Source organism: Callithrix jacchus, chromosome 5, assembly GCF_049354715.1.
Source record: "Callithrix jacchus isolate 240 chromosome 5, calJac240_pri, whole genome shotgun sequence".
Classification (NCBI taxonomy): Eukaryota; Metazoa; Chordata; class Mammalia; order Primates; family Cebidae; genus Callithrix; species Callithrix jacchus.
The window spans coordinates 40,084,889-40,202,179 of record NC_133506.1 but is presented as its reverse complement, the minus strand read 5'-3'; the positions used below and the strand labels follow the sequence as shown (position 1 = coordinate 40,202,179).

At 47.3% G+C, this 117,291-nt stretch overlaps 2 protein-coding genes across 3 annotated transcripts; one reads left to right on the top strand and one right to left on the bottom strand.

Moving 5' to 3' along the window:
- Positions 1 to 31,995: 31,995 nt before the first annotated feature.
- On the top strand, positions 31,996 to 88,112 carry RIMS4 (regulating synaptic membrane exocytosis 4). Of its 2 annotated transcripts, none has more exons than XM_035298689.3 (6): positions 31,996 to 32,358; positions 68,727 to 68,865; positions 81,754 to 81,866; positions 82,171 to 82,272; positions 82,889 to 83,028; positions 83,560 to 88,112. In XM_035298689.3, the coding sequence occupies exons 1-6, from the start codon at positions 32,262 to 32,264 to the stop codon at positions 83,776 to 83,778; spliced, it is 810 nt and encodes a 269-aa protein (XP_035154580.1). In that variant the 5' UTR covers positions 31,996 to 32,261; the 3' UTR covers positions 83,779 to 88,112. The 2 variants fall into 2 exon arrangements, with proteins under 2 accessions (XP_035154580.1, XP_035154579.1); XM_035298688.3 differs by having other exon boundaries at positions 68,724 to 68,865.
- Positions 88,113 to 88,961: 849 nt separating this feature from the next.
- Positions 88,962 to 93,917, bottom strand: KCNK15 (potassium two pore domain channel subfamily K member 15). Its single transcript, XM_003732834.6, is given in 5 exon segments — positions 88,962 to 89,115; positions 89,118 to 89,237; positions 89,240 to 89,609; positions 89,611 to 89,786; positions 93,638 to 93,917. Coding segments are annotated over 5 exon segments (984 nt in total). The 3' UTR covers positions 88,962 to 89,077.
- Between the last annotated feature and the right edge of the window lie 23,374 nt (positions 93,918 to 117,291).

The following is a 117,291-nucleotide window of genomic DNA, read 5'->3' as shown; positions in this document are numbered from 1 at the left end:
TCATTCTTCAGTTGAAGGAGGACAGGCTGCCTTTATTGGCAGTTTTTCTAGATGATACTGGAGATTGGAAAGAGTGGTTTACCAGAAGCAATGGAGGTTTCTAGTACCTGAAGAATGGTGAGAAGTTGTTGGGCAGTATAGATTTTCAAAAAATGTTCACTGAAGATAATACAGAATTCGTCAGGGGCATGGGTTTTGGGATCAGGCTGACCTTAAAAATCTTAGCTCTGCCCTTTACTGTTCGTCCTCGGTTAAATCCATTAACCTCGTTTTCTCACCTATGTGTGATGAGAATGAGACATGTTTAAACCCAATAGAATGTCAGCTGTATAAGAGCAGGGATTTGGGGGTTTCTTCCTTCCACTCTTATACCCCCAGCACCTAGATGAGTGCATGGCTCATCATTGATATTAATTGAATGGATGAATAAACTTTACATTTGTCCCAGAATACTTCTTACATAGAAAGCTATTTTGTTGAAAATATAATGATGTAGGTGCTTGGAGTGAAAAGTGAGCATCGCTCCTGCCTCACTGCTTCACTCCAGGAAGAGAGAAGGAGATTCAGGCAGACATTGAGAGAGAGGAACAGACGTACACACTACAGTCTCTCCACCTAATGCACCCCAGCAGCACACTGGCTGGCTTACTCACAAGCACAGTCCCTGTACCTTCATACTCACAAGCTTTAGCTGAAAAGCAACAAGCCCTCGTTGATGCAGGGTGAATCCATCCCAGAAGTCTTTAGGACTTCTGGGCACAATGTTACACTCTGCTCATAGGTTTGATGTGTTGAGCAGTGTTAAGTCACCATGTTCCTACGTTTCACAGTGAACCATGACATCCTGGCAAGTAGAATAAATGACAGCCCCAGGGAATGCGTGCGTTGTTAAAAAACACACACAACAGGACTTCACTGGTGGGATGAATGCATTTCAACTCTTCAGTCATGTTTTCATTTACCAGTCTTGACAAGATGAAATTTTAAGTCATTTCACTCCCCAGGGCCATTGTAGAAAAACAAAGCATAAAAGAAAGAGACAACCCTTGAAGAAATAGGGATGTTGGTACCCATAATCTTAAGCGCCTCCAATAACCAGCATCTCTGCCAAGGAATTTTGGTACCCATAATCGCTAGCGCCTCCAATAATCGTCACACTCAGAGCACCATCACCTGTCACCACCACCACCAAACCCCATGTTGCTAGCAGTGGCAACAACAACAGCAGTAGCACCACCTGAAGGTAAAATTGCTTCTAGCACCTCCACCTCATCAGTTTCACCATAAAAATCAGCAGCAGCATGGTTATCACTAAACAGTAAATGATACTGGGGCCCCGCCCAGATGCCTATATTGGTTTCAAGTTACAGGAACCAAATTTGAACTAGCTTTAGGTTCCTCTCTGGCTTAAATCCATCCTTATGAGGGACAGGGAGCTGGCCTTAGGGCTAACTGAGAAAAGGAATCCAAAGCTAAGCAGTTTATCTCTCGCCCTCTCTCCCTTTCCCCCCTCCCCTCTCCATCTCTTTCTTTGTTTCTCCCTGCATCCTATGGTCTTGTCAAGAGCAGGGATAGGGGAAGGCCATCCCAGCTATCCCAAGCCCTAGGCTCTATCTGATTGCAGATAGTAGCTGTTCAAATCGTTTAGAGGGTAGTGGGATCCTGACCTGGGGATTGATGGATCTCTCTGATGCATGAGACAGAGATTGTGAAGAATTAGAAAAGTCTTATGGATGGGAATAGTCGCAGAAGCTCATCATCTTTCCCCATGATTGGGATTCCTGTACGTTTCTGCAGCCCTTCCTGGGAAGCAGATGGTGTAAAGTGTGTGTATATTGGGACGGGGTGGGACAGTGTGGCTTTAATGTCACAGAGATCTAGATTGAAATGGTAGCTTTCCTGTGCTTGCCTCATACACTGCCTGATAGATATTTGATGGTTAACTGGCCAAGTGGCTTTAGGCAAGTTACTTCACCTCTCTGAGTCTCTATTTCCTGGTAAAATGGAGATGATCAGTATACTTGGTAGGCAGTTGTGATGATTTAGTCCAGCACTTGGAACATATCTGGTGCTTAGTCAACATTAGTTACCATACCTGCTCGCTTTTGCAACAGAATCAGCTCTCTGCTTTCATGCCATTTCCAATTTGGCCAGTGGGGTAACCCCCACTCTTACCCAGGGATATAGGCTAAAGGGAAATGTATCAATATTAAGAAATATTTGTATGAGGCCCTAACTCTTTGTTCTGCTAGCGGTTACATAAATCTCAAAGTCATCTCCATCTTCCCCTGCCACCCTGGCTGGCCTGTAGGCAATTAAACATTGATGTCGTAGCTATACTTATCCTCGCTTCCCTCTTTCAGCCAAGCCTTGGACATCAATCCTGTCTTTCAAATAAAAAATTTAACCCTCATATTTGTGGAGTTCTTCAGTATATGTAGCACTTCGAAATTCACTTTTTTGACATACTCATTAGAAGGAATTAAAGCAATATTAAAAAGTACAAAGAATAAAGTAAAAAAGTCAAATGATCAAGGTCAGTGTGACCAGTGAGAATTCAGTCATGTGGAGATCACGTGCCCTTTCATAGAAGGGAATGACAAAAGCATTTCACTTCTTTGGTTTTCTTCCCCAAAGTCTAAAACCTCAGTCAAATCATGAGAAAACACCAGACAAGCCAAAACTGAGGGACATTCTTAAAAGTATCTGACCACTACTTTTCAAAAGTGTCAAGGCTATGAAAGGAAAGGAAAGACCAAGACACTGTCATAGGCCAGAGGAGACGAAGGAGGTGTGATATTCAAATGCAATGTGGTGTTCTGGTTTGGAAACTGAAATATAAAAAAAGACATCAGTGGAAAAATTAGAAAATCAGAATGAAATATGTATTGTGGTTAAGAGCATCATTCTATAATAATTCCCAAGTTAATGTCTTAATTTTTATACATGTAGCATGATTATATACGATGTTGACATTAGAGGAAGTTGAGCGAAGGGTAAATCAGAACTTTCGGTTCCATCTTTAAAACTTTTCTGTAAATCTACAATCATTTCAAAATTAAAAGTTTAGTAACAAAATAATCCAGAAATGAGCATAATTCCAATGAAATGAGCATCACTCCAAGCATCTTTCAATGCATGTTTATAAACAGGTAATCAGAAATAATTTCTAAAAATTATTTCATACTGTAATACTCTCCTTAAGTTTTGAAGGTTATTTCATTTATTTTACTTAAATTTAATGGAACTTTAGAAACATACATAAAGAAAGAATTTATAAAATTTAGATAGCAATTTCTCCACCAAAAGAAATACATGAACTTCTTAAAGATCCCTCCAGAAAACATTAAGAGGTTGCAGACATTGTTGTGTTTTGCCATATATATCAATTTTAGATGGTGACTACATGCGATAAAACATTGGCACTATTAAACTCTTTCTATCTCTTATCCCAAAACTTCCCAGTTTTTGTTGCTGGTTTTACTGTGTTGCTGTTTTCACTTTAATGGATTTAATCCGTTAAAGATTGCTTTTAGGCTGGGTACAGTGGCTCATGTCTTAGATCCCAGCACTTTGGGAGGCTGAGGAGGGCGGATCACCTGAGGTCAGAAGTTGGAGACCAGCCTGGCTAACATGATGAAACCCCATTTCTACTAAAAATACAAAACATTAGCCAGGCATGGTGGTACACACCTGTAATCTCAGCTACTCAGGAGGATGAGGCAGGAGGATTGCTTGAACCCAGGAGGCAGAGGTTGCAGTGAGCTGAGATTGCATCATTGCACTCCAGTTTGGACAACAAGAGAGAAGCTCCATCTCAAAAAAAAAAAAAGATTGCTTTTAGCCATGAATTACGGAAAACCTGAGTAGCCAGTGTCTTAAATAAACAAGTAGTGAAGAGTTAGGCAGTTGCTGTCACCATTTCAGTGCTTCAAGGATGTCAGGGTTGGGGGAAGCTGGGGGGGGTCTGTGTAATTCTCCTGGGATTTTCCTTATGGTAGCAAAACAGCTGCTGCAGCTCCAACTGTCATGTTCTTATTCCATGCAGGAAAGAGGAGAGAATGGCTAAATCAGAAAAGGAAAGTTTTCTGTGAATTCCTAGTCTGTGTTTCATTGACCATAACTGTGTTATATGCTACCCCTACCTGCAACAGAAACTCTGAAATGTAGAATTTTTTTTAACTAGGCACATTTCATGGCCTCAAACAAATTAGTATTTCTTAGTAAGGAATATGGTAAGAACTGATAATTCTCAGTTATTTTTCCTCATTTTATATTTAAGCCTGTTTAGTATTTACCAGGAATTTTATATACCAAAGTTTTTTAATATATAATTTTATAATATATATAATTTTTATATATTTATACATTCATATATAATTTGTATATGTTTATAATTATGTATTTATATAAAATTATATATTTAAATCATATATAAAAATTAGTTGTATATATAAATTAAATATATAATTATATATAAAATTAAAATTATATATTATATATTAATATATATTAAATTAAAATATCTATATAAATATATATAATTTTTTATATTTATATTTTAGATCCACTAAAAACATTTAGTGAAATTTTTTTAGATTCACTAGATTTTAATTTTTTAAATCCATCTTTATTTTAATCCACTTCTCAGTTGGCAAGATTTTATCGTCAGGAGTGAGCTGAAGCTGGGATGTTGAGAAACACCCTCAGTAACTTATCTTGCACTTCTCTAATTTCTCCATCGCCCTGGAATTAGACTTGAAATGTAAAAAAAGAATCAAAATGGCCCAAACCTAGCTCCCTTGCCCAGGCAGAAGCTGCCCCTTTAAAAGAGAGAGGAGTCAGAGATGGCTCACTGCTGCCAGAAAGGGCTTCTGATTGACAGTCAGTGTGCTCCCTGGAAACCTGATGTCATCACCAGTGAGTAACAAGGCATCCAACTAGCAGCTGAACAATGAGTTGTTACTGTGACCAGGACAGCTCCGTGCAGCCTTTGCCCATTTGGATTTTGAAGTCGGAGTAATTTATCTTAAGGGTGTTGTTTCTAGTTCATCTAAGGCTACTCAGGGACTCTCATTCACATTTACCTCCAAACAGGGCTGGCCACTGGGCTTTTCTCCACCATTCTCAGTATCCTTGGAACCACGGTGTTCTGCCTGCGAGACTAGACTCAGGTCGGTGCCCAGCACTGGAGTCCCTGAACAACTCTGCCACCTCTAGGGTTCCAGGTCTGGACTCCAGCCTGGCTGTCATGTGCATATTCTCCCCCAGCTCCCAAGAATAAGATAATACAGGCTCATTGGGGGGTAGGGAATGCAGGGGAAAGAAAGCAGAGAAAGCCAGGCGTGGAGGCACATGCCTATTATCCCAGCTACTCAGGAGGGCTGAGGCAGGAGGATTGCTTGAGCCCAGGAGTTCAAGTCCAGCCTTGGCAACATAGCAAGCACCCATCTCTGAAGAAAATCCCCAAAACAAAAAAATAAATAATAAAAAAATGGAAAAGCCCACAAATACACAGAATAGTATAAAGAATAAAATGAAAATTATGCTTAGCAACAATCACTGCTAACATTGTTCTTTTTTTTTGGCCAGGGCTTTCTCTATGCATTTATGTATTTTTAAAGTGAGATATAACTTAGATAAACTTGTATGAAGCACATAATTTTAACTGTACAACTGGCTTAATTCTGTACGTAGGTATACATCCATGCAACCCAGCATGCTTCCCAATCAACCTTCATCATTACCCACAGGTCTTTCCTATTTTTAAACTTTATAAAAATGGCACATATGCATTTTAAATTTAAAATGGGGCATAACTGTTATACATCATTTTCCCCATTTGATATATCATGAACATTTCCTGGTGTCATTGTTCTTTCAGAACTTATTTTTAATGACTATGTATTTGATCCTATGATTCTACATGATTTATTTAATGTTCCCCAATTCTTGCACATTTGGGCTATTTCAGAATTTTTGCCATTTTAAACAGTACTATGTAGAGCATCTTTTTTACACCCACTGTTCCAGAGGATAGGAGAACAAGGTGATTCAGAGAATGGGTTTTGCAGTTAAAGAGATCAGGATTTGAGCATCCTGACACTTACCAGCTACTTGAGCTTAATCAACTTATACCACCTTCTTGGGACTCAGTTTCCCCACCTAAAAATGGACTTGACAATCCTCCTCACATTGCATGTTGCTATAAGGGCTAAATGAGTTAAGTGTAAGTAAGTGCTTAGCATACTGTTTGCACAGAGTGAACACTCCGTAAATGTTAAGCTGCTATTATTCATCTTTGTGTTCACTTCTAATTATTTCCTTAGGAGAAATTCCTAGAAGTAGAATTGCTGGATCAAAAAGAGTGCTTGTCTTTAGAATTTTTAAATACAGTCTGCCAAATTGCCCTCCAGAAAAGCCCTGCCAATTCACGGAACTACCAGCTGTGCTTGAGAATACCCTTTTACCAATCCCTCAACAATGAATATCGGAAGGAATGAGGGAAGAGAGGAAGGGGGGAAGGAAGGAGGAAGGAAGGAAGAGAGGGAGGGAAGGAAAGAAAAGAGATATTTTGGCAATCAGATAAGGAAAACAAATATCCCTTGTTGTTTTGCTTTCCAATGAGGCTGAACATTTCCTTTTTTCATATTGGCCATTTGTTTTTCTTCATGTGGAAATTTGTCTAGTCAGATCGTTCACTGTTTTTTCTCTTGGGATGTGGGCTGGTGTTTTAATAACTGGACCACTACCCAATTCAAGAAGTCTATTCCTCAGTTCCTGTGACAGGGCTTTGATCTTGGACCTTGTCCCAAGTTGTCACCTTGGCAGTCTGCCTGATTTTATGGCTCATCTAAGTTTTGGCTTCGGCTTCATTCTTGCCAAGACCCCCACTATCTGTCTCTTTTTTCCCCACATCTTGCCAACCTGAGATATGCAGAGGCCCAGACCAACTAAAAAATCAGTGTCACCTTTTCCTTTAAATAAACAGTCACTCAACATTTGTTTAGAAGAGAAGCTGGGTCATGCATGAAGGAACAAATAGGAAGGAAGACCTCTTGTGACAATACTTTGCTTCATCTGTGCAAGTAATTCAGCTCTGGCCCCAAACTTGCATTACTGGCTTGAAGAAACTAGAGTCCTATAGTTCAGCATAGCTGTCCTCCTATAAGGCAGTTTAACATCATCTTCCCTTCTCCCAGTACTCTAAGTATTTATTTTAAAAGTATACTTAACCTCTGAACAACACAGGTTTGAACTGCATAGGTCTATTTATGTCCAGATTTTTTTCAAAAAAAATATTGAAATTTCTTTGAAGCTTTGTGACAATTTGGAAAAAAACCCACAGATGAAATGTACCTGAAAATATCAAAAAAAGAAAAGAAAAAGTGAGATATGTCATCAATGTATGAAACATTTGCAAATACTTATCTATTTTTATCATTTATTATCATAAAATATATACAAATATATTATAAAAAGTTAAAATTCCTCAAAACTTACACACACACAGATGGTGCATGGTGCCATTCATAGTTAAGAGAAATGTGAACAAATGTGAAGATGCAATATTAATTCATAATTGCATAAAATTAACTATAGTTAGAAAAATAGCCAGGTGTAGTGACATATGACTATAGTCCTAGCTACTCATGTGGCTGATGTGGAAGGATCATTAGGGCCCAGGAGTTCAAGGCTGCAATGAGCTGTGACCACATCACTGCACTCCAGCCTGTACAACGGAGCAAGACTCTGTTTCAGAAAAGCACAAACAAAAAACTGTAGTACATACTGTACTACTGTAATAATTTCATAGCCAGCTCCTGTTGCTATTGCTGTGAGTGCAAGTGTTGCAAGTTTCCACTTAAGACACTGTGTGCTGCTAATCATCTCTGCAGGAGCAGTTCATCTCTCCAGAAAATTGCCTCTGGCATTAAAAAGTGATCTCACAAGGCTCTTAGGTATCTTTCATTGTGTTTAGCACAATGCCATAAACCTTGAATGACATCATGGGACCCATAAGAAGTGTGCCACCAGTGATGCTGAAAGTGCTCCCAAGAAGTGGAGAAAAAATGTGACATTATAAGGAAGTGGAATTGCTTGATATGTATCAAAGGTTGAGGTCTTAAGCTGAGGTTGCCTGCCTTTTCAGACAGACAATTTATCTTGTAAATCCACTTATGGTTTCAATAAGTTCAGTATGGCATATATATTTTCTCTCCCTTATGCTTTTCTTTTTCTTTTCTCTCTCTCTCTCTCTTTTTTTTTTTTTTTTTTTTTTGAGCCAGGATTTCATCCTGTTGTCTAGACAGGAGCACAAACACAGTGGCGTGATCTGTGCTTACTGCATCCTTAACCTCCCTGGGCTCAAGTGATCCTCCCACCTCAGCCTCCTGTGTAGCTGGGACTACAGGTGCCCACCACCATGCTCAGCTAATTTTTATGTATTTTTTTTATAGAGACAGAGTTTTGCCATGTTGCCCAGGCTAGTCTCAAGCTCCTGGACTCAAGGGATCTGCCTGCCTCAGCCTCCCAAAGTGTTGGGATTGTAGGCATGAGCCTTGGTGCCCAGACCATTTGCTTTTCTCTAGCTTACTATATTATAAGAATACAGTATATGATACATATACAAAATATGTGTCAATTGACTGTTTATGTTCTCGGTAAGGCTTGTGGTCAGCAGTAGGCTATTAGTAGTTAAGTTGAGGGGGAGTTAAGTTATCCTCAGGTTTGCAACTGACATTGGAGTTGGTGCCCCAACCCCCATAAAATACAAGAGTCAACTATATTGCCTTCAAATACATATAGTGATAGCCTTGAGAATAATTCAGGTTAATATAATTTTCTCTGTGTCATTTTATTTCTAAAGTTCTTTTAGAGTCCCAGATATCCTTTAACACCTTTTGTAGGTGCCCATCTGATTATTGCCTTACTGGTTCTGTTTGGTTTGTGTAAGGTCTGGATTTCTGGGGGCAGTGTCATGAGGAGAAGGGTATTGAAAACCTGGCTGAGAGTCAGGCACTGTGGCTCATGTCTGTAATTCCAATACTTTAGGAGGCTTAGGCAGGAGGATCACTTGAGCCTAGGAGTTCAAGGCCAGCCATGGTAGTATAATGAGACCCTATTTCAAAAAAAAAAAATAAGTCAATTATCTAGGAGTGGTGGCTCATGCCTATAGTCCTAGCTACTTGGGAGACTGAGGTGGGAGGATCCTTTGAGTTGTCCAGGAATTCAAGGCTATAGTGAGCTATGATCACAACACTGCTCTCCATCTTGGGCAATAGAGCAAGATTCTGACTTCTAAAAAAATGCTAATAATTTACTTGGCACGGTGGTTAATGCCTGTTACACCAGCACTTTGGGAGGCTGAGGCAGGTGAATCACTTGAGGTCAGGAGTTCGAGACCAGCCTGGTCAACATGGTGAAATCTCATCTCTACTAAACAAACAAACAAATTAAAAAATAATAAAACCTGACTGTGTTGGAAGAAGATACTATTTCCTCCTATTAAATGGGAGACTATTTTTTTAAAGGAGAAAAAAAAGAAGATTAAGAAAATGACTTATCTATGATGCCAACAATCATATGAAAAAATGCTCATCGTCACTGGTCATCAGAGAGATGCAAATCAAAACCACATTGAGATGCCATCTCACGCCAGTTAGAATGGCGATCATTAAAAAATCTGGAGACAACAGATGCTGGAGAGGATGTGGAGAAAAAGGAACACTTTTACACTGTTGGTGGGAGTGTAAATTAGTTCAACCATTGTGGAAGACAGTGTGGCGATTCCTCAAGGCCTTAGAAATAGAAATTCCATTTGACCCAGCAATCCCATTACTGGGCATATACCCAAAAGACTATAAATCGTTCTACTATAACGACACATGTACACGAATGTTCATTGCAGCACTGATTACAATAGCAAAGACCTGGAATCAACCCAAATGCCCATTGATAATAGACTGGATTGGAAAAATGTGGCACATATACACCATGGAATATTATGCAGCAATCAGAAATGATGAGTTTGTGTCGTTTGTAGGGACATGGATGAATCTGGAGAACGTCATCCTCAGCAAACTGACACAAGAACAGAAAATGAAACACCGCATATTCTCACTCACAGGCGGGTGATGAAAAATGAGAACACATGGACACAGAAAGGGGAGTACTAAACACTGGGGTCTATTGGGGGGAAAAGGGGAGGGCCAGTGGGAGGGGGAGATGGGGAGGGATAGCCTGGGGAGAAATGCCAAATGTGGGTGAAGGGGAAAAGGAAAGCAAAGCACACTGCCATGTGTGTACCTACACAACTGTCTTGCATGCTCTGCTCATGTACCCCAAAACCTAAAATCCAATAAAAAATTAAAAAAAAAAAAAAAAAAGAAAATGACTTATCTAGGATTAACCAAGCATGTCAGAGAAAACCTATCAAAGAAGGTAAAAGAAGACCTGGCTAAATGAAGAAATGTTCTGTTTGTAGATGGTAAGAAATAGCAGTGTAATGGTGTCAATTCATGTAATTATAACCAAATATTTTGGGGAGAGGAATTAGATAAGCAAATTATAAGGTTTGCATGGAAGAATAAAGTCCCATGAATAGCTAAGAGAAGTATTCTCAAAAATAAGGGAAAGTTAGGGGATCACCCTACAAGTAACAGACGAAAAAAATCCAGAAACAGAACCATGTTTGTAGATATTTGGTATGTGGTAGAATTGACAACAGAAATCAGTAAGGAAAAGATGGATTATTTTAATGGTGTTGGGGAATATATCTGGTTGTACAGAAAAAATAAAAATAGATACTATCTCACACTATGTAAAACAAACTTCAGCTAGTTTAAGAAGCTAAAACATTTATAGGGAAATCATTACGATACTGGATGAGGGAAACATTTCTCAAGTAAGAGACAAAAAGTCCAAACCATGAAGAAATTGGTGGTTTTCTGCTCTATAAATGACAACACGGGCAAAAGTTAACAAATGATTAACAGACTGAGAAAGGTATTTGAAGTATATTTTAACAACAAAGGATTTAAAATCTAAATTATATAAGAAACTCAGCAGTAAATCAGCAAGAAAAAAATCTGGCAACTCAATACAAAAAAAATAGGCAAACTCACTCTCTGAAGAACTCAATTAGTGAATAAACAGATAAAGAAAACTCAATTTATTAGTAATTAGAGGAAGAAAAATTAAAACAATAATGACCTACTGCTTTATACTCATTGGACTGGCAAAAAGAAAAAAAATATAAAATCAGGTGTTTGTTAGGGTGTCAGGCAATGATAACCTGTCTTGTAAATTAGTGTGTATACCCTAAAGAGTAATTTCAAAGCATTTAGTGAAACCAACTATGTTTTAATCCATCATTTTTCAAATTGTGAGCTATGACCCATTAATACGTTATAAAATCAGTTTATGAGTTGTAATTAACATTTTAAAAAGGAAATTGAATGAAATAGAGTAAAACACATCAGAATACATTTCTAGTAGTAAAGATAAGGGCTATTTCATGAAACTTTTGTTTTACTTGTGTATGTGGAGATTATGATGTAAAATGTGTTTATTATCATAGTTCGCAATCAAAAAAGTTTGAAAAACAGTGTTAACCCTACCAACCAGCAAGCCACTTCTGCATAGAAACCCTAGTAAAAATATAGGTATGAAGATGTTCATCACAGCATTGTTTATAATAGCAAAAGGATAGCAACAAGTTTAGTCTGAAAACGAATTTTAAAAATGAAGATGAAATTTTACGATAGTTAAAATGAATAGTTATATAATTTAACATAAATCTCAAAAAACAGTACTGATTGAACTACAAGAGGCAACAGAATAAAATATACAGTATGATAGCATGTACATGGGGTTTTAAAATGCCCTTCCGAAGCAATATTACATATTGTTTGTGAACACACATAAATGTAAAGAAAGCTTTTAAGGATGGTCTAAGTTCACACATTTAGTACATCAGAGTGGGTGGCTATTAATGGCAGGTAATATGTTTTTGATATCTGTGCCCTACAAATCTCATGTTAAGTTGTAGTCCCTGGCTGGGCCTGGTGGCTCATGTCTGTAATCCCAGTACTTTGGGAGGCTGAGGAGGGTGGATCACGAGGTCAAGAGATTGAGACCGTCCTTGCCAACATGGTGAAACCCCGTTTGTACTAAAAATACAAAAATTAGCTGGGCATGGTGGTGTGCATCTGTAGTCTCAGCTACTTGGGAGACTGAGGTAGGAGAATCACTTGAACCCAGGAAGCGGAGGTTGCAGTGAGATGAGATTGGGCCACTGCACTCCAACCTGGTGACAGAGTGAGACTCCATCTCAAAAAAACAAAACAAAAAACTGTAGTCCCCAGTGTTGGAGGTGAGGCCTGGTGGATCATGGGAGCAGATCTCTCGTGAATGGTTTAGCACCATCTCCTTGCTGATGAGTGAGTTCATGCCAGATCTGGTTGTGTAAAAGTGTGTGGCACTTCACCCCTCTCTCTCCTGCTTCCACTCTTGTCATGTGATGTGCCTGCTCCCACTTCACCTTCTGCTGTAGACTGTAAACTTCTTGAGGCCCTCCCGAGAAGCTGAGCAGATACTGGCACCATGCTTGTGCAGACTACAGAACTGTAAGCCAATTAAACTTCTTTTCTTTATAAATTATCCAGCCTCAGATATTTCTCTGTTTTTTGGTTTGTTTGTTTTTGAGATGAAGTTTTGCTCTTGTTGCCCAGGCTTGACTGCAATGGTGCAATCTCAGCTCACTACTGAGTCAGAGCAATTCTCCTGCCTCAGCCTTCCAAGTAGCTGGGATTACAGGCACACTCCACCACACCTGGCTAATTTTTGTATTTTTTGTAGAGACCAGATTTCACCATGTTGGTCAGGCTGGTCTCAAACTCCTGACTTCAGTGATCCACCCTCCTTGGCCTTCCAAAGTTCTAGGAATTTAGGCATGAGCCACTGCTCCTGGCAGGTATTTCTCTATAGCAACCCAAGAATAGCCTAACAGAAAATTGGTACTGTAGAGCATTGCTATAAAGATACCTGAAATGTGGACACACCTTTGGAACTGGGTAATGTGCAGAGGTTGGAAGAGTTTGGAGGGCTCAAAAGAAGAGAGGAAGATGAGGGAATGCTTGGAACACCTTAGAGACTAGTTAAATGGTTGTGACCAAAATACTGACGGTGATATGGACAGTAAAGTCCAAGCTGAGTAGGTCTTAGATGGAAATAAGGAATATATTGGGAACTGGAGGAAATGTCACGCTGTTACACCCTAGCAAAGAACTTGGCTGTATTGTGTTCATATCCTAGGGATCTGTGGAAATTTGAACTTAAGAGTGATGACTTAGGATATCTGGTGGAAGAAATTTCTAAGCAGCAAACCATTCAAGATAATGCCTGACTGCTTCTAACAACTTATGCTTAGATGTGAGAGAAAATAAATGACTTAAAGTTGGAACTTATATTTCAAAGGGAAGCAGAGCATAAAAGTTTGGAATGTTTGTAGACTAGCTGATTGATAGAAAAGAAAAGCCCATTTTCAGAGAAAGAATCCAAGCAGGCTGTGGAGCAACCATATGCTAGAGAGATTTGCATGAATAAAAGGGAGCCAGGTCCTGCTAGTCAAAGCAAAGGAGGAAAGGCCTTGAATGCATTTCAGAGATCTGTGAGGCAGCCCCTCTTATCACAGGCCGAGAGGCCTAGGAGGAAAGAATGGTTGTGCCCTGCTGCCCTGTGCCACACTGCACCATCCCAGGAGGTTGCTCCTTGCATCCCCACTGCTCCAGTTCTAACCTAAGTTCAAAGGGACCCAGGTATAGAACCAGCTGCTGCTTTGGAAAGCGCAAGCCACCATAAGCTGTGGTGGCTTCCACATGACATTAAGCCTGTGGGTGCATAAAATGCGGGAGTGAAGGAGGCTTGGTAGCTTCCCCCTAGATTTCAGAGGCTATGTGGAGAAGCCAGAGTGCCCAGGCAGAAGAAGCCTGCTGTAGAGTTTTTACCACAGAGAGTGTTTACCAGGGAACTGCCTAGAGGAGCTACAGGAAAGAGGCCAACACCCTCCAGACCCCAGAATGGTAGATTTACCAGCAGCTTACACTCTATGCCTGGAAAAGCCACAAGCACTAAACTCCAACCTGTGAGAGCAGCCACATAGGCTGCAATCTACAAAGCCACAGGGGTGGCTTGCACCAGGATACATACCTTGAACAAATGTGGGACATGTGGTCAAGGGTTATGTTGGAGCTTTAAAATTTAATGCCTGCCCTGTTGAGTTTCAGACTTGCATGGGGTCTATTACCACTTTCTTTTGGCTGATTTCTCCCTTTGGGAAAGGGAAAGGGAAATGTATCTTGGGAGTAAATAACTTGTTTTACTCATATATGGAATGATATGAGTCTCAGATGAGACTTAGGACTTTGGATTTGATGTTAGAATGAATTAAGACTTTGTGGGATGGTTGTGACAAGATGATTGTATTTTGCAATGTGAGAAGGACATGAGATTTGGGGACCAGGAGCAGAATGATATGGCCTGGATATTGGTCTCCTCCAAATGCCAGTGTTAGAGGTGGGGCCTTATTGGAGGTGTTTGGATCATGGAGGCAAATTCCTCATGAATGGTTTAATGCTATCCCCTTGATGATGAGTGACCTCACATGATATCTGGTTGTTTAAAAGTTTGTGGCAGCCAGGTACAGTGGCTCATGCTTGTAATTTCAGCACTTTGGGAGGCTGAGACAGGAGAATTGCTTAAGCCCTGACCAGACTGGGCAACATAGTGAGACGTGAGACCCCCATCTCTACAAAAAATAAAAGCAAAATTAGCTGAGCATGGTGGTGTGTACCTGTAGTCTCAGCTACTCAGGAGGCTGAGGTGGGAAGACTGCTTGAGCCTAGGAGGATGAAACTGCAGTGAGCTGATATTGTACCTCTGCTCTCTAGCCTGGGCAACAGAGTGAAACCCTGTCTCAACAAAACAAAACAAAAAGTGCATGGCACTGTCTCCCCTCTCTCTTGCACATGCTATTACCATGTGATCATGCCCACTCCTGCTTCACCTTCTGCCATGATTGTAAGCTTCCTAAGGCCTCACCAGAAGCCAGGCAGACATTGGTGCCATGTTTGTGCAGCCTGCAGAACTGTAAGCCAATTAAACCTCTTTATAAATTACCTAGCCTTTATATTCCTTTATAGCAACCCAAGAATGGCTTAATATAGTGAGAAATGGAAGGTGTGAAATTATGGTATTGCTGATGGCAGACCATAAAAGACAGAATCACAAAGAAAATTGCTAGCTTTACAGAATGAGGATGGGAAATAATGTCATATGCTCCTGGAGAGTGAATGTCATATGCTCCTGGAGAGTGAAGCTTGGTACAATGTCATTAGAGGAAGTTTGCCAAAATGTATTAAAAGCCTTCAAACCATGCAACATTTTGACCCAGCAGTTGTCCTGCTAGTGAAGTCATGGATGTGTTCAGCAATCTAATTGCAAAAGTGTTTCTTTAAACTTTAACATGAAAGCAAAAAACCGGTAACAATTTAAATGCCCAACATTAGAGATTAGTTAAATTATGTCAGCTGTTGTTCAGAAACTTAAAACAATGAGATGGAGGTGTATTTATTGCTGTGAGAAGATGTTTATGATAGAAAGCTAAGTGGAAAAATAAACAAAACACAGGCCATAAAAGCACTTACAGTATAATGCCATTAGAAATATTTGTATATCATATATAGTCAAAAAACACATCAGGTTTAAAAGTAGCTATTTGTGGGTGGTGTAAGATGATTTTCAATTTTTTTCTTTATGATTATTTTATTTTTTCCCTTTCCTAAAATGTGCAAAAATTATTCTTGTAATAAAATGAATTTATTTTGATTTGCCAATTGGACATCTGGGCAGCTGTCCAGATGATGTGTCAAATGGATGGAACTAGGCTGAGAAAAGAGAACCAGGCACAAAACCATCAGGGTGGGCAAGAAGGTTGGAAACAGGGAGGGTGAGAAACAAGGCCTAGCGAACAGATGGCCTTGTAATGGCAACTTACAGGGACTCTGCAATTTGGGGCATGGCCAGGAGGGAGTGGTTAAAAGTGCAGAGTCCTGTCCCTGTCCGCAGACCAGAGGCTAGAGCCCTATCTCCTTTAGGCAGCTTGCCCAGTGGCCTAGACTCCAACATCTCCAGGCCTTAATTTCTGATCATTCTCCTGCTTGTTGGGCTGGGAGTGAAGATGCTCTCATGTAGGGATACTGAGCTCTGTCTACCAAGGGAAACCTCAGCTACTGTCTGCCTCAGCTGGGTGCAGCCAGAATGAAATGGCGGGGGGGGGGGGGGGGGCTTTCCCTGAAGGTCAGGTGTGGGAAGTTGAGCAATCGTCTCAAGACATCAGGGTCCATAAATGAGCTATGAAAATAATCGGGACCCAGTGATAAGGTTTGGCTGTGTCCCCACCCAAATCTCATTTTGAATTGTAGCTCCCATAATTCCCACATGTTGTGGGAGGGACCCAGTGGGAGAAAATTGAATCACAGGGGCGGTTTCCCCCATAATGTTCTCATGGTAGTGAATAAGTCTTATAGGATCTGATGGTTTAATAAGGGGTTTCCCTTCTCACATGGCTCTCATATTCTCTCTTGCCTGCCACCATGTAAGACATGCCTTTCACCTTCTGCCAGGATTGTGAGGCCTCCCCAGCCACATGAAACTGTGAGTTCATTAAAACTCTTTTTCTTTATAGATTACCCAGTCCGGGCTGGGTGCAGTGGCTCATGCCTGTAATTCTAGCACTTTGGAAGGGCAAGGCAGGCAGATTACTTGAGGCCAGGAGTTTGAATCCAGCCTGATCAATATGATGAAACCCTGTCTCTACTAAAAATACAAAAATTAGCTGGGCAAGGTGGTGTGAGCCTGTAATCCCAGCTACTTGGGAGACTGAGGCAGGAGAACTGCTTGAACCTGGGAGGTGGAGGTTGCAGTGAGCTAAGATTGTGCCATCACTGTATTCCAGTCTGCAACAGAGTGAGACTTCATCTAAAAATAAAATAATAATAATAATAAATAAATTACTCAATCTCTGGTATGTCTTTATCAGCAGCATGAAAATGGTCCAATATACCCAGAAAAGCAATAGTTCAGAAAGGGTATTTTAGTATTAGTAATCCTGAGAATCAAAAGCCATAGACTTAATGTCTTAAAACACATGCACGTTTGTTATCTCACAGTTTCTGTGGGTCAGGACTATGGACAGGCTTAGCTGGGCAATCTACTTTTGGGTCTCTCATGAAGCTGCAATCACATTGCCTCAGCCAGGGCTAGTGTCTCAGTCTGCAGGCTCGGTGAGGGAAGCATCTGCTTCCAGGCTTACGCAGTTGTTGGCAACAGTTGGTTCCTTAGAGGCCTCTGAACTGAGCATCTTAGTTCCTAGCTGGCTGCTTACCAGAGGTTGCCATTGGTCTCCTACAGCACAGCCACTGGCTTCCTCAAAAGCATGCAAGCTAAGAAGGCAATAGAGAGTTGCCAAGGTGAGAAGGCACTAGAGAGAGGAGTTAGCAATGTGGAAGTCACCATCTTTCGTGGAATCTAATCACAGAAGTGACATCCCATCACTTTTGCCACATTTGATTGGTTAGAAACAAGTTTCACGTCCTACCTACACTCGGGGAGGGAATGACCCAGGGACACCAACTCCAGGAAGCAAGGATCATCTTAGAGTCAGCCACCACAAAGGGCAACATAGAGAAGGACAAGCTGAAGGCAGATGGTCTTAGACTACAGGGTGGGAGAGGGACTGCTGGTGATAGGAGGACCAACTATCCTGGTTTGTCCAGGACTGACCCAGTTACAGCCTAAAAGTACCTCCCAGGAAACCCCTCAGTCCTGGGAAAACCAAAACAAGTTGGTCATCTTGCCCAGTGGGACATGAGATGATCTTTTTTTTTTTTTTTTGAGACAGAGTCTTGCTCTGTCACCCCAGCTAGAGTGCAGTGACGCGATCTCGGCTCACTGCAACCTCTGCCTCCTAGGTTCAAGCAATTCTTTTGCCTCAGCCTCCTGAGTAGCTGGAGATGATTTTCTGTAGTGTAATACTAAATAACATCTCGGAGAAACTCCCAATTTGGTGCTAGAATGTTTTTTGCCCCTTTGGTACATGAAGTAGGAACCGGGTGCTAGTATGTCTTGTCATTTTTCTTTTTTTTTATTTTTTTATTTTTTTATGGTGCCATGACTCAGATGTCTTGTCACTTTTCTAAGACTGTCAATCTAAGACTTAAGCCTCCTGCAGGTCACCACAATCTCTCTATAATTTAATTCTTATTTCAGTGTTGTATTTATTTATTTGGTTATCTTCTATTTGTTGCAAGTGATACTGGTCCTTCATTCATAATAGTGATATAAAATTTTCATTTCAAATGTATCTGAACAAAAAACAAACCAATTTAAGGAAGAGTAACAAAATAATAATATTTATGGCATATGAGTATTGCACAAATTGATGGCCAGTCATGGTGGCTTAAGCCTATAATCCCAGCACTTTAGGAGGTGGGTTACTTGAGCCCAGGAGTTTGAGACCAGCCTGGGCAACATGGTGAAACCCCATCTCTACAAAAAATTTAAAAATTAGCTGGGCGTGGGAGTATGCACCTATAGTCCCAGCTACTCACAAGGCTGAGGCAGAAGGATTACTTGGGCCCAGGATGTCAAGGCTGCAGTGAGCCAAGAACATCATGCCACTGCACTCCAGACTGGGTAACAGAGTGATACCCTATCTCCAAAAAAGAAAAAACAAAAAAAAAGAATATTGCATATATCAAGAAGGACTATATCATCTTCCCACTCCTTCCCATCATTGCTCCCTGACTTCAGTCATCGACATTTACTGCACTAGGCTTCTTTCTGATTCTCTGATACATCAGGGGCACTCCCACCTCAGGGCCTTTGCACGTGTTGTTCCCACTGCCTGTAGTACTCTTTCTCCAGACATCTGCAGGAATCCTCCCCTGCTCAGGTCTTTACTTGAATGTCACCATCTCATGATGCCTTCCCTGGCCATCCTGCACAACATTATAGATGCCCCCCGCTCCGATTCTCCTCTACTTTATATACATTTCCCAACAGCACCTACATCAAAAACAGTGTAATTTTTACTTGTTTCTCTTTTTAATCCATGTATACCGGAGGTTGCAATTTTTTTTGTGTGTGAAATCAGGCCTTGGCGATGACCTTGAGCAGTAGCATATAAATAACTCCCACAAGCTTAGCATTCCAATAATGGAACACTAGCCATAAATAGGTTAATTGTCTGTTTATCCTTACTAGATAAGGATGCTTCATGAAGGCAGACGTTTCTGTCTGTTGGGGTATTTTCTGAATTCCTGGGCCTAGAACCATGCCTGGCTCAGAGGTGCTCCCTAAATATTACTATTGGCTGGGTGCAGTGGCTCACACCTGTAATCCCAGCACTTTGGGAGGCCAAGGTTGGCAGATCACATGAGGCCTGATGTTCGAGACCAGCCTGGCCAACATGGCAAAACCCCTTGTCTGTTAAAAATATTTTAAAAATTAGCTGGGCATGGTGGCACGTGCCTATAATCCCAGCTACTCAGGAGGCTGAGGCAGGAGGATTGCCTGAACCCAGGAGGTGGAGGTTGCGGTGAGCTGAGATCGCGCCATTGCACTCCAGCCTGGGTAACAAGAGCAAAATTCCGTCTCAAAAAAAAAAAAAAAAAAAAATTAGCTGGGCGTGATGGCAGGTGCCTGTAATCCCAGTTACTCATGAGGCTAAGGCAGGAGAATTGCTTGAACCTGAGAGGTGAAGGTCGCAGTGAGCCGAGATCATGCCGCTGCATTCTGGCCTGGGTGACAGAATGAGACTGTCTCAAAATAAATAAATAAATAAATAAATATTACTATCCAAGGGCTCCATGGTGTGTTTCAGCCTGGTTTAGAGGCACAAAGCTGGGGAGATGCCACCACTACCTCACTTTTCTGCCCTATGTGTTTCGTCCATGATCCAGAGCCTGCCCTACATCTCTTCCTAATTGCCTGCCACTTTCTTCCCCAAATCAGAATCAAAGATGCTTTCCATGAAACTCTATACTCAGTGGTTGCTTGGAGAAGCTCTGACTGAGTGCGAGGTTATTTGGTTTCAAGAAATAAAACAAGGATGGGTTTTATTGAAGGAATGTAAGAGAATGTCAAAGAGGTCATGGGCCAGAAGATGAGTGCGTCAGGTGAGCAGGTAGGTCTACTCGTTAGGAGGCTTTTGGTGACAAAAAGCACTTAACAGGTGTGTGCCTCTAGGCCTGGCTAATTAAAAAAAAAATTTTTTGTAGGGCAGGAGCAGTGGCTCATACCTGTAATTCTAGCACTTTAGGAAGCTGAAGTGGGCAGATCATTTGAGGTCAGGAGTTCAAGACTAGCTGGGCCAACATGGTGAAACCCCATCCCATCTCTACTAAAAATACAAAAATTAGCCAGGTGTGGTGACTCACACCTGTAGTCCCAGCTACTCTGGAGGCTGAGGCAGGAGAATTGCTTGAGTCCAGGAGGCAGAGGTTGCAGTGAGCTGAGATCAAGCCACTGCACTCCAGCCAGGGAGACAGAGCAAGACTCTGTCTAAAAAAGAAAAAAGAAAAAAACCTGCCTTTTTGTGAAGCTGGGGAAACTGAGGCCTAAGGGGACACTAAAGCCAGCATTAAAGACAGGTACCTGGCACAGCAAGGAGAGTGAGCCCACTTGCTTGTAGTTAAGTTGGGATGGGTTTGTGGGAGTGAAGAGAGAGAAATATAGAGGAATACTCAAATTTTTCTACTGGAGACCATCTCATGTGGAGGTGATTGTGGTAACATAGTTTATGCAGCATCAAAAGCTCTCTTTGTGCACCTTCCCTGAATCTTAAGGACTTGTCGAAGTACCCAGAGGGAAGGTACCACTCCTGGAAAAGATATTGCAAATGAAGCCCAGTTGAATTCCAAGAGGCCCCTGTCCCCAAATCCTTCCCACCCATCAGCCTTTCCTGACTATCCCAGAGGTTTATTCTTTATTAATCACTTATAATACTCATGGGTGATTTGGATGGGGCCACACATTAACCTATGATTCCATATGAATTCATTTTATTAATTATTGATTGATTTAGAGACAGAGTCTTGCTCTGTCACCCAAGCTGGAGTGCAGTGCCACAATCTCAGCTCACTGCAACCTCTGCCTCCCAAGTTCAAATGATTCTCATGTTTCAGCTGCCCAAGTAGCTGGGGTTACAGGCATGTGACTACATGCCCAGCTAATTTTTGTATTTTTGGTAGAGACAGGGTTTCACCATGTTGGCCAGGCTGATCTTCAACTTCTGATCTCATGTGATCCATCCACCCTCCTCAGCCTCCCAGAGTGCTGGGATTACAGATGTGAGTCCCCACACTGGCCTGATTCCATGTGAATTCAGTAGCAAGGATAATGTTTTATGCTTATTGATTCCTAGGTCAGAGCACATGGACCTCCCAGGGCAGAAGAGCAGTTGGGTACAGGGTGGGAGATGTGTGGGAAAGGTCCTTAAACTAGGGCTACTTCTGAGGAGCCAGGTCCAAGGAAGTCTGGATTATAATGATGGCTGCCATTTATTGAGGTGTTACTATGTGCTATGTACAGTTTTAATGCTTTATATACTTTATCTCTCAACTACTCTTTGAAGTATATTACTTTCTCTGTTTTATAGATGAGCAAATTAAAGCTCAGGGAGATGAAGTGGTTTGCCCAATGGTACACAGCTAGTGACTTTCAGAGATCAGATTTGAACCCTGACTATCTAACTTAAATTAGATGGGTCAGAGCCAGGAGGGATTTTACCAATCATCCTATTCCATCCCCCTTCAGACATGTGGGGAAGCTGAGGCCCAAAGGGAGACAGTGGCTTCCCCAAGGTCACAGTACAAACCTGTGGCAGAGCGGATTTTAATCTTGCACTAGATTTTAGATTCCAGCCATCTCTTCTTCTGGTTTGGGTGGCATCAAGGGACAGGTTTAGATGTGAGGGTTGCTTGGTCGGGGGAAAGAGGCGTGCGGTAGAAAAAGGTTGTGGGTCCTGGAAAGAAGAATCCACCTTTTCCACCCAGCTGGAGCCTCCCTTGGCTCAGGAAAGAAAGTGACCAGCTTGGGAAATGGCAGGTGGTTATTTTGGGCAGCCTAGCCTACTTTCCCACTCCCAGGAGACTGAGCTGCAAAGCACGCTCCCACCCTGAGGGTGGTCCCAAGGGGGATTCTGAACCTAATCCATATTCTGAAGTCACAGACAACAGGAAGTTTGTAGGCAACCCTGGTCCAGGTAACACATTTACACTGTAATTATTTACTAACCATGGATACTAACTCCTTTTTTTAGGTGAAAAATGTACTTACAATTATCTTATTCCAAACAATACATGCTCATGGTAAAAAAAAATTCATAACATAGAGAAGGGCATAAAGCAAAAGACACTGACTACCACCCAGAAGTTTTCAGTCTTATGTACCTAAGGAAATCACCATTAATAGCTTCCTGTGTATGGCTTCTGAAATTTGTGTGCCCATTCAAAGATTTATATTTAAATACCTACATACATATGTATTTTAGACACAGATGGGAGTGCACTACACATACTGTTCAGACATTGCTTTCTTATTTCATTATATATCTAGGCTATCAGTGCCAAACCCATCTACCTCGTTCATGTTAATGACTATAGAATTCCCCTATATGGATGTATTATAGCTTATTTGATGGGTACCTGGCTTATTTTCAATCCCTTGCTATTATAAACAATTCTGCAAAACATTCTTGTATATATTATGTTCCTGCATATGTGCAAGTATATATGTAGAATAAATTCGTAGAAGTGGAATTGCTCTGTTCAAATGGTGAATTGTTAAGTTAAATGGTTTGTGGATTTAAATATTTTGATATATACTAACAAATTAATCTCCAAAGCTTTCATCAATTAATATATACTCCCACTAACAATGTGTGACTGTGTCTATTTCTCCACTCCTTTCCCCATACAGTTTATTTTCAAGCAATTTCTTTGTTAGACTGATAGGTAAATAATGATGGCTTGCATTTGTTTTAATTGACATTCTGTTCATAGTGAGAAATGATGAAACACTTTTTGCTGTTTATATGTCATTTGTATTTTTTTTTTTCCTGTGAATTGCCTGTTAAGGGCCGTTCTCCATTTCTTATAGGAGTGATGGCCTTTTTATACCGTTTTGTAAGTGCTCTTTATATATGAAGGGAATCCATCTTTTTTTTTTTTTTTTTTTGCCTTTAAAAGAACTTACTGTAGTTTTAGAATGTTTTGGGATTGGATAGGGCTCATGATCACTCATTATCCTTCCCACTTTCCTCAACTCCACATTTTCCCAGCAATTTTCCATGAGAACTGTACCATTAGCTTGCCTAGTTCCAAAGGCCCTTTTCCAAATTTTCCCATTATTTCTAAAACTTCTTTACATCCATTATCCCCTTTAGCCTTGAAACCACTGAATGAGGTCCATGGTCTTATTTTCCAAATGAGGAAACTGAGATTCAAACGGGATGTGGTTTGGCATTGCATAAGGTCACACAGGGGTTTCCTGATGGCCAGAACTCACACCTACCTTGATGCCCCTGCCTCTTCCTCCATTTGTGAGCATGTGTGTATGTGCATTTGTGTATGAGTTTGTTTAAGAGTGTGTGAATGTGACTGTGTGAGTATGCGTGTGTGTTGGATGAGGGTGGCCTGAGGACAGTGGTAGTCCTTGCTACAGGGCTCCTACGGCTTTGTCAATTGGGGCGGCCCAAATCAGGTCTGCAAGAAAGCCCGACTTCATTCTGCTCTCTTCCTGTCTCCAGTCATCTCCCTCCCTCTCTCCTGTTTCTGCCTATGCCTCTTCCATTCCTTGTCTCTTTGTGTGTCTCTGTGATGGTGTCCCACGTCTCCTTCCTAGTTTCTGTCTCTTTCTACCCTTTCTCTTCTTTCTGTGTCTCTGTCTGTCTCTTGTCCACAGTGATGGCTTATTGGAGTGGAAATCACACCACTTTCCTAGTTCTCTTTTTTCTTTTAAATATAAGGCCAGGCTCCTCACCAAATAGTAAGTGAGAGACAGAGGGTGAAGAAGTAAGAAGGTGTGCTCCTGCCCCATGGCTTCCTGTTCTGTGTGTCCCCAGAGGGAGATCAGGGACTGGAAATGACAGGAAGGCCTGTCAGTGATGGGGGGGTCTGGTTTTGGCCTGAAGTGCCAGGGGATCTGGCTTTGTCCCAGCTCTGCCTGACCCTCTTGATGACCCAGGACAGGCCTCTGCCATTTTAAGGCTTTGGAATGTCCCCTGATCTGCTACATAACAGCACAGCTTCTTGCAGGTTAGGAAGTATAGATGCACCCAGAATCTCTGTAAGAAGGTGGGGCAAGGGTGCTCTACCCATTCTATGGGTTCAGACAGGGCATAGGCCTTGTCCAAGGTCACACAAGAAGGTGGTGGCAGAGGCACTTAATGACCTCTGCTATGGATAGGGCCTCACCAGCTTCTAGCTCAGAGGTGGCCCTTAGTAAAGTGTTGATGAGAATTTGCTGAATCATAGTGACCACAATGATGTGACAATAGTCGGTAATATAGTGAGCACTTACTATGTGCTAGGCAACATGTCAAGTATCTTATATGTGCTATCCCACTGAATTTCTACCCCATACCCCCAGCCCTATCAGGTAGCTACTTTATCATCTTCATTTTATAGATGAGAAAACCCATGCCTAAGAGAAATAACTACATAGTTACTAAATGCCAGTGCAATCAAGAGGGAGGGAGGGAGAGAGAGATGGATGGATGCATGGATGGATGGATGGATGGATGGATGGATGGATGGATGAATGGATGGATGGATGGGTGAATGGACAGATGAATGGATGGATGGATGAAGGGAGGGAGGGATGAATGGATGGATGGGTGGGTAGATGAAAGAATAAATTAATAAGATAAGTAGTTTAGGGGATTTGGAGTTTACAACAGATTTTAATATCTCTATCCCTATTAGCTCTAAGGCATAGTGGGGAAGTGAAGAAGGTGAAGACTGAAGTTAATCCAAGAAAATAGGAGTCCCCTCTCAGGCTACCAGTCAACCCATGTTGACAAGCTCACACAAAGCAACATTCACACACAGTCAGGGATGCATTCACACTGACAGCATGCAAAGACACAAACACAAGCATAGGCATTACAGAAACCTTATGCTGACACTTGAATGCAGCTAACTAAACTCAGTTCCACATAGACACTGATATGCTTAGAGATAAGGCAAACACAGAGAGGGACACACCATCAACAGAAGACACAGACATCACACAGAACCACGTGGAAACGGAATACATGGGTCATGTGCACACAGACACAGGCACTGTCTTTCTCTGTCTTTATGTATATGTGTTTGTGTCTTTCACACACACATACATACACACATATCAGGACATGCAAAGACCAGTATACATGTCACATTCGAAACTAGACTGGACACATTTAACGGAAGGACATGCACCTTGCAAGGACGTATTCAGAAGCTATCGCCTCAAAGACAATGACACAGATATGCAGAAATGCTTATCTATCCAGAGATATGGACACATTAGCAGGAATGTTTTACACACACACACACACACACACACACACACACAGAGGCAGGTAGGACACAGACAAGATCAGTCTTTCTCTCTTGGAAGAAACTGCTAATAGGACCCCCTAGAGGTTTAACTGCATTCCAGCCACTTACCACTTTCTCTAGATGAAAGCCACTCAGCTGGGTCTTGCAAAATATGTAAAAATTTAAGGACCACCTTCCTCAAGGCTTAGGGAAAGGCTCCAGAAGAGGAAAGCTCCAACTCTATGTGCTGTTACTTTCGATGCTCAGAGCTTGGCGGTGTCTTTGTTCCTCCTTTTCCTTCTCAACCCTCATCCCATCCAATCTGTCACCAACTCCTGCTCAGGTGATCTCCGGAAGTTTTAGGCCCAGCCCCCTCCTTAGCCAAAGCCTTGTTACCTTCCATCCATGTCTCAGCCTCCCACAGCCATGGCCTCCAACCTGGCCTTAGGACCCTCGGTCCTTCAACCTCCTCCACTTCACCTTTCTACCAGCACACCCTTTCTCAGCCACCTTCCTCTGCTAGGAGGCAAAAAACCAAGCAATGGCCTTTTGGTTCAAATCAGGATTTACCTGAAGATCTGAAGAGAAGAGTCAGGTAACTCTCTGAATTCACTGAAATCCATCCCTCCCAGAGCACCCTTAGAGTTATTTTATTTTATTTTTTTGGAGACACAGTCTTGCTCTATTCCTTAGGATGGAGTGCAGTGGTGCAATCTTGGCTCACTGCAACCTCTGCCTCCCAGGTTCAAGTGATTCTCCTGTCTCAGCTTCCACTGAGCAGCTGGGATTACAGGTGCCTGCTACCATGCCCAGCAAATTTTGTAATTTTAGTAGAGACAGGGTTTTGCCACATTGGCCAGGCTGGTCTCAAACTCCTGACCTCAGGTGACCCACCCACCTTGGCCTCCCAAAGTGCTGGGATTACAGGCATGAGCCACAGCATCCGGCCCCAGAGTTATTTTAAAATGCAAATGTGAGGGCAGTGATTTGGATTACTTACTGATATAAATAAGTAAAATGTGTTCCAAGAACAAGTTTGACTAAGAACAGGGCCAAGAACAGTCCAGGCACATAGGAAGTACCATTTTCAACATCCTCAGGGGACCCTTTTTCCATCCCCTCATGCTTGATCGGATTCTCCACCCACTGGCAGCTGCACACACATGTACACTCGTGCACTGCAAAGTATATAGGTACTGGGCTGGGCATGGGGGCATATACCTATAATCCTACCCACTTTGGGAGGCCAAGACTGGAGGATTGCTTGAGGCTGGGAGTTTAAGACCAGCCTAGGCAACATAGCAAGACCCCATCTCACCCTATATCACACACACACACAGTATATAGATACATATCTTTTTATGGCACTTATCACAATTGCAATTCAAATTATTATGTGACAGATAAGGTAGTAATGAAATAATTTAAATAATTATTGTCATAATTATTTGTTTAACATTACCAAACAATAAGCTTCATGAAGGCAGAGACCAGGTCTGTTTTATTCATCCCCGTATTTGTAGAGTTGGGTACAAAAGTGAGCATTTGGAACTTATATTCAATAAATGTATCTATCAAGTACCTATTATATGCGACACACTCTGTATACATCCAATCTCCACCATGATTGTGCAAAGAAGTGTTAATTATTCTTTTTTTTTTTTGGAGACCGTCTTACTCTGTCACCCAGGCTGGAGTGCAGTGGTGTGCTCTCAGCTCACTCCAACCTCTGCCTCCCAGGTTCAAGCAATTCTTGTGCCTCAGCCTCCCAGGTAGCTGGGGTTACAGGTGTGCACCATCATGCCTGGGGAATTTTTTTTATTTTTAGTAGAGACAGGGTTTTGCCATGTTGGCCAGGCTGGTCTCAAACTACTGACCTCAAGTAATCCTCCTGCCTCAGCTTCCCAAAGTGCTGGGATTACAGATGTGAATCACTGTGCCTGGCCTTTTATTCTGATTTTATTATGAGAACCTTGAGGGAACTTACCCAAGGTCACATAAATAAAACAAGGACAGACGTTTAAACCCAAGTCAGGCAATGCTTCTTCCACTCCACTCCGCTGAGCTGCCTGGTTCTCGGCATCCTGCATCTCACTGGGCTGTGAAGTCCAACCTGGAGGTTTGTCTCTGGTTTCCCATCCCTTCCTTCTCTGGTTCCACATCCACCATTTCCCTCATTCATATTCTCAAGCATCCCTCTCCACCCCCGAAACTTGTTCTTATAATGCATTATTCATACCCAGGTGTAAGTGGCTGACCACTTAAATTTCCCATGGGGAAACATTACATATTTACAAAGGGTAATGATTTACACTTACAGCCCCAAACCCTATTGATGGAATTTTAGGTATGAGCTAACCAAGAAAGGAGAAATCACACCAAGAAGTCCAGGCACATAGGAGGTGCTATTTTCAGCTTAAGCATCACATCCACAGGGAAGCCTTCTTCCATCTCCTTATGCTGGGTTAGATTCCCACCCACAATTTTTTTTTTTTTTTTGAGATGGAGTTTTTGCTTTGTTGCCCAGGCTGGAGTGCAGTGGCAAGATCTGAGCTCACTGCAATCTCCACCTCCTGAGTTCAAGTGATTCTCCTGCCTCAGTCTCCCAAGTAGCTGGGATTACAGATGCCCACCACCACACCTGCCTAATCTTTGTATTTTTAGTAGAGACGAGGTTTCGCCATGTTGGCCAGGCTGGTCTCGAACTCCTGAAGTCATGTGATCCACCCGCCTCGGCCTCCCAAAGTGCTAGGATTACTGGTGTGAGCCACTACGCCCGGACTCACCCACCATTTTTGACCAGACACCCACTCACTGTGACCTTGAGTAAGTCCATTCCCCTCTGTAAGCCTCAGTTCTTCATCTGTAAAATGGGTAGAGGATGCGAAGAAAATGCATCTCCTTCCTTCCTAAGGCTGGTGTGAGAGTTTATGCATTTAATCAACAACTATTTACTGAACACCAACTTTTTGCCAGGAATCCTTCTGGGCTCTGGGGAGGGGGAGAAAGAGACAATAAACAAATAAACAAGAAAAAAAATGTATGTTTGTGTGTGTGTGTGTGTGTGTATCCAAACACATACACATATATACACATATACACATATGTACATACATATTTGTGTATCCATATAGATACCTGTACCACACACACATATATATATGAAACGTGTCAGATCGTGATGAGGGCTACAGAGAAAAAGCAGAGTAGACAGGATTTGGCATTTCAGGGAGGGGTTTTGCTACTTCATAAAGAGTGGTGAGGGAAGACTTCAGAGGGAAGGTGACATTGGGGCAGAGATCTGTGAGTGAGCTATGCTCCCTCTGCTAGGGAGAAGGCTTCAGGCAGCAGGAACAGCAGAACAGAGGTTCTGAAGCCAAGTGAGCCACCAGGGTATCCTGGGTATGAGGACAGAGGGTTGGCACAGCCAAAGAAGTTAGGACCTTGTAGAACTTGGACTTTGACTGTGAGATGGGAGGGTTTTAAACAGAGAAGTGGTCAGTTTCTGGTTATATTTTGTGTATAGAAATGACAGGAGATGCTGGTGGATAAATGTGGTGTGTGTGAGAGAGGAGTTAAGTATGTAAGATTTCTGATCTGAACAAGTGGAAAAATGAAGGTGCCATTGACCAAGGTGGGGATGATGATACCAGCCCTCTTAACCATGACACCAGGCTGCCTCAAAGTCTAAGTCTGCTCCTTGGGAAGGGGCTAGAGCTCAGGAGAGCACCTGCTGAAGGCCAGCACTGTGCTAGACGTTTTGCATACTGTGATGGGCAGATGTGTCAGAATAACTCCAGTGATCCTTGCCCTTGTATAATCCCTTGTATGAGCCTGCCTTTGTGTGAGTGTGGGTGGAAATTGTGAGCATGATCAAAAATTGCTACCATGATTATATTAACATTATACGTCAAAGGGACATCATGAGAGTGGACCTGATCTCTAATCATATTTTTTTTTTTTTGAGATGGAGTCTCGTTCTGTCACCCAGGCTGGAGTGAAATGGCGCGATCTCAGCTCACTGCAACCTCTGCCTCCTGGGTTCAAGCGATTCTCCTGCATCAGCTTCCTGATTAGCTGGGATTACAGGCACATGCCACCACACCTGGCTAATTTTTGTATTTTTTAGTAGAGACATGGTTTTACCATGTTGTCCAAGCTCGTCTCAAACTCCTGACCTCGTGATCCACCCGCCTCAGCCTCCCAAAGCGCTGAGATTATAGGCATGAGCCACCACGCCCAGCCACATGAGATCTTTAAAAGCAGAGTTTCTCAGGTCAGTAAGCAGAAGGCAAGGTATAAAGATTCTACTGAAGGATGAAAAGGGCTTGACATTCTGAGGCTGGCCTTGAAGGTGGAGGGGGCAGGCGGGGCGCGGTGGCTCACACCTGTAATCCCAGCACTTTGAGAGGCCGAGGTGGGTGGATCATGGGGTCAAGAGATCCAGACCATCCTGGTCAACATGGTGAAACCCCGTCTCTACTAAAAATACAAAAAATTAGCTGGGCACAGTGGCGCATGCCTGTAATCCCAGCTACTCAGGAGGCTGAGGCAGGAGAATTGCCTGAACCCAGGAGGCGGAGGTGGCAGTGAGCTGAGATCGCGCCATTGCACTCAAGCCTGGGTAACAAGAGTGAAACTCCGTCTCAAAAAAAAAAAAAAAAAAAAAAGAAGGTGGAGGGGGCCGTGTAAGGGCCAGAAAGCTACTTCAAGGAGCTGAGATCAACTTCTGACTGACAGCCAGCAAGGAAACAGGAACCTTAGTCCTGGAACCACAAGGAACTGAATTCTGCCAACAACCTGGATGATCCTGGAAGTGGACTCTTCTCAAGAGCCTGCAGAGAAGAGCCCAGTCTGGCCAATACTTTGTGAGGCCCTAAGCAGAGAACCTAGCTGGGGCTACCCAGACTTCTCAACCTATAGGATCACAAACCACTAGATTGGTGTTTTTTAAGCCACTTGATTTGTTAGACAGCAATAGAAAACAAACACCCGTGTTATCTTACAGACACTTCACAACTGTCCAAGATGGAAGATTCCTGTCCCCATTGTACAGATGAGAAACAAGACATGTGAGGTAAAGGATTTTGCCATAGGCCACCCAGAAAGCACTGCAGCTGAGATTCAAACTCTGGGCTTTCTCTTTCTGGGGCCTGAACTGTTTCCATGTCACCAGATGGCTTCATAAAGAGGTATGTGAGCAGCTGGGAATTTGTTTGACATCTGGGGCCTGATTAGGTGGGCAGGGACCATGATGTCGCAGGTCACATGCAGGGAATGGAGCGTGGGTTTTGGATTCTGCTCGTCTCTGTCCTGGGGCTGCGAGTGTCTGAGCCCATGTGTATCTGAGGACTGCGGGGGGTCGAGGGTGATGATGGGAGAGTCTGTGAGTGTGAGCCTGCAGAGTGTTCTCACTGTGCCTGAGTCTGAGGGTGTCAGTGCATCAGTCAGGATGCACCACGCTGGGAGGGATGGAGTCTGTGTGGCTGTGTCTTAGCGTGTGTGTGCTATTTAAGTGTGTCCAAGGGTGACGGTGTGTGCATCTGGCCGTGTCAGAGTGTTTGACAGTGCTGAGGTGGTCACGGGGGAGGCGACACAGAGTGTGTGCTGGGTCTGACTTGTGTGTTCATCTGAGTGTGTGAGTGTGTGTATGAATTCTGCGGTGTCTGTGGGTAAGTGTGAATGCGTGAGACTGTATGCCTATCTGAACTTTTCTGGGGTTTTGTGGCATCCGAGAGTCTCCCCATGTGGGAGGCCGGGCACCAGAGGTGTCCTGCTTACCTCTCTGAGCGTGTCTGCAGGTGTCTGCGTGAGTCTGCATGTGTCCGTGGACGTGTCTGTCCCCGCGTGTGTGAGGGGGTGGGCCTGTGGGTGTATCTGTACGGGTGTTTGCGGGGCATGTTGCAGAGTCAATGTGTAGGTGTAGGTGCCTGTTTGAGCTTCTCTGTGGGTGCAGGTATGAAGCTGAGGGTCTCTGTGTGGGAGGCCGAGTGCCAACCGGCCTGGGAGGGACCCTCTGAGGGCGTCCCTTCCGATCGCGCCCGTGTTTCAGGGTGAGGCCTGTCTGGGTGGCGGACTGGACGCCGGCCTCTGCGCGAGTCCGCAGGCTGAGGGTGAGGGCCGCGGCGGGGTCGGGGGACGGCCCTCGGACCAGGGCCCAGCCAACTACGCCCCGTGCCTGCCTCCCAGCGCAGACCTGCCGGGCCGGGGACAGCGAAGAGGGGCCACAGCCGGCACCTTTCCGGCTCCCACGCCCCGCGGCGGCGCCCCCTCCCCCGGCTGCGCGGATTGGCTGCGGCGCCGCTCCGAGCCCGCCCCGCGCGGCCGGCGAGGGGCGCCGCGGGCCAGATCGCGCTGCGCCGCCACCGCCGCCGCCACAGCCGCCGCCGCCCGGAGCACAGCGCGCCTCGGGCTCCGCGCGCCGCCAGCTCCTGGCCCGCCAGCCGGCCCCGCCGCGCCCGCCAGCCCCACAGCGGAGCCCCGGCCCGGTCCCGGGCCGCCGCCACCACGCCTCGCGCCGTACTCCGCGTCAAGAATGGGGCGGCCAAGCTGCCCAAGCCGCCCGCCGCCGCCGCCGCCGGCGCGGCCGAGGCGCCCGGCGCCGGCGCGGGCATGGAGCGCTCGCAGAGCCGCCTCAGTCTGTCAGCCTCCTTCGAGGCGCTAGCCATCTACTTCCCGTGCATGAACTCCTTCGACGACGAGGACGCAGGTAAGCGTGCGGCCCGCCCCCAGACCCCGGGATCCAGGTCCCAAGGCCCCCTCCCCGACTCGTGCGCCCTTAGAGGTGGCCACGCTCTCCTCCCCACCCCCAACCGCCTGGGAAGGCGCCTCTAGGGTCTCCTTCGGCACTCACGGGACCCCAGGGTCTCCAGGATGCGCTGTCTTTTGGCCTTCTCCTCCAGGCACCCCGAGATCGTCTGCATTCACCTTTCCCGCAGGTGGGCCCTTTGGGTCGCCGGGACCCAGCTCTGCCTCCTTACCTGTGCCTATTGGATGCCCCCTGCCTCGTCCCTGGATCCGACCTGCCACCCTCCCTGAGTCTCCTGAATGTGCCCGCTCTTCAAGCCCGGGGCTTTGGCTGTCCCACCCCTGGGGCTCCGACGCGCCCCCCCGCCATTGGAGGTAGCGCGCAGACCTTACCTCTCCATCTTTGTCTTGGCCGCATCCAGAGGATCTCTGCCCGGCGCCAGAGGCCTTGAGCGCCCCCATTTGTCTCTCCTTTCCTTCCCCCATGGGCTTGGTCTCCAGACTCCTGCTTCTTTTACGCCTGGGCAGATGGAGGGGAACCGGCTAGGTGACCGGCCTATCCTCCCCTCTCTTCCCGGAGAGAGGTGTAGGGCGGCGCCAACTCTACACTTGCGCGCCCGCTGGTGTGTGCCCCTGACCTCAGGTGCTCTTGTCCCTGGAGTCGCCTTTCTTGGTGGGCTGAAGCCAGCACCATCCAGCGGCTTGAACCTCCTCTTCCCAGGCCTGCGCACAACCTCAGCCAGAGGGAGGGGTGGGGAGCTGTAGGAAAACCTACTCTTTGGGGCTCTGGGACCCAGCAGAGGGAACATGAATGAGAGCTCCAGATTTGGTTCTGGAACGAGGAAGGGAATCCATCAACAGGTGGGGTAGCTAGAGGGTTTGGGTCAGAGCTCCCCAAAGAATGCCAGATTGGGAATCAGAATCAGGTTCCAGTCTTCATTCTCTACTCATTAGCTGTGACCTTGGGCAAGTCATGCCACCCCTGAGTCTGGATTTCCTCATCTCTGAAATGGGGATCGTTGTATAGATGCAAGGTGTATGTATAGTGTGAGGGTGTTCAGTGTTTTGTGAGCTGAAAAATCCAAGAGTATTTGAATTCAATGAGGGGACAAAACAGAGGAGTGTATGTGCTGGAGGAGCAAAATGGTTTCATGGGCACTTTCAAATCTCTGAAGAAAACATGGTCTGTCTCTCCCAAAGTACATGTATGCACCATCCACAAAACGTAGCCTATGGTTTTAGGAAGTTCTTGGGCCCAGGTTTAGACTTAAGTGTTTGGGGACCCTTGTCTGGTCAAACTGGCCACCAGGGTTCCAGCATGGGATGAAGTGGTGCTCATGTCTTCCTGCCCGTTCTCCGGAAGAATTTGTTGGCTGGTAAATGAATGGGGATAGGTGAGGCAGATCCCTAATAGACCTGGCTTTCTATTGACCTGGAGCTGGGGGTGGGGGTAAGGGTAAAAATGGTTATGGCAGAGACATTTTACCATTTTTACAATCACCATTTTACAGGGAAAAAAAAACAGAGGCTCAGAGGTTTAACTTCCCCCTTGATGTAGCTGAGGGAGGTTGTATTATTATTCTGGGCAAGGCAGGGTGGGAAGGAGTAGGGGGCTCCCTAACACTGTAGAGTGGTCAGCAGGCCACGTGGGTCTCAAGAGCCAAGCTGGGCAGGAGCCTGTGTTTGTAGGAGCATCGGAAGGCAGGAACAGTTTGGTTTTTCTTCAAAGTCATGCTGTGTGTCATGAGTCAAACGCCTTGGTTATTGCAGGCTGCGGGCAACTTGCTCTGGTTTCACTTAAGTCAGAACAGATAACTTCATGTAGTATTAGTGATATTTTTAAAGGTCCACTCATATTTTTTTCCCAGTGGGCTTCCTGAAATTCTTTAGCGCTTCACTTGGAAGAGACCTAGAAATCATCTTGTCTATCCCCTTTTTGCCCCCAAATGGATGGGTGTGTGTGTGTATTTGTGTGAGTGTGTTTGTGTGTGTGTGACCGAAGCCCTGGAATTGAGGGGGGATGTGTATAATCCAAGGTCATCTAGCGAGGCAGTCACAGAGCTGAGACTAAAATCAGGTTTATGGTTCTCTTTCCAGTAAACCAGTAGCCCTCCCTCTGAAAGAGGATTTTTAAGAAATCCAGACCTCACCGTGTGGAAAATGGTTCCCAGGTGAGGAGGCTTGGGAGCGCTGCTGGCGGCCAAGAGTTTGGTTTGGGCATCTTGTGCTCACTCTAGGTTCTTGAGAGATGCTTCAAATTTGGGAGGGGGAGGGAGAAAGTCAACTTTCATTTCCGGAAGAATAATGAATGTCTGGTGAAAGTCGGAAGTAGGTAGCATTGTCTTGGTGCTTTATTTCTCTTGTTCCCCTTAAAGTCATTAATTTTCTCCTAAAAGACGCCTTTTGGATTTATTCTTTTAGAACAGCACTGCGATGAACTGATTTCTGAATGGTCTCTTCCATACTGGACACAGGCATGGCTCCACTTGCCTCTTCTCTCCTCCCTCCCCTGGCCCTCTTAATGCCTGTCTGTCTCTGCTGGCTCCGTCTCAGAAGTGTGTCCCCGACAGGCCTCCGGCTCATCTAGGAGCCTCCCCTTTGTTGCAGCTTCCAACTCATGTCGAATGCATCTTTTTCCAGTCAGACCGAGCTAGAGCTATCTTCAGCGTTTAGTTGCCACCCTTTTGCTAGTTTCCTGAGAAATGGTGTGAGAAGGAGGCTTTTTCTCATTAGCCTTAACTGGGGCAGAGCACATTCCTGATTTGGACTTGCGAGCCCTGGCCATTGGAGTGGGCACTTGAAGCTGCCCCTTCCTCAGCCACCCCTGGGCCCAGGATGCTGGTCCTTACTGGTTCGTAGAATTCCTGTCCAGGGGCATCTTCCTTCATGCACTTTGAACCTATTTCTTGCAATGCTTCTTTTGCCCTCTTTCACAAGGATGCCAGGGCTTTAGGGAAGCATGTCCCTAGGGGTGTTTTTGTGTCTGTTTTGTTGCCCAGCCTTGTTGGCACTGGGTTTGTAATTGAGGAGAAGTTAGATATGCGGTCTCAGTTTCGTATCTGTGAGGAAGAAGAAAAATAATAACATGGACTGCATAGGGTTAACATTTTACAAATGACTACCTTTGTGCAAGACATATTCTCAGGCATTTTAAATATATTAACTCATTCCTCATTGCAAGTTAATAAAACTGCTAACCTGTTAACACCCCCATTTTCAGATGAGAAAACTGAGGCACAGATATAGTAATTCCTTCAAGGTCACTCAGCCAGGAAGTGAAGGAGTGAAGCTTTGAACTTAGTTAAAAGCATCTATGCTTTTAATCAGCTGTTATGTATGCTGTTTGTGCTGTGCAAAGGTCTTAGTACAGAGAAAGAGTTGTTTCTGAACGTGACCGTAGAAAAGAATCTGTGGGTTTAGGGAGTGGAGAAGGCTGATTCTCAAAATATTAGCTTTATAATTTTAACAGACTAATTTTACTGCATCGTTATAATTGTTAAGGTAGAGCCGGGGCCTTCCTTCTTTGAAGTGGCTTAACCATAGGGATTTAGGGGACTTGCCTGCCAATCAAGAGGTTAGGGAGGATTTCAGCCACTGTTTTCCTGTTCTTCCTGACCACTTCATTTGCAGCAGTCACATCTACAGTCCCAGCCCTGACACTCTGCCTTGGAGCCTAGCTGGGGAGCCAGGGTGTCTCTAGTTACCAGCAGATGCCAAAGGGGGTTGTTACATCAGGGTCTGGAATTGAGCATGGTGTTCCTGAGCCTGTCCACGTGGTTTCAGCGTCCAGTTCTCCCCCTCCCACCCAAGAGAAGGGCGGAGAAGCTGGAGCAGCCAGCTCTGATTTGCCCATAGGATGGAAGCTTCGATCCAGTGCAGGGAGGAAGTTGCCATGGCAACAACAGCCAGCTACCGGTCCCTCTCCTAGCGGTTTGGGCCACATCTCTGGGCTGGAAAGCCCTTCCTGGCACCACCCTCTTCCGCTCAGACCAAGTCTGTTGGGCTGGGGTGGGGTGGGATAGTGGAAGGGACCCAAAAACTAGTACCACAGCACCCCCCTCCCCATTTTTGGACAGAGGAGAAATGTAGGGGGTGGTCTGAGTACTTCTGGGTTGTGAGGCAGCAATACCCATTATCCTGCCAGACAGATCCTGGCAGGGAGAATCAGAGTTCCAATTCCTCCCTGCACCCCCAGCGACCTGGAATGACCTCACTGGAGTTCTCCCCCTCCCCCTTTATTCCACTTGGCAGAGTTTTCTTTCCCAGACCAAGTGCTAACTTTTGTCCTTGAAATTTGACCTGAGCTTTTTCTGGGAAACAATTTGTCCTGCTGTCTCACCCCTTCCCTCTAAGATGGTGGGAATGAATCCTTCAGCCCTAGAAGGAGGCTGGCTGGGTGGGTCAGGGAGGAGGCCTTAAAATATCCTTCATGATCAGGACCACGTGCAGGCATGAGGTTGAGGCTTTGAAGCCTCCACTCCCACCCTAACCCTCCAGGGCAGGACACTTCCTCTCCCTCTTCTTCCTCACCACACCCCGATTCCCATTTTCTTAATGTTTTTAGAGCTGGGCAGGACTCTTCTAGATTTGGATAACTGAAGCATGATGGAGAATTGAACCAGTTGTTCCCATAGTTCAAGTTGAGGGGTGGGGTGAGAATGTGGACACAAACTACTTTATATAAATAAATATACCTCTGCCTCCCAGGCTCACGTGATCCTCTTACTTCAGCCTCGCAAGTAGCTGGGACTAGAGGCATGCACCACCACACCTGGCTAATTATTGTATTTTTTTTTTGTAGCGATGGGGTTTCACCACGTTGCCCAGGCTGGTCTCAAACTCCTGAACTCAATGATCCTCCCGGCTTGGCCTCCCAAAGTGCTAGGGTTACAGGCATGAGCCACCACGCCCAGCCCAAACCACTTTGTTTTAATCAAATTATCCTGAAAGAATGATCTTAGAAAAATTAGGTACATGAGGAGTCACCCTTACTCCATTATACAGATCATTGGTCTGCAGGTCGGCTCTGGTGCTATCGGAGTTTTTTCTTTATCTTCTCTCTCCCTTAGGCACCTGCTTCTCCATCCCCAAGCTCCCAGACTCCTGGCTCAAGCTTCCTGGGTTTGCAGCTGCCATAGGCCCACCTGGTTCTGTTTGGTGGGAATGGAAAGAGAGGTCCATCTACCTTGTTTCCTTTTCAGGATGCAACTCTGCCTTCCTCCTTCCTACCCCCTAGAACCAGAGGCAGAGCCAATTCTAACTGAAGGCTGAGTGAGGGTGCAGGCAGAGGTACAGAGGAGAGCGAGAATAGAAGGAAGACTTCACCCTCAGCCAACCCTCTCGCCTGCCTCAGGGACTTCTTTCTACTCTACTTTGCCTCCTCTGTGTCTTTTCATTATGGCCCTAACAACCATCGTTTCAGCATGCCTTTTAAAAATTGCTGGAAAGGTGCCACTTTGGTGAATGTGCTCAAAAGGGTGCAGCATCTCCCTGACTATAAACCTTCCCCAATTCCATGATCTATGTCAGTTCCACTGCCTCTATGTACTAGAAAGATAACTGGGCTTGGATTTGAATCCACTCTGGCTCTGTGACCTCAAGCAAGTCTCTTAACCTTCCTGAGCCTCATCTGGAAAAAAAGGGTTAATTATTTTTGTTCAAGCATCTCTCAGGATTATAAAAATAAAATGATTGATGGGCTTGCTTGGACATGCTCAGTGCTTTCTGTGATCTCACTGAATCCTATGGCAACCTGAAGGGGTAGCTGCTGTTGCAGATGTACCCATTTTGCAGATGAGGAAAGCCAGGCAGCTCAGAGCAGTTGAATTAATGACTTTCTCAGGCCATAGGGTGGCAATTCAAACCTAGTTGTGTTTGACTCTAGGCCATCTTCTGCTTTTGTGCATGAAATGAGATCCTGGGTGGGACAGGACTGTGTAAGCTCCTGGGGATGTGCTTTTGCTGTTCGAACAGCAGGTGACAAAGGCCTGGGTGTGATGTTCTCTACTGGGGCCCACTACCCTGCTACAATCCGCCTGCCCATTGGAGTGCCTTCCTGGCCATCAGTTCCTGGATGATACCTGTCACAGTTGGTCCTCAGGTGGTGTGGCTGCCTGGCCTCCTTGAAGAATCCAGTTGTCTGCCCTGGCCCTGGGGGCCAAGCCATCACCTGCCTCTCCAGACTGATGTAGGCCAATGCTGGATTATATTTAACGCTGTGCTATTTCCACTTGACAGCTCCAGAGCTCCATCCCCCCTCCCCTTTTCTTCTTCCTCCCCCCTCCCATTCTGATTCACTCGGAAACTGAGGAGGCTGATGTCAGCGCCTTATTCTTAGCCCCCGTAATTGTAACTGCATTTAGCAGTGCGCACTTCATTAACAGTTTCTGCGACGGGGGAGTGAGATGACGGTGTGGCCGGGCAGGGATGTGGATGGGAGTGGGGAGAGGGCAGCTGCTGCCAGGACCCTGGCCAGCTGCCTTCTCTGGATGGACCAGCTGGGCTGCTTCCAGATCTGGCTTTCCAAGACTTCCAGTCTTGGAAGGACCCTTGGAGAGCATCTAACCCATTTCCTTATTAAGCAAGGAGGGAAACTAAGGCTCAGAGAGGCAGACTGGCTTGCCAAGGTCACATGTTAAGAATCCAGAACTCTGACCTTTGAGTCCACTTTTTCTTTTCTGGTATTTATTCATTCAGCTAGTATTTAATTAGCTTCTCAGGGTTAAACAATGTTCTAGGTGCTAGGATTCTAGCGATATATTGAGGAACAAGTCAGACATGGTTTCTGCTCTCAGGGAGTTATATTGTAGGGTGGGGAAAACAGACAATAAGTAGATAACCAATTAAATAAACAATTTCAGGTTCTGTTAAGTGGGATGAAAATGGAATGATGATGGGATAGGAGATAATGTTAAGAAAGGTAGTCAGGGAAGGCTAAGGAGGTGACATTTGAGATAAAGCCTAAATGACAAAGAGCCAGCAATGGGAATATGAGGAAGAAGAGTGTTCCAGGCAAAGGAAATAGCTGTGCAAAGGCCCTGAGGTCAGTGCAAGTTTGAGTTTTAGGGAATAGAAAGGAGACCAGTGTGGTTAGATAGATCAGAGAAGGCAAATTATCCCAACCTTGTAGATGATAAAGATTATCCAATGTGGGAACCGAGGTCCAAAGAAGGAAAAGAAAAGGCCCCCAGGTGGGTGAAGTTAGAGAGAGGCCAAAAACTCATGCCTTCTGAATCCCTGTCTTTTATGTTCCTTAGGCACAGATGCCTGTGCCTTTATTTTTATTTTTATTTTATTGCATTTTAGGTTTTGGGGTACATGTGCAGAGAGATGCCTGTGCCTTTAAATGCATGATGTGTCTTCCTTTCACATTGTAGCTGGAAGGCACTGTGGAGTCCAGGCTGGATTCTTTATGCTCACCCTGCCTGCCTCTGCCCCTCTTCGAATCTCACCTGACCAGGCTGATGTAGGTGTGAGAGACCCTGGTGTCCATCCATGGATGGACAGAAAGAACACGGCTTTGGAATCTGGCAGATCTGAATTTTCATCTTGACTGCCACTTGTAAATTGTATGACTATGGGCAAGTTGCTTCAACCCTCTGGGGTTCAATGTCTTCATCTGTAAAATGGGGCATAATAATAGTAAATACTTCAGAGGGTTCTAGTGAGGAGTAAATGACGTCAAGCACAAACACACCTAGTGCAGAGCTGGATGCGTAGAATAAGGTGTTCTTTGCTATGAGGATTAATGAATGAGAGTGTGTGTTTAACCCTTGCACAAAGTAGGTTCCCAGTCATTGATAGTGGCTGCAGTTGTCACAGTGGGTGTGTTGTCAGTTTTAATGGGTTAGAGCAGGGCCGCCAAACTTGAGTGAGCCTCAGAATCCTCTGGAGGGCTTTTTAACACAGACTGCTGGACCCATTCAGAGTCTCTCATTTAGTTTGGGGGTGGGGTGGGACTTGAGAATCTCATTGCTAACAGGTTCCCAGATGATGCAAATACAGATGCTACTGATCCAGGGACCCTACCTTGAGAACCACTGGGTTGGAGGAAAAGGATGGAGAGAACTGAAGGGGTCTTGACAACATGGGATGTCTCCTGGCTCCCGATGTCTTAGATGCTTGTACATTGGGTACCAAATTCAGTCCCGGGTATGATCTTCAGGCCCTCTTGCTTTGTCACAGAGTCTGTGATCCAAATGAGTCTCAGCTGCTGCCTATCTTGTGCCGGGTTTAACACATAGGCCCTCAAAAAGCCTCTAGGAAGGCATTTGTACAAATGATAAATGCGTCAAAATGAGCAATGCATCAGGCCATATCATTTCATGGGATATTGGACCCAGGCAGCTCTGGGAATTCTGAGGATTCAGGTCTAGCTCCTTTTTTGTCTGGAGAGAACAGGACACGGTCCCTTTTCTGCATTGGGAAGAGGGAGGGCTATGTGTTAAAACCAGGAAGTTCATTTGAGGACAGGCCTTTACTGGGAAGAAGTAAATCAAAAGAATCATCGATGTAAAGGGGGCAAAGTGCTGGGAAATGCTACTGAGGGAGTTTACTGAGTCAATTTATTTAGAGGTTTCTAAGAAAGGGGTCGCTGGTAATTTTCTAGGGAAGATTGGGATCTAGCTCAGGTTGGAGGCAGGAGACTAACCTTACGATGTGATGAGATTCTCACTCAGCCCATACAACTCAGAATCTGAAGACAAAGGCACTTAAAAATAGTTTCCAGGTGGGACTTGTCCTAAACTGATGGGAAATACGGTCTGTGAGGGGTGGCTTGGGCTAGCAAAGATGAGTAGACTTGGGAGGCCCAAAGACCTGGGTTTGTGTCTCTGGCCCTTTCTAGCTGTGCATCATGACTGTGGTATGTAACTTATCTAGGCTTCAGCCTGTCCTGTGCAAGATGGAATTAGAGATACCTTGTGAGAATTCTAGAGAATGTATGTACAACACATAGAAGGCATCCAAGAGATGGAAGCTGCTGCCTTTCCTGTTTCTGTAGACTTCCTGAAAGTGATGCGATATACACATCTGGGTGGAGGAAGGGTGGGATGGGGCAGCGCATAGCTGGCATTGGGCCTCCTCGCTCTGCTGTAGGTATGTGGTATTCACTGTGTGCACAGTGGGGCCCGAAAGGCTGCATTAGGAGTAAGGAGAGAAGGACTTCGTTCATCACTGAGTCTCAGTGTCTCCTACACCCACTTTCCTTTGTCTCTTTGGGCCTCAGTATCCCTGTCTGCAGAGTGAGAGTCTGGTGGGCTTAGTTTAGGTATACCTATAGTCTCCCAGAGAAGGGAGGACACTTGTCCAGGCCCCCCAGCAACTCCTTTGTCTCTCCGGACTCTGCGGTAGCCCCTATATGGTTATTTTTCATCCTGCGACTGCCCCTTCCTGCCAGTTTCTCTCTAGCTGATCTTTGGTTGATTGGTCCTTAGATAATTTTTAAAGTAGTATTCTTTTTGGATCACGTAATATATGCAGATGCTACAACATTTTAAACACATAAAAAATATCCAGTGGCAAGTGTCCTGGGCACCTCTGTCTTCTGATCCTCCTGCTCTGTCCCTGGTACAAGCGCTGTTGTCAGCTTTTGCAAGGCTTTATGCTATGTAGGTGCATAGTAAAAAAGCTGAACAGCACCAGAGGACATCCAAGGAAATGACATCTCCCTCACACTCAGCTATCCAGTCCCACTCCCACAAGCCACCATCACACTCTTTTAGACTACCATTTTTTTTCTTATTTTCCTGTTTTCAAATTCTTATTAAGCACTTATGGCGGTGCCCATTCCCTGTGCCAGGCACTGTGAGAGTTCCAGAGAAGTTGGGTTGTACTAGGCAGTATAGCATGGTGGACATAACAAGCTTCACAGCCAGATAACCTGGGTTTCAATCTTGACTCTGCCGCTTATTGGCTTTGTGACTCTGAGCAAGTTACTTAACCTCCCTGAGTCTATTTCCTTATCTGTAAAGTGGGCTTATAATGGCCCCTTCCTGCCTCAAAGGTGTCAAGAGGATTAGATGAATAAATATTTGTAGAGAGCCTGGGACACAGTAAAAGTATGTTAAGAGTGTTAGCTGTCATTATTTTAGCTAAAAGTCCTCTGAGATCATCTACTGTGGCTCTCTTAGTTGAGACCCAGAGAGCAATCTCAGTTGGCCTGAAGCCTCAAGCAGGCCTATGACACTGATGTTTCTGGACACACACCTCAGGGCCTCTCCGCCTACCCTGAGGTACCCCAAATGACCATCATAGACCCCATGGCACCTGACGCCTCAAGTCTTCTCCCTTCATCTCCCGCACTCAGTGTCCCTAGTAAATGCCACCTGGAGTCACCCTGAGAGTGGGTGGAAAGATGTGTCACTAACTGGGTCCTCTAATGAAAATTAATTAGTTCCTCAGCAAATGTCTTGAGAAACATCTTTCATCAGCATGGGCCCAACACCAAGACTGGACCAGGTGCCTCTGGGGCCCACCCAAGCCTGGGCCAAGCCACCCCCAAGCCATCTGGCCTCAGGAAGCTACCATTTGTGCCCAGCTTCTACTGGGCATGCTAAGTCTTAGCAGAGGGACTCCCAAACTGGGCGGCTGGGCTCTGAAGGGAGTCAGGTGTGTGCCTCTAGCAAGAGAGAATGTTTTTTTTTTTTTTTTCTGAGATGGAGTCTCACTCTGTCGCCCAGGCTGGAGTGCAATGGCATGATCTCAGGTCACTGTAACCTGGGCCTCCTGGGTTCATGCAATTCTTCTGCCTCAGCCTCCTGAGTAGCTGGGACTACAGGTGCACACCACCACACCGGGTAATTTTTGTATTTTTAGTAGAGATATGGAGTTTCGCCATGTTGGCCAGGCTGGTCTCAAACTCCTGACCTCAGGTGATCCACCTGCCTCAGCCTCCCAAAATGCTGGGATTACAGGTGTGAGCCACCACGTCCAGCTCAAGGGAGAATTTAACATGTACCTTCTTCTCTGGACCCTTCCCAGAAGTTGCTTGAATTTGTAAAGAATACAGAAAAATGGGAGAACTCTTCATTCCTGTTCCTACAGTCTTAGCCTGAGACATGGATTTTTGTGAGTGATAGACTGTGGGAGTGCTGGTAGGTGAAACCTGCATGAGAGTAAAAGGGAGATGCAGCATGGGGCAGGGACAGAAGTAGCCAGACCTGGGCAATCGGCTGCAGTCTAACCTCAGCCAGATCCTGGGGAGCTCTGGAGAATGGATGGCATGGCAGAGTTGACTAGCCTGAGGTACTCCTATAGCAGGGTAGTCCCCCAAGGGCATAACTGTTGGGGCAAGGCAGCTCCTATGAGCTAAGGGCAGTTGTCCAAACATGGGGCAGTTGTGAGCTGGCACCAGCAGATACTTATGGCAGCTGAGTGATGGGGGCCCTGCTTGGCACGGGGGATCTGGCCAGGACACCAGTAGGGTCCACTCACCTACTGTCTGGGAACCCCTGACTAAAGAGTGAGGAGAGTGGGTGTGCCCAGCTCTGTGCTGAGTAATGTCCAACCCTTACTTCAGGTCACCCTCTCCATGGTCCACAAGGTGGGCACAGTCATTACATTAGGCCATTTGGAGAAATGGAGCCTCTGGATAGACTTCTGACTTGGCCAAGGTCACACAACTAGTGAGGGACAGGACAGGGCTTCAAACACAGGCCTTTTTCAACACTGTGTTCTTTCCAGCATTCTGTACTGTAGTCAATGTTTGTCATGAACGTATGTGTGGATTTGTGCTTCTTCGTGGGCCTCTTTCCGTCTTTGGAGGGTGTCTGTCCTGACTTTCTACTTTGTACCTTGCAAACATAAAGCTTTGTGTCTGACACTGCATTTTAATACATTTGAGCCCACGTGATCCTCATGGAAAGTTGGCCCTGTATCCAGAGAGGTGGGCAGAAGCCCTACTAGGCAGCCTGAGGTGAAAGCCAAAGGGGTAGTTGATTTGTCAGGGGATGAGCCCTGGATTTGTCATAAGGAAACCTGGGTTTGAGATCTCATTTCTGCCAGTTTGCCAACTGGGCAAGTCATTCTCCTCTTTGAACTCTGATTTCTTCATTAGATGAACAGGTTCACAGCTATAAGCAGCAGGTAACCTACGGGTGTTTTAGTGATACTGCATATGTCAAAGATACATGGCAAGGCTCTGACTGGGGAATGCAGGAGGGGTCTCAAACCAAGGCTGACCTCTGCCTTTGCTGAGAAGACAATGTGTGTGCAGGGAACAGCTTTGAATTAGGGCTCATCTGTAAAATGGGCATGATGATACCCTGCTGTCCTAGTTTAGTTTTTCCCAGAAGCAGAGCCTGACACAAGGAATCAAGTATAAGTATTAGGGCAAACCACCTGAAACTGCCATTTTTATTAGTGGAAACAGTCTAATAGAATTTTACATGCTTCATATGGTTCACAAAGATGCTGGATGAAACCCCTGGATGGGAGTGAGAAAGTGGGGCAGAGAAAGAAGTCAGGAGACTGTGTGTTATCAGGCAGGTTACCCCCAAGCGAGGGCAACTGGAGTTTAGTCTTGATGGGGACTTCTGGGGAGACAGTGTAGCACAGAACTCAGCAAGCTGCTTCTGTAAAGGGCCAGACAGTAGATATTTTAGTCTTTGCAGGCAGTACGGTCTCTGTTGCAACTGCTCAATCATGAAGTTGTAGTGAGAAAGCAGCCTCAGACAATATGTCAATGAATAGGTGAGCTGTATTCTGATAAAACTTTATTTATAAAAACAGACAGCAAGATGGATTTAGTCTGAGGCCCATAGTTTGCAGACTCCTGGGGTAGAACGTGCACTTTAGTTATCCCACCCAGGAATGAAGGAGCTGGGGTATTTATACAGCAGTTCCCATTAGTCATTGGTTAATAGCTGCTAGGGCGGATCAGAGAGTTGGTTATTGCCTGCTTTTTTCCAGCTTGCCACGGATGGTAGCCCTCAGGCAGAGAAATGCGGGTACTGGCAATAGGAGACTAGGCCAGGACAAGGGGTTATGAGGTGAGGAGTGACAGCATTGCTCATTGCAGCTCAGGGTCATGGCTTATTCGGAGAACATACTAGAAAGGCACAAGATGACCACCAAAAACAAATGTATAGAGCCAGATTTCTAGCTCTTCCAAGCATTTGTTACTTCTAGGCAAAAACCAGCTTCTTCATATTTGACAGTCTTGTTTGAGTTCTCTCCCTCCATGCCTATACTTGGGCCATTTTCTCAGCTGGGACACCTGATGTCTCCTTCTCTGGGCTCCAGGGTCACCTTCTCCAGGAAGCATACCCCTCTTCTCTAGGGTGGAGGTGACCATTCCTGGAAGTCCCTGTGGTGCTTTGCTTTCTCCCTCTCCAGTGCATGCACAGCCTGGCTTTTCACTTGTTTACTGTCACACTGTGAGCCCCTGCAGGTCAGGGACTGTGTGATTCCCATCTGCATCCCACCTAGGGGACACTGATTTGGGAAAGGCAGAGTTGAATCCCAGGCCCCTCCCTTCCCCACTCTGTTTCCTTCTTTCTTCCTCCAATGGTTGCTCATGGCCAAGGCCTGTTCTGGTGACCTAAGGCAATCCAGTCTTTGTGTTCTGGTTCCTGGGGTATGGGGAGGTGTTGGACATTACACAGCTTGAAGGAGCGACTAATAATCTGATCGCCCCTGTAGTAAGAGTCATATAAGACAAGTACAGGGTGCTGGGAAAGGCCATAGCAGGGAGAACTTACATTTTGGGTGGGGGGCACAGGGAGGGTGGCAGCTCAGCTAAGACCTGAGGTGTGAGTAGCACTGGCCAAGTGAAGGCAGGGTGGGGTTAGGGGGAGTGAGACAGGATGCTGCAAACACAGACTTGATAATGATGGGAAGGGGGATGGAATCCTGGACTCTCTGTGCGGCTGTCTCTCTCCCTCCCGCTCCCCTCTCCCCACAGATGGAAATAACTATAATTGCTTCTGCATGACAGAATTATGGGTAGCTTTTGCTTTCTAGTTTGTGTGCTTTTTTTATATTTTCCAGATTTTCTACAATGGGCGTATTATGGTAAAAATTAAGGGCTTCAGAGTCTGGAGACCATACTCTCCTTAGCTGCTACGTGACCTGTACACATTATTTTTCACTTGGTGGTGCTTCTGTTTCTCTCTGTAAGAGGCAGATAAAGATAAGTAACATGGCTTACATGGCACCCCTTGTGTTCTGACACTTTACTTCCATTCACTCATTCGAGCCCCAAAACTACTCTGTGAGGTCATTTTGGGGGCTATCCCTATCTTATAGATGAGGAAACTGAGGCACAGAGACGTTAGGTAAGTTGTCCAAGATCACACAGGCTCCAAGGCAGGATTCCAGTCCAGCTATTTGGGCCCTGGAGCTTCACCACTTGGCTCCATTGCCTACCTCATGGGGTAGGGGTGAGAGGACACCTGTGAAGCCCTTAGCACAGTGCGTGCTGTATAGTTAGTACTCAGTAAATGTTAGCTCTGGTAAGTATTAGCAGCTATGCAATGGCCCTGGGGCAGGAATGGGTCATGGCCTTTTGAAAGCCCAGGGAAAGGGGTATGTGGTTGTTGTGGTAGCAGAACTGGATGATGGTAGGTTTTTAAAGGGGAGGCTCTTGGGCTTGAACTTAAGGTCAGTTGGAACCCCTCGTGGATTTTTAGCAGGGATGTGACAAACTCAGATTTGGGGTTTGCAAATCTTTAAAGACCTCTCTGGCCCGAGGCAGGGAGTGAAGCCAAGAGGCCCAGAGATGGCTCCCTTTGGTTATAATAGCTCTCTCCAGACAGATCTCACCATCTACCCCTGGTTCTCAGGCCAGGGTAGTGATATTTCCTGGTGTCTGGGCTGGCTGTGTGGGCCAGCACGCAAGAGACAAAAAAGCCAGCAGTGTGTCACCAGGCTGGTCTGGTGATTCTGGGAGGCTGGGAAGTGCCGGTTTGAAGGCAGGAACAAATTACTCTCCTGGAGACAAGGCCGGGCCAGTTCCTGCCGTGTTACATTATTAAATTTGTAATCTTCATTCTAATACTTTCCAGCAGTGAATAAGAACCAAATTTAAAATGCCGGCTTTACATTTTGGGAACGAAGCTCTTTGTCAAGAACTCGTGAAGCCTATAATTTCTCTCCAGAGGTAAATGTCTAAGTCTTCAAAAAAATTTAAAATAAAAAATTAAGGAAAACCACTTTTTAGTTAAAGGCTAAGTTTGAATGGTTGGTGACCTCAACCTTGGCCAGGATTTGGGAATTGGGTCCAAACGTCTTCAGCCCCAGAAAAGGCCCAGGCTAGGACGGGACCTCGATGCGACTCCTCAGTCTGAGCCTTGCCGGGGAGGAAAGCGGAAGAAGCTTTATGCCTACCTCACCCCCAGGTGGTTGGCACATTTATTGATTTGTGAAAGGTTTTGGTAAAAATTGGAGACTACAGTCCCCAAAGGAATCACCCCATATAAATCTCTTGTGAGTTTTCTCATGACCCGTTTGGTGGATATCAGACCTGGCTGGTGGTAGAATTGGATACTGTCTTGTTCCTGCCTTTATTTTCAGAGACAGGGTCTTACTCTGTCATCCAGGCTTGGAGTGCACTGGCTCAGTCGTGGCTCACTGAAGCCTCAAAGTCATGGGCTCAACTGATCCTCCTGCCTCAGCCTCCAAAAAAGCTAGGACTATAGGTACATGCCACTATGCTCAGCTAATTTTATTTTTTTGCAGAGACAGGGTCTTGCTATGTTGCTATGTTCAGGCTGGTCTAGAACTCTTGGACTGAAGTGACCCTCTCACCTTGGTCTCCCAGTACACTGGGATTACAAGTAGAAGCCACCTGTCTGGCCTTCATTTCTACCTTTAGACCAGGGCAAGGAGGGCCCTGATCTGGGGTCACCAGCATTACTGGGATATTCTCTGACCCTCCTCCAGCCAGGCCGCTGGCTTCATTCTTATTGAGTGAAGGGAATATTACTCACCTGGACTCTTCCTTCTAGGCTTGTTCTAGACATGGAGACCCTGAAATTCCTTGCCCAAATGGCCCTGAGTCAGCTTTCAGGGTGTGTCTAGACCCCTCTCTGGCTTCATTCTCCTGAGGGTGGATGCACCCATCACTAGTATCCTGGGGGTGGCCCTGAAGGTGCTGTTTGTGGAGGTGACAGCTAGCACAGATATCCAGAGTGGGCCCTCTGGATATGGGAGCAAAGGGAGAAAGGGTGGGCTATGGCTGAGGGCTGGCTCCCTCCCCACTCCACATTCATCTGTGGCACTAGGAGGATTCTAAATTTGAACTGTCCTGGCCTTGAAGGTCATTATGAAGACATATTTGTCAGAATGAAAGGATAGGACATATTTTATTTAATAGCCTGATTTATAACTTTTACGTATTTAGAAAAAGTATGAGGTCTTCCTTTTGTACTCCTGCCCTGGGCCCCATAATCTTGGAGGGGACTTTGCATCATTCTTAGAACTGAGAGTGAGCACAGCGCAGGGTGTCCCTTCCCCTCATGGTCCCATAACAAGGGCCCTGGTCCATGCACAACACTTATATGGCACCCTTATGCAAGTTAGAGGAAGGCACGTCTCTCCCTACCCTTACCCTGGTGGTAGGATTTTAAAAATGCTACCTCCTCTAGGAGGATGAATCAGAACAAGCTTCTCCTTTCTCCAGTGCCAGCAGGGTACACGGCTGGGCAAGGGACAACAGGCTGTACCTCTGCTTGTGCCCCTTCTCAGTCAGGCATTTTTGTGCAAGGAGCACTCTGTCCAGGAGTTCATCTGACCCCACAGACCTGAACCAGATCTGAAGGGAAAGTGCTGACACTCTGGTTTCCAGAGATAGCCATCAAGTCATTTTACATTAGTAATGATCATTTTCATTATGATAGTAATATTTATTGTTTCATGTGTGCCAGGTATTCTGAACACTTTACCTGGATTATCTTATTGCAACATCAGACTATGAGGGGTATACCATTGTCATACCCACTGTACAGGAGAGAAAACTAAAGCTCAGAAAGGACAGACCCATCTTTGGCCCAGGACCATTCATTAATAAGTTCAAACACAGACCTACCTGGTTCTTGAGTCTGTGAACCTACCCACCGCTCAGCACTGCCCTTGATCATATTTTACAGCATTCTTTATGCAGTCAACAAATATTCACTGACCTGCCCCAGTGTGCTGGGTACTTTAGCTATGGTGCTCAATAGGACCAGGACTCTCTCAGCCCAGGAGGAAAGACAAGCAGAGCAGGTAAGGGTGACTCCATTGAGCAGGGAGTGCTGAATACCATTTTGAAGGGTGAGAGGCTAAATACCAGACTGGATGTAGGGAAGGTGCCCCAGACCACTGGAGGTCCTTTGTAGTCAGGGAGGAGCTTCCTGAGGTTTATTTATATATTGGGAAGCAAAGTAGGTATGTTAGGGAGTGGATACAGGGAAGAAATGGAGCTAGGAAAGGGGATGAGTGGGACCAGGATCCGCTTCTTCTTGGAGATCCAAGTTATAGCATCATTGTCAGGCCTCTGGGGCCTCTGCTTAGAGGAGCAGGACTTAACATCCACCCCTACCACCATTTTTTTCAAAGTCAGAAAACTGATTGAGTGGAGGAGTCATTTGTGCATTTTGGGCAGGTCGAATTGGAACTCAGGCTCAGAGACAGCCGTGATCCAATCCCATTTCAGGGCTCCTTCCACACCTGGGACTGGGAGAGTCGCCATTTATGCTTTTAATTTTTAAAAACGGTATCATGCTTTCACGAGTTACAAATGCTTGTCCAGTTATGCTAGCTGGCATTTCCTGAGCATGTGCCATGTTCCAGATGCCGTGCTAGGATTTCACATATGTTACCTTATACAATCCTTGGAGCAAACCCCTAAGAAAGGTTCTGTTGCTATTCCCACTTTACAGATGAGGAAATTAAGTAATTCCCCCAAGGTGAGACAGCTAGCAAATGGCAGAGCTGGTTTCCTTGAGTCTAACATTCTCATAACACGGTATATGCTATGTGCACCCATGGTGGCAATTTTGGGAAGAAGCAGAGAAAGCACACAAAAAGAAAATAAAAATGTCTCAAATTCTATAATCCAAAACTAGACTGTTTCGCCGCTAGGTCTATTTCTCTCTAGGGTTGTGTGCGCATACACACACATATTTAAACCAAAGCAGGGTCATGCTGTGATACTAGTTTGTAAGCTGAAGCCACCATTTAAAAATCACCTTAAAAGGACCTTCACAGGCCGGTTTCCACAGGGACACTCTGATTTCTAGGATCAGGTCTAGCACTGTGTTCGACTCTTCTGTCAACAGACTTGGCAAGGCAGGTCTAGGGACAGGACAAGGCAGCTCACCCTAATAGCCTTGGTTCATTTTTGTCCCTGCTTTCTCCTCCCATTCTTATAGAAAATAAATAAATAAATTTGAAAACTGACAGACCTTCCCAGGATTTTATTCTATGCCTGGCCCTGCATTTAAATGCAAGAAGCAGAAGGCTTGTGAGCTATAAATAGACCAGTCCTCTTCTGAACAGTGGCGGGGAGAATTTGTAGGTTCTGTCTCCTTCCAACCTGGTGACCTGGATTACTTCCTTCCTGCAGTGGCTGCTTTCTTTGCTGCCTCCTCTGTCCATCCTTCATGGAGCAGAGCAAGTCCTCTCTGCATATATTCAGTGAGCACCTATACTGGGCCAGGCCCTGGGTGCTGGGCACAGGGACTTGAGTGAGACACTAGCATAGTCACAGCCTGGAGTGGCAGCAGGTAAATATAGACACAGACATCTGCAAGTAAGAATCATATCTGTTGTGGAACCCCAAAGAGGGGTCCCCAGCTCTGGGAATCAGGGGAGGCTTCCTGGAAGAGAGGATGCTGGAGTTGAAAACTCCAGGACAGAAGGAAGATGAAGGAGCCTGGGGAGGAGGTAGCCTGGGAGGAGGAGTCAGTGGGTCCATGGGTGTCATGCTTGGCACAATGCCTGGCCAGAGCATGCCTTCATTATTATTTAGGCAAATCATATATATATTTTTTTTTGAGAGTGTGTCCTGAGTTCCTTTAGTGGCTCTGTGGCTTCTGGAATCCAGTGATCGTGGGTAAGAAGGACACTTAGCATTTCACTAGTCCATGACTCTCAACATGCTCTGCATGTGCCTTTCATCCGCAGCCAGGATCCTATCCCCAACCCAGACCACTTAATTGAAAATCAGGTGTGCAGCCTGGAATCGTTGCTTCACAAGCTCCCAGGTGATTCTGCGATTCTGATGTTCAACCACATTTGGGATTTGCTGTGCTGATCCAGTGTCCCATCTGGGAACCACAGCTCAGTTCCCATCCCAGTCTCCCTGCTAGACAGGAGTTTATTCTTCCTTGGATGCCTCTAGCAACGGGAAAGAGAGCTTACAACCTCCCAGGGGCTCCCCGTTTGGTTGACAGGTAGCTTGACTGTGGGAAATCTTTCTTCCCACTGGGCCCATTAATCTTCAGATGTTGGGCTGGGCACAGTGGCTTATCTCATGCCTATAATCCCACCACTTTGGGAAGCTGAGGTAGCAGGAGGATTGCTTGAGGCCAGGAGTTCCAGCCCAGGCTGGGCAACATAGCAAAACCCCCATCTCTACAATTAAATAAAAATCAACCAGATGTGGTGGCATGTGCTGATAGTCCTAGTGCTCAGGAGGCTGAGGTATGAGAATTGCTGAGCCCAGGAGTTTAAGGTTACAGTGAGCTATGATTGTACCACAGCACTCTAACCTGGACAGCAGGAAGACCTGCTCTCTAAAAAAAATTAGACATACTCACACTGTGATGATACTGGTCAGTAACATTTGTACAGACCTTTGTTGTACACAAAATATTCTCTTGATTTAGGAGGCCAAAAATACGTAGTTTTTTTTTTTGTTTTGTTTTGTTTTTTTTTTTTTTTTTGTGATGGAGTCTTGCTCTGTCACCCAGGCTGGAGTGCAGTGGTGTGATCTGGGTTCACTGCAACCTCTGCCTCTCGGGTTCAAGTTATTCTCCTGCCTTAGCCTCCCGAGTAGCTGGAATTACAGGCACACATCACCACACCTAGCTAATTTTTTTTTTGGTATTTTTAGTAGAGATGGGGTTTCTCCATGTTGGTCAGGCTGGTCTCGAACTCTTGACTTCAGGTGATCTGCCCGCCTCGGCCTCCCAACCTGGGATTCCAGGTGTGAGCCACTGCACCCAGCTAGATTTTTAATACAGACAGACTCTGAAAATTCTTTCTCTTGGCAGGAGGGGATAGAGGCGAGGGGAAAGGAGAGGAGGAGGGGAGGAAACTGGTATTCATGGTGCATGTGGAACAGGATAGGGCGTGATCAACAAGTCAGTGGACTTTGGCTCCAAACGGCCAGTGTTCCTATCCCAGCCCTGCCACCTCTAGGCTGTGTAAACTTTGTTGAACCTCAACTTCTCTATCTGTAAAATGGGTATAATATAGGATATATTTCACAGATTGTTGTGGAGATTAGGTAAACAAATCCATGTTAATTGGGTAACATAGCACCTGTCACCTGTGCCCAATGAATGCGAGCTGCTTTTATCATCACATTGTCATTGTCATTATCATCATCACCACCGTCTCTTCCATCCACTATATGCCAGCTTGGTACAAAGTGTGTCAGTTTCTCAGTCTGCCCTCTCCTCCTGCCCTATCATCTTGAACCTCATCTCACACTGCTCCCTCTTGCTCTCTCCGCTCCAGCCACTCTGGTCTCCTTTGGACATACCAGACATGTCTGCCACGGGCCTTTATGTTTCTGTTCCCTAGTATGAAGACTGGCACATATATGTAAACGGGGTGCATGAATGAACAAATACAGGATACAGCAGGATAGCGACTAACAGGTCTGTGGGTGTACCAAGAAGGGGCAACTAGTCCTGCCTGGGGAGGGGTGGGGTGGGGCTGTGAGAGATTCACATGGGAGGTGAGGAACCTTCTGTCCCTTGCCTTGACTCTCACTTGGCCAACCATGGAGCAGCTTGGGAATGATGGTGAGGGTGTGGTTCCCCTCCCTCAGAGACTGGGTGGCCCTTCCATATTTCAGCTTCTGCCTGAGCTGCTGTCCTTGGAGTTAAAAATAGGGAAGGATGGGAGCACAAGGACATGCTGTCCTCTGCCACTGAGCAGGGATTCTCCTACCTCTTCTCAAAGGGGGCTGTAGGGTGGCAGGTTTGAGAAGCTAGAAGCTTAACCAGTTATCCCTCTTGCCCCCTTGCAGACAGGCACAGACTTCTCTTTCCCCAGTCTGGCATGACTCTGAAGGAGGTGTATGGAATGTCACAGCTGGAAGGGCTCTCTGGGGTAGGCGGACATCTGGCAGGAAGCCCATCACCCTCCAGGCCTGGGATCTCGGCAGACAACACCAATCAATCAGGGCCCCCTTTCCTGGGACCTGGCAGGCATCACCAATCAATCACAGCACCCTTTTCTGCCAAGTCCAGGCACAGTCTAAGAATTCTTAGCACAGGGTATTTCAGGCAACAGCTACCAGAGTTGGCCAAAAAAAAAAAAAAGAAAACCTATTTATCGTCTCCAATCTAGTCCAATCCTCTCATGGTGGGAAAACTGAAGCTCAAGGGAGGAGCAGAAAGTTGTCTGATGTCACACCGGAAGTCAGTAGTGGAGCTGGGACAAGACCCAGGAGTTCTGACTCCCTGCCAAGGCTTTTTCTTTTTCTATCCGCTGTTGCATCCTCTTTTCCGCAGGAACTAAGGTTTGCAGGTTTGTGTATGCAAAAGCATGGCTTTTAGGCTAGGAATGGTAGGCAGTTCACGCTTGTAATCTGAGCCGTTTGGAAGGCTGAGGCAGGAGGATCCCTTGAGCCCAGGAGTTGGAGACCAGCTTGGGCAACATGGCAAGACCCCGTCTCAACAAAAAACAAACAAAGTAATTAGCCAAGCATTGTGGTACCAGCTACTCAGGAGGTTGAGGTGGGAGGATCACTTGAGCCTGAGAAGTCAAAGCTGCAGTGAGCTGTGATTGTGCCACTGCACTCCAGCCTCGGTGACAGAGTGAGACCCTGTCTCTTAAAAAAAGAAAGAAAAAAATGGCTTTTAACCCAAGGACTACAGGCTCCCAAACTTTATGCAACATACTGTATGTGCTGGCAGGTCCTTTTCTAAGAGCAAGTAACTTTTATCCACTCTCAAGAGGCTCCTTGAACAATGAAGAAGGCAAAGAAATCAGAAAAGAGTGAATGGGATGGGCTGGAGTTTGCTACTCAATGTGTGGGCCACAGACCAGCAGCATTGACCTCACCTGGGAGTTGTGAGAAATGCTGAATTTCAGGCCCCACCTGAGACCTACTGAATCAGAATCTGCATTTTAACAAGATCCCTGCGTGATCCATTTGCACATTAAAGTTTGAGAAGCCCTGGGCTGGATTTCCTTCAGCCTTTAGTGTCTGTGTGGAGGACCTGCTGAGTGCCAGCCAGTGTCCCTGTCCATATTTAAGAGAGAGAAAAGCAACCAATGGAGGTGCCTTAGCCAAGGTGAGGCTCAGCTGCTCTGCACCTCTGCTAAGGCCAAATCAAGGAAGAGATTTGTTTAAACTGTTTCAAGGTAAAAGGCAGCGCTGCTCATCCAAGGAGTAGGAGACCTAGCGTGCATTAAGCACATATGTGGGAGGTTCTTGGGAAGCCTTAGTGGACACTGGGTTAGCTGCCATCCTGCAGAGCAGTCTGGAGAGAGATGGATTTTCAGTAGTTGTGGGACGTGGATGAGCTGAGCTGGAGCAACAGGGGATGTGCTGCTTAAGGCCAACATCACTACAGCCTTTAGTGCTGAGAACAGCTAGTCCCAGCTGGGTTTGCTCTGTGAGTGCTGGTGCCAGGTGGTTTCAGGTGGTCTTAACTAAGCCTAGCTATCTCTGGGTCTTGCAGGCTCTGGAGGAAGCTGGCCATGTGTAGATTGAGGAAGGTGGTGGTGGGGAGCCTGAGGCTTGCCCTCATGGGGCTGGGAGGAAGGAATTTCCTTGTTTCCAACCCCACCCCATCCCCCACATCTCTGTTCCCCATGTACCCACTGCATGTTTTCATCTGTGGGCCTTTGTGGGGTTACACATGCACATGTGTCATCTGAAGATGACATCTGAGGAGCCAGACTGTATGGCTTGGCCTTGTCTGGCCTTTGCAGCAGATTTTCCACACTGCTTCTGGCTCAGCGGGGAGCCTCCCCCGTGGGCTCCTTGACCCTCTTGGGGTCAGTGTAGAATAGGGGTTAATAGCCTGGCCTGGGAGATAAGATGAAGTGGAAGGAGATATATATAAGCTTTTGAGATATAATTCACATACCATACTGTTTACTAGTTTGAAGTGAACAATTCAGTGGGTTTTAGTATTAAATATATTCACAGAGTTTTGCAGCCATCACCATAGTCAATTGTAGAACATTATCACCACCCCTGTACCCATGAGCAGTCACATCCATTTGTCCCTCCCTCTGGCCCTTGGCAACCACTAGTCTGCTTTGCAGTTCTATGGATTTACCTGTCTTGGACATTTCAAATAAGTAGAGTCATAGAAGAGACAGTCTTTTATGACCAGCTTCTTTCACTTAGCATTTCTCAGCTCACTGCACCCTTGGCCTTCCCGGTTCAAGCGATTCTCCTGCCTCAGCCTCCTGAGTAGCTGGGATTACGGGCACACACCACGACAGCCCGGCTAATTTGTGTATTTTTAGTAGAGACAAGGTTTCACCATATTGGTCAGGCTGGTCTCGAACTCCCACCCTCAGGTGATCCTGCTGCCTCAGCCTCCCAAAGTGCTGGGATCACAGACGTGAGCCACTGTGCCTGGCCCAGTACTGTGTCCTTTTTATGGCTGAATAATACTTTATTGCATGGATGTACCACAGTTTGTTCATTCATCCATGGATGGACATTTGAGCTGTGCTACTTTTTTACTGTCACAATTAGTGTTACTGTGAACATTTGTGTTCAGCTTTGTTTGGATGGGACGGATTTGTTTTGCATTCTTCCCCTCTGACCCTTGCTTGCTGTGGGACCTTGGGCAAACTACTTCAGTTCTCAGAGCCTCAGTTTTCTGAGAGTTTCTGAGAAGCAGGGATGCCACTCTCTATCTTGGAGTGTTATTCATAATAGTAGCTGCAATTTACAGAGTGCGTGTATCTTACTGTGACAGTCATTGTGCATATGTTATGTCACTGAGTTCAGTCTCACAGAGGATATAAGATATTTATTTCACAGTTAACATGGATCTGTGCTATCAGGGGCTAATATGTTACCTTGTTGGAACAAACCATTTGGTGCCTTAAGGAGTTCTATTTCCAGTGTGTGTGGGGAGGAGGGAGCTTCCCTGACTCCCTTACATGTTTGGTATTGTCTCTCTGTTAAAGGCCATATTTATTTCCTTTCCTTTCCTTTTAAAATTTTTGAAATACACACAGAGAAAAGTGCAGCAGCTAGAAGAACTCCCTCCATCATTCCTCTGCCATGAGACCAGCTTGTCCCAGATAAGGCTTGCCCCTTCACCCTTGGTCCCAGTAGAGTTTGTGGGATGGAGCCATAGCTAACTCATAACTCATAAAGTATGTTAAGTATGGCCAGGTGCCATGGCTCATGACCGTAATCCTAACACCTTAAGAGGCTGAGGCAGGCAGATCATTTGAGGTTAGGAGTTTGTGACCAACCTGACCAACATAGTGAAACCCCATCTCTACTAAAAATACAAAAAAAAAAAAAAATAGCCAGGCATCGTGGGTACATGCGAATGTAATCCCAGCTACTCAGGAGGCTGAGGCAGGAGAATCACTTGAAACTGGGAGACAGAAGTTGCAGTGAGCCAATGTTGCACCACTGCACTCCAACATAGGGCACAGTCCATCTCCAAGAAAAACCCGTGTGTTAAGAATGAGCAAGAACCAAACCTTTGTTCTGTAAGCTACTGAGATTTGGGGGTAACTTGTTATTGCAGCATAACCTAGTAAGAGCTTACTAATACATTTAATCCTTACAACAATAGGTGGAGTTGGTTCTTTTTTTTTTTTCTTTCTTTCTGTTTTGCAAGGGAACTTAGGCTCAGACTGGTTCAGTAACTTTCATTAGTTTACTCAGAAAGTGGCAGAGGCATGCTTCAAGTCCCAAACCCAGTTATTCTGGCTCCAGAGCCTGTTCTCTTAAGACGGAAGTATGTGGGCTGTATTTGGTGAATGATGAGTAATTCCGTGTGGATAGAACACCTGGTATGTGCATGATGGCAGACTTGTAGTATAGGTTTAGGGCAAATCCTGGAAGTCTTGAATGCTGTGTGGATTGTACAGCTTCCCAGTGCCATATGGGGCCAGAGACTCTACCTTTTGCCCACAACCCAGTTCCTTCCAAGGCTTGTTTCACTTGTCCCAAATGATGGTGGGAATAGCTTCCTGAGGAAAAACAGCTTATTGTAGGACTGTGAATTGTCTTCCTTCCAATGATTGTGGAAATGCCTCTTTAGGAAGTCTTTCCACGGTGGCTTGAAGAGAGTAAATGACTTTCCCCGACCACCCCTGCTCAGCGTAGGACCTCCCCCTACCCCAAATGCATTTACTCTGCATCCAAAACTTTCTTTCTTCAGTTTTCATTTGATTCCGCATTTTCCCCTTCACTCTATCTACGTTTTTATTTGTCGATATAACCTTCAGTTGTACTGAAAGGTAGCGCTTGCATGTACAATGAAACCTTCTGATTTTATATGCAATCAAGTATAATTCAGCATTGAATCAATTCTGCTTACAACCCAGACTGTGCCTCTACCTCCAGTGCTGTGTTAATTACTCTTCTCCTCAGCTCCCATAATATTCTGTCTATATCTCTGCCCTTATATTATGCTACATTGTAATTATTGCACAATTGCCCCTTTACTTGTCTATCTCTTCTGGTAGACTGGGAGTTTCAGCAAGGTCTGGGTTTAATTCATCTGTGTTATGAGTCTACAGCATAGGCTCTGGCCCTGAATAGGCAATTAGTAAAGAGTTTGTTGAATGAATGATAATTACTTATCTGTTTCATGTCCCCTCCCCACTCTGCTACCTGTAAGCTCCTTAAGGTCAAAGACTGTATCTTATTCAAATCTCCAGGGCCAAGAATAGCATGGCATAGGAAATGAGCTCAATACATATATATTTTGTTGGATAAGTGAGAGTAACATTTCGTTCCAGGGATATAACCCTTTAGAGTTAAAAAACACATTCCATATTTGTTACCCAGCTGATTATCTCAAAATCTCTGTGCGCTCGCGCTCTCTCTCTCTCTCTCTCTCTCTCTCTCTCTCTCTCTCTCTCTCTCTCTCTCGGGTTCTCAAATCCTTATCATGTGCCCTTTGCTTCTCTTGCTTTCACTTATTTCATCTCTGCATCTTTATGATCTCCTCCTCTTTTCTCTTCAAATCCTCTTGGAAAAAGGTCTGAGGTACTTATCCCTTCCCCCAGGGCAAAAATTGCACTCTGGCCTGCATTGAACCAAGATCACATCCTACACGCCAGCTTTGTAATTATGGGTAGGTTCATTAATCCCTGAACTTCAGCTTTCCCTTCTGAAAATGAAGACAATACTTACCTTCACTGGTGGTTGTGAAGATTAAATGAAATGATGAATGGTGAGCGCCTCCCATAGGCTCTGGTTGAACTCAGTAAATGGAAGTTCCTGTCTTTATGTGGAAGGGTGATTCTTTGAGGGTGGGATTTCAGGCATCAGCAAGCCAGTGGGAAGGAATGGAAGGAATTATGGTTTAAAACAACCACAGAATGGGGATGCTTCGCAGTTCTAAAATCTCCCTTCCTTGTGAGCCCCACCTCTGCCCTAGGCAGGCCCAGTCCTCTGTGCTCATCAGCACCACAGACAGTTCCGGCACATGCCAGTTCTTTGCTGTGGACTTAATCGCATTTTAGTGGCCTTCAGCTGCAAGTCACAACTTTATTTTATGTGCCACCAAGGGAGCTAAAATATGTCAGAATATAACTCTGACATGCCTTTGGTTGCCATTCACATCTTAATTTTGGAGATGTTGAAAAAATGCTTGTCTTAGAATCAGTGAAATAACAAGTTTGCTAGAGGTGCTATCAGTGAGCAGTTGACCATTGACCTTTAGAGAGGTTAATAATGATAGCCAGTACTTACTGAATGCCAACTGTATTCCAGGCCTTTTGTCCTCCTTCCTCTCTTGTCCAGGGTGCTATCTGACCTCTATACACATTCTCTTAACAAAGATTATATTTTGGGACTATAAATGTGAGCCAGATATACAGTAAATCAGCAGTCTTTCCACCATCCTTTTCTTCAGATATTCCAGTCTTGAGCCACACTTCTTCAGAACATTGTTTCCTGCCGAATGATCATCTAGTGTGTTAACCTTTCCAGTCCACACTGTAGTTAACCCACCTAAAAGGGATTTCAAATGCATATTCTGTAACCCAGCAGTTGCACTCCTAGGTATGTGCCCTGAAGAACTGTGCAGAAATGGTCACCAAAAGACACATACAAGAATATTTTTGGCAGAGCTATCTGTAATATCCCATTACTGGAGGCTACCCACCCAGATGCTCATCAGCAATAGAATGGATGAAAATTATTTTGATATATTCACACAGTATACTACAATATGTCATGAGAATGAATGAACTGCAGTGAAACAATCAATGTGGATGAACCCCACAAACATTGTGTTGGGTAAAAGAAGCCAGAGGCTAAAGAATATACACTAGGTGACTTTGTATACTGAAAGCTTCAAAATAGACAAAACTCAGTCTGTGAAGTTCGGATAATGCTACTTTTGGTGGAAGATAACTGGAAGTGGCATGTGGGCCTTCTGTAGGGCACTGGTAATGTTCTGCTTCTTAATCTGGGTGCTGGTTCCATAGAACTTTGTAATATTCATCAAGGTATACACTTATAACTGTGTGATATATAATTGTACAGTTTTCTTTATGGGTATTATCCTGCAACAAACAGTTGTTTTTAAAAGCACCTTTCTCTTCTCCGAAGAAGAGAGAATGCTGAGACTTTGGTATGCAGGATGATGGGTAAGAACTTTGAGGGACAGCTGGTCACATGGAAGATTTGGCACCATTCAGCATGAATAGAATGTAGAGCACACTAGAGAAAAGGGGGAAAAATGAGGCTGGAAATGTAAATTGGGACCAGGTCAGAAAGACGGTGTGTGTTAAATTTGAATTTATTCTGCAAGCAATGGGTGCTATTGAAGGGCTTTAGTCAAAGGGATGATGTATTCAGGATTGAGGTTTGGGAAGCTGAAGCAGGCCACAAAGTGGAGAAGAAACTGGCAGATGAAGGACACTCTGGTGGCATGGACACCAGTTAGCATAGAGGAGGAAACTGAGTCACAGAGAGGTTAAGTAACTTTCTCAAGATCACACAACTAATAGGGTGACTGGGGCCGGGTTTACAACCCAGGCATTCAGGCTGCATTGTCCATGCTTTTAGCCATTAGGCCATGCTGACTCCTGAAGATGCTCTAGAAATAGTGAAAGGCTATCAACTGAAAAGGAGCAAGGAGGTTGGCAGTTAGGAGACCTGGATTTTTTTCTTCCTGAGATAGGGTCTCTGTCACCCAGGCTGGAGTGCAGCTATTATCGTAGCTCACTGTAGCCTCTGTAGCCTCAAACTCTTGGGCTCAAGCCTTCCTCCCACCTCAGCCTCCTGAGTAACTGGAACTACAGGTGTGGGCTAGTAATTTTTAAATTTTTTGTAGAGACAGGGTCTCACTATGTTGCCCAGGCTGGTCTTGAACTCCTGGGTTCAAACAGCCCTCGCATTTTAGCCTCCCAAAGTGTTGGGATTACAGCCATGAGCCACTATGCCCAGCCTGAATGTGAATACCAACATGGCCATTGACTCCTGCCCTGTCTCCTCTTCGGGCCTCAGTTACCCTCTGTAAAATAAATGCATTGATCTGGATGATCCCTAAGTTCCCTCCAGATGAATCTTTTCTTATTTTAAGGGAGGGCAGATTCTGATAGCTCCAGAGAGAGGAAGGGGAAGATTAGGGCCCTCACAGTAGTAATCAGGGTTGTGCTTCCTCCAGCCATCCTTGTAGACACAGCTAGAGGCAATATCACTGTCCTGGAGGCCTGAGTACCTGCAGATGGTTCTCAACCCTTGATTTTCAAAGGGACTTCAGGATCTGGACAAGGGAGGCATGTGAGGCCGTAGTGACTGGGAATAACTAGGCTAGGGAGAGGTTGACCATGGAGGAAATAGAGGCAGCAGCCTCCAGGGTATTTATCTCAGAGAGACAAGAAGGATAGTCGCTATGGGAAGGGGAAGCAGTGAGCCAGGGGCCTTAGTGCCTGTCGCATCATAGTTTAAAATAACCCAGTCACCCATAGCTCTTGTGTCTGGGGTAGCTTCACAGGCTGCTCTATGGACTCAGAGTGGACACTCACACTGACCAGGATGTGGTTAGCGATTTTAAAGCCTGGGACCTGGAAGGAACAGGTCATGGAGCCTCTCTCAGCCTGAAGCTTCTCATCTGGAAGTCAAAGATGATAATACCCATTTTCAATAAAATGTCAAAGTGGGGACTGGTTGAGTTCTCTCCTTCTCCTTCCCCCACCACATCCCTGGAGTCTTGTGGTTAGGAGTATATGATGATCTGTTTTCATACAGACCTGTTTTCAAGCCTAGCTCTGTCTTAACTGGTATAACCTTGGACAAGTTGCTGCACTGCTCTGAGTCTGTTTCCTTGTTGTAACATTAGGGTAATATCATTAGTCTTTCAGAGTTATGGTGGGGTTAAATTATATACGGATGTATGATTTGCATATGGTACAGGGTAAATGCTAAAAACAATAGAATTTTTTTTCATAATTTATCATCATTTTATTATCCTGTTCCTCATGGATACTTGCTTTTGGGAGAAGTCACATTAAACACATTTATATTCAAGTATAAACAGCAGAGTGAGATCTACTTGTTTACCAGAGAATTTGCATTTTTATTGGGGCTACATCCTAAAGCCAATTCAATTTAGCTCGCTTTCAGTGGGGATGGGCAGTATGGGTGCTGTCCCTGGTGCTGAATGGAAGTAAGTGAGGAATCAGCTCAGGCTGTAAACGGAGACATCATCTAGGTGGATGAGAACTGTGTTTCAGGGTGCTGTGGAATAGTTACCCCAAGAGACGTGAACATTGAAGTGCTCTGGGACTCAAGGAGTCTGATGAGGGACGTCTTTGTGGAAGAGATGGCATTCGAGTTCTGTGGTGGAGCTTGGTGAGTTTACTTTAGGGCACATTTAAAACATGGCTTTGGAGCCAGAATAGCCTGGGTTTGAAGTCCAGCTGCACCATTAGTAGTTGGTACGTGTCCTTTGGAAAGTTACTTAACTTTCTTTTTTTTTATTTTTATTTCTTATTTATTAATTTTTTGTTGCATTTTAGGTTTTGGGGTACATGTGAAGAACATGCAAGATAGTTGCCTAGGTACCCACGTGGCAGTGTGATTTGCTGCCTTCCTCCCCTTCACCTATATCTGGCATTTCTCCCCATGCTATCTCTCCCCAACTCCCCACCCCCCACTGTCCCTCCCCTATTCCCCGCAACAGACCCCAGTGTATAGTGCTCCCCCTCCGTGTCCATGTGTTCTCATTGTTCAACACCCGCCTATGAGTGAGAACATGCGGTATTTCATTTTCTGTTCTTGTGTCAGTTTGCTGAGAATGATGTTCTCCAGGTCCATCCATGTCCCTACAAAGGACACGAACTCATCGTTTTTGATTGCTGCATAATATTCCATGGTGTATATGTGTTAACTTTCTTAATCCTCATTTTCTTGCTCTGTAAAGGGGAGCAGTAGCTATCTCATGGTTTCTTGTGAGAATTAAGTAGGATGATAGCTTTATAAAATACTTGGCATGGCTTATAGCACAGTGGTAATAGCCATATTAATAATAGTCAAATTTTTTAAGGGCTTAACCTGTGTTCCAGCCCACCTAGGCCGTCTTGAGGGTTAAATGTTACCGCATTTTTACATTGCTTGCTTGTTAACATTTAATGCTCACACAGTCCTGAGAGTCTGCTGCTTTTATCCCTGTTATATGATGAAGAAACTGAAGTACAGAATACCCAATAAATTATACGTATTATTTAAAGTTAAACTCTGGAGGATGGTTAGAAATTTGATAGGGAAGATGAGGAAGGGAGGAAAGGAAAGGAGTGAGAGCCAGGATGAGGAAGTTACTGAGGATGTACAATATTTCTCAGGATGGAGCAATGAGGTTCTGGCTGGGCTGGGTTATGGAGACTGGGAGGGAGACAAGTAGTTGATGATTGGGTGGAGTCAGAAAATGGAGAATCTTGGATGCCTGGGTGTAAAGACTGAACCTAATTCAGCAGGCAGTGAAGAAACATTCTAAGGGTTTTGTTTGAGATAGGATTTCACTCTGCCTCTCAGGCTAGAGTGCAACCTCAACCTTCTTGGCTCAAGTGATCCTCCTACCTCAGCCTCTCTATCAGCTGGGACTACAAGTGCCCATTACCATGCTCAGTTAATTTTTGTATTTTTTTTTTTGTAGAGGTGGGACTTGGCTGTGTTGCCCAGGCTGGTCTCAAACTTTTGGGCTCAAGTGATCCACCTGCCTTGGTCTCCCAAAGTGCTGGGATTACAGGCATGAGCCACTGCACTCGCCACTCGAAGGCTTTAAATAAGGTGTTGGCATGATTGAAGCTATGATTTATTTATGAATTTGTTTGTATTTACTTTCATTTGTGTTATAGGATTAATACATTAATTATAAAAATTCAAATGACATAGAAGCATAAAAAAGAGAAATTCCCTTCCCAATGTGCTTGTTGGGTATAAAAGTGTACAACTACAGTTATGATGCAGGAGCCCACCTATGTGAAGATTTTTGAACTTTGACTTGCTAAGGGCCTATCTTAGGTCAGGTGGCCCTAAAGCAGACCCTGAGATGAGATTCACATGCAGGTAGTAGATGAAGAAAGTGCCCCCAGAACAGACCCAAGGAAGCAGAACAAGACAGGGCAGGAGGCACACAAGTGGCCTCCCCATGGCCACTCCAGGGTGGGTAGAGAGGGGCGGGTGGCTGGAGACCAGGCAGGGCGCCGTGAGTTCTCAGGCCAGCTCCTGCCCTGCTGTGGGGTTGCTCTGGGGCCTGTGTGAAGCCTCAGCATTGTTCTGACCCAGGGCATCAGAGGTTTGATGAGGGTTCATTCTCCTGTTTCATTTAGTCTTTGATGAAGGGCAGGGCAGAGGCAGTTTAAGGGTCATACATTTCCAGACACTTCTAGCTCTGCCTATGTGGGGGCAGCATGGGCTCAGTAGCCCAAAGAAAGTCTTCACATCCCACCCCAGAAAAAGGTGCCACGTACTGACTGTGGGAAGCCACAATACACAGCATGCTACAGTGGGAAGGGGGCTTACAGAAGTGGTAAAAAGGGGGTCTTGCAGGAGGATCACATGGTTTCTTGCAGCGGGTGCAGTGAGGGTCTATTTCTGGGTCCTGATGGACAACAAGCAGAGGCTGTTAATTTCTCCCTGGCTCCCATCAGTGTGTGTTTTATCAGCAGACGCAGCACTTGAAAGTGTGTAACATCTTCACAGGGGCTTCCACCTCCCAAAAGGGTGTTCAGTAGATGTTGAGAGAATGGAACAGCCATCCTTCAGGGCCTGGGAGCTGAGCTGAGGCCCTTGGACCTGGTCCTGAGCAGTCACTAGAGAATGGTCTAGTAAGCTACCCAGATGGAGTGGTGGGCTGGAGCCATACTGCGAGAGATCAGAGAGAGTGTGGTGGGTGACATGGTGGCCAGAGGCTGTTCTCTGAGGAAGTTAGTTGGTGAAAAAGGTGGGAGAACTGGAAAGGGCCAGAGGATGGAGATGCAATAGACACAAGGCCCAAAGAGGACAAATGGGGGAGGAGGTCGTGGTGAGTGTGGGAGGAGATAGGATACTAAGGATGGACATAGATCAGCTATGGCCAGGAGAAAGATGGCCCCCTTCTTTCAGAGAGGAGGACAGGGTCAGTCAGGGTGAAAGATCAGGATGGTGACTGTATTAGAGTTCTCTAGAGGGACAAAACTAATAGGGTAGACGTATATATATAGGAGTGTTTATTAAGGAGTATTGACTCACATGATCACAGGTGAGGTCCCATAATAGGCCATCTGCAAGCTGAGGAGCACGAGAGCCAGTCTGAGTCCCAAAAGTTGAAGAACTTAGAGTCCAATGTTGGAAAGCAGGAAGCATCCAGCATGGGAGGAAGATGTAGGCTGGGAGGCTAAGCCAGTGTAGGCTTTCCACGTTCTGCCTGCTTTTGTTTTGACCATGCTGGCAGCTGATGAGATTGTGCCCACACTGATTGAGGGTGGGTCACCTTTCCCAGTCCACTGACTCAAATGTTAATCACCTTTGGCAACACCCTCACAGACACACCCAGGATTGATACTTCACATCCTTCAGTCCAATCAAGTTGGCACTCAATATTAACAACCACAGTGACATTTGGAAGTGAGGAAGAGCAGAACAAAGGGAACACATCTTCTCAGCCATGTGGTACGGATGGATCTTGGTGGGGGTAGTTGGAAGCATTGAAACAGTCACTTTGGAGACTATGGCCAAATTAGCGAGAGAGGACCCACAGAAGGGGTAGGTAGTGGAGGTTGGATGGTGGACATTGCTGCGGTTGGGTCCAGTCATGGTCCCCAGCTTAGGGAAGGTGGCGTGTCAAGGGAAAAAATGTGTCTATGAGGGTATCAGCAAGGGCAGATGTGGGGGCATTGGAAGGTCTTTCTCCCTCTGCAGTAGTTTGGCTTTTTATGTTTGGCATCTACTTTGTGTCCAGCACTGTGGTAAACATCTGTCATTTAACCCTCTCAACAGCTCCGTGGGGAAGGTGCTGTCCACCTTGCCCCAGGTCTCCATACCTGGGCCTTCTGACTGCAAAGCCATGCTCACCTGTGTGGGAGCCAGGGCTGCTGTGAGGCAGATCCTAGAGGCCTGGTTGGGAACTGCTCTGAGGGTTGTAGGGTGCCACACTCATGCAAGGCACAGCTCTGGGGCGCTGAGTTGTTTGTCATGCTCTGCTCCTCCCTCTTCCGGGAGAAATGTGTCAGACCCAGGTAGGTGAGGTGGAAATGCAGTGGGGGCTCCCAAACAGGGCTCACTCAGGAGGGAGGGAGGGAGCCGAGGCAGGTGTGTGCTGCCTGCCTGCAGGGTGCCCAGTCGTAGTTCTGTATCCCCAGTGTGGGGTGGAGGGGGTGTTTGTCCCTGCACATCTGACAGGGACATATGTACAGAGCTCTGTGTGTGTGTGTGTGTGTGTGTGTGTGTGTGTGTGTGTGTGTACAGGGATATCTCTGTGTCTGACTCTGTGTTTCTGAATGTGCATGTGAGTGTTTCTATGTCTCTCTGTGTCACTGTACCTGATATACACAGAGAAATACAGAAACAGTGGAGATGGAGGGTTAGGGGGAGGTTGCAGATACAAGCTAGGGAAAGAACAGATGACGGAATGGAGTAGAAACACAGATATAAGGGCACACACACTCTCCAACGTGTTCAGAAACACCCAGAAAGGATGTGTATATACCTGCCCACTTAGCCTCAAACACACAGAGCGACAGGCAGGTGGAGACCCCTGGGAACATGCTTGGGCCTGCATTAATGCACTCTGTCTTTGCATGCATATTCCTGTGTGTGTGTGTGTGTGTGTGTGTGTGTGTTGCTGTGTGTTTTTCTGAGTGTAGGTGTCTGTGTGTCTGAATGACAGACATGGAGACAGAAAGATGAGGCTACACATTCTGAGAAACACAGTGGATGTATCTACACATGCATGTGTGTGTGCATGTGTGTGTAATTCTTAGAGGCAGGGAGGAAGGAGATTCCATTCTGGAGTTGGGAGGAGGTGGGAGGCCCTGAGAAGGCCGGCAGAAGGTATCCTGGCCTTGCCCTGCTCCTAGTACACAGGCCCAGCTCTCCTGTCCTCTGGCAGGAGCAGGTTGACTGGGTGTGATTGGGGCTGCTTTTCCCCAGTGGGTCAATCAGCAAGCATTGAAGGATCCCCTTGGGTATAAGCCCACTTCTGGACTTTGTGGGATCATGAAAAAGATCCCACTAATGACCTACCCCACCTCTAGGAAGCCCACAGTCCCTTGAATCACTAGGCCATGGAGCAGGGAACACACACCTTCCTGGGGCTGTGTCCTGGCTCCCCGCCTTGCTATCTCAACCAGCATGGACAAATCCTGACCTCTCTGTGCCTCCTGTTTTGGGCACTGGATGGGGGTAAACAGCATTCACTTTATGGTTGGTTGTGAGGATTAAGGCTGCTCTCAAGGCAGACATTGGTCCATCTCACAGTTACTAGATGAGCACTACAGTGGTCTAGACCCTGTTCTTGGTGCTGAGGCTTCAAGAGTAAACAAAGTTCCCTGTCCTCATGGAGTTTACGGTCTTAGCAGAGGAAGCTGGCCAAAACACCAACATTGTCTAATGCATTTGGGTGGTGAGCATTAGGAGGAAAACCAAAGCAGGAGTCAGGGCAGAGTGGGGCAGGGGGTGGGAGAAGGCTGCTGTTTTGGAGCAGCCAGGAGTAGTCAAGAAAGATCTTGGTTAAGGTGATGTTTGACCAAGAATGGAAGGAGGAACAGGCTGCTGATGGGAGCCATCTAGCCTCGTAGGAGACTGCTATTCTCCCACTTTGCAGTTGTGCTAATAGAGGCACAGAGAGACTGAGTAACTTGCCTAAAGTCTCCCAGCCACCGAGAAAGATATCCAGGATTTGAACCCATGTCATCTGGTTTCAGAGTGAGTAGTCCTTGATCAAAGGTGATTTTTGCTGCCTAGGGACTATTTGGCAATGTCTACAGATATTTTTTATTGCAGCAACTGGACTGGAGTGGGGTGGGGTGGGCGGTGCTACTACTGTCTAGTGGGCAAAGGCCAGAAATACTTTTAGACATTCTGTGATGCACAAGGCAGCCCCTAGTGCACAGCAGTATGCCATCCAAAGTGCCAGTCTGCTGAGGTCAAGAAACCCTGGCCAAAATCCATGCAAAGCACTTGACACAGTAGGAAACATAGTGGGTGCCCAATAAATAGTAGCTGAAGAGGAGGAAAAGAAATGATTTGGAAAATGTTGCAGGGAAGAAATGAATCAAGGGGAGAAAAAGCACATGTAAATGAATCCATCATTTAACAAAACTCATGCAATACTGTTTGTTGGTAGGGTGGGTACTAATGAGGCTAGGGGTCCAAGGAGGTTGATGGTTTGGGGATGCAGGTTGAAGCTGGACAGTCGCCATCTGCTGAAACACCACTAACCGGATGACTCTTCTCTCTGTCCCCCTCCCACCTGTGTCTCTCTCCCCATCTCTCTTGGCCACTTTGCCCAGAAGGGGACAGCCGGAGGCTGAAGGGGGCCATCCAGAGGAGCACAGAGACGGGCCTTGCAGTGGAGATGCCCAGCCGGACGCTGCGCCAGGCCAGCCACGAGTCCATCGAGGACAGCATGAACAGCTATGGCTCGGAGGGCAAGTGAGTGTGGGGCCACCAGTCCTCCTGGTGCTTGCACTCTTTTGCAGTGGGCTATGGGAGGGACTGAGCAACCCCTCTGGGAGCCCTGGAGCAGCTCCAGGTTGTGGTGGGCACCAGCTCAGGGCTCCAGGGTCATCCTCATCTTCAGAAGAGAGGCAGTATAACAGCAAAGCCCCAAGGGAGAGTGAGCAGAACGCAGGCTCTGGAGCCCGACTGCTTGGATTTGAATCTTGGCTCCACCCCTTTCCTACTGTGTGACCTTGGGCAAGGTCTCTCTGCCACACTTTCCTCATCTGTAAAATGGGATTAACAGCATCAGCTTCGTAGGGGTGTTATGAGGATTAGATGTTTGTAATCCACATAATGCAAGGGTAATATTTATACACAGCATACGACAGTGTTTGGCATTAAGTGCTATGTATTAGTGCTGCTTAAGAAATAAAGAAGAGGGTAAAGAGGGGCTTTATTATCATCATTATTTCCTCTTTTTAGTTTCTTATTTCCTGTTGGTTTTGAAAAATATATAGTACTTCTTTTTATAAAGGTGTTTCTTGAGCATCAGCTCACTAGACAGTAGTGTGGCCCGCTCCTTGCCAGCGTTTCCCTCTGTGGGCTTTGCGTCAGAATCGCGGGGAGCACGTTACCAAGGCAGATCTCAGAGCCCATGTCCAAGCTGCTGAATTAGTCTCTGGAAGTGTGGCCTGAGAACTCCACTGTTAAAAAGCCAACCCTCGAAGAATTCACCTAGACTAGGGGTTTCTCATTTTCACAGACCCCTTTGAGAATTTTGGGAAATGAATGGGCCCAATTTTCCCCATACACACAGCCCCCAGTGCATGTACACACATTCTCCCACACACAGTCCTGCAAACATGCTTTTCTCATGATAGGGTTTTCTCGGATTCCCCTAAAACCATGCATGGTTCCCCAGATGAAAGAAACTTTGATCCAAAATGACTTCCTTATCATACAGATGACCAGGGCACTCAGAGAGGTTAAGGAGCTCACTCTGCATCACGAATCGTGTTACCAGGTCTGGAACCCAGGAGTCCTGACTCCCAGCCAGGGGTTATTTCACAGCACTACATTGCCTCATGGTCCGAGCTGCCCTCTAAAGTCAGGGAGGTGGGCTGTGATGTCATGATTCTTGTGCACATGGGAAGACTGAGGCTTAGAAAAGTTAAGTGCCACAACTATCCAGCGAAGTAGCCACTAGATTCGTGTGGCTAATTAAATAAGGTGACACTTTCTGTTTCGTTGCACTAGCCGTATTTCAAGTGCTTGCTTGCATCTTGTGGCTAGTGACAATGATATTGGATGGTGTAGAAAATAGAACATTTCCATCATCATAGAAAATTCTGTTGAACGGTGCTGGCTAAGTGACTTGTGCAATGACATACACACAGGCACTGAGGGGTGGGGCTGGGGCTCAGCCTCCGCCTGTTGCTTTCCTTCATTCCGACCCTGCCCCTCGGTTGGGGACTCCTGTTAGCTAAAAGCCTTCCCCTTTCCCCACCCCCAGCCCCTCCTAAACTGGGCATCTCCAGCCTTGTGAATGGCCTTGCCTTAGCAGATGCTGCTGTTCCACCCACCTCCTAGCGAGACTTTCCCGTGGGCGAGAACAGGAGGAGGACAGCGGAAGGGAGAGGAGGAGGAGGAGGAAGGGAGCCAGTGTTTTCTTTAACCTGAGAAACATGGCAAGGCAGCTGAACTTGGAGGAAGAGATTCTCAGCATCTGGGGAGCAGTGGGGCACTGCTGACAGGTGTGTGTCAGGGAGCCAGGAAGCTCAGGTCCTAGCCCTGGCTCTGCCGCTTATGCCCCTGGGTGGACTTGGGCACAACAGTGGGCCTCTCTAATGTTTAAGGAGGCCAGTAAACATCTGTCAGCCTCATGGGCGGGTCTGGAGTACTAGACTATGGGAAGGGCAGCATACTTCAGTGAGCAGTAGCAGGGAAGTGAAACCTGCATTTCCGTTTATAGAAGAGGAGGGGAAGGCTCAGAAAGGCCACATGACCTAGGGGCGCATCATCAGAGTGTGTTGTAAGGAAGAAACGAGGTGATGCCTGCAGGTGACAGATGTTTGGAATGTAGCTCTTGTCACTGTTTGCTGTAATAAGCTTTAAGGGACCAGAGAGTCTAATTACATTACAGAGAGGTTCAAAGCCAGGACTCAAGAATGACATAGACCTGGTGTGTGGTTCATTTGAGCTTCTTAGTAGCTGTGTGGCTTTGGGGAAGTTACTTCACCTCTCTGAGCCCAGTTCCTTCATCTATAGAAAAGGGACAGTAACAGTACAGATACTTAGAGTTGTTGTGAGGGTTCAATATGTTAATACATGTGAAAGCACTTAGCACAGTGACTGGCACTGTAATTGTTAGCTATTATGGTTTGTTGTTAATGAAGCCACTATTTGTTGGCTATTTTGCTGGCACTATTATATAATATAATATATTATAATATTATATATTATATATGGTCAGTTGTATTCTAATGGATATAGTGAGCCACCTCAGATATGATTGTGTCTGTAAAGTGCTCACTGCAGTGTAAGCACTGAGTAAGTGCTGGCTGTGATGATTATGATTACTAAAAGCTCTCAGGTGGGTGTTCTGAGCCCAACTGAGGGGGTATCAGGTGGGTTAGAGGATGCTGGGTCCAGCAGCGGGGTCAGTCTTGGTCTCCTGAGAGGGGCTGAGTGTTGGTGGATCCCAGCCAGGCCGGGCGCTGCCACCTGCCCAACACCTGGGTGAGGTAGGGACACAGAAGAGACTGGTGGAGACATTGAGCTCTAGTCAGCCTCTTTGTTCTCCAGGCATTTTGGGCACTGGTTGGGCCCAAATGCCAGGCTCTGAAACAGGAAGGGATGTGACTGTTCTCCCCTCTCCCCACCCCTTGGGCTTCTGCCAGCCCAGCTGAGGCTTACAGGGAGCCAGCCTCGCTTGAGCAGCCCCTGGCACCGCTGGGTCTGTCTGTCTGCGCTGGATCACTAGGCATATGTATTCCTGCAAGTGGGCACAGGAGTGCTCCCACACGGATTTTCATTTCAGCAGATGTGACTGAGCACTTAGAATGTGCCAGGCAGTTGGGCTGGGCACCTCAGACACCCCGACCTCCATCAGCTTCCACTCTTGAGCACTCACTAAGCCACTAACAATGTGGGGGGAGCTGCAGTGGACAGGTATAGAAAACTTGGGAAATGCTGTGTTCCCAGCCACGTGTCAGGGAGGGGGAAAGGGTGCATGTGGGTTGGGCGCTCGTCAGTGAAGATGCCTTGAGTCCCAGGTTATGTAATATCAATGGACAGTGGCTTCAGCCCTTGCTATTCAAAGGACAGTCCACAGCCCAGCAACACTGGCATGGGAGCTTGTTAAATATGCAGAATCTCAGCCTCTCCCCCAGACCCACTGAATCAGAATCTGTATTTTAATGAGACCCCCAGGTGGTTTGTTTGCACATTAAGTAGAGAAACCCTGGCTTAATGGTAATAATGGCCGTAGCTGACTCTTACAGAGAGCACTTAGTATGTGCAGACACTGTGCTGTGCTTTTACTTGTATTGACTCAGTTAATTCTCACAACAGCCTGACAGTGGCACTGTTAATATCCCCATTTTACAGATGAGGAAATGGAAGCTCAGAGAGGGCAAATAAGTTGCCCAAGGTCACACAGCCAGTTAGTGGCTGAGCTGGGATGCAAATCCAGGCATTGGGTATCTGCCCTTTACGTTTACACTCAACTCTTTTTCTCATTTAATAGTTTCATCTATCAAGATTTTTGGAGGTAGAGGCTTCCAGGATGCTTTGGGTAGTTCAAGGATGCCATCAAGGACCCAGAGCCCCTCTCTCTTTCCACACCATGGGCCTTAGCATATTGGGCCACCTGTGGTTGCTCCCTTGGGCTGGGGAAGAGCTTTCCTTCCTTGAGCCTGTTCCTGCCTGATCAATAATTGGGGCTCTGTGTGTTAAGGATGGAGAGTCAACCAGCCAAGCCCCCAGGCCAGGCCCGTCTCACCCAGGAAAAGGGCAGGAGCTAGAGTTCAAGCCCCTCAGATGGAGCCATGAGAAGAGAACCTTCCAGACATACCATACTCCCCACCTGCTCTAATCCTGAGATGTTCCCTATTGACTGTGTGCTCTAGTTTGGGTTTTCTCAGAACCAGACCTGAGACATGGGTTCAAGTGCAAGTGATTCACCTGGGAGGTGAGTAGAAAATAATGGCAGAGGAACATGTGGGAGAGAGGTGATACACCCAATAAAGCCTACTTTAAGAAGTCAGCTTTCCCTGTAGGCAGCCAGAGCCAATCCTGCTGGGGAATTCTGGGATCCCGTGTAGAATATGCACCTGGGAGTTCTCCCTCATGCAGCAAGGGAGCTGAGATATTTACATTCCAGCTCTTACTAGTTACTGAGCAGTGGCTGCTCCCTGTTAACTCTCTGGCTCTTCCTGTGGTAAAATAAGCTCTAGAGGCTAAAGAAGCTCTTCAGGGGCCAGAGAAGCCTGGGCAAAGGCATACAGACACTGGCTATTAGAAGTCAGCAAACACTGACATAATAAGGGGTGGGGGGTTGGGCCAGCAGGGTGTGCTACACTGCCTGGGTACACAGGGCCACCATCTCCCCAGCTGCCCAAACCAGAAATCTGGGGTTCTCACAGACAGTTCCCCTTCTCCAATCCATAATCCATTCCCAATCCATAATCCTGCTGAACCATTTTACTCTTAAACACTTCTTGAATCCATCCATTGCTCCCCATCTCCATCTCCTGGTCAAGGCCATACATCGCTCTTGCCTGGACACCTGCAGGTCTCCTTTTTGGTCTGAACACCATAGTTTGCCACCCAGCACTTATTCTTCTGACCTTTTCCAGCCTCTCTCAGTCCCCAAATATGTGGGGACTCCACCATGCTGAACCTTTACCCTTCCCTTTCCTCATCTCCAGGTCTTTGCCTCCATTGTGCCCTCTACCTGGCACTCCCTTCTCTACCCTTGCTCCCTCTTTACCCTCTGACTAATTCCTTCTCCAGACCTCAGTTGAGAGCTGGCACAAAGGGTGTATCTCATGTGCCAACTCCAGTAATTGATAGTGGTTCCCTGGAGTGCTGTGCTGAGAAGGATTCTGGAGCCAAGTCCAGGCTTGGCAGGAGAGCTGAGGTTGATTAGCAATGTCTGTCCTGGGTGTGGGCAGAAGTGGAATGGAACGGGTGCCTACCATTCCTCTGGCTATATCATCAGCTCTCACAGTCCCCTGTCCCTCCTCCACTACAGTGCCTTCCACCCTCTATCTTAATTTGTCACATGTGTGTCTGTCTGTCCCACTTGCCTGTCTAGCTGGTCCACAGTTGGTGCTCTGCACATTCTGTTGTATAATGGGTGTGTGTGTGAGCAGAAGCATGCACACATTCCACTCCTTCCCATCCCTTTAGCACACAGAATCCAGGGCGTTGGCATCCTTTCTGTTGACCCAGAAGCACTCCAGGCTGGCTCCCAGCGCCCACCTGCTCCTTCCCCCTGCTCTTTGTTGTCCCAAGATGTCTGGGTCATCACTTTCCGAGTCTCTGAGTGTCTGGGTCACTGTGTCCACAGCCCAGGGAAGCAGAATGTGAGCTGAGGGCAGGGCCGCTGCACCCGGGCTCAGGGTCACAGTCCTGCCAAGGCTGTTTCTAATCACCAAAGGCTCAAGAGTCTGGGTGGGTAGTCAGAACCACCTTTTCTTCCCCACCTCTGCTAGTTAGCAGCATCCCTGTGCCCAAAAGGACAAGGCAGAACTGGATGCAGCTGTGTCTAGGAGACAGGGATTTGTTTTGTTTTGTTTTATAAGCACTAGTATTTCTTGAGTATCTGACTGTGCCAGACTCTGTTCTAAGGCGTTTATCTCATTTAGTACTTACAACAGCACTGGGATTATCCTATTGTTCTTTATTCCTGTTTTACTGAGAAGGAAGCCAAGGCTCTGAGAAGTGAAGAATGTGTCTCCATAACGAGTAAGTGCTGGAGTCAGGATTCAGTTCCAGGCCTGCCCAACCCCATAGCTTGGCCTGCAAATCTCTGTCCTCTGCACTGCTCTAGGCAAGGCTGAGGTCCCCTCAGGGCAAAGAGAGACAGTATAACATAGTGCTTAGGAGGGTGAATTCTGGAGCCAGACTCTCCAGGTTCAAGTCCTAGGTCTTTCACTCCTAGCAGAGTGATTTTGGTTCAATTACTTAACAATTCTGTGCCTCAGTTTCCCATTTTGTAAAATGGGTATTAATTACAAGTACCTAGCTTTTATAGAGTTGTCAAGAGGATTAAATGAATCAACATTGATAAATAGTTACTATCAGTGCTGGGCTCATGACAAGTTTTTGACAAATAAAAAAATAAATCCTTGGCTTTGCACTCATGAGCCACAGTCTCATGAAGGCAGTCAGGCTTGGCAATGTCTTGAATGCTTGAGAAGTCAGTCAGGACTGTGTGATATGGTATATCCTGGCACAGGGTAATTCTGCTAAGCACTTGATTTGAAACGAGAATTTGTTCCAACATGATTCAAGTATTAAGGAACAATTTGAGCATAACATAAATTTTGCATTTGTTCAGGTGCAATTTCATCCACGAGGAACACTGGGTGAATGAAGGAAACTGCACCCACATAAGAATACACAAAACGCATGCGCCTCACACATCCACTGCACCCTCAGTTTACTATTATAAGCCACACCTATCCACACCTGGTGCCACAACTTTCCATCGACTTCACTTACCACCTCACAATCACTCACAGGCTGCAACTCTTCTGACACCCTCTTCCTCAAGCAAACTGCAGCCCATTTTCAAGGTCAAGTGCCATTTTTATTGTAGTATTTATGCATTTCTAAAGCATTTAACATTTATAAAACCATGCTGTCATTTTTACTGCATTCCTGCGTTTTTCTTTTTTTGATGTGACACTGACCCCATTTTGCCATAAGCTCTGTGATTTTTATAGCAGAATTTTGCATTGCACAGTAATTTTTAGAAATGTCTATTTCACATTACAGCAGGATTGACTGAATTGTAGGCTTGGCAAGTTTGTGGGAAGATGGACGGATGGATGGATGGATGGATGGATGGATGGATATATAGTAAATGAAAAGACAGGGAACTCATAAACTCCTAAACTCTTTCAGAACCACATAACCCATAATCAACACAAGTGCTGTGCAACCTTTTAATTTCTGATGCTGTTGAGATGAGTGATCCATCTGGAAAAGAAATGGAGTCAAACCCCTGAGTGACCCAGTTATTTCTTTCGCCCTGAAGAACACAGAAAATCCAGGGGCTAAACCAAGCTCAGAGGTTAATAATAAAAGATCAATGGGTTTCAGCTCCACAAACAAAAGTAATAGGATTTGAAATGCAGGAAATCTCATTTCACCATTAACACAAAATAAAAGGCCAGCAGAACACGGGCTGTAATCCCGTTTCAGGGCTTTGCGCCTGTCCATGTGGCACCCATTCCTGGAAGGGACCTGCTGCTGCAGTCCTCCCCAAAATGGCTTGGGCTTGGTCTCAGACATCCAGATGCTGCACTTACTAACAGGTCTAGAATTGGAAATGCCAAGAATGTGGCAAGGAGGCTCTCCCAGGCCAGGCAACAAGCCCAGCAGGCCATAATATCTCACCCTTTGGTTCACTCGGCAGGTCCTCTGCACTAAGCACCTTGCCTGCACTATCTCTCTCTCATCCTCCCCAACAACTGAGCAGCATGATTACTGTTTACTCCCATTTTCTACACAAGGAAACTGCAGCTCAGAGAGGATAAGACCCTTGCCACAGGTTGTATAGTACTGGAACCTAGGGTCTGTGTTATGCCAAATCCAGTCTTCACCCCATCCTTTATTTTTCCAGTGTGAGTCCAGCTGTAGGGTTTGGCAGTGAACATTTATGGAGCTCCTGCTGCATATGAGAACTTGTCCAAGTTGTAGCACGTATGCAGCCCTTAATTCATTAAGCTCTTTTATGCCCCTGTGCTCATGGATGCCGTAAGCAGAGATTTTGAAAACCATTTGAAACTAGGACAGCACAGGCATTGGCCAACTAAATGGCCAGACACTGTCCGTGAGGCAGTGTGTTCTCATTTGCAGATAAGAACATCAAAATGCAGAGACAATAACAGCTTGTCAGAGTTCACACAGCAAGCAGTTGGCTAGTGAGGAGTAGAGGCAGATTTGATTTTGTGGCCTCTGCCTTCTTTCGTACTCCAGGGAAGACCCCAAGGTGGAGTCAGGTCTCTGATGCAGTTGGATTTCTGGCCAGTAGGGCCCGGCTACCACTTTATTCCTCCTTCCTCCAGCCCCCAGGAGGACATGATAACCCATTCAGGGTTTCTGGGGCGTCAGCCGGGTTCCTTGGCAGCCAGCAAGGCTCCCTGGGATAGGAAATCAGGCAGCCGCCCAGATATTATAAACAATTACCACTAATTACCAGGTCTGCCAGTTCCCCATTGTCTGCTCATAGTATCACCAGGAACTGAGGAGCAGACAATGATGATGTTGGAGGAAACTTTCAATTTCAGGCTGCAGAAGACCTCCCTCTGTCTGGGAGGCTGTGCTCCTTCCATGCCTGGAATCCATGAGACCCCATCATTTCTCAGGCTTTTGGAGCCAAGACACTCCTTACAAAATGGAGCCTGGAACCCTAGATGGCTGGGAGGGTAGGGTGAAAAAGAGACCCAGGGACATGGAGGAAAGGCCACATCACCAGTGTGAAAGAGTCTAGGTCAGGGGTCCCCAGCTCCAGGGGTCCCCCCATGGGTACTGGTCCATGGCCTGTTAGGAACCGGGCTGCACAGCAGGAGGTGAGCAGTGCACAGGAGAGCAAGCATTACTACTTGAGCTCTGCCTCCTGTCAGATCAGCAACCGAGTTAGATTATCATAGGAGCATGAACCCTATCGTGAACTGTGCATGAGAGGGATCTAGGTTGTGAGCTCCTTATGAGAATCTAACTAATGCCTGATGATCTGATGTGGAACAGTTTCATCCTGAAGCCATCCCCCGACTCCCTGCCCCAGTCCAAGGAAAAATTGCCTTCCATAAAACTGGTCCCTGGTGCCAAAAAGATTGGGGACCACTGGTCTAGATCATAGCCTCGGTGCTGTCAATTAAGGATCTTTGGTTTTGCAAGAATAGTGGAGACACATTTCAGTCCCCAGACACTTAAGTGACTTTATTTTTTTCTTTCTCTCTATTAAAAAAAAAAAAAACCATTGTTACATAATTGTTAAGATAATAGACTTGGAAGTCTGACTCTCTGGGTTCAGGTACCACTCAGCTTCTGTCTTGGTTTGGCTTCTTCCAGAGCAGACCCTGACTCAAAGATCCAAGTGGAAATTGGTTATTTGGCAGGCCATCCCAGGAATCCCCAGTGTGGAGCCACAAGGAATAGGACAGGAAGGGAAGGGAGCTAATAACGGATGTTATTTCAAGACTGCCGCCACTAAGGGCAGCTGGAGTTCAGCCCCACTGGGGAGCCTTGGGAGGCTGGTTGAACATTCACCTGCGTTATCCCCACTGCAGACTCCCAGTGCGTCACTGGGTGGGGGCTGCTTCTGGGGCATGAACCCTCAGGCGCTTCCAGCCTGCTCTATGCCACAGACTGAATTTTCTCTCCCAGCAAAATTCAGAATTCTCACAGCTAGAAAATAAGCCCTCAGTCCTCATGCAGGTATGACAGCAGGTAGCCTCGGAGTGTAGGGGTGCTTGCTGAGGGGTAGGGTAGGGCCGTGCAGTACCTCTGTGATTTGGGCAGGTTTCTTAACTCTCCAGCTCATCTATAAAATGGGCCCAGTAATAGTATTGACCTCATAGAGTTGTTGTGAGGCTGAAATGAATTAGTAAGTGTAGAGCACTTCGACACTCATGGCATTTAGTGAGCACTGGGAGTTCCCTGTTACTAATCTCTGTATCAAGTCCCCCGTGTCCTCTGTTTGCTGAAAACTTAAACTCACTTGATTCAGGATTTTCCCAAGGGTTATGCCTGTATCCTGGGGAGATGTATGTATAGAGAATCCATGTAAATTTCTAGACCAGGCCCAGGGTAACAGTCAAAGTATTTAATAAGAAGCACAGGTCATAGCTAGTGATCACACTATTTCATGCTGCAGCCCACATCCACTCTGTACATGAATTTCCTGTTTGTTTTTTCCTAAGATTTCTATCATTTATCACCTTCTAACATACGGTATTGTTTATGATATAAGTTGTGTGTATGTAATATGTCTCCCTCCACTAGAATGTAAGCACCTCAGGGGCAGGAATCACCATTCACTGACATACTCCAGGTGTCCAGAATAGTGCCTGGACACAATAGAGCACATACTATGTGCTTGGAAAACATTTGTTGGATGAATGAACAGATCAAATGGATGCTGGCCATTACACCTGGTGTACCTGCTGAATGCCAGTGAGGGCTCGTGTCCAGTAACATTGGTTGCTATTATTGTGCTGCTCAGACACTGAGGACAGAGTGTGTGGTCCTCAATCATCATCCATCATCCTGGTGTCTCCTGGAACGTGATCTTACTGTCTGCTCCTTGGTCATTGTTTCCCACTGGTCTCAGCGACTTCTCTTTTTCTAGACCGCCAGGCCTCTATGGATCTGCTTTTCTCTCCAGTGCACCTGGATCATATGCTCCTCTCTAGGGTGCAGAGGGATGTACAGAGAGCCTCAGAGATCTCCTAGTGGGTCACTCGACAAGACGCCCAAGTACCCATTTCTGTAGAGCGTTGTGTCCTTTTCTTAGCTCCACACAATAAGAAGGACGGGTGCAAGTCTCCTCTGCTTTCAGATCCCCCCAGCCTATCTGGAGTTTCCTGTCATCCCCCAGCACTCACCAGCTGGGGACTACTGACCTTCCTCAAGTATCCTGCAGCATCTCAGCTCTCTTCCCTACTTGCCTGACTTCCTCTGCTCTCCCAGGCTGAGGGTTTGTCTGTTTCAGGACAGGATAGCCTAGTTTTGTACCTATTCTTTCAAGTTTGTTTCTTAGCTTTGGAACTGAAAAGTCAAGAGTCCAATTCTTGTTCTCTACTTCCTGCTGGGTGTCATTCCTTCCCTGAGGCAGGAGACATAGGAGACACTAGCTACTGTCTGAATGGGGAAAGCAGGCCAGGGGTAGTAGGAAATCATGAAAAGGAAAAGCATTCAGGCGGAATATTCTGCCATTAACTCTGCAGATAACTTGAATAAAAACAGAATACCGGGGGACCTCACATGGTTGAGGAAAGAATTGGGCAGCCAGGACTGGGTAGCTAGTAGAGTTTATGGGTTTTGCATGAGGGCAGGCCATTTATGTGACTCAGTTCTTGTGACGTTTAGTGTCTGGGATTTACTTTTCTATTTCTCAGAGAGAGGTTTTGATTGTCCTGGCTGGGTTAAGCCTCTAATTCTGTTTTCATCAGCTCTGGCTAGAGAACAGGGTCACCATTTTGCTGGGCAAATGTGTTTCTTATCTAAATGATGGTGATAAAGATCAAAAGCCAACCTCCTGGGCTAGGTGTGATGACTCATGCCTGTAATCCCAGCACTTTGGGAGGTCAAGATGGATGGATCATATGAGGCCAGGGGTTCAAGACCAGCCTGGCCAACATGATGAAACCCTGTCTCTATTAAAAACACAAAAATTTGCTGTGCATGGTGGCGCTTGTCTATAATCGCAGCTACTCAGCAGGCTGAGGCATAAGAATCCCTGAAATCCAGGAGTTCGAAGCTGCAGTGAGCCAAGACTGTGCCACTGCTCTCCAGACTGAACAACAGAGCAAGACTCTGTCTCAAAAAAAAAACCAACCAACCAATCAGACAACAAAAAACAACCTCCCGTGGGTTGCAAGTCCTTTGGTCCTCAGGATAACGGGTACATGAGGCATGGTACTTGGTGCCTCATCTCACTTAACACAACAGACCCAGGAGATGGGAACATTATTATTTCCATTTCACAGATGGGAAAGAGATACTTAAAGAATTGAAGGGAGTGGGGAGAACTTACTAAAGCTGCTTTAAGCAAAATAATAAAATTATCTTTGTTGTTGTTATTGACTTAACATAACCAAAAGATGAAGTAGCTTGCTTCAGGCAGAGCTTGATCCAGGAGCTCACACAATGCTGTCATTTTGATAGTTTCATTCTTAGGATCCAGATTGTAGCCACATAGTGCTAGAAGCTCCTGTCCTGCATCTCAGGCGCTCCCCATAGTTCAAACAAAGCTTCCGGGCCTGATTCTTGTTGGCTGAACTGGGCCACGTGCCAGCCTTTGAGCTGATCACTGGCTAAGGGGAAGGGATGCCCTGATTGACCAGACTGAGCTGCAGGCCCAGTCTCTGGAGTTGGTCAGTCCACCCCACTGTAATCATATGCCATGGGGAGGGGGCTTCCCAAAGAAACTTTGAGATCTTGTTACCAGAGAAAGGGGAAGTGGATATCAGGTGGCCAAGCAGCAGCAAGAAATGTACCCCTCAGAATCCAGAGCCGCTGGGCCGGTGCAGCTCACATGACTCCCATGTGCAAGTGCATCACCAGGGGCTTGTGTGAAAATTCAGATTCTCATTCAGCAGCTGGGGGAGGAGCAGAGCGCAGTTGTGTGTATCAACTTAGTTCCCAGATGATGTTGATGCTGCCGGCCTCTGAACCACACTTCGAGAATCAAAGCGCTAAACCACGTGAGCCAGATACTGGATAAACCTTGTCTCCACCCCAAAACAGAACTATCAGCATATCCATTTCAGGGAGGCTTAATGAGGAGAGGAAGGGTGATGGATGTGGGCACAGGTTGCCATGGAATGAGGGATGTTCTGGAGCTGACTGCCCGAGTCCAGAGTTGTCAGTCAACCACTGGGAATGTGTGTTTTTTTTTCTCATTTTTTCCTCATGCAGCCTTAACTATGGAGGAGTTTGCCTGGCATCAGATGCCCAATTCAGTGACTTCCTGGGAAGCATGGGGCCGGCACAGTTTGTGGGCCGCCAGACCCTGGCCACCACACCCATGGGTGAGTGCCCCAAGGCTGATTTCAAATGGACTAGGGGAGGCGAGGTCATACCAGAAGCCCAGCGTCTCTCCCTCCTTCCCCTCTGCCTGTTGATCCATCCTGTGAGCATGCAGCCTAGGGCCCAGGCCACACTCTTAAGCCCTCAACAGAGCCCAGGCACTTGGTGGGAGTTGGTTCTGGTCTTATTCTGGGCTGGGAGCAGGGGAAGGGGTTTCAGCCCTAAGCAGAGGGGAGGAGCTGAGTCGCCTCAGAGGCTTGAGCTTCTGAGCCATTTCCCAGTCTCATCTCTTGATGCCTGTTGCAGGGGATGTGGAGATCGGCTTGCAGGAGCGGAACGGTCAGCTGGAAGTGGACATTATCCAAGCTCGGGGACTGACAGCCAAGCCAGGCTCTAAGACACTGCCAGGTGTGGGGCCTACCCTCCCCCTGCAAGATGGGTGTGGAAGTCAGGGAGGAGATCCTGATGGGTCCCAGGGGCCTTGAAGAGAGAAAATTGGGCCCAACTGTGGGGACCCCCTGTCCCAACTCTAACATCTTATGTGGAACTTGTAGTTTAGGGTTTATCTGGGGACCCAGTTGAGATTATCTGTGGACCTTGTTCTCCTCCACTGGACTGAGCTCCTGGAAGGCAGGGACCATCTTCCCTGCTTTTTGTTATCCCCCAGGGTACTTGGCATGCAATAGGTGCTCAGGCTTGGTGAGGGAGTAGGTCAGCAGTGGATGTATAAGCCAGGGAGGGGGTAGGCGTGTCGTGGACTGAGAGAGGAAGGAGGCGAGCACAGAGTAAGCAAAGGAAGAGGAGGCAGTGATGACCACCAGAGGGGTGGGACAGGCCACACCCAAGCCTAGCTGTACCTGCCTCCCCCACCTGCCCACCCCCCATGTGTCCTGGCGTGTTCTCCCCAGACTCCATGGGGGCACACCTGTCTCCAGCAGAGGTTGGGCAACCTCCCTCTGTTGCACCCTTTGCCCACCATTTAAGGGCCAAACTAGAACTCACCCCTGCTGGCCTCTGTCCCCAGCGGCCTACATCAAGGCCTACCTGCTAGAGAATGGCGTCTGCATTGCCAAGAAGAAGACCAAAGTTGCTCGCAAGTCCCTGGATCCACTGTATAACCAGGTGCTGCTGTTTCCCGAGAGTCCCCAGGGCAAAGTCCTCCAGGTGAGGGGCAGTGGTGCGCTCTTGTGTGTGTGTGTGTGTGAGTGAGAGGAGGGCACCCCTGGTGGAGGTGTCTCTGGAGGGCCTTACCTGGAGGAAATAGGTGAGGCCTTCAGTTCACTGTGGCTGAACTGAGCTCCACAACTTACTGTGCAACTTTGAACAAGGGACCCTCAGTCACCTCATCTGTAAAGTGGGGACCCTAATAGTACCTACCTGATAACATTCTGCTGCCAGTGGAATGTGTACTTGTTTGCAGGAAAAGTTCTTGCAGTTTTACCTACACAAGTTCTCTGCCCATGGCTGCCATTACCGTCATCACCATCACCACCCTCATCACCATCAACAACCTCTGGAGGCCAGGGGTTGGCGTGGTGTCCAGTGATAAGAAGGGCCTATTGAGGAATTGCAGTTTCAAGGAGGTAGAAATCATAGGACTGAGATGGATTAGGCATGGGGGATGATCCAGGTTCTGCTTCTGGGCCTGTGAGTGGCACTGGCGGGGTTTGAACCACTGTGTCTCTTGCCCTGCAGGTGATCGTGTGGGGGAACTACGGGCGGATGGAGCGGAAGCAGTTCATGGGTGTGGCCCGCGTGCTGCTGGAGGAGCTGGACTTGACCACCCTGGCTGTGGGCTGGTACAAGCTCTTCCCCACCTCCTCTATGGTGGACCCAGCCACAGGCCCCCTGCTCCGGCAGGCATCCCAGTTGTCCCTCGAGAGCACCGTGGGGCCCTGCGGAGAGCGATCTTAGTGCTGGGATGGGGAGGGGTTCCCCAAGATGGCCTGGAGACCACCCAGCCCTGACCTGGGACCCCAGGCCCAGGGGCACATTGAACAGGAGGACGGGGCTCTCCCCCTCAGTGGGGAAGCAGAATGGGGAGACCTGCCCCCCTTGGGCCCCTCCTCACCCTTTCTTTGCCTCCTACCCCCTGAGACCTTCCCTCTCCCAACGGGATTGGCTACACTTTTGACTTGGCTGGTTCTTGACCTGGTGGACGTGGCTGCAGTCTGGAGAAAGGAAAGACTGAGGTGGCAGAGCAGACCACTCTCCCGTCCCAGACTCTGTCCAACTTCTCCCCCTTTTTGCCTCCTCGGAAGCTTGCTGCCCAGAGCCAAGTCCAGAACCCAGCCGGCCATCTCCATGGTGCCAATTACCAGCAAGTGTCTTTCCTGCGGCACCCGGTTCAGGCAGCTACTCCTGCCCCAGAGATGAAGGGGCAGCTTTGCAAGGATCCGGAGCTAGCTCCCGGGGGCCCAGAGTCCCCCACTTGAAGAGGAGCTTGGGCTTCCCTCTGCCTGCCCGTGGAAGGAGCTTTGCCGCAGCCTGTCTGAGTCCATCTGTCCATCCCCTCCTGCCTGCCCCTCTTCTGGTGGCTCTAGGAATTGGGGTTCAGCAGGGACCAAAGGAAAGGAGGAGGTGCCAGGGGCCTGGCACAGACCCCTAGGTGCCTCGCTCCAGGGAGTCACAACAAGCTAGTTTGGGAACCATTGGTGTACTGGAAAGAATGTTGTCTGTGTTCTGGAGGAGGAGCTGTGGAACCTGAGTTTCCAGACCCCAACCTTAGAGAGCATTCGGGGGCTGCTGTATTGGAGGGGGAGGCTAAGGAAAGTTGTGATTGGGACTGGTGGTGCCAAGATAAGGGTTTCTCAAATTGGAGAACCCCTCCTTGTTAGATGAGGTCGAAGGTTATCTTGTCTACCCCTTCTGCCTCCAGGCCAGGGGTCTGGGGAGGCAAATAGAGCCCCCCCGTTTTAGTCTTTTTAAACAAACCATCCTATACTAAGGGCAGAACCCACTGCCCCGGCCTCAGTTACCTTGGCTGAAGGAAAGATGGTGATAGGAGAGAAAGAGTGAAGAGGCGTGCATGTGAGAACTGGGAGATTCCTTTTCCAGCAGGCCTGGGTAGCTGCCTTCCCAGCCCAGCCCTCCCTGGGGCCTGCGGGAACCCTTTTGCATGCAAGGGAGGGTGGAGGCTGGCCCCTCTTTATAGAAGCACATTTCTGCCACCTCCCCTGGGAGGCACCCAGAAGCCTGCCACTCTTTACCTAGTCCCTGCTGTGTAGGGCGTAGTCTGGGTTAGCTAGGTAGAGTTAGTGTTCCAAGCCCTGGGGCCCTTTCTTAGCTCATGCATAGTCCTTACTGAGTCCCAGGACGGGTGTAGAGGAGACTCACGTACATTCCAGGAGCCCACTGTCTCCTTGCTGGCCTGGGCCTAGATGGGGCATCCTGGCTCACAGGAGGCCAGCCCCTCCTCTTCCTCCCCCTTCCTCCCCCTCTCCCCTGTAGGGTTATAGCCGGAGCTGCCTGTTATACTCGGATGTTCTGATTTATTATTCTTGGTACTGACTTTCTTTATGAGGCACTCCTGAGGGTTGTAGGACCTTGGCAGAGGGGGCCTGGTCTCCATTGGAGGGTGTCATTTTCCCCTGAGGACACCCCAGGTTGCCTTTGGTCCCACCCTGTTCCCAGTCCCAGTCCTGGTCCTGGTCCCTGTCCCACCAGGCGACTCCTTCCACCTGGAAATTCTTCCCTTCCCTTAGCCTGTATAAGCCCTGGGTATCCTTTAAAGTTCTGGTCGATGGATGTCGCCTCCACAGAGCTGCTTACCCTGCACTGGGAAGTGGAGATGGAGATGCCCCCTTACCCAGGAGGTCTTCAGAGCTTCCTGGGATTGTGGCGGGTGGAATCCCAAGGCTGGGGACAGAAGGAGCAGGGCTCTGGAGGAACTCGCATTCAAGGCACAGAATCGGCCTCTCGCCTATTTGTTTTTTTAACCAGTGTGATTTCTCTGCTATTCGTTTATTACTCATCACTGGAATCTTTTGAGCCAGGAGAGCACCTTCTCTCTCCAGCCATTGTCGCTGTGGTGATTCAGGGGTAGCTCTTCAAAAATAGGGCAGAGCCTGGCTGTCCCAACCAGAGGGAGCAGGAGCTTGGCCCTGACAGCTTGAGCCCTTCCCCTGGTGTCTGCACAGCCTTCATAGAGAGAGAGCTCCAAAGCAATAATAACACCTGGGGGTGGTCAATGAGAGCCCCCTCAATGATTTTCTTGTTTGTTCTGTGAAATCTCGCTCACCTCCTGGAGGGGTGGAGCAGCTGGGGGCTGGAGCCCTGTTTCTTTGTATCATCGTGAGCATGTGCCCCCTTCGCTGGGGCTGTGACCATAGGGTGTGGGAACCACGGTCTGTCTTCACCAAGGGATGGGGGTTTGGGGAGGGCAGTGACATTTTCATCATTAGCTTTGGAGAAGCTTCAAGCCCATCCTGTCCCCACTGCTGCCTGGCCCCTTGCTGACTCAGGCTGTACTGTTTGAAGAGGAGCAGAGAGGGTGGCACTGGGGGCCCTTAGGGGGCTGTGGCCTCCAGGGCATGACTTTTTTCAATCTCTGGGCCAAGATCACATGTAGGATGCCACGGGAAGGAGCCATCTCCACTTTCCTTCTCCAGAACCCCCTTTGTATAGTAAAGGGGAAGGGCCTTTGGGACCATTCATCCATTTCCATTTTACAGACAAGAAATCAAGACCCAGCTTGGGGGAAAAGCCACCCCTGGAATCACCTGTGTGTTTAGTGGCACCCCCAGCCTGGGCTTCCTCCTCCCAATAGAGGCTGAGCCGGAGCCAGGGCAGTGTGAGGCGGGGCCCACACCTCCTTCTCCCTTTTTTTGAAGTCCACTGGCCCCCAAAAGATGGGCAGGACAAGTTGTAGCCCATCTGAGAAGTTGGGAAACTGAGGCCCAGAAACAGGAAGTGACTCACACAAGACCCCTCAGCAAGGTCGAAAAGTGGGAAGAACAATGGGCTCCACTGTGCTTCAGGCGACAGGAGATGTTGCTCCAGGGCTTGTCTGCCGGGACAAGGATTCCTGGCCTCTATGCCCTGGCTGCACAGCCCTGCTGGGCACCACCTCTATAAGCCAGTGACTTCTCTGGGCCTGGGTAGGAGGAAGAGGTTGCCAGGGAGACAGCTCTCCTGGGGGGCTGGCTCAGCTGACTGAGGGTACACAGGATGGGGTCTAGACCTTGATGCCTGGGTAGAGGTTCCTGCTAAGGGGCCACAGTCTCTTCAGGACCAACTGGAGAGGGAGTTAGGAAACAACAGTTCCTGCCTGGGGCAGTGAGGGAATGGGAGCAGCTGTGGACACCTCATTTTAGGGAAGTCCTCCCCAAACTTTCAGATGTAGTGAGACCCGGCCTTCCTGTTGTACTTTGAAGACTTGGTTTTCAGAATGCTTTTACCTTGAGTGTGCCCTTTGGCCCTCACAAGAGCCTCTGGGGAGTAGGTGGTGGCCTGTGCCATCATCCCCGATTCAGAGCGGGCAGCTGAGGTCCTAGGAGGGAAGATGCTCGCCTAAGTGCTCGCCTTAGGTCCCGTTGTGTTAGTGGGTGGGCAGCACTGGAGCTTGGTTCTCCAGCAGCCCAGAGCTCACCCTTTTACACTCAGAGATGGAAATAGCTTAGGGGGTGGTTGTGCACTTCACAAGCCAATTCAAGATCCAGTTCCTTCAGCCAGGAGCTCCTGGGTGCATCTCCGTGTCAGAAACAGCACCGAGTTCCACCCCCTCTGGAGGCACAGCTGTTGCATCAGGCAAGGTCACCTGCATTTATTTATTGAGCAGCAGCGCTGTGTCAGGCCCGGGGATGGAGTCCCCTCCCTGTTCCCCCATGGTGACTACAAAACCCTCTGGGAGGGCCCCACATCTGTGGAGCAGCACCTCAGCGTGGACGGAAAGCATTCACGTCCATGAACTCACCTGATGCCAAGCCTGTGAGGCTGATGGTGCCCATCTAACCCAGCGCTTCTGTGAGGTCAGAGTGGAGCTGAACCCAGGGCTGTGGGCATCACCTCTGGAGCCCATTCACTCTCTGACTGCCTCCTGGGCGAGTGGCGGGAAGGCAGGACCCGGGTCCTCAGGCTGGGAGCCTCCATTCACCCACCTTTCCCTCATTCCTTCTCTTAAAGCAGGAGCCGCCCAGGCCTTTAGGGAGGGAGGGTTTCTGGGTCCCCTGGGTTGGAGTGGGGTCACGTTGCATTGCGTTCATGACCATGTAGCTCATGTTAAAAATTAAAGTTTTTGGCTTTTCTAACCTGGCTCACTCATGCTTTGTGTTGAGACAGTCCTATCTGGGAAGCCAAGGGAAGGGGGTGTTTGGAGGGGCTGAGTGCCACGGGGTGCCAGGATGCCACACCTCAGGCTTTGTCTCTGCCCCCTTATGGTGCAGGGGCCTGCTTCAGAAAGTCCTATTAGAGATGCACAAGAGGGAGCAGGGTTCTGGATGAACAAAACCTACAGATGTGGAAACTGAGGTCCTGGGAGGGGATGCAATTCTCCAAGGTCACATTGCTGGTGGTTGACGAGACCCAGAAGAGAGCTCATCCCATGGCATTCTGCTATGTCCAGGTGGCCCCAGTGACATGGTGGGTGGGTGACAGCAAGGCCTTCCTCCCTAAGTGGGGCTGGCCACAAAGAGCATCAGTCATATGGAGGAAAGAGGTCATCATTCACACATGGGCGGATTCCACTCTACACACTGGGCAGAGAATGAGAGACTGACCCACTTGTCCACACTGGACTGTACACTGTCCCATTTGGTCCATCTTTGTTCCTCATGCTTCTTGTAGTGTAAGCATCTGACCTCACTAATTCCAGCGAAGATTCCAGTGTTGAAAGTTGCACATTTCAACTGCAACTCAGAAAACCAGCCTCTTCACAACAGAAAAGTTCCTCTAGAGGGCCTTTCTGGAGCAAGCCTCTGGCATGCACCTGTGCAGAGCCTCGCCCAGGTGCTGATGTGCCCACGCCTTCATGCAATTTGGACTACAAGGAGTTTGCTGCTACAGGGTGACCCTCGAGCCTGGTTTGTGCTTATGATGTGACTGTAAAGTATTTTTGGAGAGGAGGGAGGGGACTTGGCCACAGAAGGTAATGAGAAACTGTGTAGCTGAAGACCGCCCGGAAGCCCCTCACATGTCTCCAATCCCTGGGGAGGGTGCCCTGATAGCTGAAGCCAGACTCTCCCTTTTCAGATTCAGCCCAACCCGGGTGGGGTTGTCAGATGGACTTCCACCGGGCCCCGGGCCTGACTGCCTGCCTTCGTGCACGACCCCCGGGCTCGAGGGGGGCAAGAAGCCCAGGTTGTGGCGGGCGCACTTCTCCATCTGGTGCACGTGGCAGGAGACAGAGGCGGAGCCGCCAGAGCCTGCCGGGCGCGGGGCAATGAGGGGTCGCGGCTCTCGGGCTCCCCCTGGTGGTGCGGGCTGGGGCCACAGGCAGCGCGCTCGGACCCATCGGCGCTGGCGGCAGGGAAACGCAGGACCACGAGGTTGAGGAAGGCGCCGATGACCGTGAGCCCCAGGAGGATATAGAGGAAGCTGAAGGCCACGTAGGGGGGCTTCCTCTGCAGCGCCTCTCCGCTCTGCAGCGCCACGAAGTCGCTGAAGCCGATGGTGGTGAGAGTGATGAAGCAGTAGTAGTAGGCGTGGAAGAAGGTCCAGCCCTCGAAGTGCGTGAAGGCGACGGCCCCGAGGGCCAGGGTGGTGGCGCACGCCAGCAGCCCGGCCACCACCAGGTTCTCTGTGGACACGCGCAGCCCGCCGCAGGCCCAGGCAGCGCTTGGCCGCCAGCAGGAGGCACTGGACCAGCGCGTTCAGCCGCTCGCCCAGGCTCTGGAAGGTGACCAGCGTCAGGGGGATGCCCAGGAGCGCAGAGAACATGCAGAAGACCTTGCCGGAGTCAGTGCCTGGCGCGGCGTGGCTGTACCCTGTGCAGGGAGAGCAGAGGGGAGGGCTGGTGAGCTCAGCTCCAGCTGACTACAGTCCGTCCCCATCCCCGGGGCTGGCAGGGCACCTGCAAATAATAGTCCTAACCAGGTCATTCCCCAGCTCTACAACGTGGCGTGGTTATTCATCTTCACCCCAAACCGCAGACAACCAGTGTCCCTCGACTGGGAAATGGATAAACAACCTGTGGCGCATCCAAACACTGGAATTCTTTTCAGCAAACTGAATGAACTCCTGTAACCTTGCGGCAACCAAGGATGGATCTCAGATGTCTCCAGCTAAGCAGAGGAAGACAAGCTCGAAAGCCTACAGACCTCATGGTTCCGTGTAAATGACAATCTGCTAGTGGCAAAACTGTGGCGACAGAGAACAGATCTGTGGTTGGTTGCCAGTAGCTGGGGTTGTGGGGTGGGTTTAACTACAGAAGGCATGGAAGAATTTTGGGGGCTGATGGCAATGTTCTGTCCTGGTCGTGGCTGCAGTTAAAAGACCCGTATTCATTTGTCAGAACTCACAGGCGTGTACACAGGAAAACGGTGAGTTCTACTGTATGTAAATTATGCCTTGAGGAAAAAAAAAAGCAAAACTTTCCACACTTTCCAGCTACACCCCGAGCTGCTTCCCCAACCAGCATGTCCCCTCCACATGCCTTTTCTCCTGCCTTTTCCCCTGGACTATCTCCCCCAGCTTCTGCCTTCCCCTCCACTGCTCAGCCTGCCCTCACTTAAACACCTTTTGGTTCTGATTGTCTGGTGTGGCAATTCTTCACAGGGTCCCCTCAACTACTGTAGGGAATTTAAACATGACTGAGCATCCTTGAGTCCTGGAACACCGTGCTATGGCAGGGGAATGAATGGGCATCTCATTGTGTGTCTTTTCCTGGAAAGAGGAGCAGTCACTTTCATGGTACTCTCAAAGGAGCCCGTGCCCCAGGAACAGTCAGTTGGATCTTCCCAAAAAGAGTATGCCTCCTCTAACAGATTGGCCCTACCTGCCAAAAAGTACAAAGTACAAATCCTTTGACCAAGGTAGTTCCAAGTGAGGAAGTTAGCCCTTCAATATACACACATGCATAAAAATATGTGTGCATGTGGCTCATCATTGCAGCATTGTCGGTCATAGTGAAAATGAGAAACACTGTAAGTGTCCATCGAAAGGGACCTGGTTAAATAAACTATAGTGCCATCCAAACCATGGGATCCTACACAGTAGCAGTTCTCAATCAAGAGTGGTTTTTGCCCTTAAGGAGACATTTGGCAACATCTGGAGACATTCTGGCTGTCACAAATGAGGGTGGGGAGTGGGGATGGCTCTCTAGACTGGCATCTAGAAAGGAGAGGCCAGGGGCACTGCTAAACACCTTGCAGCACACAGGACAGTCCCCACTGCCCCAAATGTCAGTAGTTCCAAGGATGAGAAACCCTACAAACAAAATGACGCATCTCCTTCGAGACTGACATAAAAATATCGCCAACATATATAGAGCGAAAAAAGCAAGAGAGAAAACTGTGTGCATAATGTCTACACAATATGTGCGTGTGTCTTAAAGGAATATATAGGCAAAGAATATATCTAGAAGGACACACACAAAACTGGTAACTGTATTTAACCCAAGAAGAATTTATGGGCTGAGAGACAGGGTAGGAGGGAGACTTCCTTTTCATTCCATGCCCCTTTGTACCCTGTGAAGTGTGTACCGTGTGCATATATAACTTATTCAAAATCTCAGCACTACAAACATTTAAAGGCCTGTGGCTCCACTTCCGCATTTCTGTTACTTCTCTGTTATTTGGGGAGAAAGGGGTCTGCTCATCACTTGGCTTTGAGATCTCTGAGGGTAGGGACGATGGTGGTCACCTCTGTATAGTCCCCATCACCAGGGTCCTGCACCAAGCCTGACATAGACTAGAAGCTCAATGAAAGTTTCTTGAATCAAGGCAAGTTGAAGGGGGCGCTACTGAGAAACAGAGGAGCCTCTTCAGGAATAAGAGGCTTCCAGCTGTTTGGGGCTGTGCCAAGTTTTGGCAGAGAGTGAAATGAATAATGATAATAATAATAGTGACAGGAACTAATCCATGTAGGTAATGTGCATGGATTATCCGGTTTAACCCTCCCAATGACTATATGACATGTTATTATCCCCATTTTACAGATAAGAAAACTAGATTAAAAGGGACAAAACTGCCCAAAGGCCACGGGCCTGAGCTATTGCTTCAGTGCCTCTCTCCCATCCAAGCAAAGCCCAAATTCCTGGGCCCTGGCACCTGGCTCTCTGAAAGGCTGGCATAGCAGACTGGACCACAGTAGGTGGTGCCCCCAAGTGGCCAAAAAAGGCAAAATTCCTCTTGTTTCCACTTAAGTCTCTTACCTGAGCCTCCCAGATGTACCTCAGAGGTGAAGAACCGGCATAAGAGGCCACACCCACCTGGTAAGCCTCCGAAGAATGTGGAAAAAGGCAGAGAGAGCAGGTTGATGGCATCCCAAACAAGGGGGCGCGGTAACTAGGAGGGTCTCAGGCTTTACAAAGATAGGGAAGCAGGGGTGTCCATGTGGACAGGAGGGAGAAAAGAGCTGAATAAGAGCTGGGGCCATGTTGGCAAATAATGAATTATTACTACTAATGAATAGCACCTACTTGGCCTCAGGCACTGTGCCAAGCATGTTACATGCTTGACCTCACTGAAACCTGGCAACCGCTCAATGAGGTAGGAACAATTGCATTTTGCCTTTGGGGAAACCAGGGCTCGAACAGATAAAATCAATTGCCAGAGAAGGCAGGTGGCAATAGAGAGGAGGAACTCCAGTCTCTGTAATTGCAGAACTCATGCTTTTAACTCCACTGCAAAACCCACAGCTCACATTCACTTGCAAGAGCATTATTGGAGAGACTTTCTACAAGGCACTGGCTTTCAGGCTGGTGGTCCAAGCCCTAGGTGGGGTGCCTGGACGCTCACAGCTGGAGCCTGGGGAGTGGCTGACACCAAGCTTAGAGCCCTGCAGAGCCCGCTTCTCTCCTTCCTGTTCCCCCAGACTTAGGCTCAGCAGGTACCAGCCAGATGGTAGTCATGGCAACAGCTGGTGGTCCAGATGCTGCAGAGGAACTGCTCTGCATCCCTGAGGGCAAGGTCCCGAGCCTGTGGTTATTCGTCATTCCTTTAACAAGTATTGATTGAGCATCTATTGCACCCTGGGCACTGGTCATACAGCAGTGACTAAGACAAACTAGGTCCCCATTCTCATGGGGTAACAATAACAATTGTAATAGAGGGGTGGCAGCGTGGGGGGGGGACAACTGTAATAATCAAAAATCGATCTTTGTAGTGCTCTGTATGTGTCATGTTTCAGCGCAGATCCTGTGCTAAAACTTTCTGCAGAGTTGGCCTCCTGGAGAGTGCAGACACCACAACCCTAAGATAAGGCCAATTAGCCACACTGTTTTACAGAGGAGAAAACTATGGCTCAGAGAGGTTGAGCAACTTGTCTAAGGTCACACAGCAAGTGTGAGGCAACCAGGCAAGGAAAAGCAACTCCAGCCACTTGGTCTTCCAGCCAGCCCCCCTTCATCTGTCTCCAGGCCCCTGGGACGTTTTCTGAGCACTCCCGGCTCAGCCTCTTGGCAAACTCGATTTACTTATTCCTCTGGTCCCTGCCTGCGTAGGCTGACAGCTCCATTCAGCAGAGCGAGGAGAAGGAGACTAGGGAGGCTCGGTGAGCCGAAATGACCCGTACGAAGTAGCTCAGCTGGGCTGGGGCAGAGGTGGGACCGAAACCCAGAGGCACCCCAGGTGGCTGGGGCTGGAGCAGGCGCGGAGGGAGGCTCCGGGCGGCTCACCGATCGTAGTGATGACGGTGATGGCGAAGTAGAAGGAGCCAGCGAACTTCCACTGGCGGCGGCGCGGTGGGGCTCGGCCTAGCGCCAGGCGCTCCAGCTCGCGGCAGTCCTCGGCCGAGAAGCCGAACTTCCCCCTGAGCGCGCCCCGCTTCTGGACCAGCAGCCGCTGGCGGCCGCTCTCCGCCTTGGACTCTAGCGCGTCGAAGACAGCGGCGCCCACCAGCCGGTAGCACAGGGTGCACAGGACCAGCCCGGCCGCGCGCACGCTCGGCCTCCGCATGCTGCCCTGGCCTGGGTACCCGCCCGGCCCCAACCTGCTCCGTGCCGGGACCGCGCGCTCCGCTCCCTCCAGCCCCGGCCCCACGCGGTAGGGGTGTGGCGGGTGGGGTGGGGTGGCCGCGGGGCACCTGGAGGCTGGGATCGCCACGGTGGGGGGGCCCAGAGAACCGCTCCCCTGTCCGCCTCCCACGCGCCTGCCCGGGGTTCATGTGTCTGCAAACAGTGACATCTGAAGCAAAGGCCCAAACCTCCAGCATGCAGAAGTCCTGTTCCCACCCCTAACTCATGCTGTGACCTTGTGCCAGTCATCCTTCCTTCCTCACTTTATCCCTCCCTCCTTTCCCCCTCCTCCTCCTTCCCTCCCTCCCTTTCCTTTCTTTCTCTCTCCTTCCTTCCCTCCCTTCTTCCCTTCCTTTCCTTTCTTTCTCTCTCCTTCCTTCCTTCCCTCCCTCCCTCTTCCTCCCTCTTTTCCTTCTTTCCTCCCTCCCTCCCTCCTTTCATTTTCTTCCCTTTTCTTCCTTCTCCCTTCTTTCTCCCTTCCCTTCCCTTCCTTCTCCCCTTCCCTTCCTTCTCCGCTCTCCTCCCCTCCCCTTCCCTTCCCTCAATCCTCCGACAAATATTTACCAAGCACCTATGGGTGCAAACATTCCTGTTGTAAATAAGGGCGATACCCTAGTAGGAGTGCCAGCTAACAAACAAACAAAGTTACTTTAAGACAAGAGTGATAGAGAAAGAAACAGGATCATTTCTTAAGAAGGTGAACAGAGCACCTAAGGTGGTGGGGAAATCACTGAGGAGTGACTGGGGGAGAGAATCCAGGCAGCAAGTGCAACTTTCTGCTTAAAAGCAGAACTGAGCATGGCTTGGCGTGGCAGCCAGAACAGCAGGGAAGCCAGTGTTGCTGGAGCCCTGAGAATTGGGGTGCAGATACTTTGGGGGAGCAGAAGGAAGACAAAGAGGCAACTTCACACAGTGTCTTTCTTACAAGCCCTTATGTGGGTGTATTGAAAGCCATGGAAAAGCTGTATTATAAACACAGGCGCACACATACACACGCGCGCGCAACAACAGTGATCTGATTCCTATTTTTTAAAGAGTCTCTGGCTGTTATGGGAAAAGGGGTGGTGGCTAAGAGTGGAGGCCAGTTCAAAGGCTAGTGTATCCGAGTGTGTGAAGATGGAGAGAAATGAGGGGATCTGGGATGTTCTGGGGAAGTGGAGCCGGGCGCACAGCTGGCCACATTGCCCAGCCTTTCTACACTTGCGGAGTCTGTGACCAAGCCTTAGCTCATGGAACATGGGCAGAAATGACATGTGCACTGCCAGGCCTGGCCCGTAAAGCCCTGTGCCACCTGTGCTCCATCGCTTTCCCCCACCAGCAGGCTGAATGCGGAGACCTAAAGTCTTTAGAAGAGAGGGAGCCACAAGGTGGGAAAAACCTGAGGCTGAATGACACATTGCAGGGTCACCCCCATCCCCAATTAGGAGCCCTGGTTTTGAGCTTCTGTTAAGTTGCTGACATATGCTAAGCCCCTGAGGACTGCAGCTCCCCAGGTCATGATCCTTGCAGACTAGGCCCTCCAAGTCTCAGAGGAGGCCATACTTCCATATAGAAGCCTCTAGAAAGGAAGTCCCGCCAACGCCTTGATTTGAGCCAAGTGAGAACTGTGTAGCCCTCCACCCTACAGAACTAGAAGATAATACATTTGTGTTAAGCCACTAAGTTTGTAATAACTTATTGCAGCAGCAACAGGGAACTCATACAGTGGGTGTGAGGATTAAATGAACCAATAGATGTGGAGCCAGAGAGCTGCCCTTGGCCCTGAGGATTTGTCTAGAAGTGTGAGCCACTGTTAGATATCACAAGTGAGCAGATGCCCAGCCTGTAGGGCTGCTGACCCGGTGCCTGCCTGACTCAGTTCCCAGGCAGAATGGGCTCCCAGTGCCTGGTAGAGAGGGCCCTGGACCCCTTCTTCTCCAGAGAAGCAGGATGAATCTCAGCGGCTCAGAAGCAGGTGTTGGTGCCACTACCTCAGCCTGATTTTTAGCAAGAGCATCAGCTGAGTTTGATATTCCGATTTCTGCACAGACTTCAGAGGAGCAGAAACCTGGGCTAACATCTCAGAGTTGGGGTGAGTGGGACACCGAGGACTTATAGCCCAACAAGAGCCTGAGAAGAACCTGTGGAAACAGGGGGATGCAGGCAGTGGCTGTTCTTAGCAGAAGGTCAGGGCCCACTCAGGGGGGAGTTAATGAGGACCTGGTTGTGGACACAGCTGGAGTCAATAAGACCTGGATTTGAAGTCCAGCTCCTCCACTCACTCACTATGACAAGAACAGCATGAGGAAAACCACCCCCATGATTCAATCACACCCCACCAAGTCCTTCCTTCAACATGCAGGGATTACAATTCGGATGCCATTTAGGTGGGAACACAGAGCCAAACCATATTACTGGGTGTCCAGACACAGAACACTGTACTTTTCTGTGCCTCAGTTTCCCCATCTCAGAAACAGGGGTAGCAATAACACTCACCCCATAGGACCATGTTGAGGATTATAGAAGCTGTTTTTTGCTACTATCCAGGTGACCCTTATCCAGTAGCTGCTTCTCCTCCCACTTTACAACTGTCTGTGCGCAGACGTTGAGCATTCTTTTTCCAGAAGCAGGGGCAGGGCTAAACTCTGCCTGTGCTAGGCATAGTCACAGACATCACTCATGGGACCCTCACCTTACAGCCCAGGACACAGAGGCACACAGAAGATACTTAAGCTGCCAAGTCCTCCCAGCCAAGCTGTGGCTGAGCCAGGATTGAACTCAGGGCTGTCTGGCTCCCCTGGTCATGATCCTTGTCAGGCCAGATGCTGCTGGCTTTATCCCACTCTCATCGCCTCCGTGGTCCTCACTTTCGTTGTCTCCGTGCTGAGGCTGAGGATCTGTGGCTGGCTGTGCTCCCTCACTGTTGTGAGGGTCGCATGATGGGCAGCTGAGAGGCGCTTGGTCAGGTGTGTCCACTGGGGGCAGGTGTTATTGGGGTCACAAGGGAACTGTCTGGCCCCATCACGCAGGTGACTCTGCCCTGTGCTTGGCATTTTTGGTTCAGTGGCTCTATTTTAAGCCAGAGGAGGTTAGACTTTGAGTATGTGTGTTTCTCAGGTTGGAAAGCCGTCAGCTGAGCAGTCAGCAAAAACAGCAACACCCGAGGCACCTCCCCCTTCAACTTACCCTCTCTGCCTCTTCCCCTCCTTCCTCCTTTGCAGACCTGAGGGAACCCAGTGATTTTCCTCTGTCCCATCACTCCAGAGGCACACCCACATCCCTCAACGGGGCCTTGGATTTTCTTCTTTCAGAGCTCCAAGGTTGTCAGCTTTGAGGGCGACAAAAAAGGTAATCCCAGTCCCAGGCTGGGCGCTGGGCATGCTTCTAAGTACTTGGAAGTCTGGACCATTCTGAAGCCTTCGTGAGCCAGGCAGGCCGTTCCCGTCTCAGGGAGAGGAAACTGAGGGGCAGGAGAGAGGGAGGACTCACCTAAGGCCATACAAGGTGGGGCAGTGGCAAGAAAGAACATGGGTGTCAGAGTTAGCCAGTCCTTGGTTCTGTCTTGGGCAAGCGACTTCACCTCTCTGAGCCTCAGTTTCCTTGTGTGACCTGGGGCTAGGAATGTCTGCCTGACAGTATTCCCGTGAGGATTAAATACAGTGTGTGAAGAACTGCTCAGCACAGAGTGTGCCCAGCAAATATTAGTGCTGCCCTCCACCCAATTAATTTCTTCTTTCCCCTTTCCACACTGCCTGTTCCTCAGGGCTACTGGGATCTTAAGAGATTGATTTTTTATAGTTAGACTATAGCCTAGTAATTTCCCAGAAAGCCAGAGGACCGGGCAGATTCCCTAATAAGATCTCTCTCCTGTCTCTCTCCTAAAAGAATGGACTATTTTAACCTCAAGGGACAGTAGGTGCCAGCTCCTTAGAGGTGGCAGTTGTGGCCTTTCTGTAGCCTGATTATCTTTGAGGGATCTGGGTTACAAGAAATTAAATGCTGTCTCTTGGTAATTTAAGCAACGTTACTGGTAGGAATTTGGGGTCTCTCATAATTTTCTGGGCATTGAAAGACAAATCGTGTGATCTGGGGGACCCAGAGAGCTGAAACCTTGAGTAGAAAAACACCATAGCCACACCCAGTGGGGCCACCATTGCTCCCAGGCCAGTGAAGATATTATTTGGGGGACAAATGACAACCGTCTGAACAAGACTGTCTCTGATGGGTCTCAGGCGAGGTTACTCAGAGGAGTCCCCACACGTGTTTGTGACCATTTAGTTGGAGCCATTGAGAGTTTGTTCTTCAGCCTTGTACGGATCCATATCTTTGAGTTAATGGAGTTATTAAAGCCCTTACTCTGGGCCAGGTGAGGTGGCTCATGCCTATAATTTCAGCACTTTGGGAGGCTGAGGTGGGCAGATCACTTGAAGCCAGGAGTTCGAGACCAGCCTGAGTCACATGATGAAACCTTGTCTCTATAAAAAATACAAAAAAAAATAGCCTGGCACGGCGGTGCATGCCTGTAGTCCCAGCTACTCGTGAGGCTGAGGTGGGAGGATCGCTTGAGCCTGGGCAGGTTGAGGCTGCAGTGAGCCGTGATCCCGTCACTGGAGCCTGGGGAGGCTGGCGCATCAGCCACTGCACCTCAGCCTGGGTGACAGAGTGAGACCTGGTCTCAAAAACAAAAACAAAAAAACCTTACTGTGGTTTGTTTTAGATTTGAACATCTACGTGATAGGAGTATGGAGGTTTGCTAAGACATTCTCTCTACTTTCATGTATATTTCAGAATTTTCACAATAAAACACTTTTTAAAATAACCTTTTCTCTCTGTCCATCCCACCCTATTTTTTCCCCTGCTGTTTATTTGGTCTGAGTGGGAGGTTACTCTGAGAGTTACAGTAAATAAAAACATTGACTGAGTAGCTAGTATGATCCAAGCACAAGGCTGATCTCACGTCATTCAATCCCCAGAACAGTAGGCACTGTTAATTCCACCCTGTAGATGAGGACCCTGAGGCTCAGAAGGATGCGGTGATTTTTTTCAAAGTCAGAATTCCAAGGGGAGGGGGAGCCAGCTGCTGAGCATTTACTCTTGATGGCGGCCCTCCCCGGAGTGAGGAGCTTAACACGGTGCTGTTACAGGTGGCAGTTGTTGCCATATGGCAATTTGAGCCCAGCTGCTACTCACAGAGGCCTGTTCCTGCCAAGGGCCACCCCTCCCTTTCCCAGTCAGCATAATATATTGGAGTCAAGAGCTTTCTGAATCAAAGTGGGCAGGACTTGCATTTCAGAAGACATGGGCTAGAGAGAGTCAAGACAAAAAAATAAAGAGCCTGCCCAGGCACAGTGGCTCACACCTGTAATCCCAGCACTTTTGGAGGCCGAGGCGGGCAGATCACTAGGTCAAGAGATCAAGACCATCCTGGCCAACATGGTGAAACCCCATCTCTACTAAATATACAAAAATTAGCTGGGCGTGATGGTGTGTGCCTGTAGTCTCAGCTACTTGGGAGGCTGAGACAGGAGAATCACTTGAACCCAAGAGGCGGAGGTTGCAGTGAGCCAAGATCACACCACTGCACTCCAGCCTGTCAACAGAGCGAGACTTTATCTTAAAAAAAAAAAAGAAATAAATAAAAGAGCCTAAGACATGAAGAAATACATGTGCTAATGTTAGTGTAACACAGAGCTTCCCTGTACAATGCCTCAGCTATAATCATATGTGGCCATCTATAGTTAAATTAATGAAAACTGAATTAAATTGAAATTTTAAGCCAGGCGCCATGGCGTGTGCCTATTGTCCTAGCTACTTGCAAGTCTGAGGCGGGAGGATTGCTTGATTCAAATACAGGTTGTCTGGTTCCAGAAAGTTGCCCTTAACATTTATTCATAATCTTCACTTTACGTAGGCTGAGGAGGCTTTTGGGGGAAGAAAAGCTGGTATAATGTCCTGAAGAAAGGCCTGCAGGGGCTGGGCACAGTGGCTCATGCCTGTAATTCCTCCCAAAGTGCTGGGATTGGAGGCGTGAGCCACTGTCCCAGCCAATTTTGGTTTCTTGAAAGTGGGACAAGGACCTGCAGACACTTGTGTAGCAATTGGAGTGCAGAATCCCTCGAAATTCTTGTGGTTACTTTTTTCCCAGGTGTTTTTAGTTGTTCCTTCCACACCTAATTTGACAGCATTCTTTTTAGCAACCAGTCTTTTCTGAGTTTTCATAAAAACAAATCTCTTCCTTTTGCACTCATATTTTATCAGTTTATGGAATATCTAATTCAGTTACATTGTTACAATATTAAGTGTGCCTGGTGCAAACTGATTTGGGAACAGACTCAGAAGGCTCTTGGCAAGCATGCCCTTCCATAGCGAAGAGGCAAAGGGGAAGCCTAGAGAATGGCTTACTAGCTGTAAGCATTTAGTATGCCTGGGGTAGTAGCGTTGCATTCAGAGAGCATGGAGAGCACTGGCTAGCCTGGCAAGCTGGTTAAACAGATTGGTAAAGAGAACTTCTTTGTGTACTAACTCTGGAAAAGACTCTATAGTGTGGAATTGTCTCTGGAAGACATGTGCCCAGCTGGAGACTACATTTCCCAGCATCCCTTGCATCTAGGCATGACCATGTGTCTAGTCTCCACCAATGGCATGTGAGCAGGAGTGGTGAGTGTCACTTCCAGGTAGGGCCTTTAGGAAGCAGGTGAGTTTCTCCATCCTTGTCTCCAGTCTAGATGCAGAGAACCCCAAAGCCCTGCAGGACGGCAAAGCTGCAACATAGAAGTCACCCAGATCACCACATGAAGGAAATCTGCCCTCCAACCAAGAACACCTGCCTTGCAATATTAGGTAAGAGATAAACTGTGATTGTGTTAAGCCGCTGGATCTTGGGGGCTGTTCACTATAGCAGCTAGCATTACCCTATTTAATACACTTCCCATATAGGGCTGCCATGAGGATTAAGGTAAAGGACACACATATAACAGACTCTTAATGGGACTTTTCCTATTGTCTCAGATTTACAGCTAAAGCCCCAAAGCCCAGGATGGACAAGAGGTGTCAAATACCCCCATATTATGCCTGCAGGACTTCTCTCTCTCTCTCTCTCTTTTTTTCTTTTTTTGGACACAGGGTCTCACTCTGTCACCCAGGCTCACTGCAGTTGTGCAATCTCGGCTCACTGCAAACTGCCTCCTGGACTCAAGCTATCCTCCCACCTCAGCCTCCTAAGTAGCTGGGACTACAGGCACACACCACCACTCCTGGCTAATTTTCATATTTTTGTAGAGACAGGGTTTTTCCATGTTGCCCAGGCTGGTCTCAAACTCCTAAGTTCAAGCAATCCAACTGCCTCAGCCTCCCAAAGTGCTGGAATTACAGGCATGAACCACTGTGCCCAGCTCCTGCAGAACTTTCTTCAGGATGTTATACCAGTTTTCCTTCTCTGAAAAGGCCCCTCAGCCTACATAAAGCAGAAGATTATGAATAAATGTTAAGGGCAAATTTCTGGAACCAGACAGCATGTATTTGAATCCTGTGTCCAAAACTTACTAGCTGTGTGATCTTGGAAAAGTTACCTCACCTATCTGGGCCTTAGTGGATGTAAGATGCCATTAATAATAATACCTACCTCATAGCCTTGTAAGGTGCACATAGTTAGGCTACTTAACTGCTAAATAACAAACATTCTTGAGGTGAAGGGTCAAGCTTGATTCAGAGGAAGTGTTAAGTATTATATGATTTGATGTTGAAACTGGACAGAAAGACATGGGCAAAAAGGAAAGATTTCATTGAAGGTATTGGAAGGCAGTGGTTGAAGAAAAACTAAATTCACTTAGGTGTGTCCCTCATCATGTTCAGATTATTCAATAAACCAGTTACACATGTGAAATATTTAGATCAGCTTGGGGCACACTGAAATCCCTCATCATGTTCAGATTATTCAATAAACCAGTTACACATGTGAAATATTTAGATCAGCTTGGGGCACACCAAAACCTCAATACATCTTAACTCGTATTATTATTCAAACTTGTGGCAGGTCAGAAACCAAATCCTCTCTAAGCTTTATTACTTTTGAATGATAATACAAATGAGTATTTTGGGGGTGGGAGAAAGCAATGATTCTCATACTTTTGGGTTTTCATAATACTTCGAAAAAAAAATTTTTTTGAGACAGGGACTTGCTCTATCACCCAGGCTGGAATGCAGTGCACGATCTCAGCTCACTGTAACCTCCACCTCCCAGGCTCAAGTGATCTCATGCCTCAGCCTCCTGAGTAGCTGGGATTACAGGGGCCTGCTACCATGCCTGGCTGATTTTTTTTTTGTATTTTTGGTAGAGTCGGGGTTTTGCCATGTTGCCAGGCTAGTCTCCAACTCCTGGCCTCAAGTGATCTGCCTGCCTCAGCCTCCCAAAGTGCTGGGATTACAGGCATGAGCCACCATGCCCAGCCAATACTTCAAAATATTTATGAATCTAAATAAGAATGCCAACTCCACTGCAAAGTAAAAACATTGGGAAAAAATCTGCAAGTGCTATTTCTAATCACCTTCATTTCATAAAAGAATTAACTTTATAACCCCTGGAATTAGGAAGGTCATAATCTCAGAGTAAAGGACAGTCCTTCAGACGAAATCAATTTAACTGAAGAGAATTCACTAGGTTGCCCTTATTTTTAGTACAGTTTACTGGCCCATATTTGAAGACTCCAGGTATAAATTACCATAAAGTGTATAAGCATTCAGAGCTATTATCCCTCATGATGGTCCTACAAAAGGGGGATTGGCCTAGTCTATTCAGGCTGCTATAACAAAAATACCTTAGGCTGGGTAATTTATAAGCAACAGAAATTTATTTCTCACAGTTCTGGAGGCTGGGAAATCCAAAATCAAGGTTGCAGCAGATTCAGTATCTGGTGAATGCCCGTTTCTCCTGGAGATCACCTTCTATGTATCCTCGATAGGCGAAGGGCAAAGGGCTAGCAAGCTCCCTCAAGCCTCTTTTATAAGGGCACTAATCTCATTCTCCGCCTCCACAAAAAGGCCCCATCTTTTAATACCATCACCTTGGGGATTATGTTTCAACATATGAATTTTGCAGGGACATGAACATCAGACCACAGCAGGGAACGTAGTCTATGAGGATGTAGAGGTGCCAAAGATTAGGTGACTTGCTCAGGGTCACCCAGCTGGGCTGAGGTGACCAGCTTCTGGGCTGAGGTCCCAGCATCTCAATGCTCTGGGAAAAAACAAGTCTTTTCCTCCAGTGGTGATTATTTGTTGGAGGGATCTTTGTTCCACGTGGTCATCCAGGGATCCAGGCTCCTTTCTTGTGATCCTCCATGCTCTAAAGTGAGATTCCTTTCCTGGAGACAACAGACCCCCAAAGGATCTAAGGATGGAATTCAGAAATTCATGAACTTGAAAGAGAAAATAATTGCACCTTTATTTACACTAACTTCTGACATTTAACATTTATTTCCATTATGAATATAGGCAACAAAGTGGGATTAGCAGTACCTATTTGTTGTCAATAGAAACCATAGATATTTTTATATCACATTGACGTTATTGCAGATAGCTTGAAATACTGTTTATACCATCACAACATTGAAATTATGGTAATTAGACTAGATCTTATTGTTCCATGTGTTAATAAGGAAGCACTATATCGCATACTTTTTACATTTTGATCACTACATTTTAACAATTTGTTGCCTTTGTAATTCCATGTTTTTTATGCATATAAAAGTATTAACTGAGAAGGATACCATAGACTTTACCAGCGGTTCAAGGGGTCCTAGGTTCATAAAGAAAAGTTAGGACTCATGTTCTAGAGCCTTAGAGTCTTCTATTGGATCCTCTGCGTGTGACCAGAAGATGAAGGCAGAGATTGAGTCTGGAAGACTGTAAGGATTCAGCTCTAGAGTCACATCCCACAGCCAGACCTCAGTCACCTGGCTGGGAGATGTGGGGGTTTTTTTGGGTGCTCAGGAGGAAAGAGGAAACAGTTTAGAGAATAACCAGCCAGACTCTGCCCCATTATCATGTCACTTGCAATGACTCAAATTAGAGAGAGCCTGGGACCTCTTGTCTAGCATCCTCTGATTTCTGCAGGTAGCGGGAGGGAGGGAGGTGCTGGGTACCAAGTGCTCATCTTCCTTATTTTATTTGCAGGTGCAACAAGTCTCTGTTGCATGGAGACAGTTCTAAGGGTGCTTGAGATTGAGTTTCTCAGATTTTCCTTTTGCTCTTCCAATGTACTGGCTGTTTTGCATCCCCAAGAACTTACAATTTATTGGGGGCTGGTGAAATTAGGACAAAATATACATCGTTGAAAGTAGAATTATAGCTTGCATGTATACAGAACTTTAGAGTTTGTCAAGTACTTTAATAAGCCTGTGCTCATCTGGTCCTCATTACAGCCCTCAACGAGACAGGGCATTTCCATATTCAGAGCTGGAAACTAAGTTCAGAAGGACAAATGGATGCTCAAGGTCAAAAACTAGAGGCAGACTCAGGGCTACAGTGGTCTCAATCCCTGTTCAATAAGCATGTATTAAATACCTACTATGTCCCAGGTTCTGTGCTAGGGTCCAGGGACACAAAGATGATGAACCAGAAATCTACTCAGCTTCTAGGGAGAATTCCCAATAGAAAAGCCAAGAATAGACAGGTAATTATATTACCACATATAATTATATTTGTCAAGACTCTTAATTGAAGAGATAAGAACACAAGTCAAATTAGTTTAATAAGAGGAATTTATTCGTTAACATAATAAAAAAATTTAGGAATGTATGGCTTTAGGCATGGCTGGATCCAGCTTCTCAAACCATATTGCCTGAAATGTGTTTCTCTTATTCTCTAGGGTATGTGTGGCTTCGTTTTTCAGACAGGGTCTCATCTCATGGTGGCAAAGGTAGCCCCAGTGATTCTAGGCTTACCCTCTACTACTTTGGCAACTTGAGTCAAAAGATGGTACCTCTTTCCCAATTGTTCCCAAAACAGTCTTGAAGCTGACTCTCATTCGCCTGAATGGGGTCATATGACTATCCCTGGACCAATCACTACAATTTTGATTGACCAGGCCTGGTCACATATTGGACTCTGCATCTGAGGTGTTTTAATCAGCCTCCTTTGAACCATATGGACTGATGTGGAAGGCCTCCCAAGGGAAAATTGGGGGACTGTCCCCAAAAAAAATATGCTGGGGAGGTAAAACCAACAGAGGCCCTTATGGCAATGGTGGTGATAGTACTGGCCGCTATGGGAACAGAGGGAGGAGACAATCCAGGCTGGAAGTTTGGGAAGGTAAGGCAGGAGAAAGCACCAGGCATAGGGAATGGCATGTATAAAGACCTAGTGATGAAGAGACCATAACACTTGGGAAACTGTATATAGATGACAAGTGGGATGGGAGGGACTACAGTGAGGTTACAAGACCAGCTAAAAAGCCAACTGATAAGACATTGGGGTGGTCTGGAATAGGGTTGGTGCTAAATTGCAAAAATGGCTGTACTTATTTCTTATATCCACACCTCATCACAAAGGGAAATCTGTTTCTCTGCTCCTTGAATCTGAGCAGGTCTTATAACATTCTTTGGCCAGTTCCAGGCCTAAGCCTCAAAAGAGACCTTGCAAACTTTCCTTCTGTCTCCTGGAACTCTACCCATTCTGTAAATGAGCCAGTGCCATTGTGCTGGATGGTAAGAGACGCATCAGCAGAGCTGAGCCATTCCACCTAAGTCCCTGTGATGTGAGAGAGCCCAGCTAAGGAAGGCAAAGCTGCTACTCACCCGACAGCTGGCTGCAGATATATGAGTTTGCCCAGGCGAAACCAGAAGAACCACCCTGCTGAGCCCATACCAAATTGCCAACTTCAGAACTGTGAACTAAATAAGTAATTGTTTTAATCCACTAAGTTTTGGGGTAGTTTGTTTTTATGCAGTAATAAAGAACTGATACAGGGGATGTTTGTAGGAATAAAATGTGTGATAGGGGAGGCAATATTCAAGAGCTTTTAAAAGAAAAATAATCAGATCTTGATGACCATCTGGATGTGGAGGGTAATGGAGAGAGAGGGTTGGGCAAGTGCTAGGAGAATACAGAAGAAAGGGGAACATGTTCAAGGGGAAGATGTCTCATTTATTGATGCATCCCATAAATATCTATTGTATACCTTTCTATGTCAAGCAGATTGCTGGAAGCTGGTGACACAGTGGACAGCTGCAGCTCCTGCCCCCATTAAATCTGGGTTTGAGCAGGTGGAGTTTGAGACTCTAGCAGACATCTAGGTGGAGCCATCCAGTAGGAGGTCTGCCGACTTCTTATCCATTACTTTATGTACTGCCTCCTCCCTGATCATCTCCCACTTCCACCTTTCTGTTCCTGGTCATGTGTCCTTAAGTAAGTCTGTTCTCTCATCTGGTCTCACTTTGCCCATTTATGACAATAGCATTGAGGAGATGAGAACTCCATGAAGTCCTCAGCCTCTGTGAGGATAGGAATGTGCCTGTGCCTTTCCCTGCAGACTCAGATGGAGAGGCTCGGTCTGTATTTATGATTGGTAAACCCAGGATGGGCTACTTGTGTCTGGTCAATTGGAAGTAGCAGGATAGTAGACACAGGGAAGGGGCTGAGATCCTCGCAGAAGTGGTGGCCCCGCCACAGAGCCAGCTGTCATATGAGAACAGGTATGATTTATAGTGTAATGAGTGGGCTTCTAAGCCTGAAAAAACCAAGACAAGCCAGAGCTAGAAGGAGACATGGGGAGGACTGGCAAAGATGGATACCCTCTTTATTCAGAGTAGAAGATGGTAGCAGAATCAGGGTTATTTCCCCAAAATTCCTTTTACCCTTCCATCTTGCTTAGTGGCCCTGGATTTCAGTGAGATTAGCCCCACCCTTAGCTCCAGGCTGGGACTGGCTGATCCTAGAGATTCTGTTCTGAAGTAGTACTACTGCTCCGCCCCCTCCTAGGGGTGGGTTGGGCAGCATTTGTAGTGGAGTGAGGGAAGCCTGTTATCAAGGTGCCTGGAGGGTGCTATTGTACTTAGTTGGGGTTGAGGAGACCGGGGATGGTAATGTTCTGTGACGTATAAGATAACACTGCAAAATAAAGAATTGTCTCACCCAAGATGCCAGTCACACCAGTGTTGAAAAACGCTTCTCACTCAGAGCACCCTCCCCGCCCTGGCCATAATAATTGGGTCAGGAAAACCAGGCCCAAATCAGTCAGTACTTGTCAAACCCCTGGCCCCAGGGACTGGTTTGAGCAGGAGGCTTAGGACCTGAGCTAGGAATTTGGGAATCCTCTGTCTCCTGCTCCTCCTGGAGGCTATGGTGTGAAGAGCTGAGCCTGGAACTGTGTGCACAACACAGAAGCCAACCTGAAATTATTGCTGACACACAGAGGAGAAAAGAGCTGAAAGACTTGCAGGGAAATAGCCCTGATCAAACCATTCCTGAAGTTCACTCTACTACTGGACTCCATTAACATTGTAGTCCATTGCACCCAGAAGGTAACTTTTTAACCCTCAAAACAAATCAAAACATTGTGGGCAGTTCATCTCCTACTGTTCAAACTAGTTTGGGTTGTGTTTTCTGTTATTTGCTATGAAGTACCCTATCAGATTCAGAGACTAGAGCTGGAAGAGTATGAAGCTTGACTGAGACCATATGGGGCTGGAGCCACTGTGGGGCCACTCTGTGGCATGTTCCAGGAGGCTGGGGAAGGTTTGAGTCTGGTCTGGAATGATAGAGGCCATTGCTAGACTGAATTTTTGCATTCTCTTTGGTCCTCCAAAGGCCAGAGCCCATATTCCAGCTGGGGACATGGCTAGTTTCTAAACTAGGATGGGATTTTTTTTTTTTTTTTTTTTTTTTTTTTTTGAGATGGAGTCTTGCTCTTGTTGCCCAGACTGGAGTGCAATGGTGCGATCTCAGCTCACCGCAACCTCTGCCTCCTGGGTTCAAGCAATTCTCCTGTCTCAGCCTCCCAATTAGCAGGGATCACAGGCATGTGCCACCACACCCAGCTAATTTTATATTCTTAGTAGAGTCAGGGTTTCTCCATGTTGGCCAGGCTGGTCTTGAACTCCCAACCTCAGGTGATCTGCCCACCTCGGCCTCCCAAAGTGCTGGGATTACAGGCATAAGCCACCACTCCTGGCCTAGGATGGGATAATTTTTTAAATCCCTGGGCTGGGAGACAGGAGGTCTGGTTCGCAAATGGACTCTGCCCCAGACTTGCTAAATGATCACAGGAGAAACGCTATCCTACATGGGCCCCACCGTGGCCCACCTATATATGGTAGAGGAGTGGGCAAGAGAAACACAGAAACACCCTCTAAGTGCTTTGCTGAGGGCCCATTAACCTCAGGAAACAGAGCCCTGAAGATGTTGTGAGTCTTCTTCTCTTTCAGGGCCATGGAACCTTCCCCTTACCACCTCTCCCACTGCCAAGCTTGATCCCCAGGGCTCTGAGCCACACAGTCCCTATATCCTGCATTTGCACCCTTCTTTACCTGTGAGTACGGTGTGAGTGTTCACCTCGAGCCAGGAAAACAGCACAGGTACCCATCAATGAGGGAGTGGGTGTCTGTGCTGTCTCCAGACCCCAGGGCAATGACATTTCAGTGCCAGGCCTTGTATTCAAGGGACTCAGGCAGGTAGTAAGATAATAATAATAATGTTAATGCTTGAGGATATGGTAGCAGAGTGGAATATTCTCCCCTTCCAGTTCCTTCCTAGGGCTTGGTGCATATGGATATCTCCTTCCAGAAGCCTGGTCAATACTAAGGTACGATGAGAAAGCTGGGGGGTTGGGATAAGGAGGAAAAAAGAGGCAAACTCTTAGTGGTGGAACCCACGGAAGTTAAGCTTCGAGTGTGTATTGGTCAGGACTCTTGGTTGCAAGTGACAGAATCCCAACTCTGTTAGTGCGGGTAAAAGGTTGAACTGCTGTCACAAAGAGGCCCAGCTGTGCTGTGACTTAAGGAAGACAAAAGTTTACTTCTTTTTCAACTGAGCTGCCAAATGGTCAAGGCAGCTATGATCCAGGGGGCCACTCAGAGACCCAAGTTTCTTCATCGTGCGCTCCATCATTCCTTAGGACAGTGGTTTCCAGGGTGGACTGTGGACCGGCAGCATCAGCAGAGCCTGGGAACTTGTTGGAAATGTCAGTCCTCCAGCCCATCCTGGGCCTAGGGAATCAGAAACTCTAGGTATGGGGCCCAGCCGTCTGTATCTTTACAGGCCCTCCGAGTGCTTCTTCAAGTTTGAGAATCACTGTCCTAGCATACTATTCCTGTCTGTACAGTGGAAGCTGGGGCACAGAGGGTTGCAGTCAGTGGAAGTGGGAAAGAACTCATGAAGGAAGCACACAAACTTGTGAGGCTCAGGCAAGGAAGTGGCACATGCCACTTCCCTTCTTATTTTATTGGTAAGGATTGAGTCACATGGCCATACTTAGCTGCAAAGGAGACTGGGAAATGTAATCTAGACATGTGCTCAGATAGAAGAGAAATCATCTGAGTAGCAGAAAGAGGCAGTGGAAAGCTCTGTGAACTTAGCATTTTGGTCACTGGGACAGTATAAAATTTGGGATCACTTGTTTCAACTAGAAGAGCCACGACTATCTGTCCCATGGTAAAATTCCTATACCAGAGAAAGAAGACTCACAGATGGTAGTTTATCCACACTCTTGTCTCACACAGACATTTAGCATTTCTTTATTGGGAATATTTAAGACATTGTGGCAAAGACGGACAGAAGTTTGTAATAGCACATGAAATGTAGATAGACTATATTTCCCAGCCTCCCTTGCAGTTGGGTGTGACCATGTGACTGAGTTCTAACCAATGAGACAAGAGCAGAAGTTCCGGTTGCAACTTCCTGGCTCAGGCTCTCCATGAATTAATTGTCTTGGGCTTCCTCCCTGACCTGTTCAGGTCTTACTGGATGCAGATGATTGGGACAAGGAGAAAAGAAAGGAGGAACCCGACAAAGGAGCCCGAGTCCCTGGATCACCATGGCGGGGAGCCCACCAAGCAGAAGCACCCATTGGGAATGTTATGTGACACAAATAGACTTAGTGCTTTGGCTAGTAAGCATTTTGGCAGTGACATTCCAATGGCACTGGTGGTAGTGGAAGCAAATGCAGGTGATTAAGGGGTACATTGTCTGTAGAGAATTTTAAAACAGTAATGAAACTGTCTAAAAGTCTATCTGCATTTTATTATCACCACATGCCAGCAATTCTAAATGTTGCCAGTGTTAAAATATTCCTTCTCACCAGGGAGAAAACTCCCACTGTCACAGGCGATTGAACCAGAGAACTCCATCTTGAATAAGGGTTGGGTAAAATGAGGCTGAGACCTGCTGGGCTTCATTCCCACATGGTTAAGACATTCTAAGTCACAGGATGAGACAGGAGGTCAGCACAAGATACAGATCATAAAGACCTTGCTGATAAAACAGGTTGCAGTAAAGAAGCCAGCTAAAATCCACCAAACCCAAAAACAAAATGGCCAGGAGAGTGACAGCTGGTCGTCTTCACTGCTACACTCCCACCAGTGCCATGACAGTTTACGAATGCCATGGCAACCTCAGGAAGTTACCCTATATGGCCTAAAAAGGGGAGGCATGAATAATCCACCCCTTGTTTAGAATATAATCAAGAAATAATCATAAAAATAGGCAACCAGCAGCCCTCGGGGCGCTCTGTCTGCAGAGCAGCCATTCTCTATTCCTTTACTCTCTCGATAAACTCACTTTCACTTTATGGACTCACCCTGAGTGCTTTCTTGCGCAAGCTCCAAGAACCCTCTCTTGGGGTCTGGATCGGGACTGCCTTACTGTAACACCACCACCTCCCCTGGTCCCTTGCTGTGCCACTGGATTTGGGGTTTATTTATTACCGGGATCTGGTTTACCCTAGCTAATAAAGACAAACATAAAGGTATAAATAGCAATGACGAACATCCATATGTACACCATGTTTTTTAAGGAAAAAAAACATTACAAATATGACTGTTGACATGAACATTTAAAATAAATTTAGATTTCTTCGGGCGACTGTAGCCTGATACTTAAGCAATCTGCCTGACGTGGGGAAAAGATTCAGGGAGACTTTGCATTCCACAGATGCCGCATCAGCCATCTGGAGTAAGCAATGAGGCAAAGAGGAAGCCACCAGATTCCCAAACCTTGGGTTTTAGTCAGGTGGACACAGAGCAGGGGTCAAGAGAAGAAGGCAGGGAGTAGGACTCCAGTGAGATGTCTCAGAGACTGAGAGAGGCAGGAGGTAGTGGACATGGAGGGCATGTCCTTGAGGTGAGTGGTGGTGAGGGGTTTGAGGGGGTCGAGGGAGTCAAGTCAATCACCTGTGTCTGACCCCTGCTGGCTTCAGGGCAGAAGAGAAGCTGCTAAAGAGGTTCATGTGAGGTTATTGGCCATCCAACAGAGACTGGATGAAAAGACTTGGCCCGTACCAGGCACTGTGGCTCATGCCTATAATCCCAGCACTTCGGGAGGCTGAGGCGGGTGGATCGCCTGAGGTCAGCAGTTCGAGACCAGCCTGGCCAACACGGTGAAAGCCTGTCTCTACTAAAAATACAAAAATTAGCCAGGTGTGGTGGTCGATGCCTGTAATCCCAGCTATTCAGGAGGCTGAGGCAGGAGAATAGCTTGAACCCAGGAGGTGGAGTTTGCAGTGACCCAAGATCACACTCTAGTTGCACTCCATTGCACTCCAGCTGGGTGACGAGAACAAAACTTTGTCTCAAAAAAAAAAAAAAAAAAAGACCTGGCCCAGTGAAGACATTATATTAAAACCTTTTTCATGAAAGCCAATGGTGAGGGGGTATTGGGCAGTGAAGGTGTTACTGGAAAGGGGTCCTGATCCAGACCTCAAGAGAGGGTTCTTGGATCTCCTGCAAGAAAGAATTTGAGGCGAGTCCACAAGTGAAAGCAAGTTTATTTAAGAAAGTAAAGGAATAGAGAATGGCTACTCCAGAGATGGAGCAGCCCTCAGGGCTGCCAGTTGCCCATTCTTAAGGATATTTCTTGATTACATGCTAAACAAGGGGTGGATTATTCATGTGTCCCCTTTTTAGACCAAATAGGGTAACTTCCTGAGGTTGCCATGGCATTTGTAAACTGTCATGGGGCTCATGGGTGTGTAACAGTGAGGACTAGCAGAGGTCACTCTCGTTGCCATCTTGGTTTTGGTGGGTTTTGGCCCACTTCTGCAGCCTGTTTTATCAGCAAGGTCTTTATGACCTGTATCTTGTGCTGACCTCCTATCTCCCTGTGACTTAGAATGCCTAATTGTCTGGGAAGGCAGCCCCGTCGGTCTCAGCCTTATTTTACCCAGCCATTACTCAAAATTGAGTTGCTCTGTTTCTAATGCCTCTGACGAAGGGGCCATGGATAAAGACCAGACCAGTGTGATGGGCCACTTGCAGCCCCTGCTTCTGCCCTTGGGTTCTCCCTGATGTCATAATTCATTTCAGTGGAAGAGAAAAAAGATGAACTCTTGAGAATTAGATGGCTAAGAATGCACCTCAGACTTTAGACCAAATTTTAGCCATGGAGAGGCAAGTGGCCTTTTCGTTAGCACATGAGACATGGGGGCCATTGGTCGTCGCCTCCCCTTTCCTGGGTGAAAGGTGGGGTGGGGAGGTTACCTCCCAGGGAGGGTGTTGGAGTTGCCCCTTGAGCAGCCTCCTCCCAGCCGGTGGCCTCTCGGCTGTTCATGCATAGATATGCCACAAGGGGGCAGCAACACACCACTGTTGTCCTCCCCCGAGGCTCAAGCTGTGTCTGATTTTAATGAGACGGGAGATTTGTTAAAACACCAATTTCTGGTCTGTAATCCCAGCTACTCGGGAGGTTGAGGCAGGAGAATCGCTTAAACCCGAGAGGCAGAGGTTGCAGTGAGCTGAGATCTTGCCATCGCACTCCATCTTGGGCAACAAGAATGAAACTCCATCTCAAAAACAAAAACAAAAAAGCACACACAGACTTCTGGGCCCTACTCCCAGAGCTTCTGTAGGCCTGGGATGGGGAATTTCTAACAAGTGCCCTGGTGCTTCTTGTCCGGTACAATGGCTCTATCTGTTGGAAGTCAGGATATCTTGTGGGTAGTGAAGAGAAGGAGTCCAAGGTGGATTTTGGAGGTGCAGGCAGTGCATGGTTCTGCTTTGACCCAGGTACTGATTGCATGGGTGTGCTCATTTGTGAAAACTGGACTAACTGAACACTTATGATTTGTATACTTTTTTTTTTGGAGGCAGTGTCTCACTCTATCACCCAGGCTAGAGTGCAGTGATGCAATCTCGGCTCACTGCGACCTCCGCCTCCTGGGCTCAAGCCATCCTCCCACCTCGGCCTCCTGTGTAGCTGGGACTATGGGCAGGCGCCACCATGCCTGGCTGATTTTTTTTTTTTTTTTTTTTTTTTTTGTAGAGACAGGGTTTCACTGTGTTGCCCAGGCTGGTGTCAAACTCCTGAGCTCACGTGATCCACCCACCTCAGCCTCCCAAAGTACTGGGGTTACAGGCATGAGCCACCGTGCCTGGCCTTGTATACTTTTTATATTTCATTAAAAATTCAATAAAGAAGAAGAAGAAAGGAAAGAGAAAAGCAAGGGAAAGAGGAAGAAAAATGTAAGGGGGGGAAGGATGAGAGAGAGACAGAAGACAGAGAGAGAGAGAGAGAGAGAGAGAGAGAGAGAGAAAGAGAGAGGATGAGCCAGCTGCTGGTTCAGCCAGCTCTGACTTTCCATCCTGGATGGTGAGTGGTGATTCTACTCTTCTCATCTGAATCCATATCACAAGCACCTCACTTTCATAATAAGGTATAGAAAGTAAGAAAGGAAAATGAAACCCCCAATTCACTCTGCCAAAAGGAAAAAGTTAAACTGAAAGTTGAGTCATGGGAGAAGCTGCCTTTCCTTTGTTCCTAAGCAGAGAGCCACAGGTAAAAGGCCAGAGAGCTCCACGGGTAGCTGCTCTGTGTTCACCTTATCTTACGTAAAGTTACTGAGCGTGAGACGAATACCTAATTGAATATGTGATTCCCCTACCTGCTCCTTTTCTCTCGCACCATGCGGATTTCCAGACCCTTCCTCATTCCCCGCCAGCCTGCTGTTCCCTTTTAAATACCGAGGCCCTCAAAGTCATCTTTGGAGAAAGGCACAGACCACTCTGCTGGGCATGTCCTTAACCTTGGAAAAATAAACATCCACACTGATTGAGACCTGTCTCAGACACTTCCCGCTTTACAAAAGCATCAGGAACACAGTAGCTGCTCAATGAACAGTGAGATTGTAAGCTGTTCCATACAAGCGTGTGGGCACCTCTGGGAGGACCTGGCCATCTGTGTTTGCTAGGTTCATTTTAATTGTGTTAATTGTAACCAGTTAGGATGGGGAGGACCACAGGTGTCCTGGCAGGCCAGAGGACCTCCTGGGGCGTGATGATGCCCTTCACTAGGGAAACTTCTTCCTTATGGCTCTCAGCTGGAGGACAGTGTGCTGAGGGCCCGAGGAACAGGCCCTGTGCCAGGTCCTTCAGCCACAGCTGGTAGCAAAGGCCCCTCCAGAAAGCATTCTGCCCTGGAACACTCAGCTTGCCCTGCAGACCCAGGCCAGCACTGAGGAAGTGAGTGCAGAAGCTTCCCATGGGGGAACAGCCAGGCCTGGCACCTGCAGCCATGAGAGCTTCCGAGAGGGCGAACCTGGTTTGCACCTGTGATCTTTGCCCCCGACATGGTTTCCTCTTCCCCACAAACAAGAAGATTCCCAGCCCTCGCCTTCACAATCCTTGCCAAGAATTGCAGGCAGGATGAGAATGATAGCTTCAGTCGAAGAACACGGAGGAATCACCCTCCTAATACTCACAATACCCCCGCGGAGTGGGTACTCCGCACATTTTTTTTTTTTTAACCAGTCTTGGTCTGTTGCCCAGGCTGGAGTGCAGTGGACAATCTTGGTTCACAGCAACCTCCACCTCCTGGTTTCAAGTGATTCTCCTGCCTCAGCCTCGCAAGTAGCTGGGATTACAGGCAGGCACATGCCACCATGCCTGGATAATTTTTGTATTTTAGTAGAGACAGTTTCACCATGTTGGCCTGGCTGGTCCTGAACTCCTGATCTCAGGTGATCCGCCTTCCTCAGCCTCCCAAAGTGCTGGGATTATAGGCGTGAGCCACTGCGCCTGGCTGGGTACTCACTTTATGGAGCCATCCTGTGGGGGCGGGCACTACTATTTATGCCCATTTTACAGATAAAAAAATGAAAGCCCCAAAAGGCCAAGTCAGGATAATGATTGCTAAATTTTATTTTATTAATTTATTCAAGACAGAATCTTACTCTGTCCTCCCAGCTGGAGTGCAGTGGCATGATCTCAGCTCTTTACAACCTCTGCCTCCCGGGTTCAAGCAATTCTCGTGCCTAAGCCTCCCGAGTATATGGGATTACAGGCATTCGCCATCATACCCAGTTAATTTTTGTTTTTTTAGTAGAGACGGGGTTTTGATGTGTTGGCCAAGCGATCTGCCCACCTTGGCCTCTCAAAGTGCTGGGATTACAGGCATGAGCCACCGTGACTAACCCTAAAATTTTTTTTAAATCACAGAATACTCTTAACAGTCTTCTGTGTTGACTACTGCCATTATCCCCATTTTAAGAAGGGGAAACGGAGGCACAAAGCGGATAAGTACTTCGCCTAAGGTGACACCACTAGGAAATAGCAGAGCCAGGATGCACACCTGGGCAGGTTGACCAGCCCACTCACTCCACCACTGCACAGCAGCGGCTCGGCCATAGGGTGATGGGTCTGAGTCCCAGCTCCATGACTCGAGGGCACCTTGTTAATCTCTCTGGGTCTCAGTTTGCTCATCTCTAAAAAGGGCGTATTAGAGGTGCTTTCCTTTAGGAACATCCTAAGGATGACGTGCAACGGTGTGGACAGAGCGCTTGGCAGAGGGAACCTCATCTATAGGAATCGCTCTGTGCACATTCCTTTGTCTTGTCCATGTTCTTCCTATTTTGGGGGCGGATATCAGAACTTTGCCTGGTAATGTGTTTAGGGTTTACCTTTACAGGACCTGACCCATGGAAATTCTCAGCCTATGAGAGACCAACAAGAGTCAGATAAACTCAGGTCGGACTAGAATCCACCCCAGCTGTAGACCAGCTTTTAGATAGGTCACTTTCCCGGGTGTTTCCTCATCCCTGAGCTAGAGTTAGCTATAGTTGCCATGCAGGGGCTTTGTGAAGGTTACCTGGCTCAAACTCAGCCTATGATTTTCCAACCAGGGTTTCTGGTGAGGGTGATACCTGAGATTGTGCTGGGGGCCAGGCAGCACAGGCCTCCATGACTAGCAACCGCACCTGGGGTGGGTCATTTACAAACACTGTGTATGGGACTTGCACTCATTTTCGGGAGCCCTACTTGCCCTTCCTTGCTCTGCATTTCCCAAGCTCCCCTTTCTTCCACCTTTCCAGCAGGTTTGATTCATGGGAGGCATAACTGGAAACAGGGGGATAGCAGCAGGCAGAAGCTGGGGCGCATCTCCCCACCTCTGTCTACTTTTTGTTAGGTCTACAAGGCTGCATCTCCTTGGCGGCTGCAGCTCCCAGCAGACAGCCTTGCTGGGTCCCATCCTCTGCCTGCCAGTGCCAGCACTGGGCTCTGCCCTCCCTGTGCCCCTCCATCCTGAGGCTGGTGTTCTTTCCCCTCTTGCATCCCGGGGTCCCCTGCCTGGCTTCTCAGATGGGTAACTAAGTCCTCTCATTAAATTCCTCCTATGTTATCATGTTGAGTCAAAGATGTCATTCCTTAGAGAATACCTATCATATGGTTGTATTAAGGAGAAGTTCAAGAACAAAAAGCTCATCTGTGGTGATAGAAATCAGAACAGTGCTTGCCTTGGGGAGTAGAGGGCTAGCTGGGAAGGAGCCAGAAGAAACTCCTTGAGATGATGAAAAGCTTTTATACCTGGATTGAGAAGTTGGTTACATGAGTGAGTACGTTCATGAAGACTCGTTAAACCATATGCTTAAGACCTGTATATTTAGCTGTGCCTAAATTATACCTTAATAAAATTAGCTTAATAAGAAGAAATCCCTGTTTAAATACCAAGAGTGTTTTCTAATTTCCTGCTTGGATCCTAATGGAAATACAGTTTTATTTTTTAAACAAACACAGGTAGCCCATGGAGGAAGATGTAAAATTTATGTATTTGGTATTGGGTTTTGTAGTTTTTGTTCTGGGGGTTTTTTGTAAACAATAAAACCTGAGACTTCGAAGAATTTCACCCTTGGCTTGGTG

Excerpts from the sequence above, each read along its gene's own strand:
- RIMS4 (XM_035298688.3), top strand. The coding sequence starts at position 32,262 with ATGGAGCGCTCGCAGAGCCGCCTCAGTCTGTCAGCCTCCTTCGAGGCG. Across the intron at positions 82,273-82,888 it reads AGGCTCTAAGACACTGCCAG|CGGCCTACATCAAGGCCTAC; the intron begins GTGTGGGGCCTA and ends CTCTGTCCCCAG. Across the intron at positions 83,029-83,559 it reads CCCAGGGCAAAGTCCTCCAG|GTGATCGTGTGGGGGAACTA; the intron begins GTGAGGGGCAGT and ends CTTGCCCTGCAG.